The sequence below is a fragment of the Cryphonectria parasitica genome, assembly GCF_011745365.1.
Source record: "Cryphonectria parasitica EP155 unplaced genomic scaffold M406scaffold_9, whole genome shotgun sequence".
In the NCBI taxonomy this organism is placed as follows: Eukaryota; Fungi; Ascomycota; class Sordariomycetes; order Diaporthales; family Cryphonectriaceae; genus Cryphonectria; species Cryphonectria parasitica.
The window spans coordinates 1200429-1330545 of NW_024468917.1; the positions used below are offsets into that span (position 1 = coordinate 1200429).

The 130117-nt window shown below is 53.4% G+C and overlaps 28 protein-coding genes across 28 annotated transcripts; 17 read left to right on the forward strand and 11 right to left on the reverse strand.

Annotated features, from left to right (window-relative positions):
• Positions 1–3096: 3096 nt before the first annotated feature.
• On the forward strand, positions 3097–6834 carry M406DRAFT_93599 (uncharacterized protein; the record flags this gene model as incomplete). Its single annotated transcript, XM_040926255.1, has 3 exons — positions 3097–4918; positions 5041–5926; positions 6012–6834. The coding sequence occupies 3 exons, from the start codon at positions 3097–3099 to the stop codon at positions 6832–6834; spliced, it is 3531 nt and encodes a 1176-aa protein (XP_040771745.1).
• A 1722-nt stretch (positions 6835–8556) lies between these two features.
• M406DRAFT_83493 (uncharacterized protein) lies at positions 8557–11029 on the forward strand. The gene is made up of 2 exons (XM_040926036.1): positions 8557–8766; positions 8898–11029. Exon 2 carries the CDS (start codon positions 9037–9039, stop codon positions 10717–10719), a length of 1683 nt encoding a protein of 560 aa, XP_040771746.1. The 5' UTR covers positions 8557–8766; positions 8898–9036; the 3' UTR covers positions 10720–11029.
• A 389-nt stretch (positions 11030–11418) lies between these two features.
• On the forward strand, positions 11419–12284 carry M406DRAFT_324486 (uncharacterized protein). The gene is made up of 2 exons (XM_040919874.1): positions 11419–11479; positions 11662–12284. Exon 2 carries the CDS (start codon positions 11831–11833, stop codon positions 11993–11995), a length of 165 nt encoding a protein of 54 aa, XP_040771747.1. The 5' UTR covers positions 11419–11479; positions 11662–11830; the 3' UTR covers positions 11996–12284.
• A 3594-nt stretch (positions 12285–15878) lies between these two features.
• Positions 15879–16549, forward strand: M406DRAFT_103490 (uncharacterized protein; the record flags this gene model as incomplete). Its single annotated transcript, XM_040915068.1, has 1 exon — positions 15879–16549. A coding segment is annotated over one exon (169 nt), but the record flags the coding sequence as incomplete, so codon positions are not given.
• Positions 16550–16656: 107 nt separating this feature from the next.
• Positions 16657–18691, forward strand: M406DRAFT_99365 (uncharacterized protein; the record flags this gene model as incomplete). Its single annotated transcript, XM_040926455.1, has 4 exons — positions 16657–16744; positions 16827–16879; positions 16922–17890; positions 18068–18691. The coding sequence occupies 4 exons, from the start codon at positions 16657–16659 to the stop codon at positions 18689–18691; spliced, it is 1734 nt and encodes a 577-aa protein (XP_040771749.1).
• A 2447-nt stretch (positions 18692–21138) lies between these two features.
• On the forward strand, positions 21139–22523 carry M406DRAFT_334388 (uncharacterized protein; the record flags this gene model as incomplete). The annotated part of the gene is made up of 3 exons (XM_040920931.1): positions 21139–21294; positions 21396–21936; positions 22090–22523. The coding sequence occupies 3 exons, from the start codon at positions 21139–21141 to the stop codon at positions 22521–22523; spliced, it is 1131 nt and encodes a 376-aa protein (XP_040771750.1).
• A 3202-nt stretch (positions 22524–25725) lies between these two features.
• Positions 25726–27182, forward strand: M406DRAFT_296197 (putative branched-chain amino acids aminotransferase; the record flags this gene model as incomplete). Its single annotated transcript, XM_040919233.1, has 2 exons — positions 25726–26814; positions 26884–27182. 2 exons carry the CDS (start codon positions 25726–25728, stop codon positions 27052–27054), a joined length of 1260 nt encoding a protein of 419 aa, XP_040771751.1. The 3' UTR covers positions 27055–27182.
• A 167-nt stretch (positions 27183–27349) lies between these two features.
• On the reverse strand, positions 27350–28344 carry M406DRAFT_73234 (uncharacterized protein; the record flags this gene model as incomplete). The annotated part of the gene is made up of 3 exons (XM_040925610.1): positions 27350–27415; positions 27474–27946; positions 28002–28344. 3 exons carry the CDS (start codon positions 28342–28344, stop codon positions 27350–27352), a joined length of 882 nt encoding a protein of 293 aa, XP_040771752.1.
• Positions 28345–30250: 1906 nt separating this feature from the next.
• M406DRAFT_267861 (S-adenosyl-L-methionine-dependent methyltransferase) lies at positions 30251–31585 on the reverse strand (the record flags this gene model as incomplete). The annotated part of the gene is made up of 4 exons (XM_040917896.1): positions 30251–30407; positions 30472–30589; positions 30713–31278; positions 31440–31585. The coding sequence occupies 4 exons, from the start codon at positions 31583–31585 to the stop codon at positions 30251–30253; spliced, it is 987 nt and encodes a 328-aa protein (XP_040771753.1).
• Positions 31586–35306: 3721 nt separating this feature from the next.
• Positions 35307–35627, forward strand: M406DRAFT_29821 (uncharacterized protein; the record flags this gene model as incomplete). The annotated part of the gene is made up of 2 exons (XM_040919308.1): positions 35307–35346; positions 35413–35627. Coding segments are annotated over 2 exons (255 nt in total), but the record flags the coding sequence as incomplete, so codon positions are not given.
• A 1160-nt stretch (positions 35628–36787) lies between these two features.
• Positions 36788–37252, reverse strand: M406DRAFT_342959 (Hydroxyisourate hydrolase; the record flags this gene model as incomplete). Its single annotated transcript, XM_040921820.1, has 1 exon — positions 36788–37252. One exon carries the CDS (start codon positions 37250–37252, stop codon positions 36788–36790), a length of 465 nt encoding a protein of 154 aa, XP_040771755.1.
• A 740-nt stretch (positions 37253–37992) lies between these two features.
• On the forward strand, positions 37993–39715 carry M406DRAFT_296198 (anion-transporting ATPase). The gene is made up of 2 exons (XM_040919234.1): positions 37993–38617; positions 38701–39715. Exons 1-2 carry the CDS (start codon positions 38219–38221, stop codon positions 39334–39336), a joined length of 1035 nt encoding a protein of 344 aa, XP_040771756.1. The 5' UTR covers positions 37993–38218; the 3' UTR covers positions 39337–39715.
• Positions 39716–40530: 815 nt separating this feature from the next.
• Positions 40531–42700, reverse strand: M406DRAFT_296201 (DWNN-domain-containing protein; the record flags this gene model as incomplete). Its single annotated transcript, XM_040919235.1, has 3 exons — positions 42399–42700; positions 40776–42335; positions 40531–40643 (listed from the first exon to the last, which is right to left on the reverse strand). The coding sequence occupies exons 1-3, from the start codon at positions 42571–42573 to the stop codon at positions 40531–40533; spliced, it is 1848 nt and encodes a 615-aa protein (XP_040771757.1). The 5' UTR covers positions 42574–42700.
• A 1877-nt stretch (positions 42701–44577) lies between these two features.
• Positions 44578–45276, forward strand: M406DRAFT_267796 (uncharacterized protein; the record flags this gene model as incomplete). Its single annotated transcript, XM_040917890.1, has 1 exon — positions 44578–45276. One exon carries the CDS (start codon positions 44578–44580, stop codon positions 45274–45276), a length of 699 nt encoding a protein of 232 aa, XP_040771758.1.
• A 1128-nt stretch (positions 45277–46404) lies between these two features.
• Positions 46405–48263, reverse strand: M406DRAFT_73241 (uncharacterized protein; the record flags this gene model as incomplete). The annotated part of the gene is made up of 3 exons (XM_040925611.1): positions 46405–47673; positions 47756–47928; positions 48053–48263. 3 exons carry the CDS (start codon positions 48261–48263, stop codon positions 46405–46407), a joined length of 1653 nt encoding a protein of 550 aa, XP_040771759.1.
• Positions 48264–49305: 1042 nt separating this feature from the next.
• M406DRAFT_296206 (release factor) lies at positions 49306–50890 on the reverse strand. Its single transcript, XM_040919236.1, has 2 exons — positions 50753–50890; positions 49306–50643 (listed from the first exon to the last, which is right to left on the reverse strand). Exons 1-2 carry the CDS (start codon positions 50838–50840, stop codon positions 49427–49429), a joined length of 1305 nt encoding a protein of 434 aa, XP_040771760.1. The 5' UTR covers positions 50841–50890; the 3' UTR covers positions 49306–49426.
• A 643-nt stretch (positions 50891–51533) lies between these two features.
• Positions 51534–53234, forward strand: M406DRAFT_334399 (putative tryptophan--tRNA ligase; the record flags this gene model as incomplete). The annotated part of the gene is made up of 4 exons (XM_040920932.1): positions 51534–52294; positions 52385–52577; positions 52663–52761; positions 52827–53234. 4 exons carry the CDS (start codon positions 51534–51536, stop codon positions 53232–53234), a joined length of 1461 nt encoding a protein of 486 aa, XP_040771761.1.
• A 1168-nt stretch (positions 53235–54402) lies between these two features.
• Positions 54403–56480, forward strand: M406DRAFT_342966 (gamma-glutamyltranspeptidase; the record flags this gene model as incomplete). Its single annotated transcript, XM_040921821.1, has 3 exons — positions 54403–54567; positions 54707–54725; positions 54829–56480. 3 exons carry the CDS (start codon positions 54403–54405, stop codon positions 56478–56480), a joined length of 1836 nt encoding a protein of 611 aa, XP_040771762.1.
• A 34-nt stretch (positions 56481–56514) lies between these two features.
• On the reverse strand, positions 56515–57368 carry M406DRAFT_358339 (glutaredoxin). The gene is made up of 3 exons (XM_040923871.1): positions 57251–57368; positions 56879–57173; positions 56515–56783 (listed from the first exon to the last, which is right to left on the reverse strand). The coding sequence occupies exons 1-3, from the start codon at positions 57275–57277 to the stop codon at positions 56611–56613; spliced, it is 495 nt and encodes a 164-aa protein (XP_040771763.1). The 5' UTR covers positions 57278–57368; the 3' UTR covers positions 56515–56610.
• Positions 57369–58083: 715 nt separating this feature from the next.
• On the forward strand, positions 58084–58966 carry M406DRAFT_268828 (flavo protein; the record flags this gene model as incomplete). Its single annotated transcript, XM_040917967.1, has 2 exons — positions 58084–58641; positions 58727–58966. The coding sequence occupies 2 exons, from the start codon at positions 58084–58086 to the stop codon at positions 58964–58966; spliced, it is 798 nt and encodes a 265-aa protein (XP_040771764.1).
• Positions 58967–59071: 105 nt separating this feature from the next.
• On the reverse strand, positions 59072–60991 carry M406DRAFT_348271 (uncharacterized protein). The gene is made up of 2 exons (XM_040922371.1): positions 59953–60991; positions 59072–59830 (listed from the first exon to the last, which is right to left on the reverse strand). The coding sequence occupies exons 1-2, from the start codon at positions 60953–60955 to the stop codon at positions 59694–59696; spliced, it is 1140 nt and encodes a 379-aa protein (XP_040771765.1). The 5' UTR covers positions 60956–60991; the 3' UTR covers positions 59072–59693.
• A 6402-nt stretch (positions 60992–67393) lies between these two features.
• On the forward strand, positions 67394–70342 carry M406DRAFT_99370 (putative sec1/sly1; the record flags this gene model as incomplete). The annotated part of the gene is made up of 8 exons (XM_040926456.1): positions 67394–67563; positions 67627–67686; positions 67752–68195; positions 68328–68335; positions 68463–68587; positions 68646–69077; positions 69138–69361; positions 69415–70342. 8 exons carry the CDS (start codon positions 67394–67396, stop codon positions 70061–70063), a joined length of 2112 nt encoding a protein of 703 aa, XP_040771766.1. The 3' UTR covers positions 70064–70342.
• Positions 70343–70513: 171 nt separating this feature from the next.
• On the reverse strand, positions 70514–73998 carry M406DRAFT_99371 (family 2 glycosyltransferase). The gene is made up of 4 exons (XM_040926457.1): positions 73971–73998; positions 73423–73610; positions 71587–73361; positions 70514–71510 (listed from the first exon to the last, which is right to left on the reverse strand). The coding sequence occupies exons 1-4, from the start codon at positions 73990–73992 to the stop codon at positions 70790–70792; spliced, it is 2706 nt and encodes a 901-aa protein (XP_040771767.1). The 5' UTR covers positions 73993–73998; the 3' UTR covers positions 70514–70789.
• A 1041-nt stretch (positions 73999–75039) lies between these two features.
• On the reverse strand, positions 75040–76577 carry M406DRAFT_334406 (uncharacterized protein; the record flags this gene model as incomplete). Its single annotated transcript, XM_040920933.1, has 7 exons — positions 75040–75079; positions 75349–75443; positions 75634–75810; positions 75937–75979; positions 76213–76258; positions 76475–76516; positions 76550–76577. 7 exons carry the CDS (start codon positions 76575–76577, stop codon positions 75040–75042), a joined length of 471 nt encoding a protein of 156 aa, XP_040771768.1.
• A 2001-nt stretch (positions 76578–78578) lies between these two features.
• Positions 78579–81474, forward strand: M406DRAFT_108248 (uncharacterized protein). Its single transcript, XM_040915292.1, has 6 exons — positions 78579–78828; positions 78898–78970; positions 79034–79091; positions 79159–79318; positions 79384–80095; positions 80172–81474. Exons 1-6 carry the CDS (start codon positions 78818–78820, stop codon positions 81222–81224), a joined length of 2067 nt encoding a protein of 688 aa, XP_040771769.1. The 5' UTR covers positions 78579–78817; the 3' UTR covers positions 81225–81474.
• Positions 81475–81862: 388 nt separating this feature from the next.
• On the forward strand, positions 81863–82603 carry M406DRAFT_73251 (uncharacterized protein; the record flags this gene model as incomplete). The annotated part of the gene is made up of 1 exon (XM_040925612.1): positions 81863–82603. One exon carries the CDS (start codon positions 81863–81865, stop codon positions 82601–82603), a length of 741 nt encoding a protein of 246 aa, XP_040771770.1.
• A 14354-nt stretch (positions 82604–96957) lies between these two features.
• On the forward strand, positions 96958–98838 carry M406DRAFT_324496 (uncharacterized protein). The gene is made up of 4 exons (XM_040919875.1): positions 96958–97151; positions 97543–97647; positions 97907–98213; positions 98299–98838. The coding sequence occupies exons 3-4, from the start codon at positions 98045–98047 to the stop codon at positions 98682–98684; spliced, it is 555 nt and encodes a 184-aa protein (XP_040771771.1). The 5' UTR covers positions 96958–97151; positions 97543–97647; positions 97907–98044; the 3' UTR covers positions 98685–98838.
• A 15721-nt stretch (positions 98839–114559) lies between these two features.
• M406DRAFT_348277 (uncharacterized protein) lies at positions 114560–116268 on the reverse strand (the record flags this gene model as incomplete). Its single annotated transcript, XM_040922372.1, has 4 exons — positions 114560–114742; positions 114830–115150; positions 115218–116111; positions 116233–116268. The coding sequence occupies 4 exons, from the start codon at positions 116266–116268 to the stop codon at positions 114560–114562; spliced, it is 1434 nt and encodes a 477-aa protein (XP_040771772.1).
• Between the last annotated feature and the right edge of the window lie 13849 nt (positions 116269–130117).

Sequence of the window (130117 nt, forward strand, 5' to 3'; positions counted from 1 at the left end):
TTCTACTCTCTTTTCTGCTTTCTTTCCTTCAATCTCAATCTCAATCTTCTTTTTCTTCTCCTCTCACTCGACAATGATTACACCGCTTCTCCCAGGAGCCCATCCGTCGATGTAAGGGTTGTTGGATACTTTCAGGGCTGGCTTTCAAGGTTGAGAATGCGACATCTGGATGGAACGGCATTGGCTGGAAGGGCAAAAACGTGGCGCGAATCCGCGCGAGGGCTTTACACCGTTCAGCTCGGTGCTTGTTACAGGGAATGGACTGTTTACAGAGAAGCTTTGGCCTTTCTTTCTTCTCTCTCTTCTCCTCTTTTACTCTTTTCTCTATCAGTCCTCACCCATCTAGACATGTCGTGAGAAGAAAAAGGATTAGAGTTGAGGTTCAAATAGAGTGATGGCGGGTCACAGAATCGGTCATCTCTTTTGTCACATGGCTTACCATCCTGCGGGGATTAGAATTACTCTTTAAGATTTCAAAATCTATCCATCTGGGCTGAGAATGAACATTACGGCCAGGATGCCGAGGAAAATGCTTTTTCCGCCTTCCTTTTAATTCTTATAATTAATATTATTATTATTGCTATGTATGGTTCAGCCTCAACCAGCTCGTCCGCCTTGTAGGGAATGGCACTTTGTTTTTCGGTGGTGGCTTTTTCTTCTTCTTTCTGTCTTTCCCTTTCTTCCTATTCGGGAGGGGGTAGAAATTAGTTGACTACTATGTACCCGGCCGTGCCGAGGCGATGGGTCAGTTGGCTACTTTATTCCGAGGTTGTTAGTAAGTAATAACCTATGTTCCCCCCCAAAGGGCATGGCCAATAAGGGGAACGAAGAAGAGAAGACTACATGGGGGCCACGAGGAGATCTGAGCCACGATAACTCTAATCGCAGTTTCAATAAAAAATAAAATAAAAATGAAAAAAGAGAGAGAGAAGGAGAGAGAAGAGACATTGAATGGGGGAAAAAAATTTATAGAGAATAATTAATTGCTTCTTTATTTCGGTGAGACAAGATGGATGCGTAGACAGGCTTACGAGGTTTTTCCGTAGCGCGGCTATGGTATTATGGTGCAGCAGTGATACGTACCCTCTCAGGGCATCCGCTTGTGGTTAGCAAGAGATGCCTGCGAGTGGTCTAGACCCTACAGGACCGGACGAGTCCATGCGCCGGAGTCGATCCCCCTCAGCAATCCTCGATCCTGGGTTCCCCTGTTTCCTCTTTTTTCTTTTTCTTCCTTTTCCCTTTTTTCCTGCATGGGTGATAGGAATTGCCCTTCTGAGAAAATTGAGGCAATAGGCTGGCCCAGTCAGCGAGGGAGCACGCAAAGGCTAGGCCCACCTGAGGACGACAGACCGAGATTGACCGTTTGGTTACTACATGGTTCTCAATTTGTCTCTTCTTACCATGGTACGGGTGTGTCTGAGAGTGAGTAGGAGAGAGGATGTGGGGGGTGGGTGTGTGTGTGTGTGTGAGAGAGAGAGAGAGAGAGAGAGAGTGTGTGTGTGTGTGTGTGTGTGTGTGTGTGTGTTGTGAATGAGCCTGCAAGGGAGGTTGGACTGTTAGGTTCTCCAAAAGTCAGATGTCGACCCCAGTACCATAGTATCTAAGCACAATCCCATCCCATCCTTCTGACAGGCTGATGGCACATGTACTAAGCCCTCTACTGCAGAATTGAGGTGTGTGTCCCATAGCACTAGAATACCATAGTCGCCCTCTTTCCCCTCTCTTCTCCCCCCTGTCGGTTTTGGTCTGGGGCCCCAGGGATACGCCCTGGGATTTACCAGGGCGCCCCCAGCGGTTGAGACCCACTATACCCAGCACGCCCCCCCCCGGTGCAGTAAGTCTTTCTCATGCGTGCACTTCCCTTTCTTTCCCTCGTGCAGCGCATCGCATGTTTGCAGGCCTCAATGTTTCTCAAGTGCCCTCCCTCTTGCTTGTTTCATAACTCCCTTTTCTCTGGCCCCTCGCTCACTCCTCACCTGAAAGAAACCATCGATTCGACGATCGACGCCCTCCTGTCGATATTGTCCACAGCCTTCAATCCAGTGGCCGTTTGAGGAACATCTGCCATCCCCGGATAAGTAGCAAGAAAAGTCCAGGATCAACCTTTGGGGAAGTTCTCGGCCAGGTGCATCGATCCATCTGCCTGCAGGTGATTTGAACCCTCGGATCTGCCCTGTCAGATTCTCAAACCTCTGTCAAGAGGAGGACAGAGCAGAAAAAGCAAGACTTGCCGATCATTGTTCCAACCTAATAGCTGGAGACTTCAGCCGTGATCGACGTCGCGGCGGGACGGAAGACACGAACAGGCTACTGGCACAGGCACAGACTTTGAGTCCACCTCCCATTTCTGGGTCCAGACCCTCCAAAACTCTCTCTCTCCATAATCGTTTTCACACACTCTTTTTCTCCCTTTCTATTTTTATATTAATACACATTCATACACATAATTCGCCTTCCCTCCTCTCGCGTCGCAACCATTGTCACGACTACGACTGCTACTGCTGCCGCCGCCGCCAGCGCATCAACAACCCTCCCCCCCCCCCCTCTTTCGGGGCCTTCGACGGCCTTCCAGCCTTGGTACCCACATTCATCAACCCCCGACGTGCGAAAGGACACCCATCTCGGCATTCCTCGAAGGACACGACACCACAGCGCCACGGGAGATATTAAAAACGACTACGAGGCTACGGGGGCAGTGGGGACCTCTACTGTGTTTCTCAGAGACCCGACCAACTTTTCCTCTCCTCATTGTGGTTGGCCCTCTCGTCAAATTGCGCAACCAGGCACGCTCTTCATCTCTGCCTCTCTTTCTCTATATCCTAGAGATCTTGTGTTCCCTCCGAAATCAACCCTCAACTCAGGAGGCTAGGCAACGGCCGAGTATCTGTGTTACCGTCGCCTCGGACATCGTCTCACTGACGCTCTCTCTGTAACACCGTACGCGGCAAGCCTCGCTCAGGTGAATCCTGATCTCACACTCTCACACACTCTTCTCACTCTTGACGGCGCAACCAGGCTCGAGCTCCATGGCCAGAGGATGCCGGCCCTGCTAGAGCTCCACCCAGACTTGATATAGTCTATCACACACCGCCCAACATGAGATACAGGGTGAGGATCGCCATCCGGGAGCAGCTCGCATTCCTGGTCACCTTTGCCGTCCTCCTCGCCCTCGCCATCCTCTCCGTGCCGACATGGATCTACGTAAACAACTTTGTCGTCGGCGTCGAGGAGGACAGCCTCTCCCTGGCTGCCTCCCTGAAGGCCACACGTATCGCCTCCGAGATCACGCTCGTCCAGACCATGATCGAGACGATATCCACCAGGATCCTAATCCAGCAGTCGCTCGAAACCTTCTACCAGGGCAACACAAGCGCTTCCAACTGGGTCAACACCGAGGCGGATATGCAGAGTGCGCTGGGGTCTGGGAGTGGCAACCTCTACCAGGCCAAGATCTTCTCCAGAAACAGCACCGGCCCCTCGTACGGCCTCTTTAACGTGACTGGGCTCACCACCCCACAGATCCTGCTGCCCTACGAAAACTCGGCCGGCGCTCCCGTCTATCTAGGCGACGAGGATGGCGGCTTTCCTCCTTCATTGTATCCGAACATCACGTACGTGGACACAGGCGCCGCCAGCGCGACGGACCCGAACACGAATGTCTACGCAGCCTACGCCTTCTCAGATGTCCGCCTCAGCGAGAATGCCGGTCTTCTGCTGGGACCGCTGGTCATCAACGACACGTTTGCCCTGATGTCGCTCACCATCCCGATGAGATCCAACGCCGGTGGGACCTTCATCCTGGGCTACATGACGGTCGTGGCCTCGGCGTCCACCATTGTCGATGTGGTCTCTTCACGAGAAGGCATGGGCGAGTCCGGCGTGCTGTTGATCATCGGCCCCACGGCCGGCTCCAACAGGTTTAACGCATCCAACCCGGCGAGCAACGCAACCTATGTTCCCCCCGATCTGTCCACCTTTGAAAACATCTCGGTGCATTTCGTCCTCCCGCCGCAACCAGCCGCGGGCGGCACCAACAGACACGAGACGGCGGCGTCCGAATCGGGAGACTTTGGTGCCTCGTTTCCCCTGAAGGACTACCCAGCCGCACTGTGGGAGTTTTCGAAGCAGATTGCCGAGGTCAACAATGCCAGCTCCGACCTGTGGACGCACAACGAAGAGGGGACCGCCGTCTCTGTCGGGTATGCACGGACGCAGAACGAGCTTGTCAACTGGACCGTGGTGGTGGAGCAGGCCCGCTGGGAGGCGACTGCTCCCATCAACACGCTACGCAAGATCCTGCTGGGCTGTACCTTTGGCACGGCCGGGCTGGTTCTGCTGCTGATCATCCCCTGTGCACACTGGAGCGTTCTGCCCATCCGCCGGCTCAAGGCCGCCACGGAAAGGTCCGTCGCCCCACCGGGGTATCATGACGAGCTCGACCTCTTTGAAGGCTACGACGCAAACGGCAACTACTCGGGAAGCACATCGAAACGGTCCGCCAAGGGCTTCATCGCGTGGATCTCTCGCGAGATCCGGCGCCGGCGGAGGAGGTTTGCGAGCTCGCACACGGACACAGATCCGAACCGGCGCGTCTTCAAGATCCCTGGCAAGGTCGAGGTCCGCAAGGTCTTGGTCACCGACGAGCTGACGGAGCTCACCGAGGTGTTCAACGAGATGACCTCCGAGCTCCTCAAGCAGTACAACTCCCTCGACAGCAGGGTGCAGGAGCGGACGCGGGAGCTCGAGATCAGCAAGAAGGCTGCAGAGGCTGCCAACGAGAGCAAGACCTTGTTCATCGCCAACATCTCCCACGAGCTCAAGACGCCGCTCAACGGAATCATGGGCATGTGTGCCGTGTGCATGGAGGAGGATGATGTCGTCAGGATCAAGCAGTCTCTGAAGACGCTGTACAAGTCCGGTGTGTACTCTGTCGCCCCCTTTTATTTTTACTCGGGGCGTATCTTTTTCTTGGTGTTTTGTTCTTCCAAATGACCATGGCTAACCTTTGTGTGTGTATGTGTGTGTGTGCGCGCGCTTTAGGCGATCTTTTGCTTCACCTGCTAGAGGACCTTCTGAGCTTCTCCAAGAACCAGATCGGTCAACAGGTCTCCTTGGAGGAGCGTGAGTTCAGGCTTGGTGACATCCGCTCTCAGATTCTATCTATCTTCGACAAGCAGGTTAGGGAGGGCCGGATCACACTTACTGCCGACTTTGTTGGACCCGATTTTACCGACCTGACCGGCAGCCCCGAACGGCAATCTCTGGACAGAAGGCTTCCTGCTGTCGGGCCCCCTGGTATAGGTCGGCTGAAAGACATGTGTCTCTGGGGAGACCAGCATCGGATCCTGCAGGTCATGATCAATCTCGTCAGCAACAGCTTGAAATTCACCCCTGCGGGAGGAAAGGTCATGGTACGGATACGATGTGTGGGAGAGGTAGAGACAAGCGACGAGTCTCGGGCCTCCTCCTTCTCTAGGACCTCGAGTCGCCCCGGCCGCAGCCGTCACCGTCTAGGATCGGGCTCCCAGCATTCAGCGAGCTCTAAGGGGGGCACGTCGAACGCGCAGCACCAGGTTCAGAGGGGCACGGCGCTGGCCATCAATCCCACCGAAGTCAGGACCATCGCCCATACCTCGAGTGTTGAGAGGCCTGTCACGCCGCCGCCGCCCAACGCCAAGACATATATGTTCGAATTCGAGGTGGAGGATACCGGTCCGGGTATCCCAGAGCACATGCACCACAGGGTGTTTGAGCCCTTTGTGCAGGGTGACCTTGGCCTGAGCAGGAAGTTCGGCGGAACAGGACTGGGCCTCAGTATATGCTCGCAGCTGGCAACCCTTATGGGGGGGAATGTATCTCTGCGAAGCACGCTGGGCGTGGGCACGACTTTTATCGTGCAGATTCCGTTGAAGTATACCAAGGACAAGTGAGCAGCAGACTTCCACTCCAGAGAAAACCTTTATGCGCCCTGATGTGCGATAGCTGACAATAACAACCACCACCCTCTCCAGACCTTCTAGCACGGCATCGAGCAGTCTACGGGGGTCCAGGCCGCCTAGCGTCACATCTGATGTATTAATTGACTCCCGAAGAGAATCGGTAGGAGACACGCCGGCTCATACTGAGACCGCCAATCCAGCGCCGACAACAACCCTGGACAAGCAACCACGGCTCGTCGGGCTCAGCCAGCCGTTCTTCGCGACAGCCAAGAACAACAACCCCCCACAGACCGAGGCGGAGAAGATGGCGGTCCTCGAGAAGGCCATGGAGAAGAAAGGCGGGGAGGGCAAGCTCCGGGTGCTCGTGGCGGACGACAACAACACAAACATCGAGGTGGTCAGCAGGATGCTCAAGCTCGAGTCTGTGGTCGACGTGACCATCGCCAAGGACGGACAGGAGGCTTTTGAGCTGGTCAAGGCCAACTTTGAGCGGAACGAGCGGTTCGACGTGATCTTTATGGACATCCAGATGCCCAACCTAGACGGGCTCCAGAGCACCCGGCTCATCCGACAGATGGGCTACAAGGCGCCCATCGTGGCGCTTACGGCCTTCTCGGACGCGAGCAACGTCAAGGACTGCATGGACTCGGGCATGAACGAGTTTCTCGCCAAGCCCATCCGCAGGCCGGCGCTCAAGCAGGTGCTGCAGAAATTTGCGACCATACCCGAGGAGCCCGAGACGGCGAGCGTGATGACAAGGAAGACGACGCCAGACGAATCGCCGCCAACGACTACAGGGAACAAGGAGAAGAAAGACCAGGGGCCCGTGGTCTCGGCGACGGAGCTTCTCGAGAAGCCCTATCCCAACGGACTGGCCTCGCCAGGGAAATCATGAGGCCCACTATCCTTGGACCACTTCTTCGCCCAGCGACAATTACTCAACCACCAGTAGCCCAACAGAGCTTGGTATCTGGAAGAGGGGGCCAAGAAAAACATCACGCCACCCGAAACGAATATTTGATTGCCAGTCAGACGCTGGGACACATTTCACACATCTACCGAGATATAATCAAGACGACCAAAAAACCATAACACTTTTGTTCCTTCTCTCCAGGGCATCGGGGGAATCGTCGAAAACTGGACTTTATTTTTATTATTTCTATGGCTTTGTAATGTGGGCGTGTGACATCATATGAGATACCAGTCATGCATCCAGAACTGGTGGTGGTGGTGGTGGTGGTGGTGGTACCGCGGGGGTGGTGACACTTTTTGGAGTAAACGGCTCTTAAGACAAGAGAAATCATATGGGACAGGACAACGGCATATCCAAAACAAAAGGTACACGAGGGGGGTAGGCCATGGCGCTGGGGAGTTTGCATACGCATACACATACGCATATCGTTTCGGTTGTTTTTTTTTGGTTTTTTATTTTTTTATTTTTTTATATATCCTTCACCAACTTTGGTGTTTTCTTTTGCGGGTGCTCCAATATTTCCGTATAGGGAATGATCAAACCAGGAACGCAGCGATTGTTTATAATTTTCTTTTTCCTCGCCCCAAATTGTTAAAACGGGGAGAGTGCGAAAAGAGGGGAGCGGGTGGCATCTAACAACAACATCATATCATGTTCAAGCGTATTGTCTGCGAGAGTAACTTGATCTGACACGAGAGAATGGCGTATCAATAGTCCAACTGTTTCTTCGTGAGGGCAGCAAAGGCCAAGAATAAGGAGGGAGAGACGTGATTCGAGGAGGACGAGGTTGCTGCTTCATTGGGCTGACAGTAAAATGGCCACATTTGAGGTAGGAAACGGTATTTGAGGGAGGGAGTAAACAGAAAAACGAGAACACATGAACGATGACTGTTGGTAGTTCAATCTTGGACCAGCTGAAGAAGACTGGGCTCTTTCTCTCTGTCTCTTATCATCGTCTCTCTTGTGAGTGAGTACGTGTCCTATGTGCGTGTGGTACATGAACATCCACTTGTCAACAATGCGATCCCTCACCTCACCATATTGGTTGGTGTGTAGATACAATTGCAGACAGACCATCTGCCCCAGCACAGTATAGAGCAGTACAGTACAGTATGTACCATACAGTAAGTAGTACGTAGTGAGTACCTAGCAAGAAAGAGATATGTCACTTCTCAAGAAAGGAAGTGAACTAATTGCACGCACAACAGGGTTCCCGGCCACTTTTTTTCCCACATCCCAACAACTTTTTCTCCCCCCGCCCCCCCCCCCTTCGACTCCCATGTGAAAAAGAGGCAGCAAGAGAGAGAGAGAGGAGAGGTAGGGATACGAGGTCTTGTCGGACGGGCTTAGCTCCTTGGATAGAAAGTAGCGAGCGGTAAGCTCGGGAGGCACTTTCCCTCTTTTCTTCTTTTGTTTCACCGCCTAAATTCTGGTGGCTTGTTGCAGAAAACTTGTGCTTTGCATAAAGTACGCTACGATACATGCTATCTACTTCTGTGCAATGTACAACTGCATACAGTTAGAGGTATCAAGTAGTTTAGTAGGGAGATAAGTGAGTATGGGTATAAAACAACGACCCTGCGGTGTCGGCCCTCCCAACCCCTCCTCCTCCTCCTTCTGCTCCTTTTCTTCTGTGTGTTTCTCATCATTTTGTGTAAAAGGAAGAAAATCATTGGAATATTAACTCTTCGTCTTTGCCTACAAGCTTGGACTTCACAATAAACTGGAATCTCTCTTGACCACCTACCTTTCTTTCCACTTAAACAAATAACAAACCGTCCAAAAACAGACGATCGCAACCTCAGGGCTGCGGTCACCGGAATCCGTCACAACGTTTTCCAATCTCCTCAACTCGTATGCTTCTCTCCTTTCTTTCTGCCTCTCTCTTGGTCCCTTGTGAAAAAAAAAAAAAAAAAGGGACCGGCCTTCATAAAGTGATAGAGATCAAAGACACCATGCTGACTCTTTTGTTCCCCCTCGTAAAGGGTTCACCACCCCTTCGCAGGAGCCCGCTGTGCCGCTAGCGGAGCGGCAGCGGACTCAACCTTTACGCGTTAAGTGTAAAGGTTCTCAGCCAGTCAATCATTAGACAGAAAGAGACAAAAGGGTCTCAGAGGAGAAAGCATGGCGCCGCACGCCGAGGAGAAAGACGGCGCTGACTCTGCGTATGGTGGTGGTGGTGGTGGTGGTGGTGTTGGTGATGATCGCAACGGCAACGTCGGCCACGGGCTATCGGCTGGGACCAACAATGACCAAGGGGTGCCCCTCTTCACGGTCGACTCGCCCAACGTGCAGTACACGGACACGTCCATCCTGTCCAAGTACACGTACCGCACGACGAGTGTCACGCGCTCCTCGTCCTCGTCGTCATCGTATGTGGCCACCCCACGCGAGACGGTGTACAACTTCAAGACGGACCGCCGCGTGCCCAAGGTAGGCATGATGCTCGTGGGCTGGGGCGGCAACAACGGCAGCACGGTGACGGCGGCTCTCCTGGCCAACCGCCGCAAGCTGACCTGGGACACGCGCGAGGGCCCCCGCGCGGCCAACTACTACGGCAGCGTGGTCATGGCCTCGACCGTGAAGCTGGGCACCGACGACGCCACGGGCCAGGACGTCAACGTGCCCTTCCACAACGTGCTCCCCATGGTCCACCCCGATGACCTCGCTGTCGGCGGCTGGGACATCAGCTCCGCCGACCTGGCGGCCTCCATGGACCGCGCGGGCGTGCTCGAGCCCACGCTCAAGGGCCTTGTGCGCAAGGAGATGGCCGCCATGCGCCCGCTGCCGAGTATCTACTACCCGGACTTCATCGCCGCCAACCAGGCCGACAGGGCTGACAACGTGCTGCCGGGCCAGCGAGCCTGCAAGGCGCACGTCGAGCAGATCCGCGCGGATATCCGTGCCTTTAAGGAGACACACGGCGTCGAACGCGTCGTCGTGCTGTGGACCGCCAACACGGAGCGGTATGCCGACGTGGTCGAGGGTGTCAACGACACGGCGGACCACCTGCTGGCGGCCATCGAGGCGGGCCACGCCGAAGTATCGCCCTCGACCGTGTTCGCGGTGGCGTCCATCCTCGAGGGCGCGCCTTTCATCAACGGCAGCCCGCAGAACACGTTTGTGCCCGGCGCGGTCGAGCTGGCGTCCCGGCACGGCGCCTTTGTCGGCGGCGACGACTTCAAATCTGGACAGACCAAGATGAAGTCGGCGCTGGTGGATTTCCTCATCAGCGCCGGCATCCGGCTGACGAGCATCGCGAGCTACAACCACCTCGGCAACAACGACGGCCGCAACCTCAGCTCCCAGGCCCAGTTCCGCAGCAAGGAGATCTCCAAGTCCAACGTGGTCGACGACATGGTCCAGGCCAACCACGTGCTGTACAAGCCCGGCGAGCACCCGGACCACACCGTCGTCATCAAGTACATGCCTGCCGTGGGCGACAACAAGCGTGCCCTGGACGAGTACTATGCCGAGATCTTCATGGGCGGCCACCAGACCATCTCCATCTTCAACGTCTGCGAGGACTCCCTCCTCGCCTCACCCCTCATCCTCGACCTCGTCCTCCTCACCGAGATGATGACCCGCGTCCAGTGGAAGCGCGACGCCGAGTCCGACGGCCAGTACAAGTCCTTCCACAGCGTCCTGTCCGTCCTCAGCTACATGCTCAAGGCGCCCCTCACGCCCCCCGGCACCCCCGTCGTCAACGCCCTGGCCAAGCAGCGCGCCGCCCTGACCAACATTTTCCGCGCCTGTGTCGGCCTCGAGCCTGAGTCTGACATGACCCTCGAGCACAAGCTGTTCTAAGCGCCACAGAGTTGCCCTTTTGGTGTCTTGTTTTTGCCACGCTCAACTGATCTCTTTTCTTTCTTTGGGATGGGCGGCGGCTGCGGCTGCGGCTGCTGCTGCTGCTGCTGCTGCTCCTGTGCCCTGAAGATGTTTCTCCCAACCGGGAGTCTTCTTCTCCTTTCCTGACGGCCGGAGAGGGCTGATGTTCAAGAGTCTTTTCGCTTCTCTGTGCTCCAGCCTGTCGCATACCTCGACAGCCTCTGCCTCCCTTTTCTATTAGCTCCACTTAGAAGAAAATACACCCACAGTCTTTACCGCTTAAGCAATGGATGGGCTCGTATCGTGCTCTCCTCTTGTCTTATGAGGCCTCCTGGCCACGATGACCCATACAAGCTCTGTCTCTCACCGGTAAGGAAGTTAGATGCCCGCTTGGATATGGTCTTGGAAGGCTGCTAGCCTCACGCCTTTAGATTAGGAGCCAAGACCAACAGCTTCCGTGGTAGGTTGTGCTAGCATATGCAAAAGTGCCAAGGGCGACGTGCCTCGGGTATTCTCTTTTCTCTCTCCATTTCTCCCCCACGTAGGCAGAATGTCAACTGCACCAGACACACACACACACACACACACACACACACAAGACACAGACGGACAGATCCTGAAGCAGGGGCACCAGAGGCAAGGTAATCACATGCTTGCGTAGGAGAGGGCCGCCTCGAGCAATGTCGGACTACTTCATTCGCTGCGTTCCTGTAGTAACCGCGTGCCTGGATCTTAGCTACTATCACGGTATTAGAAAGCACTCACTACATTTGCGTCTTCCCAAGATGCTGTCCGTGCCCCGGCCGCCAGCCCACCCATGTTTACAGACGAACCCCTGCCATAGTAGGCTCGTCAAGAACGGTGGTTGTGGCTGCGGCAATTAGGAGACTTGTGGTTTAAGGAAGTGGAGAGGGGACGAACACAGTTCTCTCTCTCTCTCTCTCTCTCTCTCTCTCTCTCCGTTTCTCTCAAGCGACTCCACACTCTCGAGAGCCAGCCCCATGGGACATGCTTCTTGGACGGACGGCGTTCACACGTACTAGCGGTACTACATAGTACTGTAGGCACGTGCGACATCAAATGCGGGTTCATGCTCCACAGATCGACCATTAATCGGGGCTCCGAAATCGTCCCCAAGGAGCAAGAGATCATCATCATCATCTCTGCCCACATGGTCACCATGCGCAGAGCGTCCATCATTTCCTCGCCTTCTCCTCCTCCATTTCAGCCTACCAACAGGTTTCAGACAATGTGACGGTCCCCCTGCTTGTTCCTCCCTATGAACTTCTGGGCGGCCTCGCGACAATGGATTCATTTTGAGAGCGCGTGTCATGTCGGACACGAGACTCCAGTACACTCCAAAAGGTCCCAGAGGATCCAAAGACCACAGTAGCAACGGCAGGCAATGTTGGGCGTCATTGGCACGCCCTCTTCGCTATCACGTGAGAAGCCGTAGGGGGGGTCACTTCACGTCGCAGGTCCCAAGCGAAGACCAGAGGATCCCGAAGATTGTCGCGAATCAGCCCTCAGAGCCGAGCGTGCCGCCCCCAGCGTACAGACCTCAGGCAGCTCATAAAACAAGGCGCCCTGCTGGATACCGCCTCTTCTCAAGGAGGAGCCATCCAGTGTCGGTCACACAGGGCAACGCAGGGTCAGGTCTCAAAAGACGCCAACACGCGATAACGGGACGACGATGCGGGTCGCGATTTTGATGGGGGATGGATGGGGGCGCGGGTCCGGAGGAGGCTGTCCTTGATGCCAGCGAAGACCCAGATTCATTAGGCTGGGACAACGCCGGCTCGGCCTGTCCCTTGGCATTTTGATATGCATAGTCCGGCGGCGTGATACACGGGTATTGTTCGGGCACGTAGTTCCTGTGGCTCGAGGCTTGGTCCCTGCTGTGCTCATCTCCCTTGTCGTCGCGACGACAGATGGATCTGGCTAGTCTGCATGCCACGCACATGACTGCCGGACGCATCATTTGATTAACCAGGAGGGCCACGAACGAATGAAAGGAAAAGAGAGAGGAAGAGAAAGGGAAAAGACAAGCCGCTAAGCTGTGTCAACGGATCTTGTCACTTCTGCAGTTCCAGGGGCTTCCACGACCCGTGTGATGCCATAATGCCGAGTCGAGTCGGAGCAAGACAGGAACGAGGCGGGGGAATTGTCTTTCGAGACGCGTTGTACACGTTCCACTGGGCAAATATGTCGACAAAGTCGAGCACGAGGTTTCTCAAACCCCAGACGGCATGACGTTGTCCTCTTTCGGGGTCAGGATTGATCCATCCCAAAACCTAAGCTCTGGGCCGAAGGAGCAGGAGGGGAGAAGCATCATCTCCTCCCCCAGAATCGGGGATCCAAAAGCAGTGGCCACCAGGTGGTTCGTTCCTGGGACGCAGAGAAGTTCCTTCAGGAAGCAGGATCTGGCGGGTTGAGACGATCACGTACCCAACAAGGCGTCGCGCTGCAGCAAGAAAGCAAGCAGAAGCAGAATAGACAGGGGAGGGGGCAACAACTGCAGAGATAAGCAGAGTTTGGATCGGCGTGGATGCGACATGGGCCTTTTCCCAAAGCGGTGTGGGTGTGAGATTGGCTGGGCGCGATCCTAAGCCTGAAGAGGGGATCGTGTGATCTTGGCTTTTTTTTGTGTTGTACACTAAGTACATGCTACTGATGTAGCAGCTCTGCTAGAAAGGTGCTCGGTATATGCCCCTTCATCTTGGAAGCGGGGGGGGGGGCTGCTGAGAGGGGTTGGAAGGAAGGGCCTCTGATTTGAGTGCCTTGCATATTCGCTGCACACCATCAGGAGGACCCCCCCCCCCGGCCCGATGCTGACGATCACCTAGATGGACGAGTTTGTCGTGACCGTAAACCTGACTCGAAGGTACTATGGTAAATTGATGCTCCCACATGAGAAATACTGTAGTTCAATGGTAATTGGAGGTCTGATGGGGACCATAATAACCTGGTGAATTGATGATCACGCCATGGCTGATGGTAGCAGATATTCTGATGATGATGATGATGATGATGTGAATATGGAGGAGGACGAGGACGATGGCTATAGTGAAAAGCTTCTAGAAGGACGGGGTGGAAAGGCCTGGAGTGTTTGTTTTAGGTTTGAGAAACTCGGGTTCAGACATTGCGGTTGGACATTAGTTTCAGGGCTGAAGGGCAGCAACACGATGTTGCTGTATAGTACGTGCATGGCACTATGACATTTCATAAACATTAGGGCAGGAGCGAAGACGAGAAAGAGCAAGCGCACAGGTGCACATGCGATCCCTGGCCTAATCACTGAACCACCAGCCACTTAGGGGACCAACTACTATAGTATCTCACTGTCATTCAGGTACCCCGTAAACGCAATTTGTCCAATCAAGCCCACACCACCACACCTCCAATCCATTCAAATTCGAGGGTCCTCCTTCTCTTTTTTCAGGTTGCTCGGCATCGCGACCTACAACTGGGCTGTTCCCGGTCCGTTGCAGTCGGTGTTGCGGTGGGGAGTTCGCGGGAACCAAGCTCAACCCCACCCCCTAACTGGTACCACTGTACGTACTTGCTACCATTAGTATTATGTACTCATTATTTGTACAGGATTTGAGCCAGGGGGTCTTCTGACTATGCCTGCTACGGTACCACCATTTACGGCAACGGCAGAGCCGTCCTGGCAAAGAGACGAGGACGAGGACGAGGACGAGGACGGAGCCAGAAAAAGAAACACACACGTGTCCCCTGGTCTTTCTTTTTCTAATTCTATGGAGACTATACATACAAAACAATAATGCTCAGCTGTGGTATGCGCAAGGGCGGGAAACGCGCAGTCATTACGTAGCTGTGTCATGGCGACAACCGACCGATTCATGCAGGGCGAATGGACGTGCTGGTGTCGTGAAAAGGGCTGGCTGAGACTCGTGTGATTCAATTCGATGCCCCACTGAGAAGAAAGGACAATCTCAGTAGTAGCAGTAGCGCTGCTACCCTGAAGATCTATTTGCTAGGTGCATCTAGTGCTGTGGCTACAAGTCAATGAGATGGAGATTTGACGGCAGATGATCAGAAGGGAATTTGACCGTAGTATGGTACCATAGTCGACTACCCGACGAAAGCCAGCAAAGAGTGCGCGATAAAAAAGAGGAATGAGGATGCTGATCACAAAAGAAAAATAGGTGCTATCTCGATGATCGACCATGTCCAATGCCCCGTTGGACCTGTGGAACGGACTCGGGGGCCCATCTCTCTCTTGTAATTTACAGATTGGGCATAGCCTCATGGTGTCAACCAAGAAATCGTCACCCTCTACCTGCTCTTGCAATTTCGAGAGGCTCCCACCTCTCCCATTATCATCCTTCCTCGCTGCACAAGTTCAGGGACCACCAGCGGGCCCCCCTCCCCCTTCCCTTTCCCCTTTCTGGCCTGGCGTGCTATAGCAATCTGGGGGGTTTTCTCTCGGGTGGGGTTCAAAATGTGGTGGTCCATCCAGGCCATCCTTTCCGAAATACAACTTCTCGTGATCAGTCGACTTGTAGGATAAACCGTTCCTCCACAAAATCCCCCCCAGTTCCTCTTCTTTTCTTTTTTTGGCAGTAGGGTGCATTGGCCATGGGGTCGTTGTGACGTCTTGTTATTTCAGCTGTAGTCTCTGTTTTCTCTGACGTCTGTGACCAGTTCTGAAGGCCACTAACTGTAAGTTGGTACTGGACATCAGGACCAAACAAGCGGCGGCTCAAAGTGTACGTACTACGGCACTGTTTGGTACACTTTTTGTGCTTGGGGTGTGATAGGTACAGCGAGAGAAAGGGCCTGCCGCAGACCAACGACATGGGGTCAGGGGTGCTTATGCAGGCAGGGGTCGCCTGAGCCAATCCAGGGCCCGACAGCCCACCCGATCCTTCCCGTTTGGGGTGGAGGGCCTCGAAGAAAGAACAGAAACGACGACAGCAGGGGGGGCCTGTTCTTCACCTTCGTGCCCTGTACCCTTGTATGTCCAGGTGTGCACTGTGCCACTTGCTGCTGTGTCTCTCAGTTTGTACCTCGTACTTTTCACCCACCACCAACCCATCCCAAGTCCAAAGCAGAGACGCACCTGCCCCCGTCCACCGTCCAACTCGAGACACTTCCGCAACGCTGCCCAGGCACACGCAACTCGACGAGAATCCAGACTTTGTCTCGCCCCAATTAGCTGTTCTCCCACCTCGCATCCGTCTTGTTTTTTTTTTTGGTGTGTTTCCTGACTGTCCTCGAAACACGCTCGCTCTCTCGCGCGCGCTCTCTCTCTCTAATGCTGCCCCCTCCCACAGCTGACCGACCGTTCTGTTTTCCCTCTGGCCTTGTACCTGGCCCTGTCGCCGAGCGCCCAAGGGCCGATCCCACCGCCACCAACAACCCACCACCTACCACCCTCTTCTTTGCCCAGTTTCAGAAGACAGAAGACCCGTGACCGCATTCGCATGGACCCGGAACATCAGAGAAAACCTGTCAGACTGCTCACGACGTTTCGGATTGCCGCTGCGTCTAGGCACCCAGTCGCCAATCTGAGATCTCGGCGATCCCGCAATCATCTTTCGTAACTGTTCCGTACTGTCTTCTCTCGTCGTCTTCTTACGAATTGCATTGAGCTTTCAACACCAACAAACTTCGACGACGTTACTCGCAATTGGATATTTCGTTCTACAGGCAACAGCGAACGAAGACAACTTCTACATACCGCCCCCTCACATTATCACCCGGGTCTTGATTCCGCTCGGCGACCTCCAGCGAAAGGCAAGAGCCCTTCCACATGTCGCCCAGCGGGCATTCGATATCGATTAGAACTATAGTAGGGAGTTAGAGGGCTCCACGGTACATCCTCATCATTATTGTTTCCGAATTCAGAGGGACAAGATGGCAGCGATACCTCGAGAGTCGAGTTTCATGCCCTCTATCAAATGTTCATCATGTGGACAGGAGATCGAAATCTCCATGATGGGCGACCACGTCTGCGCTGGACCTGGAGGTGGAAGTAGTGCTTCTGCTACTGGTGGTGCCGCTGCCACCGTCGGAGGTCCGAGTTCCTCCATGGACACTTTCATGCCCATGGGCAGGAGCGTACACGACAAGATTGGTGCTATACCGCCCGTCGATACCGCCATTGCGAGTGAGTCGAATATTCAAGGCGCTTTGCCTACCGAGTGCCTAGCCTGCTGACCCTCATTGGACAGATCGGAGTTATTCGCGCCAACCACGAACGCCCATGAGCCTCTCGAGCGGCTCCAGGAGCGTGTCGCCAAGAACACCTGGTGCACGGCCCAGTATAGGCAGGGCCGATGACTACTTCGCGCCCACGATCGCCGTCAACGATGAACCCGGCTTGCCACAGTCGCGACCTGGAGCTTATGGCGGCTTCGGCGACATGGAACCAGAGCCTGCCTACCCGGTGACGAGCCCGAAGAAGCAAGGCCTCAATCTACTAACAAGAATAGACAGCATCTCCGCAGGGCCCTACGCACAGGACATAGACTCACCACCGCCCGTGTCCGGCATGAGAGGGCCCCCTCCGCGGCAGCAGGCCGACAACGATGGCTACAGCACATCTGCGTCAAGCAACGGGATGGCAGCCAATGCTCCACCAAGAATGCCCAGAAACAATGGGTATGGTGGGTTTGGGCCCCCGCCGACGACCAGGAGGGACGATCAGCCAGATTCATTTGCCGCCCTCAATCGTTCAGAAACATTCCCCAACAGACCGGTGGAGAGGCTGGAGAGGCTAGAGCAGCCACTGCGCGCCCCTTCAGCTCCGGGGCCCAGGCCAGACAGACTTCGTGACACGTCGCGGCCACCACCGCCGCGGACAAGCCTGGTGCGATCACCGATCAAGAACCCCAGCATCAACCTGGAGGCAGAGTTTGGAATGAATAACCCCTACCACTCGCCATCAGCATCGATCGCGTCGTCCATATCCCGCGGCTCAAGTCAGGGCAGCCAGCCGAGTTCGAGCACAAGTCCTCCCCGGTCTGCAACATCCCCTCGGAAGCCATCCCAGGGCGGATCGTCCTTCGACACCCTGATCAGTGATGTCCAGTCGTCAATGGACGAGCTGGCACCGAAGGAGCTCCCGCCGATGCCGGAGCTGCGAGCACCATCAAGTCCCGAGACGCGGTCATCACCGGTCTCGAACGACCGATATGACCCGGCTATCCAAGGCGGCCGACCGCCATCATCACCCCCTCAGTCCAAATGGGACCGGACTGAGCGCCAAGATCCGGCTATCCAAGGAGGATCGCGTTCAAAGGCACTCCCTCCGTCACCGGCAGAATCGAACGCCCGTCGTGACACCGCTGTGCAGAAGTCACGAGGGAACTGCAAGGCGTGTGGCTTGGCCATCACTGGGAAGTCCGTGTCGAGTGCTGATGGGAGGCTGACAGGCCGTTACCACAAGGCCTGCTTCGTCTGCACCAGCTGCAGTGCACCCTTCCAGACGGCAGAGTTCTATGTGCACGGCGACAGGCCCTTTTGCAAGCTTCACTACCACAAGGAGAACGGCAGCCTTTGCGGAACTTGCGCGGACGGCATCGAAGGACAGTACCTGGAGGACGAGGGCTACACCAAGTACCACGTGAACTGCTTCCGCTGCGGCGACTGCCAGAGGGTCCTCAGCGACGGGTACTTCGAGGTCGGGGGCAGGGCGTATTGTGAGAAGGACGCGTGGCGGCGACTGCAGGCCGCACGGCGGACCCCGTCAATGAGCTCGATGAGCTCCCAGCGAAGCTACGGCAGTTCGCCCCTAGCGCCCCCAGGACGACCAGGAATGAGACCTCCACCCGGTGCCGGTCTCCCATCAAGACCAATGGGTTCTGGTAACGGCAGGATGGGTCAGTCCTTACCGAGAGGGCTTGGAGGACCTGGAATGGGACTGACCCCGCCGATGCCAAAAATGGAGAAGCGGAGGACGCGACTAGGCATGATGTAAACTGTCTGAAGGCGAGAGCATATTCCACGAGAGCAAGCATTCATCGCCGGGACGAGAGTGTCCGGCTATCTACGACCAGTTTCAATTCTCCCAGCCGACCGATGATCGTTCAGAAACGAGTTCTACATCCGCATCCACTTCCGACAGTAGATCTGCGGCGGCTCCTTACACCTTGATCGAAACTCTCTTTATCATGTACTATTGGTATTTGCGAGATTAAGTTACCGCCGCCTATCCAGTTTCCACGCAAATCGGCAGACTTTTGCATTTCTTTTGTTAGTTTGGTTTGGCCATCGTACCACACACATTTTCACGGCGTTCGAATGGTTTTCGGCTTTTGTTCCAGGATCATGGGCCACATGTTGGAGTGATCGATCGGCCAGGATGCGGTCGAATATCGACCACATTGCTTCACTTGCATACCAGAGTGGTTATTTATAATATTCGAAAGTGATGCTGGACGGCATTGAACGCCAGCTTTTACGAGGAGCGATGAAAAAGGATATCTATCTATCAGGGAGGGCCGAGGATGCACGATTTCGGGGGGGGGGGGAGAAGACGGTGGACGTATCGGGTCATGAGCGCAAGACACACAGCCATAAAGAAGCGAGACGGGCTGCGATGAGACGCAGCCAGGAAAGACAGAGGGAACTGACCCGGGTCCCGCCCCCGCTCCATTACATCCTTCCATGCATACCTTGTACATAAGGCATGGGTTGGGTATGTATTGGTAGATGGAGAACCGTGGTGAAGGGTCTATCCATGAGCAGGATGCCGGCTTGAGGGCCAGAGCAATCCGAGCTCCTTCAAACTAAACATCAAAATCAACCTACTTCAAACAAAAACACATCTTCCAATTATGACCTTCATATATTATGTCAGTAAACTTGACCCATGATTTGAAATTAATGTATCAGTTATCAAAGAACCGAGCCTGTAGTTTTAGGGACAGTCAGTTTGTTCGGAGACCACATTCATCGACAAAGTAGACGATCATAGCAGCATTGTGCGCACGAGAAAGAAGAAGAACAGTTATAGAACGCGGGTTGTCAAATCCTAGCCCCCCGGCTTTGTGCTAAATTGAGTGCGTGAACAAGGTCGAGCCAAGTGTACCGCTTCTTTGACAACTGCAGACGTGACAGCCACCACTTCCAAGGCTCCTTTGATCGGGTCCCGGAGAGGCGCATGGAATGAATGTATCCAGCGCCACAACTTGCCTTTTTGCAGTGAGAGAGAAAGGAATCGAGTCAATGAACGAGGTTATGACATTACTTTTCCTGAAAGAGCCTTGGTCTTTCTATGACTCGGCTTTGGAGGTTCCGACCTGCGGCGTTAGAGACGGCATACTTATTTGGAAGACTCAGATAGCTGGATGGTCGCGGGGGCGGTGCAATTCAGTAGACAGTCTCTGCATACGGCCAATATCAGTATGCAGGCGAGAATGCTTGATTTGTTACAGTATGATATTAACCGCGGCAAGCTGGCCAGATTTTTGTAATCATGACGATAATGACTATTCGGCCCGCGTGTCCTGATGTCGAATCTGTCCTGCCTACTTTAAGTACTAAGTAAGTGTGGCCATATCCTTTCAACCGGTGTGACCCGCCTTCATAATTTGCATCATTCTCGCTTCCGACTTTGACGAACAAAAAAACCTGTCTGAGAGGCGACCATCATCAGGAACTTTTGGAGTATCTACCATTCAAGGAAACGGTCTGGCAAAAATGCTGTCTGAAATTTTTCCCCGGCTCGGCATGGTGCCTGGGTGTCAGTGATACTCTTTCATTGATGGCTGCGTTTGTGCATACGTGAAAGGTGCTCTCTATATGTCCAGTGACCAGTTGCCCTTCTCCTCTCCTTTCAAGATACTCAACCCCCTTTTGGTGGTGACAACACTCCTTATAATTTTTGCTTTCCATTCCTCACAGTAGAAGGTTGTTCACTATGGCATGCTCTATTTACCGGTTCTACATTCTCTTCTCGTTCCTTCTTGTCTTCACCGCGACAGTCGGTGCTCGAAATATCAGTGAGATTTCTCTGACTGAATGTGGTGTAAGTTACGTTTTCCTCACATTTCGAGACGTTTCAAGGAGACTTGCGTTTGTTTTGCATTCGCAGATGTAGAGAGTGGGCCTACGTGCAAGTACTGATTTCGGTTTTTGCCCCATCTAGATCAACTGCATCGAAGCATCATGTAACTCCACGACAAACCTAGGCTGTGCCTGTTCAGACACTGGCTTCAATAACATCTCCGAGTGTCTCTCGGACGGATGCGTCGCCGCCTCCGACTACTACAGTTCGTCGTTCTTCTATTACCCTCAGACACTCGGTGCCCTCTTGAAGATCCCTCTTTCCTGATGAGCATATCCTCTCACTCGATCGCTCTCCACACATACTCACTCCATTTATTGATAGTAAGCTTCCGCAAACTTTATTATGATTGCGATATGCCCCAACCGGTCTGGAGCGTTGATCCAGACTTTTGGACGGCGGCCATTATCGTGTTCATCATACAGACGGCCTTCTTCTCGCTCCGCATTACGGCGAGAATGATAGGGCTGGGAAAATGGGGCTGGGACGACTGGACGTGTATTGTGGCCTACGTATGTCTGACTCTCTTGTTTTGTTTCTTTTTCTTATCTTTTCCTTTTTCTGGAGAGAGAGAGAGAGACTGTTCTGACGCTGACATTATCGTACGTAACAGGCAATTCTGGTCGCACAATTCATCATGTGCATGCTAATAGGCCACTACGGCGATTATAACAACTACTGGACCCTAGACTTTGCCAACCTCCCACCCTTTTGGCGCATCGACTTTGCCCGCGCAGTCCTGTACGCACTCTGTCTGGGCCTGTGCAAGGCCTCCATCATCTGCCTGTACCAGCGCATCTTCGAAGGGCCCCGGCTGTGGTGGGTCTTCCTGGCCACGCAGCTGTTCAACGCGCTCCTGGCGCTCTCGTACTTTGTGTCGGCCTTCTTCGTCGCGCGGCCCTTCTCGTGCAACTTTGTGCTGGACCTGCCTGCGGACTGCAAGTATGATGATGTCTGGGACGGCAGCGGGGCGTACTCGGCGGTCAACGCGGCGTTTGATGTGTGGCTGGTTGTGATTCCCGCCGTGGTCGTGTGGAGGCTGCAGATGCGGACAGGGAGGAAGGCCAGCGTTGTTGCTGTGTTCGCGACGGGGATCCTCACGTGTCTGGTCGCTGTTCTGCGCTTCGTGCTGTACCGCTTGCAGGGTGATCCAGGTATGTTTGCTCTCCTTTTAGGGTTCTTCTTCCCCCCTCTCTCTTCTGTGTATTTCCTCCTTATATCCCGCTCCCCGTTACTTTGTGTGTGTGTGTCAAGACTGAGAGAAATCTCTTGATTCTAATCCTCCCTCTGTCGTGTGAAAAATAAAGATACTTCCGATTACACCTACCAGAGCCTGATCTGGGCGACCTACTACGCCTACTACGCAGAGCTGACGTCGTGCTTTGCCATCGCCTGCCTCCCCGCCATCCGCCAGCTGGTGGGCAAGAAGATCTGGCCCGTGCTCAAGACGGGCTTCAGCGTGCTGTCGTCGACGTGGTCACGGTCGCGGACACGGACAGGTTCGTCGTCGATTGTTCTGAGCGCGAGGGACACTGACCCTGCTGCTGGTGGGAGCGGCGGTAAATGGTTGGCATCGTCGTCGTCGTCGTCGAAGCGGCAGACGAGGACGACCATCATCTCGAGTCCGCTGGATGGTAGCTTCCAGCACCTCACAAGTCATCTGCAGGAGAAGGAGGAAGAGACGGAAGTGGCGCCGCCGAGGCTCAAAAGCTCGGGTGAGTCGGTGAGCTATGCGGTTTGAGGGTGGGGAGATCGCGAACCATCAATCGGTTCGGACATAGCTTCGTGCTTTTGTGGTGGTAGTGGTTGTTGGCGGTACGGGATGGCGCGTTTATCTCTTTCTCGTGCGGAGTGTTCTTTCCCTCAGTAAGCCAATCTTTAGCTATTTGAACTTGACAGTCTTCCTTTTTTGTGACTGTGTAATTAAACATCTCAGTTTCTTTGGTTTATGTGATGAAAATATCGCCTGGCAGCTGAGAGCTGACCAGGGAGATGATGATGCATACGAACACTGCAGAAAATTCTCCGTTCAACTATTGTGTGGTCATCCATTGAGTTGTCAAAGATAAAGCCATCTGAGCAGTGGACAGTTTGGCTGGCCCGAACAGACCAAGGTTCAGCGTAGCAAAATGTTGACAAAAAGGTCGCTGCAATCGATTCGAACAGGCGCTCCCCTGGTAATAATATCATTCAGAAAGTCACGCCTCCATCTGCAATTTGAAACATTGACAAGTTGCACATAAAAAAGAAAGAAACGAAAAAGGTGACTTTTGCCCGACTCGAACTTGCGACGTTTGCGAAAACATGTAGGAGAGGACGCAAGGGCAAAGGAGTGAATAGGAAGAGAGGATGAAGGAAAGAAGAAAAAGGGACAAAAAAAAAGGACTTGGTCCTCCACGCCCTGCCAAGCTGGTACTCTTGTTTCCCAGCTTGCTACAGCGCGCCCCTCCTTTCGATCTTCAGGGAATTTCTTTGCAGTGCTGGCTCAACCATGGCCGTCGCAGCGGCGGGCTGTAGGTTGTCACTGTGTCTGGGTCTCATGGGAAGTCTGGTGGGATTGCTTTATTTCTGGATAGCGTGGTTTGAGATGTCTTCAATATTAATCGCGGTAACGCGCTTGACCACTACACCAGCCAACCACCAGATCCTGACCAATTGTTGGTAGTGCATAATTTGAACGCCTCTATATGTGTTGTAACTTGGGACGAACTGACATGTGACTGCCAGCCAGCCAGCTGCACCAACAGAGGCGGCGGCTGCACTTGGGGCTGGCTGCCTAGCAACGACCACCAACCAGCCAGCCATCACTATTCCAGGGCAGCCTCCTTGATTCTCGACCACGCTCGAACCTCTCTGCACCAGCAAGAGTGTTGAAACCAAATCAGATTCATCATAACGCCAGGACAGAATGGCTCGTGCACTTCTCCTCCCTCTTGACTCATCCCTACAGCCGCCCTCTTGCTTGAATTGGCTGAACCTGCACCAAGGACCTTTTCCAGCATTTCTCCCAGCAGGTAATACAGCAAAGCAAACTCAGGAGATCTCGCCTCTCTTTCTCCTCATACCGACGAGATACTGTCTCGTCATCCAAAAATTCTCAACAACACACTTTTGTACCAAGTGACCTGAAGGCGCCTTTCTCCATCTGGATTCAGCCATTCTCCCCCATTATTCTCCTGACCTAGCAGGAGATATCTCGAAGAGGCCTTACAACAAGAGGCAGCCAACGAGAGACACTTGGTGCTCGTTTGAATTTCATCATAATGTGACCGCGGGACTCGACCTAGACCCTGGGAACGACGTTGACCTGCTTATATAAGCAGCCTCCGCAAGGTGACATTCTGCCACTTGGCAAGAGCGAGTCGGCGTGCACCTGAGCAGTGCAGCTTAGAGCTTCAACTTTAAATGATACATGTGTCATTTTCAGCTTGTCCAATGCTCTCGAGTCGGCTGGAGACGCTGAAAGGAGATGAAGGCGTGGCATGGCACGGCATGGCATGGCAAGTCCGTGCCGGAACAGCATATGGAGTAGATAAAGAGAAGAAAAACCGCAGGGCGCATGGACATGCCGAAGTTACCAATGACAAGTCTCAATTGGCAAATGATGAAGGCCCCTCTCAGACCGATGTCGCTATGCGCTCGGTGAAGGTCATCCATATGAACAAAGGTGCCAATGACGAAGGAAACCTTGAGGGGGTGGGTTCGTATAGGGGAGATGACGAGGGATGAGAAGGGTTCCCGCGGCAATTGGCGGCTACAAGCGGCCTTTGCAATGACTTTAACCTGTCCGACGTCCATTAATCACCAATTTCCCCTGTGCTGGGCTTTTTGTCTGTCAGCAATTTTCATCGGTTCAAAGCACTGCCCTCTGCAACCATGATCCCATGGGGGAGGAAGGATCTTATCTTGCACACTTCTCCGTACCGGCCCGGCAATATCCACACTTCTTGGTGCCGACATGTGACCGATATCTAGGTCAGATGCGTGCGTGTCATGGTCGCAGGTTGAGGACGTTGGGACTATGGATTCTCGCACCTGGAGGCGAGGAGGGGGCGAATATGGCGCTGGATTTTCACCCCATTTTCATAGCAAATATTTTCAAACAAGGAGGAGGCGAAAGAGAAGGAAGAAGAATGAAAAATTCCTAATCTGCAGCGTGGTCGAGACTGTAGATGATTGATTCCCAGTGGAAAATCTCGAACTTACAGAGCCTCTTCTATCCGTCTTGGATGGGTGACCACCAAACCAACGAGAGCAGTATGCAGGGGACACAAGAAGATCCTCAAAAGTCCACGTGAGAGACGAGATGTCCAGGTGACTTTTATGAGTTCATCATAACGTCTCCAAGGTGGTCATCATCTTCAGAAGAGGAATGCGGTTTCATCAAGTCCACACAGGATGCTTACATAGTATTCCTTGTAGGTGAGGCAGGTAAACGAACCCCAGCCACTTACACGATGCGCCACGTCCGAAGTAGGAGAATGCGCTCTGCGCCAACGCGCATTCAGCCTCCCTTCTTCCAGGATAGGCTACGATGTACAGAGAGGTCAGTTATTCCCTAGGAATGAAAATTTAATCTCTGTCTGCAAAACCGCATGGTATCTAGCTAAGCCGTCGAACTAGAAGCATGGACACATTCATGAGTCACTTTGTCCTCTTCAAAACTCCACCTGTATCTGGAGTTTAAGCCAAAGAGGCCCACACCTTTGCTATAAGCCGTCCATTTTCCTTTTAAAGGGACTCCTTTCTCCTCGTTAAACTTGTTTCTGTAGTTCTTGATTTTTCTGATTCATTCCCATATCAATCCCTCTCACATCCATTGAGATCAATTACTACCCTCGAAGCAGACAATTTCAATACAAGTGTAGATTTCCCACTAATCAACAGCAATATACATATATTAGAACTACCTGGGAATTTCCCTCTTCCATTTAAATTACACCATGGCTCCCGGCACACTGCTGGCCACCCACGAGGCCTCCGCCTCAGACGCCGACCTCACTTCCACCGCTCTGAAGCACAAGATCGACAAGATCAACGACGGCAGCAGCAGCAGCAATGGCGCCCCTGCACCTGCCGAGCTGGACGCCTCCAAGCTCATCTTCACCCGCACCACGGCCCCTCGCGCCGTCCCGGACGAGGCCACGGCCAGCGCCGGCCAGCACACCATCTGCACCGACCACATGATCTCTTGCGCCTGGAACAGCACCACGGGCTGGGCGGCACCCGAGCTGAAGCCCTACGGGCCCATCTCCCTGATGCCCACCGCCTCTGTCCTGCACTACGCCACCGAGTGCTTCGAGGGCCTCAAGGCCTACCGCGGCTTCGACGGCAAGCTGCGGCTGTTCCGCCCGGACTGCAACGCCCGGCGCCTCCTGTCGTCCGCTGTGCGCATCGCCCTGCCGGCGTTCCCCCCCGCCGAGGTGGAGAAGCTCCTGGCCGCCCTCGTCGCCACCGACGGGCCCAAGTGGCTGCCCCGTGACCGCGCGGGCTCCTACCTCTACCTCCGCCCCGTCCTGATCGGCACCCAGCCCCATCTCGGCATAGGCACGCCCACCGAGGCCCTCCTGTACATCACCGCGAGCTTCATGACCCGCTTTGACGCCCGGGCCGGCGGGATCCGGCTGCACACGAACCCCGAGGACACGATCCGCGCCTGGGTCGGCGGGTTCGGGCACGCCAAGCTCGGCGCCAACTACGGGCCCAGCCTGGTGGCCACGCAGGAGGCGCGGAGGAGAGGGTACGACCAGGTCCTGTGGCTGTACGGGCCCGAAGGGTACTGCACCGAGGCCGGGGCGTCCAACTTCTTCGTCGTGTGGAAGAGCAAGGAGACCGGCAGGCCGCAGATCGTTACTGCGCCGCTGGACGACAAGCTGATTTTGGACGGCATCACGAGGAGGAGCCTGTTGCAGCTCGCGCGGGAGAGGCTCGGCGACGAGGCCGAAGTCGTCGAGAGAAGATACTCCATTGACGAGGTGGTGGAGGCAGATCGCGAGGGAAGACTGATTGAGTCCTTTGCGGCTGGTACGGCGGTAAGTCGTCATGTCCCCTTCTCCTAGGCATTGTGATGTAATAACATGCTGATTTGTCGTCAATATCAGTTCTTCGTTGCCCCCGTGTCGTTTATCCACCACAGAGGCAAAGATATTGCCATAAGTATGGCCGAAGGAAACGGTGGCAAGTACACGTTGATGCTGAGGAAATGGATGCACGACATTATGTATGGAAACGAGAATCACTCGTGGGGAGTGACCATCCCAGAGGAGGAATGAGTGAAGAAAACCGAAGGAAGCAACTTGAAGACATTCGCATCGGGCTCAGCGTGCTGTGTCACGCCACTCGTGCTCTATAATACTTTAGTAGAATTGGTCTCTATGTCGTCAATTCTAGAAACTCGTTGAAGAATATGAGCAATTTTCGTGACATGTGGGTAGGATTAATGGCGTACCCTCCAGCTCCAAAAGACACCTCTAGCGAGGATAGATCACATAGCGATAATCAACCCATAAGTACCAACATCCTCGCCCTGATTGGTTCCGACCGAAATGATCACATGAACCAAATACGTCAGTCCTCCAACAAGTACTGCTGAAGCAAGCCGGACATGACCCCTTTGATCTTCTTGCTAAAATTCTAGACGAACATGAGAGTCAACACTTGGTTCAACAAGTGCACTGTGTCCAACACGTACCTTTTCAGACACACGTGCCTCTTCATGAGCATTGTCCAGGATGCTACTTAGCTCATTTGATACTTTATCAATCTCGTTGGCAAAAGATTTCTTCACCGCCATGACCGCGCTGGCCTGCTCGCACTCGGCGGCATCTTGGGTATTGGCCAGCTCGGCGAAGATGTCATCAACTTCCTTCTGCGCCACCTCACGTTGGGCCCAGAGCGATGTCAATTCCACCTCCACAGTGTCGATATACTTTACAAAGGAGGCAATACGGTCGCCAACCCTAACTACATGGCCCGCTTCCGGGTCATTGATGCGCGTATCAGACAATTGCTTGGTGATCTTCTTGTGGTTGTTGTCAAGAAGGGCTAGAACACGCTCGTCTTCAGAGATGGTTCTCATGAGATCCTGCTGCAGTTCGGCGTGCAGATCTGTCAGGCTTGCCAGGGCGTCGTTGTAGAGGGTGTCTCTATTTGCAACAACATGATCTGCAGGTCGTGTCAGACGCGCTGCTCCACCCAGAACAAGCAAGCCCCAACCTACCAATCAGCTCTTGGTCAAGAGGCGACTCCACGTGCCGCAAGTTGTCCAGCGAAGGCTGCTTCATCTGCAGCCACAACCGCTTTTGTGGCCTCTCGGGCTCTCGTTGAGGTAGTCGGTGCTTCTGCTGGGCGCGTGCTACAGGTGCCTGGCGGGTCTGCTGCTGCACTGGCTTCGCGTGGTGAGTAGGTCTTGCAAAGAATGCCTCCGTAGGGCTCAGGCATTCGGGTTCATTGCCTTCTTCATCCCCAGCATAAGCTTTGATGCGGGCGCGAAGGTCAATGGAGCCATCTTGCCGGTGAACTGGACGCACACCTAATTCTTCGTATGCTGGTCTCTTGTACATTATGTGTAGGCTCAATGACGAGCTAGAGATACAGAGGTGAAAGGAAGAATGAGTCGAGTCTGATAGCATGAGGATTTGAGGCGATGAAAGAGATTGATTCGATTTGTTTAGTAAGGTTGAGGGAAGGTACGTTGCCTGCTATTCTGGAGTGGAAGAAAGGGTAGGTGCCTTCCCTCCATGGCGACTACACTGGAACATCGGTTCCTACCATAGAAGTGACCTGAAATTCAGAGGTCAAACTGACCATCTGTTTACCAATCCAGTTACCAAACCCTCGAAAGAGCTCACTTATGGCAGCTTCAACCGCCTCATACCCCGCCACCCCTTGATCTTCCAAAATCTCACTCTTCATTCCCCTCATCTCTAAGATGCCTAAATCATCGCTTCAAGGCGGGGAAGGCTCAAGCTCGCCCCTCTGGTGATGGTCAGGCCCGTGCACCTCCATCAAAATGCCCTGCGACGCAAGTCTCGTCCTCCGCACGCGCCCTCTTCTTGGAGAGGGTTCTGTAGAATCGGCTGGCCCGCGGTATCTCGTATACCCGTCCACAAGTCGCGAGTATAGTGTAGAGTGGTAGAAGAAGAGCCCGCAGATGGTAAAAACCGCGGCAGCACAGGCCAGATGTATGAGTGGCCTGTCCATGTTGTCGGAGGGGAATTCCGTTTTGTTGTTTTTGTGTAGTCGGAGTGGAGGGCTGCGTATCAATGAGAGTAGGGGCTCTGGAAACTTCGGGTAGACAATGGTAACTTGTCTGTATGACTAGCTCGAGTCTCTCCGAATGTGGTGCTGTGATGGTGTGTAGTGACTGATCAGTTCAGAAAGACAATTTGTCGGCGTTCAAGGGACATTTAGGGGGAGAGCCTGTCAAGCTGGGAAAACTCACATATGCAGATCCCAAGCCCTGAAATTTTGGTGATCAGAGGTCTGCCCTCATTGTGGAAACAAAGCTTGAGGAAAAAAGAGCCACGTGGGACGATCTTGTGAATCTCTGTAGCAGTGATGAATGTGGAGTGAGAGGTGAGTCGGCCTAGCACGTAGCACAAGGACAGGCCGTCCACAGATTTTGGGAGGGAACTGCCACCGACACTTGTCCTTCAGACAAAAGCGTCTAGAAAATCATGTTGCCAATACTAACCTCGAGAGGACTCTGGTAGCAGAGAACCCTGAGTAGCAATTGAGCTGCCTTTCTGAGAGATGACTCGGTCCTAGTGCTCTGATTTGAATCCATCCTGGCACATCTTGAGAGTGATACGACATACCGTAAGGACTTTTCTCACAAAATGTATCCTCACAGCAATGCCTACCATCTTGGTGCATCGCCTTGCGATACGCGCCACTTCCCCTATGCACAATGCGAATTGGAACACCACATTCTCTCGGTGCAACGGAAGCAAGAGCAAACACTCTAAATCTGCAGGCAATCGGGAGCTTGTGACAAGTCCCTGCAGGTCATTGAGACTATGCATATCGGAAGTTGACAGATGCGGGCAGCATGGTATGACACAGGCAGTTGTATCTCCTTAAGGATCTTGCGGTGTTACACAATGAAAGATTCGGCCGGCTGTTCGGCTTTATGGTGTGGCACACGATGAGGAGATGCCCAAGGAGGAACTGTGCATAATCATTGAGCGGTTTTCTAAGCTCTGAATGTTGTGTAATTATGTGTAAAGGGGAAAGGCACGGGTATGATCCATAAGCCCCATCACGATCGAGAGATCCGAAATGACCGATCAAGCGAAGTCGAGATGGGATGTGAAGCGCTTTCACTTTGTCCGCTTGACTCCACACACTCGATATTTGCCGGGCGAGGCTCGGCATCCACCCCATTCTTCTTGTTGCCCAGGTGACTTCAACACCAGCTGGCACGCAGTCCTTCGTCCCACTGACACAGGTGCCATATTAAGCCCGTCACTTCTGGAAGACCATGACGGCGTATCGAAAGCTGCCATTGGCGTAACCTCTTCTCATGGCCCGGAAGGCCTGCAAGAAAGCGACGCCATCTCGACCTTGACTGAAAGCAAAGGCCCAGAGGGATGGATTCTGCACCAGCGACCACGAGATGTCCCTACGAGTAACATTTGTCAGCTGGCTCTGTTCCATGACCGCAACCTGAAACCATATGGTCTTACCATGTCGCCTTTACATCAACAGATATGTCCTTTGGTCCTCCCAGCACACTAAGGCCAGCTCCCTTGGCTAAGCTGACGTAGTCGACTTCGGTGCAGAGCGGCGGTAGAAGCATGCCATCTGTATCGCATTCGCCTGTCAGCTCTCAACAACATCACATTGGCCCCACGGCTCGGACGCAAGCCGGACCCGCAGACCGGAGACGCCCCGGGAGACACAGCCGCAATACTGGGGCCCACCCACCTTCGATAGGCTTGATGTCGTCCACGAACTGCTTCTCATCCAGCCCCTCTGCCCTGAACCAATCAGCTAGCGCGAGCCTACCCCCAACCTTGAGGACTTTGTGGGCGTTCTGGAAGAATAGAGACTTGTTGGGGAAGTGGCTCAGTGCCTCGCAGATCCAGACTGCATCAAAGGACTCGGACTGGGAAGCGAAGACATCCCCCATTTTCTCGGCGTCCAGCTCGAGGAACTTGACCTTGCCTTTGCCGATGTGGAGAAAGCCATCGGCATCGGGTCCCTGGTCGGTCAGGCTCTTGTCGTCTTTGGCAGCTTCGCTCTTGGTGAGACGGGTGGCCATCTCGACCTGCTTGGTGGATATGGTGATGCCTGTCACCGTACAGCCTAATACCGAGGCCAGGTACCTTGATGTACCGCCGATGCCACATCCCACATCGAGGACCTTGGCGCCCTCGGCGATCTGCGAAGTGTTCAGAAGGAGGTGGATCAGATTGACCTGGGCCTGCTCCTTGGTCTCGTTGGCCTTGGACTCGGGAGTAGGCCAGTAGCCATGGTGGATATGCGTCCCCCTTCAGACGCACAAACAGCGTCAGTATTATTTATTGAGTTGTAGAGGCGATGACAAGTGACAAACGCCGGGTAGGGTTCCCCGAGGGACAAGCAGCCTGACGACGGTGACATGATAGGAGGACATCTCTGGAAGGGCTTGTCGGGTATGGCCGTGACCTACCACAGGGAGAGATAATATTCGCTGGCAAGATCGTAGTGGGTCTTGATCCTGTCCTTGAGGGCCTGCATGGTGTCGTGGGCGAGACCGAGCGGCGTGTCATATTGCTTGCTGAGCTCGGTGTCCTCTGCTACTGTTGTGGATGCCATTGTTGTGTTGTCCAACCCGACGTCGTGTTGCTTTTCAATGGTCGATGACGGTCTCGATTCTTGAATATCTTGAGAGACTTGTTGAGGACCAGAAAAATCATGAGGTGTCAAGTCCAGAGCTCTCCAAGAGAGCTCCTTGGTGCTGAGGCCTGCCTGCCTCAGTCATGCCCTTCTCGTCTGAACTTCGACCCCCTACCTCGGATGGGGTATGAGATACGGAGTACGGACCACGGACCACGGATCAGAGTTGTGTGATTGGCAGGTCTTGTGTTGCTATACAGTAGTACCATGTGTGCTACGTAACGTAAAAGACAGCAGGGCACAGGCACCACGGCTCTCTGGCGCCAGTAGTGGTACAGGGGATGGGCATGTTAAGCTGGGGTTGGAATGTGGAGTGAGACAAGAAGCAGAGACATGGAAGATCCTCCCAGCATAGGGGCCTCTTTCTCCTTCTCCCAGTGTACTGCTTGCTCTATGTGTATAATCTGTAAGCTCGCAGTAGTTCTTTCTTGATACACAGTTCCACAGTTTCAACGCCAGCTCCAGCTCTTGTCTCGACTCCAACACTTCCATGATGCAGGTGCATGAGGTTCTGACATCCCAGAGGCTTCACAGCATTTGGGCGGGGTATCTTTGCATCCAATAAAAATACTCTGGGCCTCGGCACTTGGCCATTTCGTAGCCGCAAGAACGGTAGACTGACGGCTACTAAAGATGCAAGACATGCGCAATGACAGGCCTTGTGTTTCCCTCTGCACCAAAATACTCCAAAACATTCTTCACCGCCCAACTTGTCTACTAGTAATTGGTAACAGCCGAGAAAAGTGCGTCTCACACACAAGAGTCTGACAGCTCCTGCTTGAAGAAGTCTTGCATGAAGAGACACTCTCTACCTCACAGCTTTACACAAATGGAGGCGTGTCACAACGGATGAAAGCTGTATCTCCCGAGAATTGGATTTTAAGGAGTCGAATTGTCAAGATTACCCATCTTGCCTATTATCAGTGTTTGAAAAGCCAGGGGGCGGGGGATCTCGAAGTCCGAGGATCATCAGCATCAAGAATTTGTTGAGCGGGCTCCCTCATCCTCGAGTCGATTTGGGATGCAGGTCTGCTTACGCCCGGCCCGCTCTGTTGGGAATCATTAAATCATTTGGTTGTGCCTGGGTCCGTTGCGTTAGCGGTCGTGGCTTGTCCCTTGGAGTGCTTGCCTTCGGTTCATTTTCGCTCCAACCGGAACAGCGGCACCCGGTGTGAGGGGAGGGAGAAAAGAGCCAAGGAAGAGAGGGGAAAAGAAGGGAAGAAAGAAAAGGCAAGACCAAAGCAAGCACCCACGCACCTGCACAACTGGGCAGACCAGGGCCCAGGCAGGGAAAGATAGAAGGCGTCTAAACGTACCCTTGCGTCATGGCCCAGCCCTCCCTGCTCTGCGATCCTCTGTGGGGTTTCCTCATGCGCCCACTCACCCACCACGTTCACTTCGGCAGGGAAGAAAAGCTCAGGGCGAGCCATGATCTGTTACATGAAAAGAGACACGTGTGCGAGAACAGTGCTGCATATTGGAATGGGACAGGACAGGCTGTCATCGGGATAGTACGGCACAAATGGAGAGGTATGTGCATGCGTGGTCACACGGTCGTGCCCGATTGATGTTTGGCCAGCTGCATGTCTCAGCGCCCGAGATTCTGTGGTGTTCTGTGCTTGGGGAGCCTGGCAACTGGTAGACCAATCTTCTCTCGGGGTTCTGCTTGCCTTCGCCACACGAACCCGGCGCACTATAAGGACCTTGGCTAGACTTGCAGCTGTCGTAACTTCTTCGCCGCAGTAGCCCAGTCTAGCTTCTGGAATCACGCTGACTGGCTGTGCGAAGCTTTTCGTCACAGCACCGGGTCTGACACTTTAGCAATACTACCTGACATGGTTACAGTACAGAGTCATTTTCAAGGTCTCAATACAGTGCTGACGAGACCAGAGTTCGTCCTTGGAATATGAGACTTCTCAGGGCTCTCTCTCTCTTTTTACCATAAAGAGAGGTGAAGAGCCACCCGGCTGTCTGTCACCTTCTCCTTGGACGGCCGATCCAGACCACCTTCCTTCAACAACGTCCTGCAGTAGCAGTCCCTCCTAGTATCTGCATGCGTTCCTGCCGGTCTGACCTATGATAGTCTTCTTATTCTGAAGCCGTCTCTCACCACATCCAGCGACTCACCTGCCGTTCTCACCCTACCTCAGGACCACCCTGGGTTTTGCCGCCCGGTCTCCCCGCCCTCGATAAGACGCATACAAGAACCGACCTGACCGCCAGACCAGACGACGAATTGTCCTCGTCACCAAAATCCCTCTCTCTCTTCTCTATTTGGCTGCCCAAATGTTCATTATTTGACCTGGCTCACACCGTTCGCTGGCAGTTGGACCCACGCCTTTCTCATCCACATCGTGTGACTGTACCCACTTCTCTGTACTGCCATAGTACCTTGACGAGCCTGCACAACTTCACAAGGCCTTCACAGCAATTCGACATCGCTTAGGCGTCAAGGTCCCAAACAAACGCCAGGGCCAAGACCCGGTCGACGAGACTGAGCCGGTTACATCTTTGACAACCAAGCAGCCGTGTCCTCTCCGCCAATACCCGCATTCCGACCCACCCTCGAGGCCCCATTCTTCGGCCTCGCAACCGCCGTACGGGGTCTATCCATCCAACATCGAAATCCCAGCGGCTCCACTACTCTCGCTTCCGCGCACAAGGTGAGCAAACAAGCCTTCTCTTGACCAGTCGTTTCGCTGCGGCAGGACCCTCTGAGACGCACTCAAGCGTGTGCGCCCGGCGCCTTGGGTACGACGCGGCTGGGCTGTGGACAAAACATAGCCTCATCGCACCCAGCTCGCTCTGTGTTGTTCAGTTGGACCCCTTGCAAATTCCCTTTTCCTTCAGGTCGCATTATTGGGGGTTTGAGGTGACAAGCCAAGTTGGCTCTTGCGTGCGTGTGAATCCCCAACACAACCCAATTCACCCTTGGATGACTGCAAATTGCCTGACATGGGTCCTCTGGGATACGCATCTCGGCTTACGACAAGCCTCACTTGCGACCCGAATTCATAATGGGCCTCGTCCCACTCTCTGACAACAGGTCTTCATCTTGCCTGGCAACTCCCAATATTCCATACGACCTTGGCACATTAAGTGTATCGTGAACTATTGTCTGCCTTCTTTGGAGAGCTTCTTGGACCCCCTTGCATCTGATCGCTGCCGCCTGCTCAACACACCTCGTCAGCGAGGTCTGAAATGCGCACGGCTCCCCTAATCTTCGTTCATTCGGCCTCGTCTTTCTAGTTGCTTCTTTTTATTTCCCCTTTCCCCCCTGCCATTCCGGACAGGCGGGCTTCCAGAATTCTTCTCAATCTCGGCAAAGATCACCGTTCTCCCGCAGAGCCTAGTGCTCTTCGGGGAGCCCTCTGTTGTTGGGCCTCATCTCGTGTTTTTGCTCTTGTTCTTTTTTTCGGGGCAGGAGAAGGAGGGGCGGGACGCTCTTCCTGTTCACAACTTGATCCTTTAAAAACCAGAGTTGTCACTGGACAAGAAAGAAGAAGAAAGCTAAACAATCATGCTCTCAATGCGCAGAACACGCCGGACTCGCCGTCCAGAGAGTTGGAGTTTCCTCGACATCAGCACCGTCGACACAATGTCTATCGCCAGCAGTGAGAGATCGACGTCCTCTGGGAGTCGTCACCGGAACACGGGCTTTCCAGAGTCCTTCTGTGGAAGTCAGTCTTATATACAAAGCCCTTTTCAACGAGTGGAAAGAACCGCATAACTGACCTTTTCTGCAGATCGCAACACCAGCCTCCCACACCCAGATGCAGACACATCTGGCAACGCCTGCATCACCCAGGAAGATATCTCTGTGTCGCGCGTCCTGTCCCGTCAACGGCGGTCGTTCCTCAACAAGAACAAGCGCACCATCTCGCATGGTTATATCACACCCGAGATGGAGCAGATGTACAGCGAGGTCGCTGTCGTCTCCGACTCCGAAGCCACACCGGTGGACGGCAGATTACCGACCATCCCCAGCACCCCAGCCGTGGGCCAGCAGATCGCCATTGTGAGGCCGACCTCGGGCGGCGGCGATAGCTTCAACTCCAACTCGACAGGCGATCATGAAGATGCCGCACCGCAGCCAGTCCGACACCAAGGCCACTCCCGCATGAGACTCTCGACTGACACCACCGCCTCGTCACGCACGAGGTCAGGGAGGAGGAGGAGCTTCCTCGGCAAGCTGGGCATTCACAAGCACCGCGATTAGGGCCAATGGGTAACTACTGTGATACCTGGCATGAGAAAATCCTCCAAGTGAGATGACGGGTTAACTCTCGCCGGGCCGATCTTCACAACCTCAAGTCCCTGCACACGGGGTTTGACTTCATCCTCTTCCCAAATGGGTAAACATAAAACACACACACACACACACACACACACACACCTCACACATGTTCAACGCGTGGAATAAATCTACCGTTGGGCGAACATAGCCTTTTCTTCTTCTTTTCTTCGACAATTCGGAAGCGTGGAGTTGGATTTGATTTTCTTCTGGGAACTGAGTCGGCTTGGCTCGGATGATGACATGAAATCTCTTTTGTCTATTCGGCACACCGAAGGAACACCAAAAAACAAAAAAACCCTTAGAGATCACTGGCAAGGCAAAAACGATCCTGTCTGCTGGAACAAGACGGGGTCGTCCTGAGAACAAGAGGATTTTAGACACCCTCCTTCTTACCCTGATTACCTACTTAAGTATGTCTATACTTGCGTCACCTACACGCATCCATCACACTCGCTACATTGCGTAGTCGATATTCCTCTAATAGTACAAATCCAAACTCAAAACAAATCCGGTGGCCACTGGCTCGGAAAAGTCCTCGTTCTTGCATCTTTGTGATATGATATAATTCTTGAACAATTCTCTTGTTCATAGTGTGATATGTTCTCGAACACGCCGCGGGTTCATTACTGAGGAGTGCATCGTCAATTCCAAAGTTCCGCCTTCTAGAGTCTGCTGTCAATCTCATCTATTGACTCTCCATGGTTCCCTTCAAGGCCATGAGAGACATGTGTGCTCTATGCCTAGGCCGTCCCACGACATCTTGGAAACATCTCCGTCCAGCTCGGCCACTGCAATACCCTCACCCCTCTTTATTCTTCCCTCTCTCAGCTCCCCCGGTACGTCGAATACCCAAACGGCGAAAGCAGCAGCGGCACATGGTAATGCTGCCCCTCGGCAACCTCAAAGACGACAGCCACCTCGGGGAAAAACGTCTCCCTACCGCCCGCAGCAAAGTAAGGCCCCGTGTCGAACCGCAATGTCCACCTGCTGCTGCCGCGAATGTCGCCCAGCACGTCCTCGAGGGTGTAGACGGGGACTTCGCCTGGGCTCTGGGGTGAGGAGTAAGGCAGCCAGGAGCGAACGCGGCCGTCTTCGTCGGTGCGGGACTCGAAGACGATGGGGAGGGAAGTCGGGTGGGCGGTAGGTGCTGCGCTGCTGAGGTCGGAGGAGGGGGCTGGCGTGGTGGTTGGGGGCAGGGTGGTGTGTTCTAGGCGGACGCGGACGTTGCGGGCGGGCTGGCCGAGAGTTGTGTCGAGGATGTGGCAGGTGATGGGGTCTTTGGCGGCCATCTTGGGGGATTTATGGATTGGTGATGGTGAGTGGTTTTGCGTGGGGTTTTTGGTTGGAAGGAGGAAGATTGTTCACAACGTCTGTTCTTAGGTCGAAGATGGCCTTGGGTCCTGAAACTGAGCTGAGGGTGAGGGATGACACCTGTGTGTGCGCGCGCTGTATGTTGGCTGGTCGGGGGGCGCCAAGAGGGAGTAGAGACGATTTGTTGGTGGCCCTGCTTCTTTTTCATATGAAAAGACGTCCTGTCGTGGGGTCTGGAAGGGTTAGCGGGCGCTGCCGTCCGTCTGGAGAGCCCCGCCGTCACAGCCTAGGTGGGCGAGGTAGGCGCCGAGTCAGGGACAACCTCGATGGGACTTGCCGAATGCAGATGATAGGTTGGTTGCGTCCAAACAGCTGTGAATATGTGGACCATGGGTAGTAAGAAGTAATAGATTGTCAATGTATTAGGGTAATTACAGGACGAGTACAAGACGAGCCTTCGATTTTAGGGCAGCGATGCTAAAATGTAGAGGCCTTTTGCCTACTATGATGATGCGTCTAGCCATGTCCACTGGAGGGGTAACAACTGACCCAGGGACTCGGTACCGACAACGGCGACGGAACCCTTGCCCCGCCATCCCACCATGGCCGTAGCGGAGCAGTGACGCTGCCAGCGAGCTTTTAGTGGGTGGCGGTACACTAGTGGTGCCTGCTTTGCGCCTGACAGCTTCACACGCACCCTGTCGTGTTCGCGGTTCTAACAGTTTCCACCGCCAACCATCATCACCACCACCCATATTTCTGTTCACACGTCGACTTGGCCTCCTGCGCGCCTCCACACCACCCCATTCTCCAGAATTCAATGCACTCGTGTCGAGCTCTTCTGCGCATCTCGAGGTAAAGAGAGAAGGACAAGACAAGACAGCACAGACCTAGCCGATACAGCAACAGAAGGAGAAAGAGAGAAGGAGAAAGAAAGAAAAAAAATGTCGTCCGCCCTGATCAACGCCGACGACCCAGACGCCCTGGAACCGACTCTGCAGTCGATCCTGGACCAGCGCTCCCTGCGCTGGATCTTTGTTGGCGGCAAGGGTGGCGTCGGCAAGACGACAACCTCCTGCTCCCTCGCCATCCAGCTCGCCAAGGTCCGCCGCAGCGTGCTCCTCATCTCCACGGATCCCGCCCACAACCTGAGCGATGCCTTCAGCCAGAAGTTTGGCAAGGAGGCCCGCCTCATCGACGGCTTCGGCAACCTCAGCGCCATGGAAATCGACCCTAACGGGAGTATACAGGACCTGCTGGCCGGCCAGGGTGAGGATGCCGGTGCCGGTGGTGGGGACCCAATGGGTGGGATGGGCGGTATGATGCAGGACCTGGCCTTCGCGGTAAGCTAAGCGATACCCGAAGAGAGGGGATTCAAGAAGTATCTTTAGGCTAACTGGTCGACTCTTGGGCGTTGATAATCTAGATACCAGGTATTGACGAGGCCATGTCCTTCGCAGAGGTGCTGAAACAGGTCAAGTCCCTCTCCTACGAGACCATCATCTTCGACACGGCGCCGACTGGCCACACCCTCCGCTTCCTGCAGTTCCCCTCGGTGCTTGAGAAGGCCCTCGCCAAGATCTCGCAGCTTTCCAACCAATACGGCCCGCTCCTCAACGGCTTCCTCGGCAGCCAGGGCGGCGGCCTGCCCAACGGCCAGAACCTGGGCGAGATGATGGAGAAGCTCGAGTCGCTGCGTGCCACTATTGGCGAGGTCAACACCCAGTTCAAGGACGAGGCGCTGACCACCTTTGTCTGCGTCTGCATCCCCGAGTTCTTGAGCTTGTACGAGACCGAGCGCATGATCCAGGAGCTCGCCAGTTACGGCATCGACACCCACAGCATCGTCGTCAACCAGCTGCTGTTCCCCAAGGCCGGTAGCGACTGCGACCAGTGTAACGCCCGCCGCAAGATGCAGAAGAAGTACCTAGACCAGATCGAGGAGCTCTACGACGAGTTCAACGTCGTCAAGATGCCCCTGCTCGTCGAAGAGGTTAGGGGCAAGGAGAAGCTTGAGAAGTTCAGCGAGATGCTGGTGAAGCCCTACGTGCCACCTTCATAAGGCAGAGGAGGCCTCTCATCCGCTTAATATCCATGGGATATGGCACATGAGAAAGAGAGGGGGGGGGGGGGCGGGGAAATGGTCCATACGATGCTTCATATGCGGTCCGCAGGCTTGATGGAGGAGAACTCAGTAGGGGATGGCAGAGGAGGAAGGGCTCTCCAGGAACAGCAAAATCTGCTGTGAGCAGAGGGAATGCATGAAGCTGAGAAAGATAATACGCTGCGCATCCATGGCAGGTGCGCCAGCTTCGTCTCATACTTGGAGTATGTGTGCGTGGGTGTGGGTGAGTGAAGAAAAGAGGGTCACTACAAAGCATATAAGCATAGACAAGATGTTACAAAGTCACATGAGTAATACAAAGCCAATTGGTTGTTTGAAATCATCGTCAGATTGATTCAGTCGCACGCAGAGCCTGCGCTCATATCAGAGGCTCGCCTTCAGCTATCTACCCCTGTCCCTCTCTCTCCCTCTCTCTCCCTCTCTCTCTCTTCCTCTCTAATGAGCCAATATGCTGCTTCCAGTCGGAAGGATGGGACCGAGGCGGTCCGAGTCCGAAATGGGCACTTCTGAAGAAAAAGAATAATAATAAAAAAATAGGCAAAACGGAAAGGAAAAAGAGAAAGTCCAGGAGGCCATGGTTTCAACCCACCCCCTGTTCCGAAATTCCCCTTTTTCTCGTGATCCACAAGAAAAGCACGCGTTCTGCGGTGCGTGCTCAAGCTCGAGGAGAATACAAAGAAGAAAAATCATATCAAAAGCTTGAACCCCGTCCCCCCTTAACGCCTTCAGTCATGCTTTTTCCCCCCTGTATGTGTGACCGTGCCTGCCATGAAGGACCTCGTGTACACAAAGATGCCATATAGGTTGAGATGGGATAGTGACATATGACCCAATGACCGTGATGATGATGATGATGATGATGATGGTGCCCATCGCCACACGCCACTTCCCTCCTAGAACGCCGACCGTGCAGAGCCTGGAATAGGCCACCCTCTCAAGATGCCGAATCGAAAATGTGCCGAGAAAGGAAAGGGAGAGAACAAGCGCCACCCTGGAGTGGAGAGAGATGAGATGAGGTGATGCATAGGCTGAAGAGGCTGTTTGCCACGCGCACCACATTGAATAGCCGGACAATTAGCCACGAGGAGGGGCATTCCGGAATGGTGGTGTGCTGACGTACTGCTCGCTTCCCTAGAGCTCGCGGTAGTCGCTGGGCCGGACACGGCGCTGCTTGTTCTGATGCCGGTGCGGGTTGACGGGCTTGCGGAAGTAGGCGTCGTCCTCAGGGCCAACACCGCTGCCGCCTCCCCCCCCGTTGTTGTTATTGAGGTTCATGCTGTTGTTCATGTTTGGGCTGGGCACGAAGTTGCCACCGTTCCGTGGACCGGTAGGCGGGCCGCGGTTGAAGTTGTTGTGATTACCGTTCATTTGGCGACCACCAAAGCCGTTGTTGCCGTTCATCTGGCCATTTGGGAAGCCACCGTTCATGTTGTTGTTGTTGGGAAAACCACCGTTCATCATCATTGGGTTCATCATGGGGTTCATGCCCATGGGGTTGAAGCCGTTCATACCACCGAAGCCGTTCATCATGCCAGGGTTCATATTCATCATGGGATTCATCATGCCCATACCCATGTTCATTGGCATAGGCATGCCCATCGGGTTAAAACCGTTCATGCCCGCCATGCCGTTCATACCATTCATGCCCATGAAATCGGGCATCATGCCCATCTGCTGCTGCTGCTGTTGCTGCTGCTGCTGGGCGGCCTCTTTGGCCCTCTGCATCGCCTTAGGTGCCTTGGGAGCTTTGGCCACGGGATTCTCGGCGTCCTCTTCGGCGGGGCGCTTCTTGGAGGTGGTGGATTGCTCGCCGTTGATAGTGGGAGCGGTTGATGGGTCGTCCTTGACGAGAGCGGTGTTTTGTGAGGGGTCTGCAGAGGGTGACTTGGTCGAGGTTGGGGGGGTGGGTGACTTGGACTTCTCCGTCTTTGTGACACCATCAATCTTGTCGTTATCAGCAGACTGCTCCTTGGCGGCCTCAGCAGTGGGCGACCTGATATCCTCTGGGGTCTTGGACCGCTCTTTCCTGGCAGCCTCCTTCTCCTTCATGTATTCGTCAATCCTTTGCGTTGCCTCGTCGTCAGGCTTGAGGTCGTCGATGAGTACACCCTCCGTCTGGCACGAAGGACAGACCAGGTCGCCCTCGATCAGTGCATTAGTAATGCAGTCGTTGCAGTACGTCTTCGCACAACAGGGTGTCTTCATTGGGTCTATGAACATCTTCTTGTCGAGTTCGCACTCGATGCCCCTGTCCTGCAGCTCCTTCTCGTCCTGGGCTGCGAGCTTCTTTGCCTCCTCTGAGCCCTGCGCCTTGGCCTTGTACTTGTCCCATGTCTTCTTGTCGGGCTCGGCGACCACAAACTCGCCGTCTGCGGTCACCATGACCCCAGATGGTTTGTTGCCATCTTCATCATTTCCCTGCGCAAGGACGGTAGCCTTGTCAACGGTCTTGAGGAAAGACTTGGGGATACCAGTAGTGCGCTTGATGCGGGGCCGGTCGTTATACTCGGGATTGTCGTTGGTAGGGCACTGCTGGATCCAGTGGCCCTTTTCGCCGCAGCGATGGCAGATGTAGCCGTTTGGTGGTTCGTGGTCAGGGACGTTGGCAGGCTTCTTCTGACCTGGTCTGAAGACTGGCGTCTGGTGAGACATCTCCTCCTGCTGTGTTTTCCACTGCTCTCCCTGTACAGCGAACATGGCCATCATCTTCTCTTCCTCTGTTTGGGCGCTCGCCATCTTGGCGGCAAGATCCGACTGCGACTTGGCCGAGGCGGCTGCCTTGGTTGCTTGCTCTCGTCGGGAGTGGTTCTTGGCGGTGACTGGCATCTTTCCCGAGACATAGCGGGCAGCACGACCCGCGCCAGGTCGCATGGCAGGAAGACGACGGGCGAGGACCGTGGTCGAACGGGTGATGACAGAGGTATCATCGTCGTACTCTGGGGGGATTGTCAGTAGGCTGAGCAATGCAAATTATAAAGCTACACCAAGAAAAGACTCACCTTCACTGCCGTCTTCGTTATAGAGGGCAAGGTCGAAGTCTGTGCCACTCCTATCGAGGCCATTCTTGATGATGATGTCGCGCTTCAGTTCAAAAACAGATATGCCGGTGCCGTCGAATTCTATTCGGCGAGGCTCCTTCTGCGACATAAACTTGACAAAGACGCAAGCCGACATCTTGGGCTATGATCACGTTGCGCGTGGTATTTGTGTTGTTTTGAAGAGTTGTAAGGGAAAGCTTTGCGATACAATTGATGACCCCAAACAGGGTGGGAGAAGGCAGTATCGTTACCAGAGGAAGATCACTGCAGGTAAGTTTGGGCGTCGTAGGTTGTAAGTGATGCGCCTGCAGTTGAGGGCCGCACAAGAAGGGGTGTGGGGGAGAGTGGAAAAGTTGCGATACGCGATTTGTTTGTTCTTTTCTGATCTTGTGTGCAAACAAGATGGACGTCTCTGCGATACGTCTTCCTTGTTTTTCTTCTTGTCTTCCTTTCTGATTCTTGCTTCAACTTGCGGGACGGGGGAGAAATATCAATTCTGATTGTACTCGAGAGGACAATAGTGGTTGATTGGGAACCCCAAGAGAGAGAAAAAAAGAGAAAACTTCAGAAGAGAACAATACAGGTCCGCCAGCAGGCTGCCTATTCATGCGCAGTTCGATATTCTCCCAAACGGAAAAGATCAAAGCGGATGAACAGCAGAACCCATTCCTCAATAATGCGCCCAAGCTGTACCAACCCCAGAGGCTATAACCCCTTCTCTTGCCAGAATCCTCCAGGCGAATTCTCGAGCAGTAAGAAGTATGTGTATCACGGCAAGGCTACGGCCAAGCGTTTGGTCCTGTCACCAATCTGAAAATGATCTGAGAGGCAGATGAGCAAGGCAATTGGGAGAGAAGCGGGAGGACGACTGGGAGAGACGAGGGCGGCGACAGTCGATATAGAGGTCGTAATGTAGATTAAAGAAATCCTCCTTGTCAAGAAAGCCTGTCGCGCAACGCCCGCGGTCGTCTTGGATGGCAGTTGCGGAGTTGGTGATGAAAGAATGTCGTGGGTGGCTGTGGTTGCAGAAGGCAAAGAACAAAGGCACGCAAAAGAAACAAAGCGCAGGCAATGAAGGGGCTGCACTCTGACTTGGGGTTCCTGTTGGCAATCTGGCGCTAGTGCGGATCTGCTTATGTCAGTCAAGGCATCCAGGGAGTATTAGTCACCTCCTGGCTGAGGCACATGGTCAAGCAATCAGTCAGCCAGCCAGCCATGCACTGAAGGTTCCAGCAAGCCTGTTAGTCATGAATCAACCTCCTATATCTTGGGGCAATAGAAAAGTAAATATCGGTAGTTAAATCTAGCAACTAGTCATCTAGATATCAAATAGGTGAAAATTCTCAACTCAGCAAGTTCTGTCATTGCTGGGAGGTCATTGGTTTAGCTGTTTGTAGGAGAGCCCTCTTGTTAGATCTTTAACGAAAAACACACCAAAGTTGTGTGTGGCGAAGATAGTTTCTTAACATATTATCGATGACATGGCTAGACTGCAGTGTGGATCGACTTGTGTGACTTTGTATGGGTGACCATTCAGCTCCTTCTGATTGAAGCTGCTGGTATGATGATGGCTAGGGTCTTTTGGCCCAAGCTCCTTGCGCTACCCCAGATTGTCAGCCAGATTCGGGCCCGTCCTTGCGATTTTGGAGTTCAGCCCATAGATCGTTCGATGCCTTTCGAGCCTGGCGTGCCTGGGCACCAGTGCGCACCACCCTCCACATTATTCGCCTCCTCCGCTCGACTGACTTGACGACATCACCATACCACCTCCCTCCCTGCCTCCACTCCAGTCCTACCTACTTACCTACTATTGCCTTGTTTCATCCTCGGATCATCTGTTGTAACAAGTCAATTTACTCTCAAGAATTCTCGAGCTCCTCATGGAGCAATCGACCTGAGCTGCCCCGGGAAATTCACAAGAGAATTCACCCGCAGGAAGAAAGGAAAAACAGGCGCCCGAATCACCCGCACCTCAGCTTTCAACGCCTCCCCCGCCACGCGTATCACCATCTTCCCGATATTATTCCTCCCAACGATCTCTCTCTATCTTGCGATCTTTGCACTTAATCTGTGTACAGATCGACCAATCCTAACCTCGCATTCTCGAACCTTTGCTACTACATCTTGCACTATCGCCAAAATGGTCCTCACCCACACCCAAAACCACACATACTCTCACCCCTTCCCGACCGTTACCCTCGCCTACTTTCTGCGGTACTGCTCCCCGCAGGTCAACCCGTTTGCGGCACATGTGCTCAGCACCGATACCATCTCGACCCATGTCGACCCCGCCACCGGGAGGCTACACACCACCCGTATCCACCTGAAGAAGTCCCGTATTCCTTCTGCCGTCGTCAAGCTCCTCCCTGCGTCGCTCACCGGCGGTGGTGGCGACAAGAAGTCATACATCCTGGAGACCAGCATCGTGGACATCAACGAGGGATGGATGCGCACCGAGAGTCGCAACCTCGATTTCGTCGGTGTTCTCTCCGTCATCGAGCGGCAGACATACACCGCCCCACAGCTACCGGCCGCCAACACCACCAGCACTGACGTGGCCACCACCACCATCTTCCGGTCGAGGGTTGGCGAGAAGATCAGGGAGCGCATGGGCCAGGCGTCGCAGCAGGACAGCGCCCAGGGCGGTTGGCTGGCCAAGTCTATCATCCAGCGCAGCATCGAGTCGATTGCGTCCCGCAAGACGCAGGACCAGCTCGGCAAGAGCCGTGAGGGTATGCGCGTTGTCCTGGAGAGGCTGAGGAATACCGGTGTTAAGGGCATCCTAGAGTTGACCCGGAGAACGAGGGAGGCTGCCCTCGCGGAGGGAGGTGCGTTGTGAGCAGCAGGTCTGGACGGGGGGCCCCTAGATGGCCTTCGAGCCTCATGCGGTCAACGTACACACGCGAATAACGACTCTTCACGTTGGGAAAAAGAGGGGGGGAAATTGCTTTTCGCAGCAGCGGCACAGACCTCGGGATCAACCAATCCAGACGGGGCTGCTCACATGTCACGTCCCGCCCTGGCTGATCCCTACCGTCTCCATGAAACCATGTGAGCGCGGCATTCCCTGAGAACAAGGTCTCGCATCATATGCTGTGCAACCAGTCCTACACTTTGGGTTTCTTTCTTCTCGAGCAAGGCGTTACGTTTTTTTGGGTTACTGGCAGGATAAGGCACTCGACACTTGGGCAAGTCGAGACGGCATTCGGGGGCTGAAACAAGGATGGAAAGAATCGTCTCCCCCCTCTCTCTTCTCTTTATCTATCTCTCGCTCACGGTGGACACTTTCTGGGCGCAATCCATCGGTAGTGGTGATTCATTCGCCGCTCCGTCTTTATGTATATTATGGCTACCAAAAATGAAGCTACACGCCTCGGAAGTTGTGGATGGCAAGGTCGCACACGGAGATATCAACTCCATACGAAAAGAAAACATCATTTCAAGATATTATTGTGTCATTGTGCACAATGCACCGTTGTTGTGTCTTGATACTTCCACTGAATTTGACCGTCAACTCCTCTCTCTCTCTCTCTCTCTCTCTCTCTCTCTCTCTCTCTCTCTCTCTCTCTCTCTCTCTCTCTCTCTCTCTCTCTCTCTCTGTGTGTGTGTGTGTGTGTGTGTGCACCCTCCTTCTGACCAGCTCCGCTTGTTTGGGCGGGCATTGGTGATTGCACAAACATGTTTGAACACTTGGCACTCGAGGTGAACAATACTTGCTAGACTCTAGCACATTTTAAATGAATGGAAAATCTAAGTGGAAAAGCAAATACCACAATCAGGCACCAGCAGCGCATGTCGTCTTTTGCGATCTTGGAAACATGGAGCAGGCCTCCAAGTTATCGATACATATTTATATTTGGTTCACCCAATACTCGCTATACTATATACACGAAAAGCATCGACGGCCAGGTCAAGAAAATCTCCCAACCCAGCAGCAGCCTAATAGAGGGGCCGCCCTTTCTCTCTCTCAAGGGAAATTCCCAGTCTCACCCACCAGACTCGCCTGTGGAACTCCAGGGTCCGTCGTGAAGGCGTCTGTGGAGCTCAGGTTAGCCACCCGGCCCAGAAGCACCTCGAGATGCCTGTAGGCGGCAGTCGGCGCATATTGCGGGACCATGTGGCCGGACAGGTCGACGCCGACAAAGGTCAGGCCGCGCTCCGAGACGACGGAGCCAAAGACACCTGCGCCGGCGAGCGTGGACAGGTCGGTGTAGTCGTTATAAGGGACGTAGAAGGGGTCGGTGGGGTAGGACGAGAAGCCCTGCTGGCCGCCCCAGGTCATGTTCTGCAGCTGCAGCAGGGTGCCGTTGGCGAGGAGGACCATGTCGAGCCCGCCGTGGCCGATGATGACGTTCTGGGTGCGGTCGATGACGCCCGGGAGGACGGTCACGGCCGAGGGGAGCGAGGTGTCGTCGCCGTGGACAAAGACGTTCTCGTTGGCGCACTCGGCCCAGTCGATGTGCGGGGCGTGGATGGCGTCCTGCACGTCGGTGCGGTTAAAGTAGATGAAGGCGCCCTCGGGCTCGTACTCGAGGCTGCCGGGGAAGCCGAGGACGTCCCACAGCAGGGGACAGGTCGTGGCGACCTGGTAGATGTCGAAGCACGGGTTGGTCAGCAGGACGGCGTCGAAGACGTCGTAGTAGATGTTGACGCAGCTGTAGTTGTTGATGCTCGGCAAGTCCTCGTAAGCCGGGAGGGAGGCCGTGGGCGGGAAGGCCAGGTACTCGTCGCGGAAGGCGGCGTAGCCACAGCTCTCGTCGCGGGCGCGGATGTCTGCCAGGAAGGTATCGTTGAGCATGAAGAGGCCATTCCACGTCTCCACGAACGGCAACGTGACGTATTCAGCCTGCAGATCAGAGTAGGCGATGGACGGGTCATAAATCAGGATCCCGTCGACGCCGTAGTACGTCGTGTCGTTGGTGTCCAGCATGGCGCTGGCGATGTAGGGAACGAACATGCCGGCGTACGACTCGCCCGCGATGTAGATCTTGTACCCTTGCAAGCCAAAGGTGTCGACAAAGTTCTTGAACCAGCTCATGAACTGTGCTGCAACGTCCTCCTCGTTTTCGGCCGTGACGGTGCCCTGCGAGAAGCCTGTGCCGATGGGCTGTTCGACCCAGACGACGTGGGTGAGATGGTGCCAGCTCCAGGGGTTCTCAACGGGCTTGTAGGTGCCATATTGCCAGAGGAAGGGACCGTTCTCCTGCAGGAGACCCTCAAGAGACGAGCAGCCGGGCTAGACACCACAGATATATGTGAGCAATTTGGAATCGTGGCTAGAATCGACATAAAGCAAAGAAAGATGGAGGGAGCCTTACACCTCCATTGAGCCAGATCAGGATCTCCTTCTCAGCCGCTGCGTTCGTCGAAGGGAAGAACCAGTAGAACAGATAATTGCCATCTGCGTCTGTAGTCACTGGAATTGACCCAGCGTAGGACTCGCCGACATCGAAATCCACATCAGGTATCGCAGTACCGTCCACGAGGAACTCTAGTTACAGAGGCAGAGAGCCAAGATCAGCTTGTTGTCTCTTCGCCGCCCAAAAAGGGGAGGAGGGTTCGATGCTCAAGGCATGCTTAAACTCTCGTCCTTCCTCCTTCTTCTTTTCACTTACTGGAAGTGGTGTTTGTCAGGAATTGATACTCTGTAGTATTGTCCCGTTTGTATCCATGGTGTTCCTGGCGCTTCTTAGGCAAGTCGACCTCAGGGACGCTTCGCCCGGCCTCGGCACGCCTCTTGTCAAAAGCACTGACATGGCGCGTCGATCGTCTGGCGCAGGCGGCGCCCGCCAGAGCCAGAGGGCAGAGGAGGTGTGACCAACGCATGTCCAAGCTTGTCCTCACAGGGGCAGAGACAATGGAAAATAGGGCCGGTTTGAGTGGCACACACAGAGAGAAAGAGAGACTGAGTGAATGAGTGGCTGAGAGGCAGAAAGAGCAGCGGGCTCCGTCCTCCTCGACTCAAAATGGGCCGAGCACATGGCTATATGGACTGGGCGTGCGCCATAGTACTACAGAAGAGTAGCGATCATCACCTTGTCATCACGCATGAGGCGGCGATCCTAGTCGCCGAGGTGGTGGCTCCGCCGGTTAGGTGGGTAACACCATAAAGACTCACACCCCTGTCCTGCCTCTCGTTGGTATGTGATGCATTCACGAGATATTACCACTCAATAATCATACCCGGACTGGAAGGAAAGATAAGAGAGGGGCTTGGGGGGGCCCAAGACAAAGATGGAACCTTGCTCCGTTGCGACATGGAGATTGGACCCCAAGCAAGCAGGCGAACCTCGAAACACTTGCCAGAAATTGCAGGTTCGCCCTCATTTGATGAAGTCATTGTTGCGACAAAGGCGTTCGCACACGATTCTGAATGGACCAATTGTACATAGAACATAGAACACTGTGTAGTACTATATATGTAGGTCTCAGACTCTAAAGGGGGTGATAAGTAGCACGCCTATAAGAAAAAATGAGCCCGAACAAGATAGAGTTTGTGCGGGTCGCCAATGACGCTGCGGTACTGTTGACTGTGCATTGAATGTGGAGTTCGGTGTGGGCTTGGCCCATTTAGGGAGGTGGCTCAGGAACGCAGCCAGGCGAGGCTGGGATGTAAGGCTGGGCTGTACCTGTCGTTGCCGGGTAGCCGTTGATAAAGAACAGTTCTAGAAAATTTGTTAGGCGGAGAAATTGTGGTTCCTTTGAACTCCAAAATTGGCCATTCGTTTGCATGGAGGGAGAATTCTCAGGACTTGTTGGGTTGCGTTGCAGTCATGGGGGATGAGAGAAAGACATCCTGAGGCCACTTTCGGTGATTTTGAATAGACAGCCTTGCACCATGGTAGCCCTTGAAGACAAGACAAGTAGGCCTTGGGGTCCACGAACGGGACCAATCTGATGTTGCATAAATCTTCTTGGAGATATTGCTCTGTGTTGAGAAATGGTATCGTTGTATAGCTGAGATAAGTCCTGTCAAGCTTCGCTGGGACTTATTTCTTACCCTTGCCCTGCTTCGCCGTCGCCGCCACCGCCGCTGCAGCAGCAGCCTCTTCCTCGGCAAGAACAACCTCGATGTCCCTTGCAAGACGCCACTCCCTCACACTGTCGATAATCTTGTCGAGCGTCTCGCCTCCTTGGAGGACGTTGGGGAGATTGTGCGTGTCGACGCCGCTCCGGTGGTCTGAGCAGCGATCTTGACTGTAGTTGTATGTCCTGATCTTGTCTCCTCGGGTTATTTTGTCTTTGGAAAGGACGCTATCCCTGAGATTCTTGGCCTCTTCCTCCCGAGCCTCGCGGCGGGCAATGGCGATCCTCGACCGCAGGATCTTCCACGCGGTATCTCTGTTGGCCTGCTGGGACCGCTGGTCCTGCATGCTGACCTGGGTGCCCGTCGGCAGATGCGTCAGTCGGATGGCCGACTCGGTCTTGTTGACGTGCTGGCCACCTGCACCCCTCGCCCGCATGGTCTCGACCCTGACCTCGGTCGGATCGATGTAGAAGTCACTCTCAGGGTTGTTGAAGTCGTTTGCACCGGACCCGCCGCTGTCAGGAAATGAGGGCAGCACCCACACTGCCACGGCGCTGGTGTGCGTCCTCCCCTTGCTCTCCGTGACCGGCACCCTCTGGACGCGATGTATGCCGGCCTCGTTGCGGAACATGTCGAAAGCGCCGGGCACCTGCACCTCCAACACAGCCTCCTGCAGGGGCAGCTCGCCGTCCGAGCCCTTGACGTCGCCCGCGCCGTCTGCCGTCTCGTACTTGACCACCTTTGTCCGATAACCCTTGCGCTGGCAGTAGAGCTGGTACATCTTGAAGAGAGAGTCTGTGAAGAAGCGGCCCTCGATACCGCCCGGACCGGGCCGGAACTCGAGGATGCAGGGCAGGTCGGCGTACGGGTCGACGGGGGTCAGGCTGGCGGAGAGCTTGTGGCCCAGGCTCCCGATCTGGTCATGCGTCGTCTGGAGCTCCTCCTGGGCGAGCTGCCGCATCTCTTCATCTTTGGACTGGAGCAGGGCCCTCAACTCCGTGAGCGAGGACTGTGCCGTCTCATAGTCTCGGAGGGCTGACGCCACACCAGCAATCTCGCCGGCACGCTTGGCGAGCTTGGAGTCGAAGTCGCTGGCAAGCTTCTCGTTGAGCTGATCGTGCTCGACGGCGAGCTTGCGGGCGCGCTCAAGTAGGATCTGGGGTAGAACAGGGCGGGTCTCTGCGCGGACGGGGACACAAGCATTAGGAGACTGCTTTTTCTTTTGTGGGCAGCACAAGTACTATGGATCAATTACCATAGATGGGAGGAGCTCTCTGGAAATACTTACCGGTTGTGGCTCTCCTGATGAAGCGTAGAGGTATTGAAGGCAGTGACCTCCTCAGACAGCGTCTACACACCCATGGTCCCGCCAACATGGTCAGGCATTATTGGGTGGGAAGCTTGGAAGATTTCTCCTTTCGATTCCTGACAAGTTCGCAGTAAATTCTCAAGCAACCTTTGAGTTAGTTCCAGGTTCCTGCAGATGGCCCCCAGAACTTATTGCCGGCCGGGAAAGGCGGCTTGTGGTAATAAACCACCACAGGACCCTGCCTGCAAAAGTACGTACCTGAGCTCGTTCACCCTGCTGATTCGCCTGTACATAGTGCTTATAGAATGACAATGGAAATCCAGCAATTGACCGACAATCTCCTTCATTCTCACAAAGAATCAGACTTTCCTATGGCTGATAGTTGCTTAAACAGTGCCAGAATGAGATACACTGAACGTAGTAGTACTTGAATACACATTCCATTGTTTAATAGCCAAGTACTAAGTCCAGCCCCTCAATGAGGGACTCGCCCCACACTTTTGTGCCCCTCCAACTTTTTGAACCCCTCCAACCCAAACTTCCTCCGGTGAACAGTCACCGCACCATAGTATCTCTCGTAACCACTTCACTCAACCACCCAAACTCATACAGTCCCTCTCAGCCATCCACTCAACCTCTCCCCACACACGGTGCGCTCTGCCACTGGGACTCGTCTTGTCCTCCAGGAAGGAAAAGGCGTCACACTAACGCAGCTCAACCCAGCTCGGTCGACCGACCAATCCCAGTCGGCCTTTTCACGATGAGTAGTGTCACCGCCGAGGCTCTCAAGGACTCTCCTGTGCCCGCAGAGACGAGCACGGGCAGACAGACTGTCGATCCGTACAATGTGCAGGGAGAAGTCGACGAGCACGGCAACGTCAAGGCCATCGACTATGACAAGCTCATTGTCGAGTTCGGCACCAAGCGTATCGACCAGGAGCTCCTCGACCGCTTCGAGCGGGTCACCGGCCAGCGACCCCACCGCTTCATGCGTCGTGGTATCGTCTTCAGCCACCGCGATCTCGAGGCCATCCTCGACAGGTACGAGAAGGGGGAGCCCTTCTTCCTGTACACAGGCCGCGGCCCGAGCTCTGACAGCATGCACATCGGCCACACCATCCCCTTCTCCTTCACCAAGTGGCTCTCTGATGTGCTCAACGTGCCCCTGGTCATCATGTTGACCGACGACGAGAAGTTCCTCTTTAATGAGAAGCTGACCATCGACGACGTCTACCGCTTCTCGCGCGAGAACACAAAGGACATCGTCTCGTGCGGCTTTGATGTCAAAAAGACCTTCATCTTCAGCGACCTGGAGTACATGGGCGGTGCCTTTTACAAGAACGTCCTGCGGGTCGCGAAGCTCATTACTTACAATCAGTCCCGGGCCATTTTCGGCTCGGATGGCAGCACAAATGTCGGCAGGATCCATTTCGGTGCTATTCAAGGATCAACTGCATTTGCCTCCACGTTCCCTCATATATTCGGCGAGGATAGAAGTGTTACTGACCAGATTCCCTGCCTGTACGTTTCATCCTCTCTTTTTTCAAACTGCTACTTTGCTTTCCTTCCTTTTTTCTCAGCTCTTTGCAATTGCTAACGACATCGATTTAGTATTCCTTGTGCTATCGATCAAGATCCTTACTTCCGTATGACCAGGGATGTTGCTGCACGCCTTCACATCGCTAAGCCGTCTCTGATTCACGCCCGCTTCCTGGATGCCCTGCAGGGGCCCGGATCCAAGATGTCTGCATCTGTCGATTCTTCAGCCATCTTCATGAAGGATACGCCGAACCAGATCAAGAACGTAAGTCAGCGGCACACGAGAGAGAGGGGGAGAGAATGTATCCTTTCCATTTAGCTGAATTCTGTATGCTGACTTTAATTCTCAGAAAATCAACAAGTACGCCTTCAGTGGTGGCAAGGAGACCGTGGAAGAGCACCGAGAGAAGGGCGGAGATCCCGATGTCGACGTCAGCTTCCAGTACCTAGTGAGTGCCACCCCTCTAGTAAAGAAGCTTTTGTCTCGAGCACCGACGGCTAACCTGCCATCCAGAGATACTTCATGGAGGATGACGACGAGCTGCAGAGGATATACGACGCGTACAAGAAGGGCGAGATGCTGACGGGAGAGCTCAAGGCCATCTGCATCAAGTACCTGCAGGAGTACGTGAAGGAGTTCCAGGACAACCGCGCCAAGGTCACAGAGGCGACGGTGGACGAGTTCTGGGCGGTGCGAGCCCTCAATGACTGCACGGGCAACCCAAGAGCACCACTCAGCCTGCCCATCCGGGTCAAGGCTCCGGCCGGCTTCGATGCCGCGGGAGAGGGTGCAGGCGATGGGCAGGCAGGCGATGGTAAACTGTCCAAGAGCCAGCTCAAGAAGATCGAGAAGGAGAAGCAAATCGCCGCCAAGAAGGCCGCCAAGGCCGCTGAGAAAGAGGCGTCCAAGGCTGCGTCGTAAGGAATCGATCTGCTCGGGTAAGGGACGCCATGTTGTTCAAAATTCAGCTCGAGGGAATCTGGGGCAAGAAGCAGGGTGCTGCTATCAAATCTAAAGATGCTGATAAAGAAGGCTTGCCCGTACATAGTATACAGCTTCGGTGTATATACACACCCGTCTTTGATTGCTTACATTATCTTGTCTGTCTATTGGGAATGGCTTTTGTCATAGCGGCCTGGCAAGGCTTGCACTACTAAGAGATCATGAACTCGGATGGTATTTCAGACCATCAGGGGCCCATACGATTCCAGCAGGTGTCTTGAGGAAAGAAAAAGAAAACATAATAAGAGAAAATCCACCAATCACAATCCAAGCTCATGAGACTCCCCTCGAATAGAATGTTATAAATTGTACAGACCAAATCACATTTTGCCGGTTGTCCACTTGGGGACACTTTGCCGGTATTCGAGGTGTATAGGCTTGTTATGGTTGATGATTATACCATGTGTAATAATCGCTGTAGTAGCATGCATTATGTACGTACAGTAGCAACAAATGGGCCTGGATCCACCAAAGCCGTAGCGCCGGGTAAAAGGTCATGATATCACGATAGGCCGTATTACAGCGCATTGTACTGACAGTACAGCGCTCTCAGGGCGGCCATCAACTGGGACCCTGCAACGTTGAACGTATGCGAAGAGATCTCCGCGGATCGGGGGCGGCCCCGGCAAAAAAAATCCAGTACGTAGGGTGGTGTTTCATTAGAGGGGTTTTCTTGACGTCGACGGGAAGACCTAAGTATTTTGAAGGATATCAATCATTTGGGGAGCTCTAAATCATTACTACAAGGCAACAAAGTTACTTAATGTTCTCTCTTGTGAGAGAACTTATTACCATTTGTAGGTATACACACACACACACATATACACTCATCTTCCTTCATAGCATGGTGATTATTCCTTCTCGCCTCGCCAGCCTCTGCCGACTAGTTTTCTTATACAAAATATACATACAAGACTACTTAGAACCGGCAAATACTTATCCGGGTCGCCCCTCACCCTCACCCTCACCTCCTACTCGCCGCCCTCCTCCTCCTCCTTCTCCCTCCGTAACCGAGCATCTCATTTTTTTCTTCTTCTTCTTTTCCTATTCAACCAGTTCCAGGTTTCCTTCCCCTTTGCTCTTCAAGATGCCTCTCTCGACGCCCTCGCTGTTCCCGCCCGGGCCTATCAAGTTCGCCCAGTTCAACAGCAGGAGGAGCGTGGTCCACAGCACCAAGGGCATCGTCGCCTGCACGCAGCCGTTGGCGGCAAAATGTGGTATTGATATCCTCAATGCTGGAGGCAATGCTGCTGTGAGTTTTTTTTTTCTTTCTTCTTTCCCCTTTCTTTTCCCTTCCAACGATGATAATATGCTCTTCTTCCTTGGGCCAGGAACGAGAGACGAGAGATAGATAGAACCAAAGCTGATTAAAATATCGTAAAAACAAACAGGATGCTGCGGTCGCTGTTGGTATGTCACTTTTCATTCCCCCTCCCCTGTACTAGACTTGTGAGTGAACAATTATATAGAAAGACAACTTCTTTACTGACGATTATACTACTGTCACACACAGCCGCCGGTATGAACATGACAGAGCCCTGCTCAACAGGCATAGGAGGCGACATGTTCTGTCTCTACTACAACGCCGCCACCTCCACCGTTCACGCCCTCAACGGTTCCGGCCGCTCAGGAAGCAGATGCACCCTATCTCAGCTCCGCTCTGACCTAGGCCTCCCTGCCGAGGACAACGCCAGTGCCCCGGATCACCAATACGCCAAGATCCCCATGTCCAGCGTGCACGCCGTCACCGTCCCTGGCGCCGCCGCGGGTTGGGCCGACACCGTTGCCCGCTTCGGCTCCGGCCGCCTGAGTCTGGCACAGGTCCTCGCTCCCGCCGTCGCCTTGGGCGAGGAAGGATTTCCCGTCAGCGAGCTCGTGGCGCACTATTGGGGCCGGGCGGAGCAGTCCATCCGCGACGCCAGTCCCAACTTTGCCGAGATGCTCAAGGCGGATCCTGGCAGCAGCAGTGGTGCTGGTGGCGATGGGTACCGTGCGCCACGGGCGGGCGAGATCATGAAGAACCCTGCCCTGGCCAGGACGTTTCGGACGCTGGGGGAGGAGGGCAAAAAGGGGTTCTACGCGGGGCGGGTGGCCGAGGAGCTGGTGAGGGTGGTGCAGGACCTGGGCGGGCACCTGGAGCTCGACGACCTCTCGCACCACCTCGAGGCCAGCAGCAGCGATGCCGACGCCGTCGAGCCCATCTCGCTCCAGTTCCGCGGGCAAGGCCTCGAGGCGGGCGGCGGCCTTGAGCTCTGGGAGCACCCGCCCAACGGACAGGGCATCGTGGCGTTGATGGCGCTGGGAATCATGCAGGAGCTGGAGAAGCAAGGGCAGATCCCAACTTTTTCGGCGGCCGAGCACAACTCGGCGGCGTACCTGCACGCCGTCATCGAGTCCCTGCGCATCGCCTTTGCCGACGCGAGCTGGTTCGTCACGGACCCGGACGTCGTGCGCGTGCCCACCGCGGAGCTGCTCTCGCCCGCGTATCTGGCCGAGCGGGCGCGTCTCTTCGACCCTACGCGCGCCTCAGACGCGGGGTTCGGCCACGGCAGCCCGGCCCTCAACAGCAGCGACACCGTGTACTTTGCCTGTTCCGACGCCCAGGGCAACGCTATCAGCTTCATCAACTCCAACTACGGCGGGTTTGGCACCTGCATCATCCCCAAGGGCTGCGGCTTCACCCTGCAGAACCGTGGCGCCAACTTCGCCCTTGGCCCGGCCGACCACCCCAACATCTACGCGCCGCGCAAGAGGCCTTACCACACCATCATCCCGGGCCTGGTGACCAATCTCAGCGATGGCAGCCTGCACTCGGTATTTGGCGTCATGGGCGGTTTCATGCAGCCCCAGGGCCACTTGCAGACCCTGCTAGGCCAGGTCATCGCGGGTCTCAGTCCCCAGCAGGCCCTGGACGCGCCCAGGATCTGTATCGGCGCCAGCAGCGAGACTGTGGATATGCTCGTGAGTGTCGAGGAGGGCATGCCCGAGGAGACTATCGAGGGGCTCAAGAGGCTGGGACACAAGGTCGAGGTCGTCAAAGGCATGAGCAGGGCACTGTTTGGTAGGGGCCAGATCATCAGGTGGACAGTGGACCCGGTCGAGGGAACCGGCGTGTGGTCGGCAGGGAGTGATCAGAGAGGCGACGGAGCTGCATATCCATTGTAGATGTAGAGAATAACCAGGTGTTCTGTAAGCTTCTTACTCAGCCGTCTTCTAATTAATGGCGTGATCAGTCAGATTCTATACCAGCCCGATTCCCTCGTACGGCCAAATCTCTTCGCCTGTGGGTATTGTTTTATTTCTGCTCAGGCTCGGCCTCCTCGGCAGGGGCCAAGACCTTCTTCTCCTCTAGCATCTTGGCCAGCTCTCCGTTCTGGTGCATCGAGACGAGGATATCGCAGCCGCCAATGAACTCCTTGTCGACGTACAGCTGGGGGATGGTGGGCCAGTCCGAGTACTCCTTGATGCCTGTCCGAGGGTCGTCGTTACCCAACCTGTCAGCTTCCCATCTCGCCGTAAACACAAGTGTCCCGCGCGTGTGTATGTCTGCATAGAAAACCCACCTGACCGAAGTTCCGCATCCTCCAGCACGTTGAACGCAGCAAACTTGTTAGGGTCCACACCCTGCAGGCCCAGGATCTGGATGCTTGCCCTCGAGAAGCCGCACTGAGGCGTCTCAGGTGTTCCCTTCATGAAGAGGACAACTGGTGCAGAGGCAACTGCCTTGTCGATGGCTTGTCTGGTTGCATCGGAGAGGAGTCGTTGTTGGACGAGGTTCAGCATGGGTGACTTGATGTTGATGAAGGCAGGCCTTGCGGCTTGTGCTGCTGCTGGTCGTGCAGCCTGCCGAAGCAGCTGCTGCAATTTTGGAGGTGATTAGCTATAGTGAACCATGGGTGATATAGAAGGTCGGAAGGAATCAGAGGATATCTTACTGATGAGAGTACTGATCTTGAGAACATGGTGGCTGGTGTTCCGTGGCAAGGCACAATGACTTGGGGAGCGTCGCTGGTGGTGGGAATTTCTCAGCAGCAGTTCTGGAGGATTGACAAATACAGCTGCTATCAGAGGTTGGGCCCCTCCAGCTCTCAGGGCGATGATGTAAGTAAGAGAAGGGCATGGCACTGTAGTGCGATGACCCACTCCTGGCAGCCACTATGTACAGTAGGTGAGCCTACCCCACTACAGCTGGGCTCCCTACAGCAGCAGGGCGCCGCTGGAGTCAGTAGCAGCACCAGCAACACCTGTAAATTGCTCTCACTCTAGTCCGTTGACCTCTCTACACCCCTAGGCACTGAATGGAATGTCATGTCATGTCATCTACAGAGGACACTCACAGAGTGACCAACAATATGGTTTCTTTCCCAAAAGAACTACCTAGTGAATGATATAGTCAAAATTTTCTTTTTCTTTTTCTTTTTCTTTGCTGCCCAAGGGTTTTTACGATTACTCTAATGGGCAGCCGAAATGATTGTTAGTTTGTCAGCAGTCGAAGAAGCTGGCTTGAATTTGTTTCTCGCCTCAAGCCTCAACTTCAGGAAATGACTCTAACTTGAGACTACACTTATATATCCTCTGGTTCTCCGACAACCATAGTCAACCCCCTATTGATCAAGCACAACCTTTACGACAGTCTTGAGACCCTCACTCACCATAACTTCTTGGTAAGAAAAAAAAGGGGGGGAAAGAAGAAGAAGAAGAACAACAACAAGAAGAAAGGAAACATCTTCATCCATCGTATCCTCTACATTAGTGCCAAAACCCTTCAATGGCCACCACAGCTACTTTTCCCCCCTCCTCCTCCTCCGGCCACTCGGCTCCCAACGCCCTCCAAGAGCTCGCCGCCTCCCAACAAGACGGCAAAGTCCATCTCCTCCTCGCCGCCTCCGGCTCCGTAGCCACCATCAAGATCCCCAATATCATCCACACTCTCCTGACCACCCACTCTCCCAACCGCCTCTCCATCCGCCTCGTCCTCACCAGCTCCGCACGCAACTTCCTCGCAGGCCAGTCCGCCGAACAACCCCCTCTCTCCTCCCTCCTCTCCCTCCCTGGCCTGGACGCCATCTACACCGACGAGGACGAGTGGGGCCGCGGCGACACCATCGGCCCAGAGGGCGTCTGGACCCGCGGCGCCGGCGTGCTGCACATCGAGCTCCGCCGCTGGGCACACCTGCTCGCCGTGGTCCCTCTGTCCGCCAACACGCTGGCCAAGCTGGTCAGCGGGCTGTGCGACAACCTGCTCACGAGCGTAGTGAGGGCTTGGGATGCCGATGGGCGCATCGATGGCCGCCGGAAGAGGATCCTCGTGGCGCCTGCTATGAATGTAAGTGACCAATCCCACAATGTGTATATGTGCTTGTGTTTGGTCTTGGGTTCGCTGAAATTGAAATGATTCAAAAACCGGGCAGACTGCCATGTGGCTCCATCCCTTGACGGCCAAGCAGATCCGTGTGCTCAGCGAGGACTGGGGCGTCAAGGAGGCCGAGGACGGGACGATCGAGTCTGGCTGGTTCGAGGTGCTCAGACCGCAAGAGAAGTCGCTTGCCTGTGGCGACGTCGGGGACGGTGCAATGAAGGAGTGGACAGAGGTGGTTAAGATCATCGAGGCGAGGTTGGAACTGGCCTCTACTGGCGAGGGTCCTCGATGAGAGCAGCAGCAGCAACCATTCTTTGCTCTCCTTTCCGTGAGGATGAGCTGACTATACCAGTAAGACAGGCAGATCATATCACATCATACCCTCGAATAGCAGAGACGAAACATGAGGAATGCTTTCATTTTCATTGTACACTACACACCACCCTAGCCCATATAGCCCCGGTGGCTATCTTGCTCTCCGTCATGATTTGTGTTCCATTCCATTATTCCCATTGAGCAGTTCATAGCTTCCATCCTTCCCTTCTACGCTTCTCGCTCACTCTTCCTTGTGATGCCCAAGACCTCGGGATGCTCGTCTTCAAGCACGAAACGCCCTCAGAAAGAAAAGACAGTCTGAAGGAATAGTGAACACCGTTCTCCGATATATTTTTTCTCCCTCTCTTTATCCCGCCACCTCAAAATGCAACTCCTTTCTCCTTTTTTTCCATGTGCCCCCATGCCCAATGCAGTGCGAAAATAATGAAAGCCCAGAAGACGTCGGACTCGCAACCATGTGTCCTCTTTCTCCCGATCGCGAATATGTAATGTACAAAGAATCCTGAATCGCAATCCGAGTGATACTCATCATGACGTCCTTCAAAGTAGAGTGACTGCATTTGTCATGTGTTGGGTATCCGCAGAAGCGACAAACAATGCTCAATGGACCACTGCAAAATCGAAAGCTCCTCCAGCGCAGATGGCACCGAAATCCTCATTTGAGGCTTGTTTCACCATCTTTCCTACGTAGTAATACCCACCCGTGCTCGAGGGTGTGCCGCCATCATGGCTGTTTGGGTCATGCCGAAGAAAGTCCACGTTATGCTATGCCTGCAGTTCTCATCGACCCAGTCCCTCCGATCGTTCCAAATGTGCCCTCCTAGTCATGCCGGAAGGTACACTGTTCGCCTTTCTGGCACATTCCTTTGGCCCAGAACACGCAGGGCTTCGTACCAATCTTATCACGATTGACACCACGCTGGTGAGGGCCGCTGTTATCACGGTTGTTCTTGCCGCCACGGTTTTGGGTGCGGCGGGAGGTGTGGAGGCTCTCGGGCTCGCGGTCCCGATCAGAGTCTCGGTCACGGTCACGAGCTCGGTCGTGGCTGTCATCGCGTCGCTGACCGATGCTAGGAGGCTGCTGATGAGCCTGCTGTTGCTGTTGCTGCTGCTGGCTTGGAATTGTTGTATGACCAGAAGCTAGCGACAGAATGTAGGCCAAGTATTTGGAATCCTGAGGGTTCGGGGCCTGGGACTGAGCTGGCTGCGGGTGCGGCTGGTAGGCTTGTGTAGGCTGCTGCTGGACGCTTGTAGTGGCACCCAGGGTCGCGAGCAGTGCTTGAATCTGGGGGTCGGCGGCACTGTTGGCAGCAGCAGACTGCTGTTGGGCCTGGGTGGCCTGGGCAGGAGTGCCGCTCAAAGCTGCCAGTACAGCCTGTAGCTGCGCACTCTGATCACCCGTGGGCTGTGCAGGAGCTGGCAACGGCTGCTGCTGCTGCTGCTGCTGGGCGTAATAAGAAGCCCAAGCAGCAGCATTGGGATCGGTCGCGGCCTGAGGTTGAGCCTGCTGGTGTTGTTGTTGCTGAAGTTGGGCGTAGTAAGCCGCCCAAGCAGCCGCGTTCTGCTGGTCTGCCGCAGTCTGGGCAGCCTGAGGGGCAGCCTGAGGTTGGGTGAATGCTGTCTGTTGTTGGGCCATCTGCATCGCCGTCTGGCGCTGGGCAACTTGTTCAGCACGCTGCTTGTCTTTGTTGTAGCCGTGCCACCATTCCGCGACCCTGTCCTTGTCGTGCTTCATCCACTCGGGCGGTTCGGCGGGAGGGAATGGTTTGCCCTTCAACTGCTCGGCAATCTCCTCGCACATGTCGATCGCGCGCTGCAGATTGGGGTCGGCATAATCGTGGCGACGACGCGTCTTGGGGTTAGCTGGATCGACAGGATTTGGATCCTTCCAATTCTTGACGCGGCTTGAAGTGAGGAGGGCATAGACTTGTTGGTCGGGAGTCATCTCCTCAACCGGGGCAGGTTGAGGAGCCACGTTGTTGGCGGCCGCGTGCGAGTTGGAGGCATTCATGTTTGCGACGTCAGAAAGCTTTGCGAGTTGTCCTTTCTGTGCCCTGCGCAGCGCACTCAGTCGTGCCCAAGATGAGCCTCGAGAAGTAGCTTCAGCCCAACGAAGATTAATCTCGGCCAGCCTGGGATCATTTTGTTCGAGTTCGTGGGTGGTGCCTGCTTGCATGTCGGTGTCTCCCGCGGGTGGAAGGTGGGGCGACTTTGGTGTAGGTGGGATATCAGATGGGTCAGTATAGACAGCCATTAGCTCTTTGTTCTCGCGCTCGGCCATAAGTTTCTGTTGTTGCGTTTCGATGCTGCCTAGGCCACCACGGTTGACAAAGTGTTTCGCGCGCAGTTCCTGCGGAATAACCGTCAAGTCGACCCCTGTAGGCGAGAACCATGGCCGGTAAGGCAGCTCGTCGTCTTCCTCGTCTTCTTCGTCGGCCTGCATGCCACTAATCAATGCTTGCTTGAGCATCATACCCTCAGACCGATCGTCATGAGCATCTCGGATCATATTGCTTGCCCTGCCCTCGTCCTCCTCGGCATCCTTGTGGAAGATGCGAACCTGTGTCAAATCCTCGCCCTCTTTCCAGCTGACTCTGAGATGACGCCGCTGTTCCTTACGAAGGCGGCGGGCCTTCTCCTCAGGGGTTTCCTCTTTGTCGCTTTTGGCATCCTTGTCAGGCGGTGAGCGTCCGCTTGCTTTTGGCTTCGAGTTCGAGATCGACTCCAACAAGGCACCAATACCACCCAGCTTTGAAGCAGAGGGCGCCTCGGCCTTGACAGGCTCCGTCTTCCTCATCTTGGCTACCTCCGTCTTCTTGAGGAGGTCCTTCTTGACATCTGGCTTCGACTCAGCCTTGGCACCGTCAGCCTTTGCTGGCAATGGCTTGGCGACAGGCTTTGTTGGAGGCTTCTTCACCCCCAACATTCCGCTACCAAAGAGCTTGGACTGCGCAGGAGCAGGCGTCGGTGCCGACACCACCAACTTTGCCGGAGCTGCCTTCTGGCCGCCCTGTGAGGAGCCTGACTCTGTCGCGACCCTCTTTACGGATTTGTCATCGCCCTCCTCTTCTCGAGGCCGCTTGACTGTTGACGAGCTTGTTGAAGATGTAGCCGATACACGTCCCGCCACTGCGCTCATAGCCTTCTTCTTGGCTGTCTCGGCGGAACCAGGAGCCTTGGCATCCGAAGAACCGGAGCTTGACGGGCCCTTGGCAGATGCGCTGGAGTCCGGGGTCGAGGTCCGTTCCTGTTGTTCCCCAGCTGCCTTCAGAGTCTCTTTTCTGTTCTCTGCGTTTTCCTTGATCCTCTTGACGTATTCTCGAACCTCATCATCGCCCTTGGTCTCAAACTTCTTGCTGATCTTGGCAAACTGGAGACTAGTCATGAGGAAATCGCTCTCAATCGTTGTCACTGCTGACATCAGCCGGAGCACATCCTTAGGCATCTTGCCATTGTGGTCGGCAGAGTTGTTAGCGTGAATCAGACACGACACGAAGTCACTAATCAGCTTTTGGTTGCCTCCCAAGTTAGCTACAACCTGGGGATCGCCCCACTCGTTGGCTGCGGCGACTGCTCGATCGATGATCTCTAACTTCCGCGCCATCTTGTCCTCTAAGATTGCGCTGTCCGCTTCCGTTGCGCTCTTTTTCTTCTGTTTAAACTTCTGATACTCCCCAACGTGTCCTCGGAGGAGTTTACCGAACGCCGCGACGGCCGTGCCGATTTCGGCACTGGTTGGCTGAGGAGTGGTCAAATATATTATACCGAGCGCATCCCATTCAGCTGCATCAGCCTCATCAGCGGGCCGGGTTTTACTACGTTCCTATTGGTAAGTTAGCGGTCATGAGTCCATGATCTCAATCAGACAATTATAAGCATGCCGACTTACAGGTCCCTTTCCGGCGGACGCTCTCTTCTTGGCAGCCCTGGCCTCTTGCATCCTAGCGACGTATACTTCAGGCAACGAGCCTCCTGGACGGATTTGGGTGATTAGCTCGCATCCGGTCACAGCGGATGTATGCCCTAGACTTACCGAGATGTCGTGTCAACTGCTGCTCCAGCTCATTTTGTCCGGCAACATCCCCCTCCTTGAGCGCCTTCACCCAATTGCACAGTATTCGACTTGCATTGGTTCTCATCTTACTACCAGGGGGCATTCCATAGGTGAATGCGGCCTCTGGGACTTCATCGGGGTCATAGATCTCGCCAAGTGTAGCTTTGGCACGTTCGTTATCTCCGGGCGGCAGCGACAGGGGGAGCGTGTGAGTGAGGCCGACATGCCGACTAGCATAATGTTGCAGCGCATTATCGTCTCGCCTGATCAACCGCGGGGGCGCAAGGCCAGTAACACCGGGATGTTGCGCAGCAGCCGCAGATGGCACTGGACCATTTGTCTTTGGATGAAGGTTAGGCTGGGGACTCGGCTGAGGGCCGCCGCCAATGCTCGCTTCCTTGTTCGATGGCTGCGTCCATGACACAGCGTCCGACACCGCCATGTTGCCAGTGACTGACACTGGGCCTTGTGGTGGCCGCTGCTGCATAGGGACCATTTCCTGGGGAAGAAATTGACTCTGTGTCTGAGCATTCGAGGGCCCCGGGGATGCGTTGGGAAGAGCCGGTTGCCCCTTTGGCAGCCGAGAAGCCGAGAACGGTATTGATGGGCTGCCTCGGGCATCCTGTCCTTGTTGTGGCATGGAGAGTGGTGCCATATTGAGGCCATTGAAAGGAGACTGACGAGGTTGTTGCGCGGCAGGCGTTGCCGATTGAGGTGTACCGATTCTGGACATCTGTTGAAGTTGACTAATATTCTGAACCTGAGTCGGCTGCTGACCACCAGCTTGGAGCGGGTTGGGCTGCTGTTGCTGGTGGATCACATGTTGCTGCTGTTGCTGGTGCTGGTGCTGCTGCTGCTGGGTCATTGGGGACTGCTGATGCTGAGGCACAATAGCAGGCTGAGCCTGGACATGGTGCTGGTGCTGGTGTTGATGCATAGCAGTTGGCTGATATGCCATTGCCTGCCTTTGGGTTGGCATTGGCTGGGAAATTGTCTGCGCTGGAGACTGCTGTGTGCTTCTTCCATAGCTCGCTGCTTGGTTGGGGGAATGCATGTTGCCCGGGGATTGTCGAGGCGGGAATTGCTGCTGTTGGCCTGGCACGTTGTTGGCCATGTCGTGCGAGAAGGATGACGGAGGCTGCACACCATTGCTGTTGACCCCCTGTGGCACGCCATTTCCGTACGAGACAGCACCTTCCCCCATACCAGCCAGAGGATTGGTGCCATAGTTGAAATCATAGTCCCAAGGCATGTCTGGGGAGCTGTCTATCGCGAGGGATGCCGTATAGGACGACGGGTGCTGGTGGGACTGTACGTGGGCATTATTTCCTTGGAAATTCTGCATCGCATACTCTGGGCTCTGTTGTTGGAAATTCGAGAAGGTTGTTTCAGGAATGAACTGGCTGTCTTGACTTGGCCACTGCTGGGAAATGGCAAAGCCATTGTTGCTATCACCATGACCAAAGCCCTGGTTCACAAAGTTTCCAGCTTGGCCTGTATCCTGGCCAGGCTGAAAGTGGGAATAACCCCATTGCTGGTTATTATTTCCACTTGCCATAATACCTCCTCTGCTGTGGCCTTGAACAAGGCCAGTGAGGCAGGAGTCAAAGACAGGGTGGTCACGTGAAGAGATATCGGAATATCGGGGTTATGGAAAGAACGAGTTTCTATCCAGCTGCGAATTTGCAGATGGCGGGGCGGTGAGGGGCCCGTTAAAAGGTGGGGCTTTGTTATTGCAGAAAGGGACTCTGCACTAGTTCGAGAGAAGGAAAGCGGGGACAGGGCCTATCCAGACAAGAGTTAGCCGCAGAGACAAAAGACAAGAAACAGTCCATCAATTCCAATATAAAGAAGCGATGTGAATATGAGGTGAGCGACGATGAATGACTTTGACAATAAGGGGTGATTGGGCGTAGCCACAGTATGTGGAACCGCAGGCTTGTAGAGAGGACAAAAGTGCGGTTGGCATATTGTCCTCCATCGCCGGAACGGCAGCACGACTCGACAAGGGGGCAGAAGAGGTGTCGAGTTGGAGACGCCTCGCTTGATCTCTGCAAAGCTTTGAAAGTATCCGGTTCAATGATGAGTTTCCGGAATCATCAGGCTTGGGTTTCGCAGTATCTCCGGTCAGGCGAAGTCACTTGCTAGCTTAGATACCACAATGACCGGGTCAGGTATTTTCCCAAGTCGGTCGGATCGCTGCATCGGTCCTGGTCATGTGGTATCTTGGCTTCGGAAGCCGGCTGCGCCGCGGAAAGCTGATCAGGCCTGGGTATTGGAGCGCCGGCCGTGGTGCGGCTTGGTCGCTGAATTGCGTTGCTTTGCTTTGATCGACTTGCGATCAGCAGTAGCATTCATAGGATTCTGCCCCTCTGCCCTGTCTTATTCCAATGGCCTTGTTCTCTCGAGCCGTGACCAGTCTGCTGGAGAGACGCATTCAAACAGAGTGTGAAGAGATAGCAAGTAGACAAGAGCCAGTCCAGTCAAGACCGTCCTTTCCCATCTTCTACCACCGACGTACTCGAGGTCTCCTTTTCTTTCCTTGACGAGTTCACCAGGCGGCTTCAGCTTGGGTCCCAATGCAGAATGTCTGATGTATCGCGCTCTCTCAGCCAGCCGGCAGCCGGCAGCCGGGACTGCAGGGGAGTCCAAGGCCACCGGGAGAACGTGCGCCAGCCCGCACTCAAGCAGTGAGCGCCAGGCTTTTAGGGCGGATTCATCCATATTTCAAGAAAAGGGAGTAGTTTGTAAAGGGCTTGCTTTGACCGCCGACAGCGTTTTCACAAACGCACGAGTTGTGTAAACGGCTGGAAATCCATGGACAGGCGGAGCAATTTCTGTTTCTTTTTCTCCTGGATTTTTTTTTTTTTTGTTTTCCTTTCCTCTTCTTGTTCCTCTCCTCCAAGGCGCCGTAGACAGGGCTTCGGGATGTGAACGTTGCTGCTCGTTGAGATGGCGCCGTTGCTGCTGTCACAGTTCAATTCGTTCCTGGCTGGCTAGTCTCATGCAGCCCCATTTCAACGGTTTCCGGTCTGCGCAATTAAGCCGCGCGACAACTGGAGCCTCGTATGGACATGCCAGTGATGTACATTGATTTCATATGGACACAGTCCCAGCCATACGATGATCGGTGCAGTGCAGTGCAGTGTGTGTAGTGTAGGGTGGTGAATGGGGGGGGGGTTGGAAATTGTTAGGGGTGTAAAGGCTTTTTATGCATACCCTGCAGTTGGACTCCGGTTGCGCCTGTTCGATGGATGGCGCCCTCTTCTCAGCTCTGCCAGCCCGGACTCAGCCCAGAGACCTCGAAAAGAGATGCTTCAAGTTCCTACGCCGATTGATTGCGCCTTGATGCCCCAAACCTCCATCAGGCACACACGAGATCAAAGCCAGTCATAGCATGGCTCTCTGATCTGCATGTGCGAGAGGCGTCTGAAACGGTTTTATGTCTACCTGAGGAGGTTGGCGCTGCAGTGGGGAGACAGAAGCAGCAGAACTTCAGCTGAGCTGAGCTGAACTGGGTTGAAATGATGGGCAAGAATCGGAATGAATCAATTAAAAACCACGAATGAGGCGAAAAAATAAGTCAAGCCCACGACCACTGAACCAGATCTATCAAAAAAGAATTAATTCTTTCTGCAGAGTGACAGTTCTGCGGTGACTACGTTGCTGAAAGGCGTGTGGGTGACTGTTGTGCGGTCGTGATGGTTGTATGGTGTTGTCAGAAATGAAAGGAGAGAGACGAAGAGAAAAGCGAAAGGGGGGCGGGACAAGCTTGGGGTGGACATTCCCACCAAAGGACCGTTTCATCAGCGACCACAGCCAGAGGCAAGCAAGACTAGCCCTCCACTTCTACTCCAAGTGAAAGAGGACAGCTCTAAGGATAGTACGTATTTTAGTAGTCGCACCCCGGCTTAGCGCACCTGCCATAGAGCACCTGTGGCCTTGCAGGCTAGTCACGGCAGGTGCCACCCCAAAGGGATGGAGCTGCCAGGATTCTTTACGTCAGCAGAGAGCTACGTACGGGACACTGGCAAGTATTGTGTTGGTGTACTGTGTAAGTTGAAGCCCACCATAGGGCCGAGAATGACAGCGTCGACGACAAGAGAGGACAGCTGTCGCAAACCACACACCAACCCAATAATACGCAAGGCTTTACTACGCAACGGTTGGGCGCCTTTTTTCGTTCTGACCTTTCAACTGTCAACTCCGCGCTCGACCTGGTCCTCGTTTGGCGGCTCTGTCTGTGCATGCTGCGTTGCGCACCTTGACAAGTAGGCACCACTACCATCACACGGCGGCAGCGCGAAGCTTCTGTCCACCTGAGCAATCATGGCGACGCGTGGCTCATCGCTACGCGACAAACAAATCGCCTCGCTGAAGAAGATCCTGAATCTAAACGACGAGGTGGAAGCCGGCGAGAATGAGGATGCCCAAGCCAACGGGCTGCCAAACTCGCAAATCGTCTGGAAGGTGCTCGTCTTCGACGACCTCGGTCGGGAGTATGCTTTCCAGTCCCAAACAGCCTGCAAAGACGTGGCTTGCTAATCATTGGGTGTTTATAGTGTCATCAGTTCTGTCTTGCGGGTCAGCGACCTGCGAAGCCTGGGAGTGACAATACACATGTGAGCCGCCCTTGCACCCTTCTGTCGCGAGCAGAAGCCGGATGCTGATCATGGCTATTTGGCAGGCACATCTCGTCATCTCGCGCACCAATCCCCGACGTACCCGCTGTCTATCTCCTCGAGCCGAGCGCACAGAACCTGCAGAGCATCACGAACGACCTCCAGAAGAGCCTTTACTCTCCCGCGTATATCAACTTCCTCTCCTCGATCCCCCGACCACTACTCGAGGACTTCGCGACTATGACAGCGACGGCTGGGACTTCAGAGCAGATCGCAAACGTCTATGACCAGTACCTGAATTTCATAGTTGCCGAGCCGGACCTGTTCTCGCTAGGCATGGAGAAGGATCATGTCTACTGGGCACTGAACAGCGCAAAGACACAGGACGAAGAGCTGGACCATGTGGTGGACAAGATTGTCAGTGGACTCTTCTCTGTTGTGGTGACCATGGGTGTCATACCAATCATCAGAGCCAGCCGTGGTGCAGCTGCCGAGATGATAGCACAAAAGTACGTTGGATCTCGTTTGACTGGCTTGAAACTACGTTGTATGGTTGCAAATGATTTCACAATCATGGCTCAGATGCCTTCTGTCTAGGTACGATTGGTCTCGTCCAGTTTGCTAACTTTGAATTCTCATAGGCTTGACAGTACGTCGACCCTATCGATGATTTCTTGAACTAGGCGCTTCATGCTATACACGCCGAAGTTTTCCAGGACTCAATCATCATAAAATCACCAGAACGTTGTCCAAAGGCTAATGTATAATGATTTCAGGGAAACTCCGCGATCATATTCTGAATTCGGGCGCAAAGGATGGTCTGTTTTCGAATCGACCGAACTCGTCAGCAGGCACACCTACCTCACGCCCCGTCCTTGTGCTGTTGGACAGAAATGTCGACGTATGTCTCTTGTGTGTGTCCTGCCTAATTACAACTTGTTACTAACACTATGCAACAGCTTACACCTATGCTCTCCCACGGTTGGACCTATCAACACCTAGTACATGACGTCCTCAACATGAAACTGAATCGGATAACCATCGAAACGCCCGTTGACGAGTCGAACCCTGCCAAAGGTGTTACGCGAAAAGGCTACGATCTGACTGCGAATGACTTCTTTTGGTCCAGGAACGCGGGCCTAGCATTCCAGGAAGTCGCAGAGGATATCGATACCGAGTTGAATCGGTACAAAGAAGAGTCAGCTGCGCTCACGAAGAAGACGGGAGTGACGGACCTGGAGGACCTTCAGATGGACAATAGCGCCAGTGCCCAACACCTCAAGGCTGCCCTGACAGTGCTCCCAGAGCTCAGGGAACGAAAAGTGACCCTCGATATGCACATGAACATCTTGGCGGCCATTCTGAGCGCAATCCAGAAGCGGTCTCTAAATGTGAGTTTTGACATTGGCTGCAAGGCTGCCCAAGGAATGCGGCTAATGCGATAACTTTAGGAATACTATTCGATAGAATCGAATGTCATGAAACAGACGAAGGCACAAATACTCGAACTCATCAAAGATGAGGAAAAGGGCGACACTCCGATAGATAAATTGCGTCTCTTTGTCGTTTGGTTCCTCAGCACAGAGGCAGACATCAGCAGAGCAGAATGGCAGCAGTTTGAGGAAGCTCTTACGGCAGCTGGAGTAGATGGGACATGTCTGCCGTACATAAGACAGTAAGGCTCCCTTCCGTTGCACGAGGCTGAGCTTATGCTGACTGAGGATGCAGAGTGCGTGCGACAACCAAAATGACACAACTTACTACGATGGACTCCTCTGCGTCACAACAGCAACAATCCGGTTCCGACCTCTTCAACCGCTTCTCCAACATCTCATCTCGCCTGACAGACCGCCTTAAGGAGTCCGGTGTGCCCACCGGCGCCCTGTCCGCCAACTTCGACTCCCTGATCGGCGGCATCAAAAACTTCCTCCCTGCCAATCGCGACCTCACAATTACCAAGATCGTCGAATCCATCATGGACCCTTCCGGCGCTTCCTCCTCCGCCATCGCAAAGACGGAGAATTACCTCTACTTCGATCCCAGGAGCGACCGCGCACGGGGGACCATGCCTCCGCCGTCGACACTACGGGCCGGAGGCGGGTCTGCACCGGGATCCATGCCTGGTGGTGTCGGTGGTCCAGGCAGTGGGCCTGGTGCCTCGTTCGGCCAACGGCGACAGGGGTTCTCGGACGCTGTGGTCTTCACGGTCGGTGGTGGCAGCATGGATGAGTTCGGTAACCTACAGGAGTGGGTGAAACGCACTGCGGGCAGTGGAGACCGGACGAAGAGGAGGATTGTGTACGGCAGTACGGAGCTCGTCAATGCAGGAGATTTCATTAAGGAAGAGCTCGAGAGGCTTGGGAGAGAAGTGCAATAGAAGCTCGCTCCTTGAAGTTCTCGAGCAGGTGGCTTGTTGGATCAAGCTTAGCTGGAGTGAGGTGAGAGGAGCAATTCTCACCAGTTACCAGCAACGATGTCAACGGGGGTGAGAATAGAGAAAATTCACCGGCAATGCTTTCCTCCTATTTGTCTGCATCAAATTGGCAACGTGTGCATTGAGGAAACCGCGGATATGGTATGGCAATGGAATTCTTTCTCTTTCATATCGCCATCGAAGAATTCTCCGCGGTGCAAATATACATCCTAAGTGCTTACCATACTACACGCACCCATACCTGAACTGATTTTGTTCCAGTTAGCAAGAAGGATGTGAAGTTCCTCACACAGGCAAAAGCAAGACAATACACGTATAAGTAGAAGAGCATCAGGGCCAATTTTTGTTTTCCCTTGCGTCCGGAGGCACAGAGCAATCAAATGCACATATTATGGGTCTAGGATTTCATTTCATTTCGCCATGCTGAAGGATAAAAATGAGAAGTAAACAAAAAAAATCAAACGATCCGTTGTAATGTCTCACTCCAGGAAGAAATGGGGTATGTAGAAGTAAGGGAAAGAAAAAAAAAACCCATCGCCGCCAGCGCACGAAACAAGAAATATTTTCCTTTTTACCGTCTTCCACTAGGCATCCAGCCGTGGTGCGGGAGAAGAGAACAGAGACTGCAAATAACAAGAGAACATTGAATCCAGGAGGGGATATAACCTTTCATACGCCCCTGAACATCCTCACCACCAAGAACCACATTGCGCCCAAGAACTTGAATCCAGACAGCACAGCGACCGAGTACAGCACAACTGCCATGTAGATTGTCGTGCGTGTGGTCTCGGTCTCATCGGTATCGGTGTTCGTCGTCGTGCCGATCTTCTCCAGGCCAGCGGCAGATAAAACGACTGCAATAAGCGCAAAATTCGTAATCATCCACATCAACACGACCACCGTACGTACGCCGCGGTAGTAGTCTTGCTGCTTCTCATCGAGCTGTGCGGGGGTGGGGGTTGAGACCTCCTTCACAGGCTTCCGGCTGAACACTTGCACCTCGCGATCGTATTGGGCGTTCAGGTCGCCCTCGTCGGGTAGGTCTGTCTTACCCTGGCCATCTTTGGTGGAGATGGAGGGAAGCTTGTCGGGCTTGTCATCTCCCTTGGTACCCCACGAGACATCGTGTGTGTTGCAGAAGGCGTAGACGTTGAGGACGTTGGTGAAAGTGGGTGTCAGCATCATGTACTGCACCAGCGAGGTGAACATGTGCCAAGGGTCGAACATGAGAAGCGATGCGATCAGCCAGATGCCGTAGGTTGACATGACGGAAACGATCAACGTGTAAAAGACCTCGTTCTTGAAGAGCTCGCTGATGCTAAAGCTGTTGTCTTGCAGGTCGGTTTCAATGGCCTTAACTGAGATGAACACGGCTGCAAACATAAGGTAACTACCGGGGGAGGGAAAAAAATTAAAAGTTAGCAACGGCTTTTGTGCATACGTGAGGGGGATGTTTTTTGACTTACATGAAGATAATGGCCCAAAAGACAACCATTGCCATGTAATATGGCCCGGAACCAGCAGGTCGGTTACCCATGGAGAGGACGAAACAGGTCATAAGTGAAATTCCGTATAACCATTCGAAGACCACACCGAGGATAGTGCCGACGGTGCCTAAGAGATCAGAATCTCCCAGACTTGCTGTCAAGATCTTGAAGACCAAGAAGAAGTTGCCAATAGCAAACCAGGCGAAGATCATGTTGATGGTGTTGAACGTAAATTCAACGAAGAAGGCCAGTTTTCGAAACAGAGAATGGTCGGATCGGAAAAATTGGTAAAAGTGAGCGATGGCGTAGATGGCGGCGAAGAAGGAACCGTTCAACCACCGACGACGCTGGAGAATGAGCTCGGTGATGGTATCAGGCACGTCAGTCTCACCATTGGCAGACTTGACGTATTGAAGCAGCCAGTGGCAGTTCCGCTTCGTGACGAGCTCGAAGCAGAGAATGCGATCTTCGGCGAGGTACATGTTCGCAGTGAAGATTCCAGCACCAGCACCGTGAAGCTTCTCACCTGCAAAGTACTTCTCCAGAGGGCCCTGGCCGTTCTTGTCGTTTTGAAGAGCCACATATCGATACGCCGAGAAAGCACCGGGCAACACGGAGATGAAGCCGAAGGCGGACTCAAGCGGCTTGTCGAGGATGTTGCTCATCTTGTACTCAAAGTTCTGCGCCGCAACAAGAGGGTTGACGAGGTTCTTGCCTGCAGTTCCCAACATGGCCTTGATCTCACCACAGGCACCTGCGCACATGGGCTCGAGATCGAACGCCTTCCAGAGGTGGTAGATAGAGTTACCGCCAGGCTTCGTACCAGCGTCGATCAGGACGCAGATGTTGGGGTCCAGCACGCGTCCAAAGGCAGAGAAGAACCACCTGTGGGAGTTGATCTTCTTCTGGTTCTTTTCCTTGAGGCAGAACAGAAGCTGCACCGGCTGCTGCTTTGGTATCAGCTGGACGACGTCGTTCTTGATCTGCATGCCGACCTGCGAGGTGTACTCGTAGATGTGGGCCGTCACGTCCTTGTGGTTGACTTGCTGCTTGGCAATACCCTCCTGGTACACACCCATACCAGCAAGTAGTGCACGCGTACGGGGGTTGATCTTGGCACGACCGTCGCTGACAATGCACACAACGATCTTCTTCCAGGCGTCCTTGCCCCAAGTCTTGCTCTCGTTGCGCTTGCACATGTATTCGACGTTCTTCAGAACACCGATCATAGTTCGGGCGAACAAGATTTCGTCCTCGTTGTACATGGTGACGACGATAAAAAGCTCCGTGTGCCGAGGCTTGCTGAAGAGCTTCTGCCGCAGGGTGAAGTTTTCCTCGTAGAAAAAGTTGGGGTCGCACGTGGCAGCCGTGTAACGCATGTGTGTGAACTCGTCGCGTTCACCATGAGGAACTTGGCTCAGCAGCCTTGGTGGCACGGGACAGTCGAGAACCAGATTGCCCTTGTACAGGAGAACCTCCTTCACGGTCTTCCAGCGCTTAAGGCCTCCACCTGCCGCTTGTTGTTGCCCTTGCTGCTGCTGCTGCTGGGCCGTTGAGTCTTGATACTGAGAGCTCATGTCAGAATGCTGGTGGTCCAACATGGGTCTTCTATCGTCAAAATCTTGGCCTTGGCTGATGAGCTGAGGATCGTAAGGCTGGTTGTAGTAGCCATCGTGGTGGGCTTCGGGGTTGACAGAATAGTCCTGGTAGGGCGTGTTCTGGTCGTAGTGGCTGCCCATATTCTCTATAGAGTGCTGTTGCTATATCAACACAATTGCGCTGTGCTAACAACGCCCTCCTCTAGGCTGTACTCACGGCTTGGTGCATCTCTATAGAGTCGGCAGGAGTATACCTGCCATCATGACCCATCGGCATATCGGAATGCTGATATGGGTTATCGTCGAGCTGGTAGCCATATTGGAGAGGGTGGCCCGGCGAGGGCGTACGATTGGCATTGGGATTCATGCTGGCACCGAAATGGTCCTGGTGGTAGGCACCCTCGTCTGTATTGTTGTCGTGTTAGCTCTTCGGCTTTGCGAAAGACGGTCCAGACTCGGTCTGGATGTGAGACAGTCTTGAATTGTTTGTCGAGCAAGCTTCGAGCCTGGCAGGTGGTAGGATGCGCCGCACCCTGTGCTTTGAACTGAGGGCAAGGCACAAGCTTCCTCTGTTGCTATATGCGAATAGTGGAGGAGAGCGAAGGGGAAGAGGAAGGTTTGCGATGTCTAGATGGAGGCCTGAGGAGAGAAGTGGGTATGGGAGTGGGATCGGGGTGGAGGGTCCCTAGATCAAGGGGATCTCCGACTCGGCAGTGATGCGGAAAGAAAAAGAAGTCACGGGGGAGGGGACATTCGAGGACGTACCTAATCGATCGTACCTCGACATGGTTACGCTGTGCCTTCTTCCTGGGCAAGGGAGGGGAGGGAGAGGTTGGATTGCGCGGAGCGGAGCGGCGGCAGGGGGACGAAACCTGGGCGGGATTGAGCCAATTCAGAAGACGTCGATTGTGGTTGGTTGCGTCAGAGGAAGTAGTGAACCACACTGGCCCCTTTATGGAATGCAAACAGAGTTCAGAATATTGAATGACTGTGCGGCCCAAAGTATGAATGCCAATGTGACAATCGAGTGGAGGAGAGATAGAGGGCGGGTGGAGTTGGGAAGGGTCTCAAAAGTCTCCCGAGGAGAAAAGGCTGAAAGATGCTCCCCCGCAGCGCGCCGGCCTGTTTCGAAGGGATGCAGCGGGCAGGCTTGACGTCTGAGCCCCTTTCGACCACCCAATGTGCGCGGTGGTCAGGCTGTGTGAGCTCCTGTGCTTCTGTGCTTCTCTGATCTCTGTAACGACGCCTAGGCAGCTGTATGCGCGTGGCTGGACAGTTGTGGCCAACAGGGCGAACCACGTTGGACAGCTATGCGAGGTGAGATCGTGGTAGTGGGTGTGGGTGGGTGAGGTTCACAGCTTGGTCGGTGCTTGACTGGTCGTGACTTCACCACAAGCAATGTGCCTGTGCCTGAACCTGACAATATGGCCCAAGAAGGTGGAAGGGTGATCCAGGAGAACCAAGAGGTTTCAGTCAAATGACTTGACAACAAGGACTGGTTAGGCCGCGGGCGGAAATGGCCAGGATATGGCGGGATGAAGGGGCTAAAAAAAAATTTAATGTGCTGGGTTGAAGGGTTGCCGTTTCAGATGCTCAGGGGGGGCGCAGCAAATGCTACTGGGAGCCACCCTGTCCCCCAGTGACGACTTACCCCAGTCGCGCCGTCTCCCCCAGAGTGCTTGCGCTTGTTGTTCCTGTAGCGCCCTTGCAACCCTCAATGCAGTTCAGGGGGTGCTTTCAGGCTTTCCCTCCCTTGCTTCCCATATGCATTTCTCGATTGACGACATCGAGAAGTCTATTCTTACCTCCACCTACGATATACTACTCCACACACTCATATCGTGCACAGTTTCTTGGTACATCCTATCACAATCCTGAACAAGCGCATCATGGTCTGTGTTCTAGCTATGGCTTGTTGCTTGCCCATGTCCACCTGATTGAGGTTGCATAGGTCTCATTGGTCTCCCGACCACTTTCGTGCCCCGCAGGCAAGACACGTCCGTGGTGATGACAATCAAATCCTGCCGTCTGTCTACACCGAACAGAGGTCGTCAAGTGGGGCCCAGTACAACCTTGAAAACAGAATGAATGAATGTCTGGGTCTTCTCCAGAGGGGAGAGGCAATGGGGGGGGGGGGCGGAACGTGATGTGGCGCATGAGATAGAGGGTCCACTTGCCCAGACGAGTCGCATGTCTCTCGAAATACTGCATCGGTGCCACAGCGGAGTTGACGATGTACTATAGTACCGTACAGCTCACTGCTGCGCGGCAACAAAACACTGATCGTCTCGATGCGCGTAGATGATTTCGCCTCACAACAGACCTTTCGACCCCCAATCATATCACGGCACACAGCATGTACGCTAGTGCCGTCCTTGGTGTAATCCAAAATAGAAACAGAATCAGTCATTGCCAAGGCACCACGCACAATGGCTGTGGTAGCCGTGCAGCAGAAGTAGAGACTGGACGACTGCACGTCAACGCCAGCCAAAAGTTCCGTGCACAGCCTCAGCCAAGGCTGCCTCTCGTGACCACTAGCCCTCTCTTTCTGTTCTTCGTCGTTGACAATGCCGGACAAAGCCCGACGAACAAACGTCAAGGCTTCCTACAAGGTGGGTTAACCAGTCACCAGTGATAAAATTGGCTACCTCGCGGACGCAGTTTAGGAAGCTTGTGATTCGGCTACTCGCCAAATCTTTTCCCCGCTCGACAACATTCACCAAGGACCTACCCGTCTTAACCACGCCGATGAGGCCACGGCCATGGCTCTCACACTGCGCAGCAAACAGTACAAGGTGGCGTCAAACAATAGCTTGGCTCAGCCTGTCAGGCTCGTTTTTTGTTCTTCCAAGGTGGCATCCGAGCAATCCCTGCCTCGGACGGTGGCGTACGCAATTGGGTGCGCACTCTAGCCTCTGAGCCTCACTACATGACACTACACAGCCACTAATAGCACAGGATGACCGCTGTGGCGGATATGATTCAGAACCTTGACAGAGAGACTTACGAAACTCTGCGAGTTTTGTCATACAATCTCAACACCTCGGATTGTTCTACCCAGACAAGGTTCTGCGTAGCTCAAACTCGAAGACGACCTGCTGCGATTTCAACCTCATGGCTTAAAAACATTATGCAATGCATGATTAGCTTACATCAGAGTGCATGAAATTGAGACTACAAACAATGAATCTTCTCTTTCTGACATAATGAGCCCTGAGGGGCTGACTGGGCTGACGCTAGGCGGCCCAAATTCAGTACCTTCTGCGTACCTGACGCCTGCTTGACCAACTCCAATGGCAATACCTGCGTTACTATATCAGAATCATAATATAAGCATTGCTCACTGAGATCTCCATCAGGAGGCTTTGTCATTCTTCGGGGAAAAGTACAATATTGTTCCCTGTTGTGGTCCAACCTCATTATTTCAGTTACAAGATAAGACATTTTATCACTTTTGAAGTTATTATATCACGCTATATCAGAAATTTATTTCTCAAACCTACATGTCACCTTGCTCTTGCAAAGGCTCCGCCAAAGCTCTCTGGTCCCGGCCTGTGTCCGCATCTACCTATTCCCACCACGGCTTGCCGAGCTGGAACCGTCCAAACAGTTCCCAAGTGGAAATTGATACGCTGCAAGAGGTTTTGGGAGACATGATGGAGGTTCCCAGAGACTGGAAGCAGAAAAGGCAGTCGGCAATGATATATTGACTGCATTGGGGGGCAGATAAGATGAATAGTAGTAGTAGGATTAGATGGACAGTGTTTGGCTTGCCTTATTTTGCCTTCATTTCGCCCGTTACTCGGCAGAGATATGTAGCTTTCCTCGGCCTCATTCACACAGTCAGGACAGACTATATGAGTGATCTGGTTAGCAACATGCCCCATCCTGTGCCACCTTTACCCCCTTCTCAACACATCCTATTATAGAAGCAGTCCGAGTCCTCAAGGTGTTTGCCCAGCCCAGCTTCAATAACTACCACATGTGCAGATACTCTCCTAAGAATACCCCAGCGAGTTCCACAACCATAAGGCTCTCTACGGAGTCGTGGCGCAATCACTTGTGCTGTATACGTAGACCACCGTGAAAACATTTGGGTTGAAGCAATGAGATGAGATCGGGAAAATGAGTTCACGTCCAGACGGAGTCTCGGGACTCTCGAGGTTACTTCAAATTGGGATGATTCATCTGAGGACGACGGTCCGACAATGGCATGTAACTTTTTTTTTTTTTGGGGGGGGGGGGGTTTCTGACATCGGGCGATGAGCAGATATGTATAGCTTTTGCGGCCTTTTAAGAATACGACTTGCAGCGGGTGCATCGTTGTTCATGGAGGGTGGATGGAGGCGCTCACGCCCTTTGACGACATGCTACTCGAAGGTTTTCGAGCCTTAGTAATGTGCTGGGGCAACGGAAATGGCTCTTGGCAAGTTGTTTTCTGAACAAATGGACGCTTATTAGGAATGGATGAAGATCTCACCCCAGTAGCACAGGTGCACACACTGGTATGAGATGGCTAGACTTGCTGAAAAAGTGATGACTGAACGAGACAAGTTGGTAGTGAGCCAGTGAGGGACACAAAAAATAACCAAAAACAGTCGAGGGTTGGGGTTATTTAGGGTTTTTGGTTTCTCTACCCCGCCCTCCCCTGCAAGCGCATACTGCGGCTAATTCTACCATAGAGAAGATTGTAAGGAGCAGACAAGATGCCAATAGAAGAGAAGGGGAAAATAAACACCCACGAGGCCATATCAACGTCGAAAACCCAGGGGAGGAGCCGTCGTGCAGCCGAGGAGTCCGGTAACAGGACATCGATTTCTAAGCAGAAGCCATGAGAACAGTCTTTTGCCGACCAGGGGTGGTTCGTCGTCGCATTCTCAAGGGTCCCACTAATTCAGCGCCTTTTTTCTCTCTTACTTTTTAAAGTCCTTGTCGTGGCCGGCCTGCGAAAGCCTTTTTCATAGTACATGATTAGTACCTTTTTAGCTCCCGGCCAGACAGAGGTCAAAACATTTTTCTCATTATCAAGAAAAAGAAAGAAAGAAACCTTGGGGACGTCACACCTGTCCACTCTGAACCTCCACCTCGCCTGTGCCAGATCTGTCCAGTCGCCGTCGAGAGATATCGCGCGATCACTTGTCATCCTTCTGACCCTGGCAAGCCTGGCTAGAGCATCCTTCTTGATTCGACGAGCCTGATACCAACCGTGGGGGAGCGTGCCTAGCCGGCATCTGACGTTCCCAAAAGCGCCGACACTGATCTCGAGACATACACATCCTTGGTGCTCTCGTATATATAAATTAGATATATATATATACTTACTAGGTCTGCATCCCTCCTCTATGTCCTGATAAGAGCCTACGTCGATAATACGAGCTTGTTCTGATTTTGTAACATCAGATACTACCCATCTCCGCTGTCGGCAGCCCAGGTTCAGCAATGATGCTGTGAAGTCACCCGTTCTTTTCTTCTCTCTTTTTTTCATATCTGGAGGCTCGGCCCAACCTCGGATATCATCGGTATTCAGGACTTCGGTCCAAACACGCTGAGAAAAGGAAGCATCGTCAACGATACTCGACTGGCTTTTTTCCTCACTTCATTCGCTTTTCACGATGGGTCTCTTGTATGTTCTCTCTGTTCCGGGCTTTATCTTGTTTGTAGAAGCTCAACTAATCACGATCGTGTATTGAAGAGCTCTTGGAACGGCACTGGATTGGCCAGACGCCAAGAAACACGCCGACCAGGTCCGCGAGTGGGGCATCAAGGTAAGCAGGGTTACACACAATGAGCATGTCGTGGGACGGCAGTTTTACTGACAGGATCATTAGCAACTACTGGAGATATGGAACAAGGCCAAGGGCAAAGAGGCAGATGCCATGCTATGGGGTGATGAGGTTTGAATCCCTCCACCGTTCCCATTTCCTAAAAGGTTCCGCCGTTGCTGATCGCGGTGGTGATCAGGTCGAGTATCTTGTAGTGGTATACGCAAAGGACAAGGATGAAGTGCTATTGTCCCTGAGACAGGCAGATATTCTCGAAGCCCTGGCTACCGACAAAAATCTGACCGCTCAGGGCGGGTGTGTTCCGGCTCTCCAAGATGTCCCTGGGATGAGGTAAGAAGCAGGAGACCTCGAACAAAACACCATTCGCTACTGGATAAAACTGACACTGCGTCCAGTTCAAATGAGCCTCTACCAGTGTTCCATCCCGAGTTCGGCAGATTCATGCTGGAGGCGACACCAGGCAAGCCTTGGGGCATCGAGTTTAGGGAACTTCTCAACGTCGAGCCAAACATGATCTTGAGGCGAGTCATCGCGAAAGATCACATGCGCTCAGATGAGTACCCTATCACCCTGACGACATTCCCGATGATCGGCCGCCCTGGGGTCTTCACCGACCCGCACTACCCAGTGTCGGGCTCTAAGCTGCGCTCGCAATTTGTGCCTGATGAGATCGCGAATCCTCACATTCGGTTTCCCACCCTGGCTGCGAACATTCGGTGGCGGAGGGGCAGGAAGGTGCAGGTGAACGTGCCCGTATTCAAGGACAAGAATACGCCCTGGCCGTGGAAGGATCCGACGGTCAACTATGATCTGCACACATGGCCCGAGGACGACGACGTGAGGAACGGTGCTGCGCCGGACAACTTCATCCACATGGACGCTATGGCCTTCGGCATGGGAAGCTGCTGTCTGCAGATCACATTCCAGGCCAAGAACATCACAGAGGGCAGGAAGATGTACGATCAGTTGAGTCCTCTCGGGCCGATCCTCTTGGCATTGACGGCGGCGACACCCATCTACAAGGGCTTTCTGGCCGACACAGATGTGCGGTGGAACCAGATCAGCCGCGCTGTAGATGACCGAACCCTGGAGGAAATGGGAGAAAAGGTAAGAAGACATGTCCTCCTCTGCATCTTGCTTCCCCTCGCCATCTTCCTCAGTGATGAGCTGACCCCCCAAAAAGCCACTTAAAAATGATCGCTGGCGCATCCCCAAGTCCCGCTATGCCTCGAACTCGACGTACATCTCCACCGACCATCGTCTCCGGCCTGAATATCTGGATCCCGATCTGGTGATTGATGAATCGATCAAGGCCAAGCTTATGGAGGGAGGGATGGATGACCGGCTCGCCACGCATTTTGCTCACCTGTTTATCCGTGACCCCATCGTTATCTTCAAGGAGGACCTCGAGCACCTGGACATGACCAAGACGGACCATTTTGAGAACATCCAGTCGACCAACTGGCAACACATGCGCTTCAAGCCACCACCTGCCGGCAGCGACATTGGGTGGCGCGTTGAGTTCCGGCCTATGGAGATCCAGGTCACAGACTTTGAGAATGCTGCGTTCGCGGTCTTTATTGTTCTAATCACGCGAGCCATTCTGTCGTTCGATCTAAACTTTTACATTCCTATCGCCAAGGTGGATGAGAACATGGAGACGGCACACCGCAAAGACGCTGTTCTGAACGAGAAGTTCTACTTCCGAAAGACGCCCTTCACAGCTCGGACACCACGCGCCAGTGGGACATCAACGCCGAACCACTTACATGCTGCTGGTGGGTTCAGCAGACCGCCGACGCCGCTGGGACCCGTCGAGGACGAGTATCGACTGATGACCGTAAACGAGATTATCAACGGGACAGCCGCAACCAATGGCGCCGACGATGTTGACGACGAGGGCTTCCCGGGTCTCATACCGCTCGTCGAGAGCTACATCGACAGCGTCAACATGGATGTTGTGACCCGATGCGAGCTGGCAACGTACCTCGACCTCATCCGGAAGCGTGCGAGCGGTGAACTCTGGACCGCGTCCAAGTGGATCCGTGAGTATGTGGCTGGCCACCCCAGCTACAAGTTCGACAGTGTCGTGCCGGAAGAGATCAACAAGGATCTTGTCGGCGCCGTGATCGAGGTCGGGGAAAGGGAGTGTGGCGGAAAGGGTTTCGAGGGGCTGGATCACATCCCTGGTTTTGAGAATTTGCTGGGCAAGTTTCGCCGCGGCGGGTGTCGCTGAGGTGGCAGCAATGGCCTTGCTGTCTGATGAAACAGGAATTCTGAGGATATGAGCTTCCTTGGTCTTCGAAAGTCTTGGGAACAGGACCTACGTCCCTTGCCCCTTTGGAGCACAACTGGCATTGGCGAGTCGAGGCAGTGAGACTGGCGCTTGTGTGGCTATTTCGCCTGTATGGGAGTGGTCTGCGGCAATGATTAGACATGATAGACTTACTTACGCAACCAACAGCAAATGAATCGTTTCCTCGTGCACGATGGGCCTTCAAAAACCGCCTTGACTATGACTAACGTACTCGATATGGCGGGCACGTACCTCATAGACACCTTTAGTAACCTGTGAAGGTGCGTCGTGCCTGCCAGTTCGGCGCTTATCTACATCCTTAACTCGTTCCTTCGAGAATGGTGTTCTGGGCTCGTCTTTGTTTACGGTCTGAGAGTCTGGCCTGGTCGTGGTCGCATTTCATCTCTCTTCATGACATGCTTCGACCGAGCCAGGGCCTTTACAACAAACATATCTGCATTCAATTATTGAGATTTCCTTGATCATCCGAAAATCATATCAGGCTCTATTTCATTCTTTTATTTTCTTTCGTCCATCCAGCTCGAGTCCCCTGCTGTGAACCTCTGAATACAAACAAAATGCGCTTCTCCCAGATCACCTCACTTCTCCTGGGAACGCTCAGCCTGGCTCTCGCCCTGCCGGCTGAAACATCACCGGAATCCAGAGATGCCAGGAAGTCTCACTGGCGTCGTGGACACGAGCACACACGCTCTCACCTACCTCCTATGCACAAGCCTTGTGCTAAGCGACGAAACGTGGCTAGGGAGCCTGACTTTCCACCGCCAGTGACAGTGACGACCACAACGACAATTACCGCTATTGTCGAAACCGCTTCTGCAAATCCGCAGGAGAGCTCTCCTATCTCTGTACTCACAGCGTCTACCCTGCTAAACCTCGTGTCCGATACGCCACATGATGGCAAGACCTCCCAGGACACAAAGATGATTTCAGCGGTGACGCGCATGACGGCTGAGCACATCGAGGAAGCCGCGCCGATCCGAACATCTGCTGTAACAGGATCTCAAAAAGAAGCAGGTGAAGAGCCAGAAGAGTCTTTGCTTGCAGACATGACCATCACAGACGGACTGGGCCTCCTCGGACTGCTGGCGGACGCTCTCATCCATGGCGTTGCATCACAGGCAACTTCTCTGATTGAGAACGGCACGGCGGATGCGATTGGCAATGATTCAGCACCTGCTGCCCAAATGGAGAAGGCGGTGGTGGGCTTGATTGATCTTGGGGCGGATGCTGCGGACGATCTCGTACTTGGAGTTCTGGATCAGATCATCGGGGCGATCAAAGGTGAGGAGGATGAGTAGGTTCGAGACTCAGCAAAGCGGGCCGGTTATTTAATGAGACTGCTCCTGCTTCAATAGGCTGTCATGTTGTCTTCGTTATCAGGTGGTCTGGAACAACAGGGGCGGCAGCAGCACCATTCATTCTTATGAGTATATTGATAGAAGGAGTGAAGGGCGGGCGAAAACAGAAAGACAGACGTCGGGAGTCTTGGTATCTTCAATACCAAGAAGTCAAAACAACCTCTTGAATAGCAGATACCTGAAAGACAGTACTCAAACCTTCAATTCACAGCACCGTTGGAATATGAAGAGAGCACGATGGTAGATTGACACATCGTACATTGACCTCCAATAGCTGTCTTATTGACCATCTCCAGCTCTAAATTTGATTCGGCCCTCTCGCTGCAAGCCTCGAGCGCCTTACGAAGCGCCGCAGACCGCCCTCAGTCTCAGCTGAGTGATCAATCATAAGGAAAGGAAGAGAGATGTCTCTAGGGTACTTGGCTTATGTCTCAGCCACTCCTTTTCTCTTCTTCTCTTTTTTTCTTCTTCTTCTGTTGTACCTCACCATTTCCCTTCCTGGTTGTCGGTGTTCTCCAGCAAAGGGGACGTTTGTCTGTCTGTCACTTCTGTGCTTGGGTATGAGATGTGGATGGGATGATGACAGCTTGCTGCACCGGTCGGGTTGATCCCATCCCGTCCATTGGGAGCTGCATTCTTACAGTTCTTACCTGCCAAGGGGGCTGGTCAGATGACAAATTCATCGGGTTTGTTTGACTGCTGGGTTTGAGAAGTATGCAGTACTACTGCTATTACTACGTCCAGTAGCTCTCGAGAGTGGCAGGAAAGCCACATGCAGGGGCCAAAGGGTTTCCGATGACGCTGTTCCGCGCCTCTCTCCCCCCTCTGTCTGTCTCTCTCAGCTGCTACAAAACACGCACACCCAAAGCCAGCACGGAGTTGTTAGTCGGGCGCAGCGTAGGCCTGGACTATTTCAGCCCCCTTTTTTATATTGGTCAGCGTGTACAAGGGATGCATGTCAGACGGGGAGAGCTTTGAAAGAGACGACATGGCGCCTCATGGACCCGCGTGCGGACCACCACCACTACACCTGCTCCTGGAGGTCGTACGCAGCACAAGAAGGACGGCTTTCGTCTCCCGTCCTGCTGCCATGTGTACTCGGCCCGTCTGTGTCGATCGCCTGGGAAGACTATGCCTTGTCCATGGCTGGACTGTGCACGCCTCCCCCCCCTCCCCTCCTTCTGCCCTCGCTCTCTTCTTCCATGACATGATGACCCCACCTTATTCAGCCCCCAAAACGCACGCATACCATGCAGTGAAAAGATGGCAAAATGCATGGCAAGGCTACCTGCATCGCAGGACGGGAAAGGACCTCAGGAGAAGGGGGGGGGGGGGAGTGCAGAGGCTGGACTGGAAGGTTAGACCGGTCTGCTATTGGGGGTTATTGACCAAGCTGTTCCGAGAATGAGTGAGCTGCTGTCACCCCATGACAGACCATGCCAGAGCTGTCGGGACTGTCGGGAGCCTGCATGCCATCTTACTGAAAGAGAATGCGGTGAGGAAGGGGGCAGGGAAATAAGAGGGAAGAAGAGAAAAGCATGTTCCACTTTCCTCTCATCTCAGCTTCGCGGATCGGGCAGGGCTGACTCCAGCCAGGGCGACAGAGCCCTGAGAAGGGAGTCGTTTACAAGTCTTTTTACTTTTGAGCGCAGCTGGTCGAGCTGACTTATGACTTGACTGGCTTGGCCCTCCCGCCCCCGCCGACCGCCTCCCGTCTCACGGCGTTGTATTTCTTACGCGCGTGGCTTGCAATCGTGGCGAGGTTATTTGTTATAGCAACGTTTGGTGGTGCAACGTTGGCCTCGCGGTTGATCCTATTTTATAAGGGAAGAGTTATAATCATGTCAGTTATTTTTTTTTTAAAAAAGAAAAAAGGCTGACAATGGTAAACGGAGTGGGACTTTTGTTTTGGGGGCAGGAAGTATTGGAAGAAAGAAAGAAAAATTAATAATTAAAAAAGGACCCCAATCACCACACAGTCACTACTGTGCCGAAGAGATGATGCCTGCGTGGTCCCCCCGCCCCGTACCAAACAACAAAAAAGGTCCGAAATGGCCCAGGCCTAGAACTGCCGAATGCCACCCTACGCGGGCCCTGAATCCGGCCCCAAGCACTGCAGTGATACCGAACCTTGACTGTGTGGGCTAAGAGACCGAAACTTTCCTTTGATTTTGACTGGAAGGGTCCCTCGTGATCGTTGAGAGATCGCAGGACAGACCCTTACAAGACAGGTATGCATTACGACCCGTTCATCATACTGGACATCAATTGTATGGCTGAGAAAGACTGCACGACCAACCTCTGGCATATACCGTGACGAGCTTGAGAGACGCATGAAATCCGTCGTCCCTGCTGAGACAGACCCGGTTACGGTTGTGTGAGAAGAAAAGATGCGGAACAACGCCCAGGACTGTGTTCTTCTTTAAAATCCCCCCTTTCCCCCCCCCTAAGTCAGTCCTGACCTTTCGCTCGTAGGGTGTTGGGTCTATTGCTCGTGTTTGTCCCTCGGTTGCCGTATTCACACATATGGGCCTCGGGCTTTTGTGTAAAGTGCGCCCTGCAGGCGGCTAGGGCGCTAGAAAGTCGGTAGCTGACGAGAAAATAGTGACCGTGAGAAGTAACAGTAGGGGCACCCAAGCGATCCATTTCTCTTTTTCATTGTCAGATAGGCAGATGGGACGAACGTGGGAGGGATGCTTCGTCGACCACCAAAGACCCCTTCACCGACCTTGCAGTCTATAAGATGTGGCGTTTGACAGGATGATCCTAGTTGGTGTCGCGAAACTGTCGGAGCTGCGTGGCTAGATGTTGGGTTCCCCGAGGGTATGTATGCACTGCACAATGTATGCTCACTCTTCATGGTCCTGATTTCTTGAGTCCAACCCTCGCCTTCCCCCCATTCTAGGCCCTGCGTGGCTTGACATTGATGAGGTAACATATGCCACTGACATCCGATAGACATGCAGACGTCAACTGCAATCCTTTTCCTTTGTCTGAATCATCGCCTTGTGGAAAGGAGGGACTCTAGGTTGCCCCTTATGCTGTTTCAGACTGCCGTCATTCCATCCCTCCAGAGCTCGTGAACAGAAAGAGAAAAAGAGAGTCTTCTTTGCGAAGGTACGCACACCATTTTAACGTATTCGTAACCAGAAGAGAATCGAGGCAATATAGCACATGGGCAGAGTAAATAGTATCTGCCGATCTTGAGCCCGTCTGAATCCACTTCTTCGTCTGGACTCGCGTAGTAGTCATCCTAAGTTTCACGGCCAGACCCTGAGTCCGTCTTTCTGTGACTCTATCGTAGTATCACTACTACTGTGTTGTGTATGAATCACAAGGGCGGCCATGGGCGCGCACAGGGGTACCCCTCGCAGCATCGATATGCCATCACTGCCTGAAATATCTCCGGAAGAGTAGGCGAGAACGCCGCCGTAGCGTGGAACTGAAGACTGCCATTGTACATAGTGCTACTCCCAACTATACCATACTAGTCGCTGCGCGTCTCAGCGGTTGGGGCGTCATGCGTACCAGGAAGAAAAGGACGATAGCCGGAATTCGTCTTATCTCGGCCTATCCTCCTTGAAGCTTGCTATGTCGGCCAGCTCACGGAGGGCGGCGAGTCGATAGTTGACGAGGTGTGGCCGCCCCCGGGGGTTATCGCAGCGTACAACGACTCTAGCTGTGCTGATAGACATCTGATAGGGACTTGAAGATGAGGGGTAGAAAAAGAAGACGAGTCAGCAACATCTGCTATTGTCTGGTAGCGCATGCTACCTCCGTGTTGACAGCTGAAGAAGGTAGTGTTCCATGAATTCCCTGTCGTCGAGTGGACGTGCACCACTATCTGGGGTTCTTGTGATCGATGTCTGTTCTCCTGGCCCAGCCTGCGGTGCCGAGAAAGCTCTGGCCACTATCGCCATCGAGGAATCGTTCGCCATATGATCAAGCACGGATGGGTTGTGAAAGAGCAGACGCCCTCGATAAGGAAGGCCTTGGGGACGTGCGCGCGTGGGCGGGGGGACTCGATCAGGTCAGGCGCTGCGATCAGACCTTTGGAAGACGGAGGCCTGTCACTTGTCAGCAGCATCGCAAAACCCGAGCAGAGGGAAAGTTATGCCCTTGGCCGTCCTGACAGGAGAGAGAGCCTGGTTACACGCATCGTCTGTGCGGCGTGCGATGTTATAATGAAGGGGACTAAGAAAGCCTCATTCGACATTCGAGTCGCTTTTTTCCTTCTCCTTTTCTTCTTCTTTCCCTTTGGCCAAGACAAAAAGTCGAAGAGATGGATGACTAACATCATCGACCCATCTGGCCGGGCCAGTCCCCAACCCAGATGCCCGGACCCTCTGCCGAGCTTGAACGGCGGACCGAACGACCGGTCTTCTTGGGGGAGCTGGAACGCCATAGCTCTTCCGAGCCGTAGTTGTGGTAGCGTTAGGTCGTAGCGCAGTGGGCATTGAGAGAGGGTGAGGAGAGGGGATTAATGCTTTGCTGCTGTTTAGTAGTGCTGGAAGAAAAAAAGACAAAAGAAGGTAGGCGCCCTGCAGTGGAAAAAGGCTAGTGCCTTGCAGATCATCGACTCACTACTGACTACGTGCCTGCTTGTTCCATGGATGGTAGCTTCTCGGACGAGGACGCTATAATTGTGGTGACTACTGCCATGCTAGCAGCCACTACTCATTATCTATCGTATTCACTTGCTACCACTACGATATCACTCCAGGGCAGGATCCAAAACTGCTTCAGCTATTACATTCATACCTACTAACATACGTACGGTGAGGAACACCACCATGGTATGGCCTCTTCGCGAGGGACCCGAGTCGTGTGTTCGGATCAGTGGAGGCCCGCGTCGACGGTAGCGAGAGCACGCCTCATCTGTTCGTCCTGCACGTGCGTCCAAGGAACACAGTCCCACCCCCCTTAGATAGTTCAATCAACAAATGCCAAAAAGTCGCAAATTACCATGGTACGGTGCAGCGGTGGTAGGAAAGCTTGGAGGGGACCTGCAGAGACTGCCATGCCCCTTGTGGCCAAGCGTCGACTTTTTGTCTCAAGTAGGGGGTTCCACTAAGTGGGGAAAGACGGGTCTACTTCAAAAAGGTAGTGCTTCATGACCCCCTATTTTTTTCTTTCTCTTTCGTGATACTGGTTGCTGAGTGCATGCGTATCAATTTGTGGGCACCATTGGGTCTACTATACACTATGGTAGAACATATTACAGCATACCATGGTAGTCATATACTCGAGTCGTTGGAGACCAATGTACGAGGAGGGCAATGGGCAAGTTGCAGAGAGAGGGGCATGTTATCTGGGTTTTGCAGGTAGACCATGAATTGGTACCTTGGTACCATTGTACTGTACTGTAGTGGTGAAGCCTAGTGCTGGTGGCCCCTCTCTCCCTCGTGGCTTCCTCGTGGGACAAGAATGCAGCCGCCAATATCCGTCCATGAACGCAACCTGCTACGTACTGCTACTATTACTGATAGTACTACTGTTATATTGGTGGCAGTATCTGCTATGGCACCATTGATAACCTGAACTGGGGACCTCGAAAGGGCTGCAAGTGATCGGCTGTGGATACCAGACAGGTCAATTTGGGGCCGGAGCGCGGAGTGTTGAACCCGAAACAGGACCCAGAGGATCGATCACGATCAACCAGGAGAAATGTCTAGAGAAGCAGAGCAGAGGAAGACATGGAGACATGGTCCAGGGGGACGACTTGGCTGGGGGCGGAGACTTCGGGAAGGATTATGATTGAGGAAAAAAAGGGATGCAGAAGGATCCATTGTGGAACCAGGGTGGTGAAGTAAAAAATCAAAACATACAGGAGAAGAGAAGAGAGAGAGCTGAAGACAAAGACTCAAGCACGGAAGAAAAAAAGGAGAAGAATGAAAAGAAAGAACACATACACACACAACAAAGAGGCCCATGATGAGAAATTGTCGAATCTCAAATTCAGCAGCCTCAATCTCAAGCCACACAGCCTTGAAGGGAGATGGAAGATGCCTGACATTCTGGACCTGCCCAGCCGAGGCGAGGTGCTAGGCGAGATAAGATCAGAGAGAGGAGACCTTGGACGCCCTTGAAACGCTCGACCCTTATGGTCCTTGGTAAACGGTTCAGCAATGATCTTTGGTGGAGGAGGTGGAGGACGAGGATACAACCTCACTAGATTTTGGGGGCCCACCATCGAGGCGAGCGCGCGAAGCTCCCAGGACTATTCCCAGACTGCCATCACAGTAGGCCTTCTAGCTTGGTGCTGTATTATGGGAGGAGTACGTACGATACGCAGTAAACTGGGGTTCTGATTATTACTTGATGGGGTCAAGGTAGTTTAGCTTCAAGGGCCCAGGCTTACAGGGTCCTGGTTCCCAGGTTGCCCCCAGGCCACCAACCTTTTTTAGTGCAGAAATACCGAGTTACGGGTAATTGGAGCTTGCCATCAATTGCCATCAAGCCCTGTACAGTCACACCCTGCTCTGTTGTACCTCACTTCTCCCCCCCCCCGTCCTTTGTCAAGCAAGGCCAACCACACACACGCACCCTCTCTCCCCCAAGCCACATCCCATACCCTTTTTGTTTTTATTTTATTTATTATTTCCTTTTTCTAAACTTGTACTATTCCTTACCCACCAGCTGGATCTGTGCCAAAATCTGAGTGGTGAGCAGACGAGAACGAACGAACCTTCCTCTTCTGTTCTACCTCTTGACATCACGAAATCTGTCGTGTTCCCCCTTCTCCTCAGACAACCTTCCTACCTCAGAAGGCCGAAGGAGCACAGAGTGGCCCATGAGACCCCGTTTCTGCATCACCCTCCTGCAGTAGCCGTCTTCTCCCGGATCCAAAAGGTCACCACCACTCACCCGCCGCGATAACGACGATCAAGATCCAAACCTCCGACCTCCCTCAAACCCAAGTGCCGACCTTCCCATTCTGTCGCGTTCCTCGTCAACGCAATCGTCTCGTCGTCGCCTTGTCTCATCTCTCCTCGTTTTACTACCAGCATCATTTACTTACTCATCCACCCACTACTCATTGACAAGCCTAAATTCTGCGAACCGATCTTCTTCTTCACTAAGCCTCAGTATCCTCTTGGAGATTCTCCCTCCAGGCTAGCGAACTGGACCGGCATAGTTCTTGATTGGCTAGGTACGTATGGATTGTACAAAGACTTTCGATCATAGACAGTATGCTTCTGCGCCTGTTGCACAGAAGAAAGAGCAACAACAAGAAAGCACAGCCCTGCTTTTCGTGTCCTTCCCGTCCCTACCTTCCTCCGATATTCCCATGTCGTGTCACACTTTATTTCCCCCTCGCTACCCTCGGCGTTGCTTGAGAGGCGAGCAAGGCCAATCTGCAATGAGTGGTCTGGTGAGCGCAAGCTGAGGAGTTCCTCGCAGCGTCGGACGGGTTTCGAGCAAATGAGTTGCAACCTGAGTCGGCTGTCAAGTCGAGTCAACTGATGCTCACCCGGGTACCGAACACCACACCACACCACATCTCATCATACCGCTACGCTATCAGACCACAGACACCAGGCAACGCTCTCTCTTTCTCTCTTTCTCTCTTTGTCTGGGTGTGTCTTGCGCTGCGTCTGTTTCTTGAGAAGAAATGTGAGGGAGGGTCGGCGAAAGTCTTGGTTGGCTCACACCACACACCAAACCCTACACTTTACACAGCTCGCCGTGTGCGACTCTTTCTGTCGTCCCTTGTGGTGCCGGCTTACTGTGAGAAGCCTCCTTGTCTTGTGTGCATGTTGGCGCAAAGCTGCAAAGTTCTCTCTCCTTCGAATGCAGCCCACACTGGGGCAACCCTGGATCCTGCTCAATCCTCCGCTACCACCTCACGTACACACTACTACCCTTCCTGTCAGCATCTTTCCCTTGCCTGGCGCTAGCATATGCACCTACACAACCTTTCTGTGTTTAATTTTGGCATTGCCTCCCTGTGTGTGTCCAACCCCCCAGACCCTCATAAGCAAGCTGCGTTGCAGTGCGCGCACGCTCTCAACTGGAATCTCATCCGTGGTGTTTGTTGCGCGGCGGTGACCACGATCTGCAAGCAACTTTGGCAGGAAGAAGAGTGTCAGCGCCAGTCGTGCTCCATCTCATACCCTCGTGCTCCTTTTTTTTCTTCTTTCTTTTTGCGGAGACACCATCCGCCCCTCCTCTCTTCCTTTTTCTTCTGCAAGCCTCGCAGATCATACGTAAACCTCACATCCTCACAAAATCTAAGCCGACGCCTCCTTACTGCTCCCTCTGTTTCAGTGCACTGCCGCCTCTTTTTTCTTGCGCTCAACAATTCCTCGGTTCTTCGCACTAATTCGAAGCAGCTTACCGTTACTTCGGTCACCCAACGGGACCTCGCATTCACGCAACCTGGTCCCATCTCCAAATTATTTCCATCTGGCGCATACTTTGATCTGCTGCTGTCCGTTCGACGACGCCTTCGACCCTCTAGATCGCCGCCACACTTTGCCCGATTATGTCTATCCCGCTCTAGTGGTCGACAACTCGATAGATCCACTTGCTTTTTCTGAGAAATACGGCCCGTAGCCGGCCGGGTCGTTGTTGAACCTTTGTGGCAGCCCACATTGGATGGTGAATGGTTGCCGACATTCTTCTACCCGCCCCCCCCCCCACCCCCCTAATAACATGCTTTTTCTGCAGCCTAGAGCGCAATAAAAGCCCAGCATGACGTCCGCCACCGAGACCAGCGTGTCTCAATTCTCTCCAGATATGTCTGCCTTCTCCCCAAGGATTGGAGGAACCAGGTCGAGGACACAGAGCATATCGAGCGACAGACCCTCCACCGTGGCCCAGAGTGTCATGTCGCCACCACTCTCCGTCTCGCCAGAAGCTGCTTTCATTGCTTCGCCCTCCGCGTCCCAGATCGTGACCAACGACCATGATAACCACGCCGACACCTGGTACGACCAGCATGGCTTCCAGCCGTCTGGCGAGAGCGTAGTGGTGTCCAATGCAGCTCTGCACCTGCTCAACAACTTCCTCGACCACCTTCTTTTCAACTTCCTCGCCCGCTCCGGCTCGACGTCTCTCGCGAACCTGCGCCCCGCCGTCTCCGAGGTACTCAAGCCGAAGCTGGCCAAAGATGCCATCAACAATGCCGACGAGGAGCTGCGCGAGTATCTAGGCGGGGGCGATGATGATGAGTTTCTCGAGAGCCCCACCGCCCCCGCCGCATCACCCAGGGACTGGGACCTCGAGCTTGTCTGGAAGCGGACGCGTCTCAGATGCATGGTCTACTCCTCTCTTGGAGACATGGAAGAGGAGGACGAGGACCACCACATGGAGGAGGGCCTTCTAGGACAAGACGACGATGCCACCGGCAGCAATGTCTCCCCAGCCGTGGCCATTTTCCTTACCTCGATACTCGAATACCTAGGCGAACAAGCTTTAGTGTCTGCCGGTCAGGTCGCCTGGAACCGAATGCGCATCAAGTATGAAAAGGAGGCCAAGCTGAACCCCAAGAGCCGCACGGATGTCATTGAGAGGATCGTCGTCGAGGAGTTTGATATGGAGCGAGTTGCTTTGGACAGAACTTTGGGCCGGTTGTGGAGGGCCTGGAAGAAGCGCGTCCGGTCTGGGAATGGCAGTGTCGACCTTTCGCAGCAGCCTGTTTCACGGGAGAAGATGTACCGTCAGCGCCTGGGAAGCTTGGCTTCTGCGGACGGAGCCGTACCTCCTGCGGTCCACGAGTCCACGAATGAGGCCGAGGAAGGTGCAGATGCCAAGCAGAAAGACGCTGCTCCGCCCACAGACCTGAACGAGGCCGAGGCCGCTGCCGCCATCCCTCTCCCATTGACTAAGAGAGATGTCGATGAAATCGAGGTCCCCGGTATGGTCCACTACAGTGACGACGATGCGTCGGAATACGAGCCCGAGGAGGTGGATACCTCGGCGCGACCCAAGAGCATGATGGACTTTGCCTTCTCCAAAAACAGCGCTAGCCCTTCCGCCGCAATGACGTCGACTCCTCGTGCGGCCCCGAGGCGACGGGCCAGCTCGCTCCCACCACCTCCAGCATCCCTACGAGAAAAGCGGAAGAAGAGCACGGCCCAGAATGACGCTCCTGAGACTGAGACTTCGCACGGCGTCGATGGAGCAGTGGAAGCAGAAGACGGCGCCCCCCAAAACGCGGACGAGAAGGCAGCAGTCGCAGGATTGACCACAGATGAGGCAGTCTCAGGTCACAGTACGGGTGAGGGAAACAAGGATGAGGCCGACGAAACACAAGCCAAAGACAAGCCCAATGAGTTCGTCCAGGCGACTGGTATGATTGCCGCTGCGGCGGCCGCTGTTTCCAGCGCTGTAGCCGCGCCCGTGCTGGCTGCGTCCAAGAAGCTCGGCGAAAGTCATGACGATGAGGAGGACGGGGGCGACACAGACATTGAGGAGATTGAAGAGGCTCAGATCATGACATCGTCCAGGATCTCCATCGGCGGTAGCACGTCTGCCAGAAGTGACTCCCCAGCAAGTTCTGATAGGGGCAGCCGTCCGCCCTTGTCCATCCATCTCCCCGTCAGATCAGGATCCTTGCGGGTGGTTGATGTCGCCAGCCCTCGCACGCCGTCGTCCAGGTCCCAGAGGAGCTCTCTTCTCCAGGAGCCGAACAATCCTCCATCCTATTCGCGGTCTGTATCGAGAACCAGCAGCATTCACGTCGAAGAGCCACGCGAAGCCGAAGACACCCGAGGCTCCAGGGTCGTCTCCGGCGTCAGTTCTGTGAGCAAAGCGCGAAACAGCGTTGCGCCATCGATCTCTGAGGCAGAGGAGATTGGCGAACCAAGTCCCATGTCCGCCACCATTTTCCCGCGCAGGGAGTTGGGACCGATTCGGACAGCGAGTGAAAATGACAAGTCTGAGCAGCAGCAGCAGCAGCAGCAGCCGTATCGACAGCAGAACCCAGCCATTCTAGCCACTATCAAGCGACCGAGCCCATCCTCGCCACAACGCTCTCCGACCGGCGAACTTGACCAGCGTCAGCCGCCCCGGTCGGCCCAGGCGATCGTCACGACCGTCAACACTCCGCCCGATTCCGCCACATTCATGGAAGACGCGGTTGGCCCACTCCCACCGAGATATACAAGACCCCGGCAATACAGTGCAGGTGTTAGCCCCGTTGGTCCGGCTGTGCCGGAGAAGAGTGCCAGCAGGTACCAACACGCTCCTCCAAACAGCACTGGGGCCCAAGCAGGCACGATCGGCATCTTGTCGGTAGATCGCCCAGCAGCGAACAAGGAGAACAGCGAGGCTGTCCGCTCCTCTCCAGAACAGGTTCAAGTACGCCCAAGTCACACCCCAGCATCGTCCACATCCTCGCACAAGATGCGCATGGCACGAGCCTCGCAGGATAGTACAGCTACTCAGCCCGAGGCCGTCGCCCGAAACTTCGAGGAGCTTATTCGGGGCAACGAGACTATTCAATATACCCTTACACCAGAGAATGTACGAGAGCTAGAGGTATTTTCTTCTCTCAATCTTGAAAGAACAACGGAGTGCTAACTTGGGACTAGGGCTCACCAAGAAGCTTGCAGTCCGCCACGCAGGGCAAGGCCCGGAGAAGCGAGGACGCTCGGCAGGCCACCAGGGACCGCGCTGGTTCTTCGTCGGCGAAACCGATCGAAGTGAGGAGGTCGACCTCGGTCAGCCGCGCTACAGGACTGCGCTCACATCCTGTTGACCTGCCTGCGGCGGAGGCAACCGATAAGGCTCGTCCGCCTCTCTCGATGGCCAACAAAGCTCGTGGACCAGGGCCTCAGGCACGAGACGCAAGGCTTGGCCGCGAATCGATTCTCGAGTTTGCCGAGTTCATCCGTGCTACCGGGCCCCCTCCTGGAGCAGAGGTTACCCCTGTGCAGCCCAACATGGGCCTCAGGAGGAACCAGAGCCTGAAGCGCGACGTGCCTTCCCCAGCTAGCCACAAGGCGGGCGCCGACCAACCTCGTCCTTCCATGACGAGCAGCATTGGCAGGGCTCGCCTGCAGGCCAGGGATGCCACAGTCGACAGCGCCAACGACAACTCTGACCTGATTGATTTCATCCGCCGCGGCCCGCCGAGCGCTGGGAACCACCGCATCCCGAGGACTGTTGCGCCTTTCCGGACCACGATGGATTCTGACCAGATGGTGACAGCCATCGGCGGCCGTGCCGTGGACACATCTCTCCCCGACGCCCATGACATGCGTGGCAGTCAAGCTTCCACCAATGTGACAGAGATGTCGGCGCCTTCGGTCCAGTCATCTGTCAACTCGCAGAGCGCGCTCCTGGGCCGGAAGCCGCTGCCTGCACAGATGAGCAACCAGTTCGATGAACCAGACATGATGCCTGTGCGCAAGCAGCACCGTGTGAGGGATCCGTATGCAATCGACCTGAGCGATGAGGAGGAAGAGGAGGAGGAAGAGGACGACTTCGATTATGAGCCACAGCCAAAGCGAAAGGCGCCTCCTAAGGAGGAGAGCCTGATGGACTTCCTGAACAGTGCACCGCCTCCACCTCCATCCGCACCTGTCCCGTTCAACCTGCCGCGTACACAGTCCATGCCCGCTCAGGCAGCACCGGCACCCAAGAAGAAGGCGAGCGCTCCAAGTCTCATGGCACGATTCCGCCAGAACAGCGCCGCTGTTACCTCACGTGGATCCAAAAACACGTCAAGCTCTCGTTCCTTGAGCAGCCGCGCAGGTCCTCCTGCCGGGCCTCCCGTGAACAAGGGGTACATTCCGATCCAGGTTAACATCCCGACCGGAGGAGACCTGTTCCCCTCGTATAGCTCAAACACGGCACCGGCTGTGCCCAATATCCCGGCGCAGTACGCGCAGCAGCGCCCCAGCGGTCGGGTGCCCATGAAGAAGTTTGAGCCCCGCGACGCAGTCTCGGTGCCATCTCGAGGAACGTCCGACCTGGCTGACTTCCTCCGGTCTGAGCCACCACCTCTGTCAGGGCCCACACCTTGGAATATGGCTCAAGATGAGGGCAACTCATCCAATAAGCTCTTTGGACGACGGAAGAAGTCAACCGGCTTTGCTTAGAGCCTGGAAGCCCTGGGGCCATTCACCATTCGACAATCAACTCATAATATATGAGTGGACCTGGTCTGGTCCTTGAGAGAACTGCCTGTGTCAACACATCAGACCAATCGCAGTCTAGAAGATTGACATTGACCAAGTGGCCATCTCAGCCACAGCACCATGTGGTCTTGGTCTTTTTCCTCTACTTGATCGATTCTTGACCAAAGTATGTGTCAAACCATGCAACACAGCCGCAACCCATCCACAACATGAACCCGATGCTCATACCAGCAACATCTACAAAGGGCAATGATGGGGCCTGTACATATTCCATTGAGAGGCAGCAGACATGAAGAGTGTCCCCCCCCCCCCCTCTTTACTATTTTGTGCTGTCTGCCTCGTTCATTGTCAGGGTAGCTCGTCTTGGCTTTCTCACAGATGATTGTTTTGTTTTTAACACCTTTGATACCAATTGCGCACAAGGAGGGTTTGTTTTTTCCGTTGGAGATTTTTTTCTTCATTTCTTTTCTCATTCGCCCTGAGAGGCTGGGTGAAGATGATTCCTCCTGCCTGATGGAAGTCTACATAGACTTTTCAGGATAGGAATGCTATTCTGTTTCACTCAATCCTGGGCTAGAGATATGGCGCTGTCTTTGAGGGAGGGGATGGATCTATCTTAGGTGCAGTCATTTTGCATGGGGATGGATAGATGGAAGTTGAAGGCAAAAATGTGTTGTTGATAGTTGTTGTACGGAATAGGAATCACTCTCATGATGGTTTTCTCATGGTCCCCATCCCCTACACTTATGCTATCTACTATGGTACTTGTGGGCTGAGACAATACGTGCATGCGAACCGCGCCTGGCCGCCCTTCACCGTTGCTGACCATGAAAGCTGACCTTGACAGACAAGTGGAAGACTGGGGATTTTCTTCTTCTTCCGTTGACTGGGTAGGTGTCTGTATCAAGTTACCACTTCTTCTACGGGGAGATGTCACAACAAGCAGTCTGCAGCAGGAGACAGATTTCCCTGAGCTGCCGAGTAGTCTACAGAACCACAGCAAAAGATTGTATAGTAATTACTGTATTTTTTTCTCTCTTGCGCGCTTGCGTCGGCAGCCCCACAATTTTCGCCATCCAATCCACTAGAGCTCTCACACACTACAGCGCACATCCACTGCCAACTGACCCACTACACTTGCTACTTCACAGCAGCTTCAAGAACGGACGGACCGTTCCCTCCAACCCACGACAACATCGCTCACTCTCCCTCCCTCTTTCTCCACGGCATGCTAGCTACCACAAGCTATTGACCAGCAGAGAGACTTCAACTGAAAGCAGATTTTTTTGAATCTATTCTCACCGTTCCCCACCATCAATCCCGGTCTTACATTTCGCAGACCGACAATTCGCAAGAAAGACCCCAAAAGGGTAGACGAGAGAGAAAACAGAAAAATGGTGCGTACATTACTCCATACTATATACGTGGTCATGCATGTCCTTTTTCGCCCTTAGACTTCAGCCCTGGAGGGGAGAGATGGGGGGGTTCAGCTGGCGCCGGGACGCAAGGTCAAAAGGGAGCAAGGAGACAGAGAGCGTGGGGGGGGGGGGAAGTACGGGGTCTCACCGGTGCCCCGAAGATCTGCATGATAGTCACCAACTCGGCAGACCATCTGAGAGGTTTGTGGAGGGGGGAGGAGATGGTGCTAAACGAATCCTCTCCCAAGGAAAAGAAAAAGGAGGGAGACAGGAAGAAAAAGAGGGGAAGGAAAGAGAGAAGAACACTTATGCTCTGGACGGCTGGCTGACCTATGTGAGGACGTACTGTCTCCCCCGCCCATTTTCCTAGGTCCACGCCGATGCATCCACGTTCGCCGAGGGCGTGAGCAAGGAGGCGGCGCTCCGGCAGGTGGTCGAGCAGGCGGAGGGTTTGATGGAGGGGCAGAGAAATTGGGTACGTCCGTTAAGCTTTTCTTCTTTTTTTTTCTTTGTCTCTCTGTCTCCGCCTCGCTTCCCTCATTTGTCTTGGCTCGAGCTCGTATTCATCCGGCGCATGCACTCTCATGGTCTGAGGGGGGTTCATTGTATCCTCTTTCTCGGCCGGCTGGGATGAGAGAAGGGGGCCGGGATGCTGCGAGACGAGGGCGAGATGAGGAGGAAAATAGATGAGTGAGGATGGCGGTGGTGATGAAATGCTAACGAGTGCATGACAGGTTGCGTAAGTGGACATGAAATGGCTTGATGGTGATCAGAAAGACAGCCACCGTATCATCACGTATTTCCCAGTCCATTCGTCTCTTTCATCCTTACCTCTCTTTCCTCTCTTACGGCAAGGCAGACTGCGATGTGTGATGAGGAACAGGGAGAGGGGAAACCGCCTCCCCAATAGCGAGCAGAAAGAGAGGACTGACATTGGGACTTTTCCCACCTTCGCACACAGCAACCTGGCCAACGCAGCATCATTGCTATGGCACGCCTACAAGAGCCTGCCGTCGCCAAGTAAGGATGTGAACTGGGCTGGTATGTCTATCCTTTCTACTTTTCCTCCTATCCTATCATCATCTAGCTATATGCCCTTTATTCACACACGCGCACACACACACAGGTTTCTATGTCCTCGACCCGTCCTCGGCCCCCTCTCACCCGTCCCTCATTCTGGGCCCCTTCCAGGGAATGGTTGCTTGCCAGACCATCGCCTTTGGCCGCGGCGTCTGCGGAACCGCCGCCGCCACCCAGCAGACCCAGCTCGTGCCGGACGTCGACCTGTTCCCGGGCCACATCGCCTGCGACGGCGCTAGCAAGAGCGAGATCGTGGTGCCCATCACGGCGGACGTGGTGAGCCCTGAGGGCGCTGGTGGTCTGCCCCATGTGGAGAAGAAGGTTGTGGGGATCATTGACCTGGACTGTGCTGTGAAGGAGGGGTTTGACGAGGTGGATCGGGCCTGGCTGGAGAGGTTGGCGGATGTGCTGGGGAGGGGATGTGACTGGTGATTGGGATGGACGGTTAGTGAGGGGGGGGGGGGGGAAAAAAAGAGGAAAAGGAAAAGCACAAGAGCATCACGATGATCTCTGATATGAGAAAGGAAAACAGATTTTTTTGCTTGGCAGTTACAGAGTTAGCAATTCTTAGGACACTCACTTCTCGACTCGTCCCTGCGAGGGAAAGGCTCCAGGACATGAAACACACCGGTAATGTTATGTTCACTAATGTGCTACAGCTTTTAACCTAAATCCTTCTTCATCTTCTCTCTCCCTCGTGCCATTGTCCAAGTTAGTTTCAGTGATGATGGCTGCAGGACAAATGATGGCCAGCTAGAGAAACCATCTATGCCCTCTAGGCACAGATTTGGACAGCCCAAAATTCTCCAAGGACCGGGCCTTAAGAGTCCATCACACACTACTGCGGTGCCCGTGCAGGCGCACCGCCTCTGTTGCACGCTCCCGGCTCGACATGCCATGGGAGAATGTTTGGGGTCTTAGACCAACAACAGCAAAGCCAAAGAAAAGCCTCGAGATCGAGAGAGTTCGTCACAAGAAAAGCCCCCCGGTATACAAGCTACAGTAGAGATGACCCGTAAATTAACTTACGAAGAGGGTCACGAGTCTAGTGGCATCCATTGAAGAGGATTGCAGGTGCTTGTGAGACACAAGCAGAAGTGTACGGGACATGGCTAGCCAGTGTCCTTGTCGGTACGCCCAGGAGATCCTTGTGACGATGTAGGCTTCTTTTCTTCTGCTTCTTTTCTCTTTTTTGCCTTGTGCGTGGTGAGGGCGTCGACGAAGCCCGTCCCGAGGGAGACTGCTCTCCTCCCAGATCCGCCATCACTCCCGCCCCCCCTCCCCGCCTCTCTTTCACAGGAACGGTGTCGCTTTCAAGGATGTGGGCGGGCTGACGCGAGACGGATCTCGATCTTCTGTATCACCACCCTCACATGCCCCTGCGCACTTACTGGATGTTCTTTCTAGAGCTTACGGTGGCTGATGTTCGAAACAACATACCGGCCTCGCCTCCTTTTATCCCCGCCTCTCCATCATACTGTGCGTCATGCGCAGGCCGGAGGGCATGGACAGTAGTAAGTAATCAGCTGATGAGGTTCTGGACCGGGGGGGGGATGCCACCTTGTCCCGGGCGCACGATTGGTCATACAAGACGCAGATGCGTGCCCGACGAGGCACAAATGAAAAACCCAATCAAATCACCAACTGACGAATAGTTTTTGTGACCAGATGGAGGAATGAATCGGAGGTGTCGTCCAGGGTAACTCTACAGCAGTAGCACTACCACCACTAACGTCGTGATCATGCACGCAGGGCATTATATGGAGACCCAGCGCCAACTTGGCTTGTCTCACGCCTTCCTTCAATCATCAAAACAGAGAGAGAGAGAGAGAGGAGCCAACAGAGCAGGAAAAAGAAGAAGGCTCCAAAACCATCTGTCCCCATCAGCTCCGTCTCTCTCTCTCTCTCTCTCTCTCTCTCTCTCTCTCTCTCTCTATCTCTGTGGGTGCATATTTGCGTGACGAAACTTTGTCTCGGTTCTTACAGAGCTTGTCTAGGCGCCAGGTGGGCGGGGTATTGATGGGTTTCGTAAATTTATTGGAAAAGAGGAGTAAGGTTCAGCCTGGTGTGGTACAGGACAAGACCCCGTTGACCTTCCACGGTTGCCGGATTGGAACCGTCTCCTGACTATCCTGCCTTGGTGCTCCTGTCAGGGATACAGTCATCTCGAAAAGCAAAAGAAAGAGATAAAGATAGCCGTCCGTGGCAGTTGAGCTTGGAAAATCTGAATGAAATCTCGCTTGCAAGGGAGAAAATTGGTGGCAATGCAGATGCATACACCTTGTTCCCATCTCTTTCTCTTGAGACTCACACCGAGCACTTGATTGCCTGGATTGCCTCTCTCGAGTCGAACAGGGCCCGCAGCATACCTCTCTCGGTGGGATGATCGCCCCGAGAATTATGCAAGATCCGTGATCGTGTACGACTGTAACCAAGATCAGCGGGTCTGGGGCCAGGGCTCTCTCCTCAGTCCGACTCTCTCTTCTCTCTTCTCTCGCCCTTGTCCTTCCCTGCTTCTCTACGACACTGCTTCGTATTTTACCTTCCCCTTCCCTTCTCAGCCACCTCCTTCCGCCCTTGTACGCGCCACCCGACCGAGGAGGAAGGGCGAAAGCCAAAGGGAGGGGACGAGGACGAGGAACAGCCCTACATCCTGAACGATATTCTGCTTTGTGTAGCCGACGAGAGGGGAGGAAGAAAGAAAGAAGAAGAAGGAAAGAAAGGGCTCGACGCATGCTGGCAGATCCCACTCGGGTCCCCTCGGCCTGAACGCAAGAGCTGCCCTGTGATCCAGATTCCGTGTCATCTTGTGAACCTCTCGTGTGCCCATCATCCCATCATCATCTCTGTCGGTCCCGAATCTCGTCTGTCCTTGAGACATTATTGCTCTAGAAGGAACATGAAAGAAGAGTGGGTAATGTTTTCTACAAGTTTATTTTAGGCTATGCGTAGGAGTTGGAAGTCAAAATAAAAAGAGTGCGGAATGTTAATGCTTCGCCTTCCCTTTTGGTCTGTTCTAGTTGCACACACACAACCGCACAGGCCCCGACTTTCCTCACTTGGCAGCAAAAGTAAAAGAAAAGAAAAGAAAAGAAAAAGGAAAACCCCTGGACGTCGTCATCTGAGCCTTGTGATCTGGTCCCGTGCCATGAGCACACCCACCCGGCCTCTCCAAGCCACTGAGGCAAGTCCAAGCCCCCCGATTCAAGGGTTTGCCGAGTGCAGACCGCTGAAATGCTGTCATAACAGGACGATAGACACATAATAACCACCAGGCCAAAAATGACATCTTACTTTCTGTGTGTGTGAGTGTCTCTCTCTCTTTCTCTCTCTCGACCTGTCCCTGTCATACTGTGCGAGGACAAGAATTCGAGCGCAGACAGTGACTTATCATAGCAGGGCTTGTTTGACATACATCATGTCGTGGTGGCTTTCTTGCTGTCTCGTACGGTATATGTTCCTGTGTCAGTACTTGTAGGTATGCAAGTCCAATATCCGACTTGTCTTCTCGACCCATTGCGTATTGCATTCGCCTCGCCGATACTACTAGCGGTGTACCAATCAATCTAGGCTCTCAACGACTCGAGCCCAGTCGTAGCAGCGTGGGTAGGCACTGGAACCGTCTTGCCCAGAAAGAGTCATCATACTCCGTTCCGAAAGGGGCGAGAAGGGAGGGGGGTGCCTTTAATATCTCTTTTTCCTCGTCCAAAAACGTCTCTTTGCAGAAAATGGTTATGCCGTATCCCTACTTTGTCCCTTGTTGGTTCTGACGGGGCGGCTGTAAATTATCTTGAGCCAGAATTAATGAACTTTTCCCCCGGTCTATATTCTTTCTTGATCTGGTGTCATAAGGGAGGAAGTACGTGTAGGAATTCAGAAGGAGGCAAGAGGAGATGGGTGGTGTTTAGGTGTCTTCCCCATAGACTCGGGCTTCATACAAGATGTTTCGTGTCTCTTTTTCTTTTCACACACACCCACACACACCCACAAAACATCTGAGATCTATCGAGATTGGATGGAGATGAGGTGAGATCAGATCAGGCATGCATGAGCCTAGCGTGCCCACCTTTGCCCGGTGGGAACGGCATGGCGGTGCGGTGCTAGTTTAGAGCCAAGATGATTGGGTCCAAGGCGCGGTGCGGCGGCTCCTTTTGCATGTCAGTGGGTGTACAGTACAAGGCCATGATGTACTTGCTCTTGGCATCCAAAGAATGTGTCTTTTGTGTGTGTGTGTGTGTGTGTGTGTGTCTCTCTCTCTGTGTGTGTTGTGGCCTCGTCAAACACTATTTCTCCGGCCGTCTTTCCTCAAGCACACACGCACACGCACACACACACCATCACCCTTAGCGGCACCCTCCACCTCTTTTCGTCGTATTCAAGACTTGACCACTGAATGGGAGGGTGACATCTCTCACATTGCAAAGGAAGAACAAGAAAAAGAAAACAAAAAGAGGGTAGCAGCAGGGAGGGGAAAAAGGAAGAAGCAATGACTCGCCTCAACAACGACTCTTGCCCCTTTCTGGTATGCAGCGCGGTGCCGACAGGCTGAGCTGGCACACACACACCACACACAGGTCACACACATATACACGTCAGTCAGTCAGTCAGCATTGGCCTGAGGGTATTCCCACACCGGTGAGCGCTCGACCCTGTACTGGTATGAATGAACGAGCGAGAGAGTAGATAGATAGACAAGGGTCCTCGTTCCGCGGGTCCGATGGGGATGTTTTGCCCTTGCCCTTTCCCGGGCAAGGCAACCTGACGCGAGGGCGAGTCAACTGTGGGTGAAAGTACTGTACATTGGGTTGCGCTGCGTGGTGATGATGATGATGATGATGATGATGATGATGTGGATGTATTGTTGTAGATCATTTCCATATTTAATCTCCTTCTTCCTCTCGATCTTTCTCTTTCGCTTTTCTCTATATGCCTCGTTTCCTCAGCTGCCAATATCATTGGTACCCAATACGCCGGCGTTTCTTGATGCGAATGCGAGCTTTAGATCGTAGGCTACCACTAGTAATGGAGACCTCAGTAATTAGGGGGGGGGGTGAACACTAAAATCCTGAGCTCAAGGGAGAGAGAAAACAGCGGTGTTCTGCTGCTGGGATTCAGAGAGCCCCCCCCCATGTCCATGTTATTGACAACGGTGTCCCTGAACGTCAGCCATTTCGGCAAGCCTTCTAGAACGCCTTCGCTCCGCCGCCTACTCTTAAAAGGGTTTCTGAAAAGTCTAGAAAGTCTGTATCCCAATCTTTTCTCTCTCCCTCTACTCGCACCCCTCCAATTTGGGCGAGAGACAGTCTGTGTATGAAGGCGCTTACCCTGTTGACACAGGCCCCCCCCCCCTTTGGTCACATCAGCTACGCCCTAATTCCGCCCTTCTTTCTGGTTTTCCAACACCAGCTGGGGAGGGGTTTTACCAAAATGTCTTGCCCCTCATCGCGCTGCCGTGGGAGACATAGAAAGAGATGGAGAGAGAGAGAGAGAGAGAGAGACAAGAAGGTCCGCCTGAACCATAGACTGGGCCAACGGCAAACGGGACACAAACAAGGAATGTGCGGGGCGTTCGGGGCTTGGGTAAGTGGAAGCGAACCCGGATTTACTTCTGCTTTATGTCTTCCTGTTGCATCTTGTAGTGTGTGTGTGGCCCGAACAAGCCAATGTTTCCTGCATACCGAAGCGGGTCAATATTTCCTCCTTTCTTCGTCTTCTTTTTCTTTCTTTCTTCTTCTGTTTTTCATCCTTGTGCCAACTATGTACTGTATCTCTTGTAGCCAAGAGCGAAACTCCCTCTTGCATCGTCTGTCTCGTGACATTCAACAGATGCACGTTAAAATTAAAAGCAAACAACAAGGATAGATCCAATATCATCCATCCCTATGTTGTATGCAAGAGCGGGTGCCGCACGAGTGCCGGGGTGGCGTGGCCCAGCCTGTAAAGCACACGCCCCCCCCCCCCTTCCCTGATGACTATTGTCCCTCTCCCCCCTCTCCAAAAAGAAAAATCGTCCCAAAGAGAAAAGAAGAAACAGCCTCGTGTATGTCCTTTTTTTTTCTGTGTGTGTCTAAAACACGGCCGGCGCGGGTTTTCCACGTGTGGAAGTCACCTCCGGTGCAATGGCGCTGGTCTCTTCCTATTCTTTTCTTTTTCCATCTTCCCGCCCCCAGGGAGAGGGGGTCATGCAAATGTACCTTTTTCAGGCGGTGACTTAAGAGGACTTTGACCACGCTACTACTCAAACGTAGTACTGCCCTCCGTACTCTGATCCCTTCTTAGGCCAAGACAGTGGCGTTAAACGCGTGGCCGTGTCGGAAAAGCCCTCTCCGCCCCCCCCCCCCCCACCACCCCCATTGACGCAGGCGCCGTAGGCTAAAAAATAGAGGAGGAATAGAGAGGTACGTACGTACAACATGCATTGAACCTTGAGAAATACGGAAATTGCCGTTGGATATGCAAGCACTCACTCTTTTGAACACGATCACTCCATACCGGCAAGGTGGGGGAAACGAAACAAGGACGAACACGCTTGGCTCGAGTTCGGAAATAAGGAAGGGGATTGGGTCGAGATCGACCTCTCTATTGCTCTCTCCTCTTTTCTTGTATCTTGGTTCTGGCCGTGTCGTTCCCTAGGAGGGGAGAGGGTGGAGGAGGGTCTCGATTCGAGAGGTGGACCGCCATCCCCGCCTTGACAACACATCATGTCTCGTGTCTGTGTGTGCGCCCGAAGATGATGGAAAAACCAAGAAAAAAAATATTCAAAAAAAAAAAAACTTTTGTTTCCTCCTCTCTCTTTCCCCCTCCTCTCCCTTCTCCTCCGGTGTCCAGCTCTAACGCCGTTGCCCTCGTGGCGCACCAGGGGAGGCAGTGTTCGACGGACCCGTGCCCCCAGAAGCTGGCACGTGGTGACGTCTAGGCCATGCCCAGCCGAGTCTGGCCCGGAATTCCTCCTCCTCCTCCTGGGGCTGCTGGGGCTACCGCCCAGCCTTTTGCGGTGTACCGGGTTGCGGCCTGGAGCGCGCGCGGCGCGGGCTACGGGTGGATGTCCGTTTTTTTATTTTTATTTCTATTCGGGTGTCTATTTCCACGGCCTTGCTACTATGGTACATGCCAACTTTGCCCTCCCCCCCTCCAAAAAAGGGTAAGACATGGTTTTTGCTTCTGCTGGTGGTTTATTTTATTTTAATTTTCCCACGCCGCCCCTTTTCCTTGTCAAAGCCATGTGGCTATGCCCCGGGGCGGTCTGTCGTTTGAAGCGACGCTGCAAGCCACTGCGGCCCATCTTTCCTCCAAGCTAAAGGGTTGACAAGACAAGACAAAAGGAGCGGTGGAGAGGAAGCTGGAAAGGGGTGGAAAGCAGGCTGGCTGTCGTCTGAAAGCCGGTGAGGCTGCAGAATCGTACCACTTTTGTCAATAACCCGGGACGAAATCAGACCATAGTTGATAGATAGTAGGTCTGGATTCAAGTAAGAGAGAGAGAGAGAGAGAGAGAGAGAGAAGAAGAAGAAGAAGAAGAAGAAACAGGGTGACATCTCAAGAAAGAGGGGCAAGGGCCAAACTAGATCGTGAAGGGGCAGCGGATGATCCCTTGATGACGAGTCTTGATCAGCAACAGCAACAAGAAGAAGAGACCCTCAGTCCGATTGTACCTGTCTAACACCTTCATGAACTCCCTTGAAAAAATGAGAAGGAAACAAAGAGCTACATACATCTCACACATGCTCTCTCTCTCTCTCTTGTTGCTCTTTGTTTTTATTTTTGGTTCCATTCCATGTTGCCGGCCCCACTGCGTTACGGAGAAAAGGGCGATGCTGATCTGAGATCGCAAGAGATTTTGTGGGGAGGGGAGGGGGTTAGAAGTGTCCCCACTTCCACCAGGCCTCGTCTGGCCTAGTTGCAGGGCATACAGGGTTCCAGTCCCACGCTGTCGGGATCTATCCTGCCGTGGGTAGGGTTAGGGCTGTCGATTGTAGTGGTACTTTGAAGAGGAACTAAGTTTTGGGAATCTGGGATCCCCTGTGCGGGTAATTTCTATTTTATTTAACTTTTATGGTAGGCCCTGGACCAGGTACCATAGTGTTATGTACAGTACCTTTCCGTCAACCAGCCTCACTACATTTCTTCCCAGCATCTATGTACCTGAGTACGGACAGCCATAGATAGGTACCGTGATCATGCTCTCTGCATGGCAGGTGATATGCCCAGAGTGCCACCTCATCCTCGCATCATCACTTCGGACTTTGAACACTGGTGATGTTGCGTCGTACAGATCTCACATGCCTCTGGCCTGTTTCCCCCAACATACACACGCACACACCTTTCTCGCAGGGCACTTGGAAAACGGAGGACATGAGAAAGAGGAATGGAGGAATGATAATGATAATCATAATTAGCAAATAAATAAATAAATAACTGATATCTCCTACGATCATTGGTCATCATATTTGTGCGCCGATTCTAAATGTAAGCGCCCTGACGAGTTCATCGGTGGACATGGAACCTGAAAGTACTGACGTCAAGTACCTCTTCCCTTCTTCGTACTATGTACTATAGCACCCCTTCCCTCCTTCCAAAAGGGCACCGCCTGAGCGGTGTGAGACATTTAACACATACCAGGGCTGTTTAAGACAAAATTGCCTTGGTAAGCTCTGACACAGCGGGCCATGTGGAGGAGGCACACCCGACAGTGCCGAAGAGGGAGGCACCAGAAGAGAATCTCTAACTAAAAATGAAGGAAAAAGAAAGAAAAACGGTCGCTTATTTGGAGGAGGGGGGAGGGGGAGGAAAAACCAACTCCTCGCTTCGTCGTGCTATTGGTCTTCTTACGAATGCATTGTTTGACCGCCCAACAAGCTTCTTGGTGAGCTGACACATTTACACTGAGCCACGGATGCAGGAGAGAGAGGTCGACAAAAAGTAATGAAAACACAAGAGCAGAGAGGAGGGGACGGGTCGGGAAAAAAGAAAGAAAAAAAGAAGCCTGCCGCTCCTCTACGTCTTTTCGCAAGAGACAAGTATTGACTTCCTTGCTTGGTTCAGGGACGAGGCGGAGAGGAGGCGGCGGCCGTTACAGCTAGAATTGACAAACGACTGTGGCAGCGCGGGCGAGGGACAAATCCCGAGTATGTAGGTGATCTGTCATTTTTCCCCTTCTTGTTCCCCCCCCTCCCCTTTCTCTCTCTCTCCATCGGGAAGCGTGCTTACGGGGGCCAAAGGGCAGTTCTTAGCGAGACCCCTGCGGTAGATGACCGGCAGAGGAGGACGAGGAAACACAGCCCTAGCTAGTCAACCAGTATTAAAAGATAGTTGATGTATTTCTTCTTTATAAGGAGCAGCGACTTCTACCGTTGTGAAAAGAGAAAGAAAAAGAAGGGGGAAGAAAAGGAAGATGAAGATGCAGAAGGAAAAGGGAACCCGATTTAGTACATTGAAGAAGCGCGGAAATGGATATTACCCTGGCCTAGGTCTTTTTTTTCTGCTTCTTCTTCTTCTCCTTGCCCATGTCAGTCTACATTGTCACGAGTGGTTTTGGAATCAACAATGTGGTGATACTGCAAGAAACTGCCGCTGGCCAGCATCACCTGCCTCCCACTTCTTTTTCCCTGTCCAGTCTCGCTGCAAGTAAGATGGTGCCTGGTTTCTTTTTTGTCAGATAGTCAATTCCCCCCCTTCCCTCCGCAGATGACTCTGAATCATACCCAGAGAACGCGATTTTCCCCCCTGCCGTACCTCCGTCTGATGAGGAGGAACAACAAGATACAGACGAGCCAGGGGGGGGGGGGGAAGAAGCAGCCCTCACCACCAAGAAGAAAAAAGAAGGGAACCCCGATTCCATTCGATGCGTAACGAGATCTCATTTACCTGCGGGGAGAGACAACGCCTAGCTGCATCTCCCAAGGTCTCTGATTTATTTTTCTTCTGGACACTCTCACACACGCCGCCCCCCCCCCCCCACCCAACACCTGTTGTGTCTGTGCGACGATCCGCCGCCACTCGTCACGCAATTCCCTGTATGCGCCCAATGTTGTTGTTGTATGTTCCACTACCCCCTCTCGGAACGTACAGCAGCCGGCCTAAGTGGGCGCGACATCGCGTCCACGCTAAACCATCAGGGGAGAGGGGTGGGGCTGGGAAGAAAAGAAAGAACAGAGGAAGAAGGAAAAAGGGATCTCGAGGAGTATCATATCTCATAAGCCATCATCGTGCGATCAGTCTGGGAAGAAGAGAAAAAGGTCTCAGATTTTACTTATTAAATAGAATTAGTGTGGTCTCGCTGTGGCTGGATTTGATACGTTCATTCTTTTTTTGGCCTCTCGGCATCCCGCGTGTTGCTCAAGTGAGAAGTAGTAGGCTTGCGCCTCCGGATACACCGCCCTCATCTTTCCCCTCCCCCCATGTGGACTATGCCTTGGTGTCATGTTCGATGATTTCTAAAGGTCGCCGACTAAGAGGACAAACGAGAGGGAAATAATGAAGGGGAAGGCTCAGCTCTGGGGGATTCATGAACATCCCCCATCTCTCTCTCTCTCTTTCTATGTGAATTTCTCTATATACCCAGGGATCAAACACTCCAGCCCAATCCAGCCGCACACGGATCCAAGACCCGTGCGTGGTTCTTCCATTTTCTTGTCTTGTTTCTCGGCAGTCTCCAGTCACAAGCAAGGGGGATCCTGCTCGGGTGATCAACTCTGAAGCTCTGGCTGCGCTGGCTGGCCGGCCTCAAGCCATTTTTGCTGGGTTGTACACTGTCGTAAGAAGGGGAAAAGGACAAGGAAGGGAAGAAAGATCGAACCCCTTCCCCCCCCCCCCCCCCCCGAGAGCGAGCGCGCCCTGATTCTTCTTTCCGGCTGGCATCTTTCTCCTACTTGCTCTGCAATGAACTACATCCTTGCTGTGAAGGCAGAATGGGAAGGGATCAGAGAGAGAAAAAAAAACATAAGTCACAATGACATGTCGCATGCAAATGTTAAAAGACAGACTCTCGTTCTCGGGTGAAACCGCCCCTCCCGGCGCCGTGGGCAATCCCGCACCCTCAGCCGCAACAGTCAGGAACACGTAAGGTTTATCCTGCGTTGATCCCATCGGCGTTCTCGGTGAGCTGAATGGAAATTTTGGAGGGGGGGAGGGGGGGTTGTTTGTTGGACCTACGAGGGGGAATGAGGGGCCGCAGGGAGAAGAAAAGGAGTCAAAAAGCTCACGGCGTGACCTGCCACAAGGTCCTCACTGTTTGCCAGTCTGTGGGTTGAATTGTCGGTTGTTGTTCGCTGGCGTGGCGCTCGCGAAACGTGGCTTGTGAGAGGCAGAGACAGCGCGCGGCAGACCTTGAGAGACACTTTTCCCTGCTGGCATGTTTAATTTGGCTAGCAATAGAATGAGGAGAAGAAAACTTGGGGCAAGAAAACTGGGAAAGGAATAAAGAATGAAGAAGAAAAGACAATACGATGAAAATGAAAGATGAGACAGTCTTCTTCTGTCCGCAGATCTAGCCCGACTTAAGTTTTCCAAGTCTGGGCTCCTCAGGTAGAAGACCGTCGGGGGTTTTCCCTCCCTCTCTCTCTCTCTCTCTCTCTCTCTCTCTCTCTCTCTCTCTCTCTCTCTCTCTCTGTCTCTCACTCCCCACTCAGACACACACTCAGACATACAGCAAACAATCACACGACACGATGCCTTGGTAGCACGGCCAGGGTAGAGCTGATGATGGCGGTTCCAGATCCCGGAAGGCTACCTGCAGCAGCGAAGTGCAACAGCGCTGTGTACATCGAGGGCGGGAGCGGAATTCGCTCCGCCCCCTTTTCCCTTTTTCTGTTTATTCTTATTTTTATTTTTTATTTTATTTTTTTCCCTTTTTCCATGCTTGCTTCTATCACATCCATCGGGTGTCGTGCGGTGTGCTAATATGGGGGATCTCGCGCGCGCCGGCAGAGAGGGACCGACCTGTCACCCTGGCCTCCTCATGTCACCCGAGATCCCGTCGTTCATACCGACTGCCACCAAGTCTGATGGCACAGCTGACATCATCTCCAGTTGGGGGGTTCAAATTTTTGTTGATGGCGTTGTCGCTTGACAGAAAGAGTGACTGGTCATTATGAATACCATTTGCAAGGGTTCTTTGGAATATAGATGTCAGCTCAAGGGTTCCCTGGCTGAGTAGGATGACTAAACGCCACTGTCATCATAAAAGAAAGCTAGACTTACTTTCTCATCTCCCAACCTCCATCTCGTGAAAGACGTCAAGTACATTAAGTAGAAATAAAACTCACCCAAACTTCCTGCCCCTAAGAGGACAATTGAGGAGAATCGATAGCATCCGAACATGCCTGGAGACTCTGACAGATCAGGTGGCACGACAGGCACATCCAGTTGGGGGACGGGCGGATGAATCAAGGATGAGCCAATGACTGCACAAAGTACAAGTGTTACCTCTACCTTGTCCTCCCTGTTGTGCTCAGAGCAACTTGTCCAGAGGCTACTGGTGCTGGTCAGGTCGTCATTGCAGATGGCAGCACGCGAGATCGTGTCCCATGCGAATGCACTGCTGGGCAACGTCGGAAGATGCAGTTGTAGTTCCTGGTCCAGTTGAGCCATGTACACACCATAGCCGTATTCCACGACCAGATATAAGCACCAGGCGAAGGGGTTCCTTGAGGATGGGGCCAGATGAGCAAAGGGAACGGGTGGTTTTACCCACTACTTTACTATCTAAGGCTACGCCGCCACTTTCGAATCTGGGGTAAACAAGCAAGAATAAAGAACATCTACCATACATAGTACAGCATAGCACTACATAGCACTGTGTAGAAACTACAGCCCAGGTGTCCTTTTTTTCTTCTTTCATTCCAAGAGGCCAAAGGAGGTAGACAAAAGAACTCTTCCTCAGCCCCATGAAGAGGCAAGAGCCATGACTCGTCCACCTCTTGCCAGAGCGCGTGATCAATATACTGCCACCTAGCAAGATAGACTTTCCGATATGGTGTCGTGTCGATTCCTGAGTGTGCGTTGGTCCACCTCCACTCTTCCCCTCAGATACGGCGGCCCTGGTCTTTCTTCTTTCGTCAACGAGTCGAGATTGGATCGGTCATGTGGAGACGGAAAGGAGAAAAAGGGTCCCTCGAGATCGGACGGTACATTCTTGACCGATATACCATGCTGCACATGGCAAGCCTTGCTCTTTTGTTTTCCGATTAGATGTCTCATGACTCGCGGCTGTAGTTGCCGAGATTTAACCTACTTCTCTTTACTTTGGTATTTTGGTATATCTGATGTACAGTTAAAGTACCATGGCCCTTGTTGACTGGGCATCAATGCCGTGGACCCCTAAGCCCCCCCCCCTGATCGTTTAACCTTCTCTCTCCCTTCCCCCCTTCCCCCTTGAGAAGTACTATTTACTCGATAATGTATCTCGTCTTGTCCTTTTGCCTTGGTTTAATGATCTCATGGCCCAGCCAGCACGGAACCCACTTCTTACTTGAGTGGCACAACAGCAGCCCAGTTTCCGCCACCATCGCGGCCAGTTGCTCTCCAACGTTCTCCCCCTACTAAACACCAACAAAAAAAATAAAAAAAATCATCACCATACGGCAAGCCCACGCGAACTCTATCCTGTAACTCCTGTAACATTGGCGTGCCGCTAGGCTCTCGCTCAAGGGTGTTGGGGGGGGGGGCAGATCCTCAGCACCATTGGGCAGATCTCGTCCCGCCCCGCCAGTACCGTAATATAGTACCGTGATACCACTCAAAAGAAAGCAAGGTCCATGTCATATTCCCGTCATACCTTCAAAAGAGAGAGTCAGAGTCGTGTGGTGCACAGATGATGGACAATGTGTGTTGCGCGCCCGGACTGTTAACTGGGTCCGAGGGTTACTTTTTTTTCCTTCTAAGCCCCCTCCCCCAACTTTAGTTTGTAGATGCATCGATCGGGACGGGAAGCTTTATTTTTCTTGTTTGTGCCCCACCTGTCATGCCACCAAGTGCCAGGTTAGCATCTTAGATGGTGTGCTGGATTGTAGAACCGTTGAGCTTGGTGTATTTTTTTCTTCTGTAATTTGTGATGTGTCTTTTTTTGGCTCGGGAATGGGCACGTTCTGGGAAAGGGGGGGGGGCGTTGTTGAAGGGGGACGTAGAGAAGAAGAAAAAAAAAGAGGGAGACGGGTTGTAAAACAAACCCTCTTCCCCTTCTTTTCCCACACCAAGGCGGCTGGAGGAGGCTAACGATAGGGTAGGGTCCACGTCATGCATGGCTCGCACCGTCACAGCAAGTGCGTGTCATGGTGCTTCCAGAGACGATCACATGAACACGAACGGAGCTTGGAGGGGGTGGACATTGATTTTCTCTGTGTCTCTTTCTCTTTCTCTTTTCCTCTTCCAGATCAACAACGGCCCCCTCTCCCCGCCGGCCCCCCCCCTCCCCCCCAAAAATACCACTCTCTATACTACCATAATATGACGTACAGTTGGGCATTCGATGATTTCCCGTCCGTCGATCTCATGTTACCCCATTCTCGTGGATGATCCATTGTCATAGTACGGTACACTATGTAAGCTGAAAGATGCCCAACGTCAGATCGAAACTTTTACTCAGCGGGTCTTTTTCTTCCTTCCCCTTTTCTTGTTCTTTGGGGCTGAGTGTGTTTCCGAAGATCTGCACCCCACAGATCATCCATCCGGCCCTTCTTCTGGGGGCAGGGGAAGAAAAGAAAAAATTACCATCACCACACCCGCACCACCAGTCAAGGTTTTAGTCTAGCTGCAGTCTATTCTTCTTGAGAGCAAGAGGAATTCAGAAGAATCCTCTCTTTCCTTTTCTCCCAATCTTACACTGTCTGAAGCCGGCTCGCTCGGGATCTTTGGGAATCCAACCACCCACCATAGTAGACCAAGCAAAGTATACAAAGGGTAATATTAGTTGGTAGCGAGTGGCCTATATTTTTCGGGCCCGGCCCTGTGTGCCTGGGTCTGCCCCTGTCCCAGCCTGCTTACCCTAGCGAGGCATGCAGGCCGGCCTCCCTCTCAACCGTTGGCTGAGTAGGTTGACCAGCTCAGACGAAATTCTTAGCTGCGGGTGCTATAAGGGTTCTCCCTCGTTCTTCATCTTCCTTCGTTCTGTTCGGCTCCGAACGGGAACGACGTCAGCTGCTCGCTATGGTGGTGGGTGGTAATCTCTTCTGCTTTCCCCCTCCTCCCCCCTTCCTCCTTCTTGGTTTCTGTGAGGGATTTGGGGAACCCGGGGGGTGGGGGGGGGGGGGGTTCGGTTTGTACAAACAGCCTCGAGGAAGCTCGTCATCCCTGTACCGCCGCTCCCCTCTCGTTTCGGAGCCAGTCGGGAACGACTTTCGCGAGAAATCGCTGGTGCCGTGTTACAAGTCTAGCTGTAACACTTAAAGTACTTAGTCATGGCTCAGGACAAGACATTGATGAGGAACCAACAACACAGGCTGGTAGATCAAATAGATTCCCACCCACTCCCCCCTAGTTCAATGGCTCCTTTCGACGGCACGATTGATTGATTGATGATGATGACGATGACGATGATGATAACCACAGTTTTCTCTTTTGTCCCCTCTTTTTCTTGATTTCTTTCAACCGTTTTCCCATGGAAAGTATCAAGTCGCCTTGTGCTGCTATTTATATCGCTTCTAAAAAGGGAGGATGATGATGATGTTTGTGCTGAACAAAAATGGTCTTGAGAAAATAATGAGCAAGCTCAATTCCGTCTCTTCTTCCCCCTCCCCGATCCTCATCATTCGGGGGAGCAAAGAAGATCAGGATATGATATGAAGCAGGACACCGACGCCCAGCATGATGCCAGTTAAGGGAGAGAGAAAATCCAGCTGTCCACCACACCTTCCTATCCGTCCCCACCAGGCATGACAATAAAATGTTTTCAACTCCCCCACCTCGCCGAAAGCCGATGATGATGATGACAATGACGTTGTTGTTTATATACAGGATCCTCGAGGTTGTGAAATGTATTCGCTTGGACATTCGCAAAACCCACCCAGCAAGAGAATAAGAATAAGAATAAAATTAAAGAAATAAAAACAAGACCCGACCTGACAGACATGGGTATAGAAGGAAGTACTCGACAATGAGACATATTTTGGGGGGGGGGAGGGAGGGCCGGACTCTGCAAAAAAAACCAAAAAAAAAACCAAAAAAAACCTCGGTCGTTAAGTAGGGATATCTTCGTGTCTTGGTCGACTCCCGCTGTCTCAAAATATGAGGGAGTATAATGGATGTTGCTGTTGTTATCATATTGGTGATGGCGTGCAAAGGACAATCTTGGCCTTGGACCAAGGAACCCCGGTGACTTAATTCCTCTCTACCGAGGGCCTGGCACGGACATTCTTGGCATCGATCTGCTTCTTCCTCTCGAGCTTGGCGTAGTGCAGGCCGCAAGCATTGCAGAGCGTGCGTGCCCCATCGGGACCACGCCGCCACTCGGGTGTGTCGATTCGATTGCAGCTGTGGCACCGGCCAGGAGGAGCCGCGCGCTGGTTCACCAAGAATAATGTCAGTTTTTTTGTTTCTTTCCTTTTGGTAAAAAGGTTTCAGACAGTGGCTCGCTGTGTCCCACTTACACCTCGTCGCTTTTTGACACTCGACATCTCGTATGGTGATTTAATTCCATCACTGCCGTACATCATGACATCCTCATCCTCATAAGGCGCCTTGCCACGGCTGGCTTCTCGAGCCCGGTCGTTGATGATGGTGCTGTGCTGGACCATGGTCCGGAGCTGGTCCAGCATCCCTCTCATCCACTCGGCCATGTTGATCATGTCGGTCACTTCTCGCTCTGACGGTATCCGCGTGGGTATGTGAGACGCCGGTCCTTGCTCCTCAGCAGCGCATCGGCCGTAGGCATCTGCAAAGTTGAAAACTGTTCGGGAGCCAGACGCAATCTGCTTTTCCTGTCAATTTTCTGTGGAGTGGCACGAAGAAAAGAATCAATCATAAAGGAGGGCGTACCTTGGCTAGTGCTTCTTGATATTGCCACGCCTCGAAATGCCTATTGAGAGTCTGCTCATACTTCTCCGTTGATCTCCTGCCGTAGTCACCGTCCTCCTGCACCGAGGCGCGCGATGCGTCATAGGGTGAGGGCAGCGAAGGTCCAGAAGAATACCGCGGCGACATAGGGTGTGCCGAGAGGGGGAGTTGCCCTGGTGGCAGTGAGGATGGCTGTGGCGGATAGGCCATGCCTGCTGGGTCCGAGATGGCTGAATGAGGATACCCAGCCGATCTGTGGCCCTCGGCATGACGCTCAGCCAAGTGTTGCGCGTCCGTCCTCAGCGGCGGCGGTGACGGCCGTGCTCCCAGATGGTAAGTGTTGACGGGCGGCGGTGGCGGTGGCCGTGCGTGGAGCGGAGGTCGGTTGGGGTCAGAAAAGGGTGGCATGGGCTCGCCCCTCGTGGGAAACGATGTCGGGTTGTGTAACAACCTCGGCGAAGAGTGTCTGTCCTGAGGCGAGGAATGCTCTGCTGCATAGGAACGAGAGGCGGCTGCTGCTGCTGCAGTTGCAAAGGGAGATGGTAGGCTCGGCGCGGTTGAGACTGATGTGGAGATCGAAGACGGATAGCCTGCTGGCGTTGGTGGTTTTGCGCCTATCACTTCCTGTATTGATGGTAACGACTGTCGCAGAGGTTCGTGGTCATCCATCCTCCGAGGCTCGACGGGTGACATGATGGCCGTGCCGCTGGGACCCGCTGGCGAGTGGTGGGAATAGTTGGAAGAGTAAGGAGGATGGTGGGGTTGATAATGAGGCATAGGGTTCATTAATGTCGCTGTCGCCATGGTCGGTCCCTCTGCGTGGGAGAAATGCCTAGAATCTCTTTTGAGAGGGAAGTTGCACTGGGTCAGTATGGCCTACAGAATAGAGGTGGAACATTGCCTGTAGTAATGATAATAGAGCCGAGAAGAGAAGGTGAGAGATAGGAGACTTGTGTCGCCGTTACTGCTGTGAATTTATAAACACACACACACACACACACCTTTGCCTGGCAGCGGAGTTGCCTACTTCCATAACGGTACAGGATCAAGTCACTTGAGTCAAGATCCCCAGTGCTCAGGCGAAAATGCTCAGCTTAATTCATCTGGTGGCACACCGTCCTTTTGGTTCTCTTTTTGGTTTGCTTGTTCTCTTTTTGCAGGTGTCTCGAAAGCCTGCAATGCTTTTGGAGGCAGCCGCAAATATTGTATTTCAAGGAGTCGTGGTCAAAGAAAGGGAACTGCTAGTCTCAGAGCGTCAAAATTTCCTGATCCCAGATATTTTCTTTTATAAAAAACCCCCTCCTTCGGAGAAAGGTATTCGGGCGGTGAGGGACAAAAGGTGCTGGGTGCTGGGTTTGGACGGGATGTGTTAAGAGGTCGATCCGCAACGACTCGGAAATTTGGTGGTTGAACCCCAATCGAGACGCCTTTGCGAGGTCGGCCTTTTAATGTGTGTGGATGTATGTGTGCATGCGTATGTTGTGCGCGCCGGAATATTTGTCTTCACAGAAAAGAAGTATTCGAGGAAGTGGATGATGTCAAGGGAAGGCGAAGGAAATCCAGTGCCTACCTGACAGGACCCTAGTGCGCGAGGGTCACTTGGGGATTAGTCGTGATCCTCTCTCTCAGTTCCTGGAAGAAGTCTTGCTGCTAAACCAAGTCTGAACAAGAGGACCGCCCCGTCGATGTGGGCCGTAGTAGTGGTGCTTGTTCGGCTGGAAAATTGCTGTCGAAGAACGTCCACAGAAGGAGTTGTGGATTTGTGATGGGGTTCGGAAGCGGATGTGCGCGTCACGGCCTCAACACGTATTCGCCTTGGGGAAGACCACAGAGCTGAGGTGTCGTGGACTGGCTGGCTCTCGGTCGTCTTTCGGTGCGTCAAGTGAGGCGTACGTATTACAACACACACACACGCAGCGCTTGAGTCTCGTTCGCGGCGCTTTCCTCCACCAGGTAACCGGCAAGAGTAGCTCGTCTTTCTCCTCTTCGTCTTTCTTTCTTTCTCTCTCTGCCCCAAAAATTCGACGAGTTCACGTAAGGTTGTTGTTGTTTGGTCTGCTCGTCGGTGGGAGGGAGGGAACCCAGATAGGTTAGGTTGTAAGTAGTAGTATAGGGTTGGAAGAAGATAGATGAGAAGAAGAGAGTAAGAAGAAAAAAAGAGTCCGGGCTCTGTCACAGGTGAGAAACAGGGAAGACGTCAAGTACTAATAAACTATCATTGAACCTGGGTTGGCGGGAGGAGGAGTAGGAGGAGGGGGGTGGAAGGGTATGTATGAGATAAAGTTTGCCGACGGTAGGGTACACGGGCAAGATTTAAAACAAAAAGACAAGGGCCAGAGTCTTGATAGACTCGAAAGAAGGTGTGCGATCTGCCTGAATTTGGGCGCCAGGGCATTACTATGTACATGGCGCATGGCGCAAGGCCATCCAGTGACAAGCAAGAGGTGTGTGTGTGTGCGTCCCCAGTGGCAGGGCCGCGGGTTGGGCTTTGGGTCCGGGGGGTGGGGGGGTGGAGGGGAATAGCGATTGAGAAGGGGGAAAAAAAGAAGAGAGCGACAAAGTACAACTGGGGAAAGGTACTTGAGATGTACCATGGGTAACTCCACCGGCACAGGCCAGGCACAGACCAGGCACAGGCGCAGGCGCAGGCACAAGGCACGCAGGGCAACCGCAATTACTTGGGTACTGATGTACTATTACATAGTACCTCCCAACCATATGGTAGGGTGATGAGCGCCCAAGGCAAGAGACGGAAAAGCTTCCCTGCAGGCGCGGGTGCTGGGGTGTGCTGGGTACCCGCTACTTCGTACCGGTGGGTCGCAGATACAGCAGGGGACTACCAAGGCGCCTCACCGCGATATTCAGAGCATCCCTGGTCCCTGCCCTTCCATGCGAATATGTCGATGTACTGTAGCATGGAAAACTGGGGCGATCTGGGAGAGGCGCAGAAAACCCAAGAACCCTGCACTACGCTAGGGACACGGTGACCAGGCCAGATTGGCAGGGGGTGAGCCGGTGAGGTGGGGGAGGGAATAGAAGGTGGTTATTGAGGAGCAGGAGAGGGGGGGGGGGGGTGTGAAGAAAAGACCAAGAGAAGAACTGAATGGGTTGGCGCTGTGCCAGCCAGCCCTTGGGGTACCACTACTACTATTGAGGGTCCATCATGGTCCATCTGGTATCATGGTACAATATTACGTCGTATGTACATATTCCTGGTGTGGACTTCTGCGACTTGTTTGCGATACTGGTCAGTGAGTGGGTTTATGACGAACAAGACAAGTTTTGGGCGTGGCCATCCTTTCATCCACCCATCTATCCTGCTTCTTGCGGGACTTGAGACTTTGGAAGTGGTCCCAGGGGTTCAGCAGTATGTACTGTGAAGTATGTATTACGGTATTTGTCCCTGCTTTTTCTTTTTTTCTTCTCGCTTTTTTCTTTCTTTCTCTCATGAAAAACGAAGGGGATAAGACCCTGATCCAGGCGTGCTGGCTCGCGAATGAGCTCTTGGTGAAGAAGGCATGGATCTCCAGCCCTCCTTGACGTATCCTCCGCCTGAGGAGGAGCCAACGGTCCACCGACCGTCACGCTGACAAAAGCAGTGAATGGGCTGTATAGAAAAGAAAGGGAGGCTTCCTGACAAACAGGAAAGGGGTTTGTTTGATGGATTCCCTCGGGCTGTCACATATAGGGGGTGGGGAGAGAAAGGAGAGGGAGAAATAGAGAGAAATAGAGAGAAACAGCATGGCGTCAGGCTGGAGATGGCGCCGGGCCAGGTCCGATCGGGTCCTTTCTTCTTCTTCTTCTTCTTCTTCTTCTTCTTCTTCTTCTATCGCATAGAAGCAATAATGGCTGTACTTTAATTGTACTAGAGTATGGTACGGGTGTGATCTTGTTCTGCGTTTGCCGCGCAGTGTTGGGCTCGTCCCTAACTATCGTGATTGGATCTTCGGCAACACACGCACAATAAAGCTATGGGTTGTGTGCCGTGCCATCAAGCCAACAGAAACGTTAATAGGATACAATACAATAAAATTAGAACTAAAAGAAAATATGAAAAAGAAACAAGACTTTTGCTCTTGGCCCATCTACTTCTGGGATGATACTTCGCACCTAGCCATCTGTACAACACCATCCCCTACGGCATTGCTCCGTACATGGCAATGAGTCGACGCCCCCTGGCTGGAGGATCGGGACCAGCCGCACGCGTCTGGCCCTCGATGCATATTCGCCCGTGGGTTGGATCGACGTTTTAGGAAACGAGAAGCGCAAATCTGTGCAGAAGATCTTCCCAGTTCAGCCTACTATTCCTCCCGTTGCTTTCTTTTCTTTTCTTCTTTTTCTCTTTTTCTTTCCTTTCTCTCCATCTTGTTTCCCATTTTTCTTTCTTTTCCTCTCGCGACGCGACACGAACGCGACAGTACGTGGCAGGTGGGTTACTGCACTGTATTGACAATGTCTGGATTGCATCGAAAGGGTGTGGGGGCCCCCATGCAGGAGGGGTTGATCTCGACAAACACAAAAGGGCGGTCCGGTTTTCGAGGGGTGTGTGCCAGACGAGGATATCGGAACCATCCCTCATGGACAGAGAGCGCTTACAGGGAGATGGGTAAACTGGGCCCCGATGCAGCAGTGCCTATCTATGTGGCATGACAAATGGATCCAAGTTTGTATATTGAAGCCCTGCTGCTTCTCTGCCAATGATGATCACAGTGGTGTGGTGTGTGCTGGGGTTTCCCTTGGTTGGGCTGCTGGTGGTGGGCAGCAGCGCAGTGCAGCCCATCACATCACAAAGCACAGTGCAGAATGTGGTGCAACAGCTGCATCAGTAGCAACCATGCATGCCCTCCTCATCTTTGCCTGAGCCCTAGTCTCGTCAAAAACTGCCCAACTGCAGAGTAAGGTGTGGCCAGATGCAATACTTTGCTGCAGGTGAGACAGCCCAGTCAAGTGTGGGTTGCAAGTGTTAAAATACCTTGCGCAAGTATGATGCCAACGTGGACTGCTGTTGTTGCACAGGAGAGAAGACAGAGTTGCATCCAACAAACAATGTTGACACCGCAGAATTTACACTAGAGATTGGCTTCTAACTAAGCCTAAAAGAGGCTTGTCGAATCCAAACAGATACTCGATACAGTTAAATGCTTTTGCTCATTCGGAGTGATACTACGGTTAAAATAAATCAATAAAGTGATGGTTGCTTAATTTAATTTTGTACACACCACAAATCAAATTTTGTCTGTTTCGACATGCCCCAGGCCTGTATACGTCAGCAATTGACATGTCAATATTTCAGCCGTCTCACCAACCTCGCAGATCCTAAGCGACATTCAGTTCTCGACCATTCTGAGATATGAAACCTCATTACTCCCTGTCAAGAGGTTTTCTTTCTTTCTTCCCGAGGCTCCAGAGTGCTTTTCTTCCAGGTCTCTCTGCTCAGTGTTACATGGGGCACGGCGTGACAAGGGCATCCTCAGCTCGGCCTGGGGCAGCTGAGTATCCTCCGATGAGGATGGTGCGCAGTAAGTGGCTGTGGTCCAGATGCCCTCGCCGCTCTGATGGTCCTTATGACGCCAGTGTTCGAATCTCGAGCCCGGAGTGGGTAAGAAAAAGAAGATTCATGGTTTTGTGCAGCTGACCATTCATCCTTCCGTGGCGCCATCTCAGTCTCGTCTCCATCGGGTGACAACTGGGAGCTGCAGCGCTGTAGAAGAAGCATGCGTCTTTCCTCTGCGTCGGATTGAACATCAAACCCTTCCGCACCTGTACCACCAAGCAAAGCCTTCAGTTCCGCCTTATGACGGCAGAATCTTTGGGACGTCTCGTCTGTATCTGAGTTCTAACCAAGCTATAGGGGAGGCCGCCGGTATAGAAGCACAAGAGAAAGGCACCATCGGGATGTTTTCTCCCTCGGCTCCCCTGGTTTTTTCCCCTTCCTTTGTCCTTTTTCGTTTCCCTTTTCTGAAGAGTCAAATAAGGGTTCTGCCTAATCGATTGCGCATTTTAAAAGTTCAATATACAAACAAGGCAAATGAAACGGCTGTCTCATTGAGCTTGCCTTGCTGGGCGTCGCTCTCAGCTTGGGGTGACATCGCACTGACAACCACCCCTCCCCACCCCCACCCCCAGCCCAGTTCACTTACTGCTGATATGAGCGTGAATGAAACTTGGTGGTGAACCCTTGAGTGTATCTGGCCTGATCGGAACCATCAAGGAGTTCATGAGTCGTGGCCAGATCGGACCCTTCTCCGAACTATGTGTATGGATTTCTATTGCCCCCCACACTGCGATTGGTCGCCCTGGAATGGCAGTTCGGAGATGGGTCGGCTCTCATTCAGACATCGACCAGGCGGGGAAGCATGAGATCTGATCCCGACCGTCAAAGCACTACATAGTACATTACTACAGTAGCACATGTCGTTTTAGTGCACGCAAGAGACGAATCTGCTGCCAAGCTCTTTTTCGTTTATTACCGAGCCTATTCTTTTTTTTTGGGGGGGGGGGGCGGGGGCAGCTCATGTCAGCAGCCCCCTTCAGAGTATGAGCCACTCTCCATGGTGTACTACATACACAATGTCAGGATAAGGCAAGGGGGGATGATAATTGTCATCCTTTTGAAAAGCGACGCGACGGTCCTTTGACTTCCACGATCAAACACGAAAAGGGTATCATAAGGCGGACCTATCATACCTGGGTGTCTGCGATTTATCGGCAGTATGCGATGCTGCATCAAGCAAGGATGGACCCTACCACATCATGCGCTTGTCACCTGAGAGAAAACTACATACAGCACAGTACATTATTACTTATATGCCGTGTACAGCAGTCATAACTACGAAAAGAGACTTTCCAACCCGTGCTGATACGTCAGGTACTAATAGGAGTCATGACTGCAGAAACGAGCTGGCGGCGTGGAGGTCCTTGTTTGGACGGAGGTTTAGTTGGCCTCGGTGGTTGAGGCAACACATTGTGCCAAGCTGGGGAGAAGTACTCGCCTCCTCCTCCTTTCTTTCCAAGGTTTTCGCTGGGGCGCGACTTGTTTTGAAGCTGAGTGCGATCATGACCAGAGACCCCAGGGGCAGTGCAGATCTTCATATCCGGCTCGGTGGCTTTTTGTCATCTCGCTATGGGAAGAAGCTAAACGTTGTTTCGACACTCCAAATCTTCCGCCTTCACCACGTTCTGCACATCCCTGGTGTTATATCGTACGAGTTATAGTCGCGGATCTCGGTCTTGCGGGACGAGAACGGTTCGTGCCCCGTAATCTTCGATCTGTGTACCTGTTTTCTCAGACCAACGACCCACACACACTACACATACTCACTCACGCTTCTATAGACAAACACGACAAAGGAGGGCTATGCGGCCATTAGTGATGACTCGGCGGGCGGCAGCAAGCGTCCCACCCCCCCCCCCCTTGCCAGTCGAAAACCAACCTCCTCTACTATAGTACTATATACTAACTTACCGGTAACTATTTAACTATTACAACAAGGCCCTTTCTATAGTAGAGAGAGGACACGATATGTCATCCAAGGACCCCCCCTGCCTCTGACCAAGAGATGACTGTTAACCTAGTCATGATAGGCGGCTCGGCTCTACTACATTTACCCAGCTATTACTGGATCCAGGGTCTGAATTCATCCATATCTGACATGACGCTGTCCATGCGCCTTCATAAGGCGGGGCTGACTGACGTCTCTTAGAGTTTCACATATGCTTTCCGGGGTGGGGGTTGTTTTGTTGCTGGAGCCTGCCTGACTTGCCTAGCTTTTTACCTTGCCTTGGCCTGCACTGCCTTTGTCTAATTACCCTCCTCTCCATGAACCGTTGTAATGATTTGAGTCATACACAGCACGCAACGCCGCATCTGGCATATGCGAGCCACTTCCAGGTTTGGCTGGGGGGCGGCGGATAGCTCGGTCCTTTCTGTGATCTCGGTACCACCATTTCTAGGATTGTCGCCAAGATGACGATGTCATGCTACTTCAGCCTTTTTTTGACGGCTGAAAGACTTTTTCTGTTTAAAAAAAAAAAAGAATAAGAACCAATGGCCCAAAACATTAATAATAAAAAAAGAGGGGAGAGACAGAGAGAGGAAGATAAAGAAAACGAAACCTTTTGCCCTTCGAATCCCACTGCTGGCCCACACCCTGAGGAAGACCTTCCCGCCACTTCACGTGTGGGGCCTCTTTTTTTGGCCTCCATGTACCATAGTATCTCGCTAAACCACCTGACAGATAGAATCTGGCATTTGAACGGAGATTTAACGACTCGCGATATGCAGCTTGTACGATCTTCGAAACACGGCCTGTTCGGGCACACACGGCTTCTTCCTTTTCGTTTCTCCCCCTTCCCCCCTCCTCTGTGACCCGCCCCGTAGAAGATGACGAACTAATAGTAGGTGAGCGGTTCTTACCGCCCCCCTGCTGTATCAAGTTTTTCCGTCATGTCATCATCCAATCTTGTTATTTTGCCACGGGTCAGCATTCACTCAACGGCCCAAAGTCTACTTGTCGTCCAGCCAGCCTCGTTCATTTTACCCCCCCCCCCCCAGCCAACCCGTATTCTCGGTCATACTTTCCTGTTCCGAGAGAAGGAGGACGCTTGTGCGGCTCTGTTGGTACGGTATGTTTTCAAGGGGACGAGTCGCATCTCGTTGTTGCTGCTAGCCGCCAGTGGCTTGACAACCAACTCCAGTGAAAGAGGCTGGAAATACAAGCTTGAAGCGACTTCCGCTGTGCATGCATCTGTCATGGCGCGCGGGTGGGTACAGTACAGGTTCCAGCATAGCAGAGAAGCTACTACAGAGCACGAGATCACTGCGAGGCACTACATTTTCTCGGACTTCGCCTTGCCTTGGGTTTTTGAGCCTCGCTAGCCGACAAAAGTCCTCTGGGAGTTTTTGACTTTTCACAGCGGGCGTTGCATCAGCATATCGGACCCAGTCCAGTAAGGGGTCAAGGAAAAAGGAAGGACGCATGACCAAGAGCTGAGGTAATTATCTCCTCAGATCTCAAAGAACATCCATCCATGCATTTACGGTTCGTTCAGGCTGTGCGAGTCAGCCCTGTCCCCTCCAACCATCCATCAGCCCACTCCACCGTTGGAAACGTGGTAGCAGGAATCCCAAAAAGTCTATCTCCCCTCCAGGCAGACGAGCGCAAAACGTAAGATGCATTTGCGTTCAATCATCCGTCCCGAACAGTACTGGTGGAATTGCCGCTGTATATTCTCTAACGGCCTCACCTCCTTGTTGCGAACCTTGACACTCTTGACTTTGGCGGTGCGCGCGCGTGTGTCCCGGCATTCCGTCACAATCTGGTCGGGGATCTTGAACACGATCTCGATCGGACAGATCAGAAATTCGATTAGCCTCTCTGGCCTCGGGTAGAGAACGAGGGGGGGGGGGGCGTGGTGTTAAGGACAGGGAAGGGATGATGAGAGGAGCGAGCAAAGGCTTGTTTCGGGGCATCTTGGTGGGAAATTTTAGTGCTGCAAGTGCGTGCTCCACCTTGATAGAAATCAGGCCACTTCACTCTTAAAGATTCCTCTCCCAGCCCACATACTGGGGAAGGAGAGGTAGAGAAGGTTAGGGGCCCACAGCTGCGGTCAGCAGAAGAGGATTCGGGAGGAGCCATTGGAAGGGGGGAAAGAGCCAGCCAAAGATCACTAACAGAAGCGGAAGCCTTCCCGATTCTGATCCTGGCCGATACGAAAAAGAGAAAGAACGAAGGGGAAGGAGACAAGCCGTCATTCTTCAACGACGTGGCATGGCGGGGAACCCTCTTTTTTTTTTTTTTTTTTTTTTTTTTTTTGGCCCCCTCTACTCCCTATCTTTCTTTCGTCACCATTCAAAAATCCACCCGGAAAGGAAATTTCACACCCCCCCCCACGCGCAAACCTGTCACGAGCGGCTGTCACCGCTTTAATCTTCTGAACCCAAGTGGCGAGGTAGGCACTGTGGATCATGGCTTGCTGCATCTGGTCTGACAGCTGTTCATTTGTGCATGATGTGTCAAATGTACTTTGGCAGGGCTGCCCAAGCCAGAAAGGAAGGGAATGAAGAAGGGAAAGAGGAGAAAACAGAAACCCAACAGCCCTACCTGGCAATGTACAGTACACAAATTAACACACAGCGCTCCAACCTGGACGACCCTTGGAGGGAGGAAAGGGGCCCTCTTCTGTCTCGGTGGGGGCTCCTCGATTGAAATCGACCCACCCGACCTTTTCTGAAGCTTCGAGAACAAATAAAGAACGATTTGCGCCCCACGTATGGAACTTGAACTGTGTGGGACCACCCTCTACGATCGTGTTCGGTTGGTGAAAAGGCTATCGGAGAATGGGACAGCGAAGAAGAAGGGGGGCGGACTACTGATGGCATCACGGCGGCAGTCGCTTCTTGTTCCTGTGGGGTGGGAAGAGAGAGTACAAAAGAGGCAGGGAAAAGCGTGGGAAGAAGAGGACCCTCTTCTCGCGTAGGGATCTAAGATGCACGATGCAGCAACGACGCCGTTCACCGAAGAGAAAAGATTGGTCAGCTGACCTCCCTCTTCAAACCCACGCTGTCGGAAGCTCTCTCAGCCTATTGTACGGGTTTGTTCCTTTTTGTTGTCTTCATCTCGGAATGTTCCTACGTTGTTTATTTCTTCCCATGCACTGCTTGCTGATCACAACCTCCCTAGCGAGAGGCGAAGGGTGGTGAGTGGTTCCAGAATTCGATCGCCCGCACTCACCCTCGTCTCTCCTTGGCGGAAAACTCAGGTCGATAGGAGGGAGAAGAAAAGAAGGAGGGCTTCCCAACTCTGGTTCGAAGACGAGGGAGTGATGGGGATGTGTGTGGATTGCGTCGCAGCCCATCCATCTTCTGACCGCCCCTGACGCAAACGCTGGCAGTGGACGGACCACTATGGAGGACCACCACTACTACTATGGTGCACACATACACCACAAGCATACACACACACATACACACACAGCCCGCTCCGGCCACCCGGTGACCCAAAGGAGGCCCCTTGTGATCTCCAAATCGTTCGATCTTGCGGAGCAAGTCCGGTTGATGTGGAGTGGAGTACAATTCATTACCCACTTTCATTCTCTTGCGCATCTCCCTTTTGCCCTCTCCTCTCTCTATCGAGATCAGACCGTAACCAAAAACCCCCAACCTTTCAAGGTACTTATCCTGGTACCGTGAGTGGTAGCAGACTTTCGCTCTACTAACAATGTAACTCTTGAGTGTATAAATACAAGGCAGGGTCCCCGGGGAAGACAAGGGAGGTGGGTATGACCACATGGGCTCGGCCCGGAACTCGATCCGAATCTGGGAAATATCTCCATGCGGCTTGTCAAATCACGGCACCCGATCTTGAAAGCTGGGCTGATCTGCATGGTTGCTGGTCCTGTTTGTAAGATAACCGCGTTCCCACCTTTTGGAGATTTCCTAGCAGTCCATGACCCTTTGGTAATTCGTTTTTCCCCCTTGTTCAGCGGGCTGAAGGGTTTTGCTTTCGTATTGGACATTACCAAGAACGAGTTTGGTGTGATGGCGATAATATCAGCCATCCGTCCGTTCTGCTTTATTACATAGCAGGTTGGTTTGATGTGCTTTTTTGGTATGGTGATGCAATCCCAACGCCGTTGTTGTCGTTTGGTCGCACAGGCCTGGACTCCTACACACGCCATCCGGAGCAGCATGGAAAGAGAGCAAGGCTTTGTCGTCTTGTATCTCTCTTGTCTTGTGTGATTTTGTATTCTGCATTGCAGTTTGCATCTCATCAACTACTTATATGCTCCCCAGAGTTTTAAGCTGTCACCCGTCAAACCTGCATGGTTTGAGGTATGGCGGCAAGCCGGCCGCCCGAACCTATGTCAGAAGAACGGCCTCTCCCCCCCCCCCCCAAAAAAAAGGGTTCCCCTTGCATGGCTGCTGACAGAAGCAACAAAGTGTGGTGTGTATGTGTGTAAGTGTGTCGCCGCAGCGGACGCGTGGCCCTTGGGGCTGCATACCCTTCCTCCTTCACTTTACTTCCCGCCCTTGTGCTAAGGGATCCAGGCGATGAGTTCTAGGGTTGCTGGTGCTGGGACTGTTGCTGCTCTCAGAAGGGCTTTGCTGGATGGGGCCTCTTTCTTGCTTGACCCGCTCCTCCTCTTTTCTTTGAATCTACTTCTTCGTGCACAACGGCCTGCCAGAGGAACACTTGCCGCTTTAACACACATGCCATGTGGCGTGACGTGAGGCGGCCACGAGTATGGACCGCATGCCATCTCACCAGCTTACTTGCTTTAGAGGGATCACAAGAAGAAAAGGGCATTCTCCATCTATTCTGTTGGTAGGCAAGGCTTGATGAAGCACCCCTGTAAACAGCCCTTGCTTGGCCGGTCAGGCTTGTAAGTATGATCCTCCTCCTCTCGTTGAAAGCATCCTGTCACCAGTCAAGTCAATTTATCACCACCACTACTACTATGTACACCGTAAGACCCCCTTGTTCTTGCAGCGTCATCAGGGTCGCAGGGTCGCATGCCGCGGCAATTCCTTCTGGAGAAAGAGAGAGCCCCTCCCGACCGGTCTGTGCTGTACATAGTACCCTCGTTCTTCTTGCTGATAAACCACCTGGTTCTATTCGCTGGGAACTTCAACCAGGACTTGATCACGACATCACGTCACTCCCGAGGATACCGCGTCTGGCTGGGCTTTTTCCTAAGTTGGTAGGATCGAGTAATAGTTTGTTGTCGTCTCCCCCGCCTGCTGGGCCACCAAGCCTTGTGTGTACTTGCTTGTGCAATGGTAGGAACTCAAGTGGCCCAGCTTGAAGAAATTCTCCGAGGTGTGCACGAGCACAAAAATAATGAGTGCAACGAGAAAAGAAAAAGGTAAAAATGCAACAACAATAACCGCTGGAGGGGAAGGAATGGGTGTGATGAATAAGGTGTTCCAGGGAGTCATGGTGTGTGTCTGTGTGTCTGTGTATGCGTGTGTGTGGGTGGGTGTGCAGCCACTGCGCAGACGAACTAACAGCGAGAAGGAAGAGGTTGTCAAAAAGAAGAAGAGGGAAAGAAGGCACAAACTTGCACTACAGTACATTCTCCTGCTTCGATGCGACCACACGCACGCACGCACCCTTCCTTCCCGTTCTTGTAGAGCGGCTGAGGCTCGTCAGGCAGCACACATCTCGTACCTGAGCCTCTCAGAACAGTTTTCTAGAATCGGGTGGTCGACGGGACGCAGCATCTGACTTTCTGCGTGGTGCGAATCCCGTCCACCTTTCAGCCCCCCCCCCTCCTCTCCTTCTTCCTTCCTTCTCGCGTCGGGACGCAGGATCTCCCGCGATCTTTTTCAAGGCTCCAGAGGCGGCATTGCATTCTACATGGAACGAGGACTGCAGAGGCATCACTCGGGTGGTTAAAGATGGAGGAGCAACAGGATGGACCTCGCAAAGGCCCCATGCCATGAAAAATCCCCTCCCGATGCAGACCTGTCCACTTGATTACTCGATCCTCCTCTCCTCGTCCTATTCCTATGACTCACAATAATTCCAGCCCTTTCCCGGCAGAAAACCAAAAAGGGGAGGCGAGGGAGGAGCAGAGGCAGCTGTCGGACGGCATGTGCCTGGTGTACCCGCCGCCCTAAAGGCTGCTGCTGCAGCCACCCGCCAGCATATCATACACTCTGAAAGCTGACCCAGGGATCGGTGATGGGTGACCTCCCCCCCTCCCATGACTCCTCCCACGATCATCTCATCGGGTGTATCTAGATCACTCCAGAATGGCGGGACTCACACTGCCCTGTCCTGCCCTGCCCTACCCTGCCCAGAGCAGCGCATGACAACCCCAATGCCTGTTGCCGAGCACGCCAGCTCGGCTGCAACGGCTGCGTCAGGGATTGATGAGGGAGGGGAGGTGAAAGGGTAGGGAGGGTGGCATCGTCATGTTTCTATGTGTGTATGTGTGTGTGTGTGTGTGTGTGTGTGTGTGTGTGTATGTGCATGTAGACAGAAAGAGCGTGGTCTCCTTGCATCGTCGTGCTCGGCTCTGCTTGCCTGCTCATAGCTTTATAAGCGACCGCCCGGCCGATTCTTATCTTTCGTCCAAGGGACTTTTTCTGCAGCTATTGATGCCACTACAGCGCGGTGCAACATACAGGGACAAAGGCGATGTGCTATGGGCTGTTGAAATACATGCTGATCAAGCATCACATCATTTGGGGTACATTCTCGCACGCACACACACATACACTCACACCTAAGCACGGTCTCGCCAACTGGTACGACGCGGTTCAATTCTCCTCTTCTGCTGCCAGGCAGTGACCTCGGTGCCGAGCTGGTTTTCTTGATTAAGTACCCTTCTTCCTGACCGTCCTTCTGAGGTCTGAGGGAACTCAAACCTTGCTGTACCCGAAAGGTACATAAGGGGGGGGGGGGGGTGGCTCTTATTGTTCTTCTCCCTCTCCCTCTGTCTCTCCCCCTTCCCTCTTTCCCTCTCTCTCACATATACAAATACACACACACTCTCTCTCTCTCTCGTCCTCCCTCTCTATCCATTGCCGATTTAAGGGCGCGAGGTGATCCGTGGAGCTGTCAGAACAAACCAACAAGGGACTTGTTCGAGAAAGAGCAGGGCCCCTTGCCGAACAAGAGACGATCTTTATGACTTGTCATCGGCGTCTATGACCTCGTGTATAGTATGTGGCCTGATTTGTGGGTCCCCTCACAAGACGGTAATATCGCTTCTGAAAGCAGGCTCCCGCTCGGTGCGAGAATGACATATGGTCGCTGCAGGGGCGTCGAGGGTTTTTTCCCTGTATCGGTGCCATGGCTGGGTCTCTTCACCTCTCCGTCTCTATCTCTCTGTGTGTTTTAGGTGTGAGCTCGCCCCCAGCCTATCAGGGA

Bases quoted from the DNA above. Each gene is read 5' to 3' on its own strand.
- M406DRAFT_99371 (XM_040926457.1), bottom strand. From the start codon at position 73,992: ATGTCGAGGTACGATCGATTAG. The intron at 73,362-73,422 runs GTGAGTACAGCC...ATATAGCAACAG, and splicing joins CTATAGAGATGCACCAAGCC to CACTCTATAGAGAATATGGG. The intron at 71,511-71,586 runs GTAAGTCAAAAA...CTCCCCCGGTAG, and splicing joins TTTTGGGCCATTATCTTCAT to TTACCTTATGTTTGCAGCCG.
- M406DRAFT_296206 (XM_040919236.1), bottom strand. From the start codon at position 50,840: ATGTTGGCGGGACCATGGGTGTGTAGACGCTGTCTGAGGAGGTCACTG. The intron at 50,644-50,752 runs GTAAGTATTTCC...CCGTCCGCGCAG, and splicing joins CATCAGGAGAGCCACAACCG to AGACCCGCCCTGTTCTACCC.
- M406DRAFT_348271 (XM_040922371.1), bottom strand. From the start codon at position 60,955: ATGACTCCCGACCAACAAGTCTATGCCCTCCTCACTTCAAGCCGCGTC. The intron at 59,831-59,952 runs GTGATAACAGCG...CGGCATGACTAG, and splicing joins CCGTGGCGGCAAGAACAACC to GAGGGCACATTTGGAACGAT.
- M406DRAFT_324496 (XM_040919875.1), top strand. From the start codon at position 98,045: ATGAGGAACAGGGAGAGGGGAAACCGCCTCCCCAATAGCGAGCAGAAA. The intron at 98,214-98,298 runs GTATGTCTATCC...ACACACACACAG, and splicing joins TAAGGATGTGAACTGGGCTG to GTTTCTATGTCCTCGACCCG.
- M406DRAFT_296198 (XM_040919234.1), top strand. From the start codon at position 38,219: ATGTCGTCCGCCCTGATCAACGCCGACGACCCAGACGCCCTGGAACCG. The intron at 38,618-38,700 runs GTAAGCTAAGCG...TTGATAATCTAG, and splicing joins TGCAGGACCTGGCCTTCGCG to ATACCAGGTATTGACGAGGC.
- M406DRAFT_108248 (XM_040915292.1), top strand. The intron at 78,971-79,033 runs GTAAGCAGGGTT...CAGGATCATTAG, and splicing joins TCCGCGAGTGGGGCATCAAG to CAACTACTGGAGATATGGAA. The intron at 79,319-79,383 runs GTAAGAAGCAGG...CACTGCGTCCAG, and splicing joins CAAGATGTCCCTGGGATGAG to TTCAAATGAGCCTCTACCAG.
- M406DRAFT_83493 (XM_040926036.1), top strand. From the start codon at position 9,037: ATGGCGCCGCACGCCGAGGAGAAAGACGGCGCTGACTCTGCGTATGGT.
- M406DRAFT_358339 (XM_040923871.1), bottom strand. From the start codon at position 57,277: ATGTTCTCAAGATCAGTACTCTCATCA. The intron at 57,174-57,250 runs GTAAGATATCCT...CCAAAATTGCAG, and splicing joins CAAGATCAGTACTCTCATCA to CAGCTGCTTCGGCAGGCTGC. The intron at 56,784-56,878 runs GTGGGTTTTCTA...ACCCTCGGACAG, and splicing joins GGATGCGGAACTTCGGTCAG to GCATCAAGGAGTACTCGGAC.
- M406DRAFT_324486 (XM_040919874.1), top strand. From the start codon at position 11,831: ATGCTCCACAGATCGACCATTAATCGGGGCTCCGAAATCGTCCCCAAG.